Below are 113,412 nucleotides of genomic sequence, written 5' to 3' on the forward strand. Positions count from 1 at the left end.
TCACTACAATGCAGGGGTTGAAGCTAGTAATATATACTACTCACAGTAATTACATATTTCAGAGAATATCTTAGTCTTTATAGTGAACCCTGTAACTGAGATTTCCTGGCCTTTTTTAGGTACTCTCCTAAAGCTCTGGAATTTAGCCTTTGTACACTTGTACTCCACAAAACCATCACAGTAGGTTATTAAATAAGTAATATTAAAAATAAGTTTGTCTTAGAGATTTGAATTTGTTTTTTCTCCCATAGCTCAAAACCAGGATCTTGCAAACATGAAATGAGTATGCTGAAAGTAAAAAAAAAAAAACAAACAAACAAAAAAACCCTGACGTGAAAGAGAAAGATGAAGATATACCAGAAAGCAAAGTTTCACACAGGAAAACAGTGAGTGCCTATGCCTATGGGCATTTATAAACACATAATTAAAAACTTCAGTTGGCCTGCAAGTCATCCAGGACAAGAAAGGACATGGCTGAATTACAAAGTCAGCATAGGGGACTATGTTCTAGCAATGTAAAGTTCTTCAGACATAATTTAATCACTCCCTGAGCTTTGTTTTTAGGTGTTTAAACACAAATTTACTTATGGCAACAGGAATTTCAACTTCTATAGGCATGCATATGTGCTATAATGCGGATATGAAAATCTGATTTGGCACTTTCTAAAATATCTATAATTTTGCATCCGCCTCTTCTCTCTAACGGAAAACAATGCCACATATTTGAGACTGTGATTTAAAAAAATATGGGATATTTTTGTCCTAAATTCCCACCTGTTCTTAAAATTAATTTTCTTTCAATTCCACTAAATACATAGAGGACTAACTGCCCTAGAAAAGATAGAGTGGGCTCATTTCTGGGAAGTTAACAACTTATCAAGGGCAATATAAACAAAACTGGCTTAAGTTAGTGTTTCATAAAGCCTCTTCGTGTACGTGTATGTCTCAAGTCCCAAGAAATTTCTGAATCCTCACAGAGCATTGCAGTGCACTTGTTGCAAAATAAAGCCAATTTGCTTAGCATGAATGTCTGCATTACAGATTCCAGAAATAGCCAAACACACTTATCTGTTCATTTACTGAGAACTCCTGTTGCATTACTGAAGCTGTTGGCCTCAGGTAACAGTGGGAGTCCGACTGGTGAAATCAGTATGTAATTTCAGTTATTACAAAATTTGCAGAAAACTTTCAAATCAGACATTTTGTAATATTTTTGTTAATTTGACAAGGAGTAATGGCTTTAAATTGAATGAGGGTAGGTTTAGATTCGATACTAGAAAGACATTCTTTAGTGTGAGAGCCGTGAGGCACTGGCAGAGGTTGGCCAGAAAAGTTGCTGACGTCCCATCTGTGAAAGTGCTCAAGGCAGAACTGGATGGGGCTTTGAGGAAAACTTGATCTCATGGCAGGTGTTCCAGTCCACAGTAGGGGGTTTGGAACTAGGTGATCTTTAACCCAAAACATTCTATGATTCTAATTCTATGATCCTATGCTATTCACATTCATGAAGGTATGTTTCAATCCTGATACTTAAAAAAGCATACTTTTTTCATAATGAGTTGAATGCTTCCTGTGATGCAATGCAGGATATGGTCAGATGTGAGAAGTGCTGAAGCCATCTTCAAAAATCCCTTCTCTGATCACATTGCAGAGGCTCAGTCTGCACTGCTCTGTATGCATACCCCAAGTTTCCATACGAGTAATATGCAAAGTTTCTGCCCGTCTCTCAACACCTTTAAAGGCAACTAGAAAATAAACAAACAAAATCAGCTGTGTTTTGATAATTTTCTTTTTTCACTTTTTCTTTTAAACTGCAAGGTGATGGCCTGAAAAATAAAAAAAATCCCGATCTGCTACTTCCACCATCACACAATTTATTTTACTGCTGGTATTGTATTATAATGAGAAAGGTTTTGAATGGGTCATTGCTAAGTTTCCAACATTAAAGGGTAAGATTCCAAACTATGATGTTTCTGAAGCACTTTGAACACTGTTTGGAGAACATTTTCCTTGGCTCCTATACAGCTTTATTTAGAGCTTTGTCAAATGGCTCTGGAAAACAAATTAACATTCAAAAATTTTCTTTGAGTACCATTAAAATAATAGTTCCTGGGTATTATAAAAGAACTTCACAGGTCTCTTAGAAATATAACTGAAATACAGCCATGGTAAATGATTTTAGGCGAGGTGAAAAGTTGACCAAGCCTCCGCAGAATCAACTTGTTAATTAATATAGCAAACATAGTATTCTCTCTTCTGAAATAGCCATTAGGGTTGTATTACTAAAACTGTATTTACCTTTTCCTTAGAGAAAAAGAAGCGAATCACAATCTTTGGATTAAGCATAACATTAGTAAGGCAATACATATACATTAATGAGAAAGGCAACTCAGACAAATAATGCTAACTGTGCGGTTGCTTCATAACAATCTTTCAACCTTTATAAAAAAAGTGGAAAGCAGCACTATAAAACAATTTAAAAGAAGGCAAAGGTTTTGCAGGATAGTAAAAGTCTGAATGTGATCAATGTGTTCCAACATGCTGGAGATTCTGACCACAAATTTTGAAGGATGAGTGTAGCTGATAAACGACAAAAAAGATTAGTCTGAAATATTTACTATCTGTAGTGCTAACAGTCATTCCATCTATATTAATTGGCACAGTGACTTCTGTGCCAGATGGTCTATTGCAGAGAGTGAACATTACCCTCGTGGATTTATCCAAACTATGTATTTGACGTTTGGATAAAAGCATTTTGCTTTTTTTTTACTGGTTGAGCACAGAGAATTATGTTTGTCATCTTAATGCTATTATTCCATACAGGTCATCAATAAGTATACATACAAAGGTCTAATGGGATTCTAAGCAAAGACAGATATGATGGATTTTGTTTGAAAAAAACTCTGAAATCTTCAGTCTTATTGCCAGTGTTTACCTCAGCTTTCAAAAATAAATTCTGATACCCTGTTGCTAAGGCAGTAAACAAATAGTAGAGATGAAAGTCACTGGGAAGTGTAATACTTTACCATCTTCTCCAGATCTGGGTATTTTGGGGAAGACCCTGACTAGAACACTGCCATAAACATGCTGTGTTTTGGCCTAATGCCAGTACAGTGTTATAACTCCCTGCCCACTATATGTTGACTGCCCAAATGGGATTGCTATAGGGTTGTCTCATCCCCCAAGCACAGTGATATGGCAGCTCAGCTCAGCTCAGCTCAGCTCAACTCCCAGACTGACTTCAGCATCATCATACTGGATCACTCATACCAAGAGCTAGTGTCCTTGGAGAAAGGTGGAAAGGAAGGGACTCTGTAATTCAACAAGAACATGTGTTAGGCAAGAAGTTTGGATGAGTTGCCACAAGGCTGGCTGCTACTCAAAGAGCCAAGATACCCTCAGAAAGTCTAGGGTTTCAGTCAGTTATTGAATAGAATCCATACGGGAGTTGATAATTTGTTAATTTTTTAATGGTCCATCAACAAACCCCAACAAACCAAAGTGTAGTTTTATTTGCTATTATATAGCTAAAAGCTTCCAACACAGGCTTTTTATTAATCACAGCATAAAAACATGACACAGAATGTGTGAGATAAGGAGATCAAGAGCTAGAAGCTCTGTGCAGCTTAAAAGGTGTGATAAAAGATGGGATTGTCTGTTCTATATGCATGCATACACTCAAAGGGTATACTGGGGGTGTATACAGAGAGACAGTCACATTGAAAGTAGAGGGATGAGAAACTCAAAAGGAGGGAGGGAGGTCAACCGGAAGCAAGACAGAGAGCAGGATGCCTTCTGTCAAAGGAATGCAGTGAACACAAACAAGAAGTTAAGTGCAAAATGAAAAAGAAATAAATGTTGTTTGTACAAGCAAAGTAAAAGAACGACAGCAGCAGGAAAGAGGAAGAGAGAGTGGGAAGAGATGATATGGGCATACAGAATGGGAAAGGAATGAAAGATTCAGAGCTGAAGGGGAAATAAGCAAAGAAATGGCAAAGATGTTTGCACTTGGTGCTTCTTTTTGCTCAAAATAATTTTTGTCTGGTTTAGAAAAAAGTAATGCCAGAAGGCCAAAATCATCAATTTGTCTAGCAAGAATTGTCCTTTGGAAGAAATATCAAATCCTGGCAATTAGATTTTGACCAGAGCACTCTCTTCACCAGGGAAACGGTCTGGGGAGACATTTGGTCTTTCACAGTCCATTTTTATCTAAAATAAATCAATTACATTTTGGAGACACTATCAAAGCTTGTAGGAAAAGATCTTCCCTGTTCCTCCTGCAGATAGGTCTGTGATTACAATTTGAGTGTGTGTGTGGTGTTTAAGCTCATTGTGAATATTTAAATAAAATAGTCACTGAATAGCTACAACTTGCTGCTTTGTACCCTGATTTACTCTTACCTCAGAACATTCATCTGTTGCAGTAAGGGACATAGGCTGGAAGGAGGTCAACAGAGGCTAGAAATGTGAATGAACATTAACTGCCTGCTAAACAAAGTGATGATTCATGAGTGAAAAACAGGCATGATTTTAAAGGTCACTAGACTCAGTTAAACTGCATGTCTAAGTCTTGTGTATGTGGCACACAAAATATCCAGATCTACCATAGGGCAATTCCTTAGGTATTCATCAGCATGAATAATTCAGATCTCGTTTAGCACATAGCCATACTAAATGACATAGAGAAAATGAGGTATAGTCTCAGATCCATAGTCAGTGGTTTTATTATGCAACTTGCACCTCTTGCAGAAATTCTGGCACTCCCTATACCTTTTAACCCTCTTAGGAGATATGAACTATTTCTGGATCCAAGCTCTGAAAAAATTCACCTTTGCAGCCTAAGGCTTGGGGAAGGCTTGCTTCTGGCAAAGGCATAGGTTTGTAATTTTACAGGATGCTCTCATAGGTCATTTTTGGATGGCTTTCAGCCTGATGCCTTAAGATGATTTTAGCCTTTACTCAGTAATGCTTTGTTATTTTGAGACATTCACATCTTCTTTATCTTTTTTTTTTATTATTGCTGCTTTTATCTGTGGCACTTAGAATGCCAAGACAGATCGCCTCAAGAAAAATAAAAGGCATTATTATATTCTGTCTCTATCCAATATTTGTGCTTTCAACACATAATAAATATTCAGATGTGTTTGCTGTCATTAGCTAGAATGGGAAGTCTGTCACTGAGAAAAGGAAGACCTATTTCATAACAGCAGGGCCAAGTTTCCTTTAATATTACGGAACTAAGCAATTCAATATTTCATCAAGGTCTTTAACAAATGCCTGACAGCCTAGTGTAGGACAGTCTTTTTGTCTGTGTGCTACTGGGGTACATTCTTAAGATACTTCCCCAAACTCTTCAGCACAATAATACACATGACATTGATCATTTTATGGGCTGTAGAATACTACCCGTGGATAGGCCATAGATGCTTCCTTGAAATCCTTCTTTAGTTTTGACTATCTTAACTGGAAGGAGGCAGCCAAGGTCACATCCAAGATGGGATGGTTATCTGCACTCTACTCCACTTCTCAGCTGCTTGTAAAATTACAATCCCCATTCTTCTCTAAATAAAGAAGGAGAAGCCACTTTCATAGTGAACTCTGAAAAAAAGATGATGGAGGGTTTTCCAACTGTGATAGTCTATTATTAATTACTTTAGTTTTGTTCTTTTGTTTGGGGAAGCAGTATGGTCCACAGTCAACCAAGAACATAGCATTAGTTCAATTTTTCACTATATGAGTCATTTCCTCTTTCACTAATGACATCTGTAAAATTCTGATTTCGGTCATAGTAACTGCTCCTTGAAGAAAATATCTTGAAGTGGTTTGAAAAGAAAATTACATATCAATCTGTGTTAGGGTGGCTTAAAAATGATGCAGATATATTCCAATTCAAATAGTGAATGGTACTATTTTGCTAAACTTCACTGCAAATTTTTGTTAATTAATCCGTGTATATGAATTATTTTATTTTAAAAATCAACTTCAATTTAAAATAATTAAATATTTTAAAATGTTAACACAGTTTCTTAGTAACTAGATATTGTTCAATTATCATCCTTGAAAAAACGTTAATACTTCATGATTGGTGACATTATTTTCTTTTGCATTAACAAAACATGATTCATAGTTTTGTCTTCTGATTGCCACTATTAGTTCAGAAAAGAAAGTGAGTCAGATTAATGCATATAACTTTATTTTACTTGAAGCTTAATTCAGCATCAAGGTCATACTCAAAAGTGAGGCTGCAAATTGAAATAGCAAGGTCTAAATGCAGTACATATTTTTTCCCATGATTTTACTGATATAAAAATAAAGCAAATTGTATATTAATAGAACAAGCCAAAAATATTTTCCCCACCTTGTTTTTTTTCATCTTCTCTTCCTCTCTTCACCTGGCAAAATTCCTTTTGGATACAAGAAACTCTACTGCATATATTTATCTCCCTGGAGAGAGACTGAAGAAAAAAACATGTGACAGATGTTAGTCACACTGCTTAATGTACTACTGGAACACATTCAGAAACTATGGTGATGAGCATGATATAAATAATCTACATAGAAGAGAATCCTGAAACCATTCCTCTGAGAAAATGTTCATTAATTTCAATTAGACTTTTACCTGGGTAATGATTAATATGGGAAGATTACCAGATTATAGATATTACTTTTCTATTTTATAATAAGAGTAACACCATCATTATGCTATTCCTAAACTTTGTTCTCAAATGCTTTCTACTTATTTTCTTAAAAAAAAGTGAAATTGCTAATCAAAATGTGCATGATAAATGGCAGCATCACAGCTAATAAAAGCTCTGGAAGGGATACTAGCCAACAGCTAAATAATAGCCAAAGTGCTTCTTATAAATTCATACTGCTTCTTGGCCAGAATGTGGTCAGCACAGTGGAATGGCTGTACTAGGTCAGTCAGAAAGGGCCAAGCATCTGGGGGCCGAGATTATGGACCTGTTTTGTCTTCCTTCTAATTTGTTTCTTCTCTAGATAGAAGAGTTTTAGCTCACTTTATAAGCCTCAGTTTTGTCACATTTGGAAATAAATCCTCACCTTTACTAATTATTGTTGCTTCAACTATTTTGCTAATAACTTCAAATTCTGCTATATCCTTTTAAATATGGGAGGATTATGGGAGAGAGGTCAGAACTGTGTTTTAAAGGTGTTTCATTATTAATTCAACTGAGAATGGTCTTGTTCTCTGTTTTGTTCTATTTTTTTCCTGACAGTTACTAACATTTGATTTGGGTTTTTGTCTGTTATTCAGCACAGAACTGACATATTTGTGGAGCTAACTCTCATTATCTCAAGATTTTTCTTCTGAGAGGTAGCACTTAGCTTGGAGCTCATAATTTTATATGTGAATTTGTGGGTTTTTTCCTCTTGTGCATCACTTCACATTTTTCTGCACTGCATTCCATCTGCCATTTTATTGCCCAATCAGCCTCATAAGTTTCTGCAGCAATTCTTCACAGTCAGTCTGCAGTTTTCCTATTCTGAATAATTTAGTATTAACAGCAAACTTTCCAAGCTCCCTACAAAATGCCTTTTCTAGGACTTGCATGAAGTCACTGTAAAGAACAAGTCTCACTTGTGAGAACAAGTCTCACAAGCCCCCTCAGTCCATGGTGACGTGGTGTGGTCCTCGGAGTGTCCTGCACAGGGCCAGGGGTTGGACTCAATGATCCTGATGGGTCCCTTCCAACTCAGAATATTCTGTTATTCCAAGATTCTATGATTTAATTTAAAAGGTTTGAGAGATGGTATTGTCAAATATTTTGAAAATACAGATAGACTATATCAACTAAATCATTCTTATTTTCATGTTTGACGACTTTCTTAAAAAAAAGTACTAAAACATCCACATTACAGAACTCTCCTCTATAGAAGTCATGCTGGTATTTCCAAAAAACTTGTATATTATGCAGATGCCCACTAATATTGTTGTACTAATTTTGCCTACTAGTTTACTGTCTTGGGGTGACTTTATGATGTGTATCCCATATCGCTGCCCTATGCCCAGAAATTAACTTTGTGCCTTTCTATGCCTTTAAACTGAGCCTGAGAGGGGGAAGGAAAAACTGAGCAAAACTTTTTCAAAGCAGTTTGCAGCTTGTTCAAGGTCACACACAGATAGCAACTTTTTTTTTCAGCTGCGGCAGGGGAGGGGGGAGGCACCCGGCTTGCGGCTGCCCGGTCAGCTTTCAGCCAGTTGTTTCAGTTTTTTTTCCTCCGGAGAGAGACTGAGAGTTGAACTTTGTTTTTCCTTCCCTGGAATTTCAGATTTTCTCCCTTTTCTACTGGACTGCTTCAATATCAGAGCATGTCAGGAGGACTTTCCACCGGGTACAGAGGGCCTGGCCCTGGCCCAAGCCCCAGCGCCAAGGAGACCAAAGGGAGGACTCGAACACTTTCCCAGGTTTTTTTCTCCACAGTGAGAGATTTTATTATTTAGCATTATTTTCCTTTTCCCATGTGCTTGTTAAAGAAATAGTTTTTATCTCCTTTGCTTTCCTTCAAGGAAAATTTATTTTTCCTGAACCTGGTGGGGGAGGGGTTGTGACCTGCCTTCTCGCAGAGGATATATTTCTAAATTTGGCCAAACTGGAGCATTTACCTAATATGGAAGTCAGGCCTAGAGAATCTAGCTACCCCAGTCTCCCCAGAAAGCCTCCCATATACCATCTTCCGTGGATATGTTGACATGCTGAAAGAATTCAAATAACGTAGAGGGAATTCTGACTGTATTTTACAGGAAGACTCCAGGCATTCTCCTGCCCAAGGTGAAATTTGATTATTTGTACATTGGAATGCAGTAATAGGAACAACTCACTGAATATTTTGGTCAGTATGCAAGTTGCAAAAGACTACTGATATCATGAAATCTTGAGTCTGAACTATTTTAGAAAGAAAGTGGACATGATTAATTTATTTTGTGCTATGCTCACATCCCATATGGTCTCCACTTATGGTACTTAACACACAAGCCAGAGCACACCTGTACAGTTTGTATTTAAGGGTTTATAGATACTGTGATTATGAAGGCTGTAAAAGAGGTATCTGGACATTTTACTGAGTTGAAATACTTTCTGGAGAGGTACTGAAGCAGGATTTCAAGGCTGAGTGTGCAGTCTAAAACATCTAAGCAGCCAGCCAGAGCTTAAATTCTGTTATTGAATATTATTCATGTGTTTATAAGCTATTTTAGATCCTTGTCCAACACCCATCCATTGGTTTCAGAATGGGAAGAGAAAACCATGCTCTCCATTCTGTTTCAGCAGTGTACTCTCATTAAGGTACTATGGCCAGACCATGATACATCAGGTATTTCCACTTTAAAGGCACAGCCTGAATGTGAAATTTCATGTAACTCCTCAGAAACATCATTTTTTCCCATTAATAGCAGGAGAAGAGATGTGTGACACAGAAATACCCCATTTATACAGGTTTTGGTTTTTGTAGGAATTCCCGTTGAGTGTGCTGACATCTTGTGGCTGGCTGGATATTTAAACATGTCATGTGTGTGCTGAGGGGAGGCAATTCCTGCACAGCATCTTGGGATCTCCACCTCTTCTTGAAGTCTTCAGCCAAAGGCCCCATGTTGAGAAACATCTTGAATTTGACTACACAGTACTGTAGTTTTTCTTTTTTTTTCTTCTTTCTCAGTTGAAATTCTTTGTTTCACCTCAAACCCCATAATTTTGGGGGAAAAATAAGCAGTCTCATATACATTTATTTTCTTCAAGTCACATAGTCATCAAATCTCTGCGCTTGAGACATGGACCAGAGCTGTGTGGCACTGATAGCAAGAATGCTGGCATGTGTTTGCCAGTGAACTGTTCCTCTTTGACTGGTTTTTGGCTTCCTTTTGGGACCAGATGTTAGCAGAAAGAGGGAATGTTGTGCTGTTTTTTCCACAATGTACAGGATGGACAACTGTGCTCCAGTTCTTTGGGATTTTGTTTGTTTACTCTTTCTTAAAAATACATCCCCCTCAAGCCCTTCTTGTCTCATCCTTTTACAGTCTAAAGATTACTTCTGTCATTGGTGTCTTCTGGCTATTATGTTTCTGCACGTTGCCCCTCCTTTGTCTCTGTAGTGTCCTATCCACTCTTTCAATCTTTGAAAAATCTGTCTTCTTTTACGAACTATAGGTTTTGGCCCCCTGTTCAAACTTCTTCTGCAGAGAATTTGTTGTGCCTGTCTGCAACACAGCAGCTGATTCCACAACAAAATTTACCACCTTTGATACCATCATCCTGCTGTGAGTGACAAGGTGAGGAGCAGAGCCTGTGAATGTAACTCAAGGGAAGCTGAGAAAGCTGCTCAGGGTTGCTGCAAATATTTCCATGCTGAAGGCCCAGCAGACAGGGTGACTGCAGGTGTTTACAGAGCAGAGACTTTCAGCAGGTAATACAGAATCTGTGGCTCTTTTGGGGTTAATAAGATGCTTCTGAGGACCAGGGTAGAGGTTCTGTGGGTAGCTGCTGCCTCAGGCATAAGGACTGGCATCCACTGCGCTCGGTGTAAGAGTTAGACGCAGAGGATCAATGTATACAATCTGTCTCCCTCTGTTTATGTTCATGATTCATCTGTGCCTACACACTTTTGTGAACAGTATGCTGCTCTATGTTATTAAACACAAAACTGTGTACATAGCTTCTGGGATTTGTATGTATGTCTCATGAGAAGAAAAAAAGGGTTTCAGTGAAATCCTGTCCATATGGCAGGTCAGCATGCATTAGTCTCCACTTTTCTGATGTGCCTGTTATGAAGAACCATTCAGAGAATTTATCTAGCCAGCACTACAGGAAATTTCCAAGCAGAAGAGAATACATACACATATGTTTCATTAAGATTTGATGAAGTTTCCAAAAACGAGGTGTATCAGAAACCAGAAGACAATATGAGCAAAGCATGCTGTATGTCCAGCATATTCTTAGTAAAGTAGAAAGATTACAGATATCAATTTATAAAGTGTATTTATTACAGATAAGGGAAATGGAAGATAATTTAGTGACCTGATAATCTTAATCTTTTTAGGCAAAAAAGAATTACTATTACTAAAAATGAGAAAAATTTTAATAACTTCAGGAGATTTTTGCAACACAAATCTAGTAGTTACACTGCCTGAAGTTCTTTGGGAAAATTAAGAGATCAAGTTATTTGTGAGGTCAACACAAGAAAGAATAAATGGGTCTTGGAAAAAATGTACACATCCCAGCAAAATTGTTATAGCTCTTGACACACTGGATTTGGGAACTTTCATTACCAATGGATCATATGATTAAGGAATGCCTGTCTAACAGAAAGATACAGTCAAATGAGAGGCAGATAGAAAACCAATCCAGATCAGTTCCCTTGAATTTTTCTCTACAGTAAATACTACTCTTTTATTTTTCCCTGGATTTTTTTGATGAGGAATAAATTTGAAAAGAATCTATTTTCTTTTTTTTTTTTTAACTGTGTAGCTGTCAGGAGATTTAACTTGCACTGTATTTTTATGATCTCAAATGTTATCCTCATTTCAAGAACTTTGCCCAAATCCATCAATAAACTATATTTCTTTAAAGGTGTTTTAATAAGGCTCATGAGGGATAGCAGTCAGACTTTGCAGAAGCATTTGTGCTGCAAAATGAACTCTATGACCACAGAAATGAACTCCACGACCAAAGAAATTACAGTTCTCAAAGTCCATTTGTAGGCTTTTCTGCATAACTGCTGCATTAAAGTTGCTATAATAAACCTCGTTCAGCTCTTTATTATCAACTAAAAATGTCTATTTCATTTGTAACTCACAAACTGTAAGAAAAAAAGAAAATACATTTTTCCCTTAACTTGCTGATATTTCATTGAGTATTTTTTTATTTTACTAACTATTAATATATAACGTAAACTCCTCTAGTTCTGATGTCCTCAGTAAAAGACAAGGAACTACCAGAGAGGGTTCAGCAGAGGCCACAAAGATGATGAAAGGTCTGGAGCATCTCTGTTATGAGGAGAAACTCCGGGAGCTGGGCCTGTTTAGTCTGGAGGAGACTGAGAGGGAATCTCATTAATACATACAAGTATCTCAAAGGTGGGTGCCAAGAAGATGTGCCAGACTCTTTTTTGTGGTGCCAGTGACAGGATGAGGAGCAATGGCAATAAACTGAAACGCAAGAAGCTTCACTTCGATATGAGGGAGAATTTCTTTACATTGAGGGTGGCAGAGCACTGAACACGCTGCCCAGGGAGGTTGTGGAGTCTCCCTGTCTGGAGGCATTCAAAACCTGCCAGGTGACCTGCTTTAGGTGACCATGCCTTGGCAGAGGGATTGAACTGGATGATCTCCAGAGGGCCCTTCCAACCCTAAATATCCTGTGATTTTCTAAACTCTTTAAGCATTGTGCATTTGATCTAAAGACATCATATACCCAGTCAATATTCACTTTGAGGATTTTAAACTTATTTTTGGAAAGCATCAATCAAAAAAAAAAAAAAAATAGTGGTTGAAAATTTCAGCACAACCTTCAGAATTTCTGTTACTGTGAACAATTACCTTAAGGCCATGTAGGCTAGACTGAAACCAGCCACAATCTAAGTTGTGTCACACGTGGTGAGCTTTTCCTTATTGTGATCCTGTAGCATTGATGAAAGAATTTTGCAAATATTTTTCTGCTGTTTTAAAATTTAATTTTATTAAATAATTTAATATTATTATAATATTATTATAATTTAAAATTATTATTAAATAATTTAATATTATTTAATGAAATGTTGACTCTTCCTACACCTAAAACACTGATAAATATAAGCGTTACCTTTGTTCAAAGAGAGAGTTTTGGCCGCACTATTCATTGTATTCCTTTTTATTATGTGAACGAAATCCTAAAATGTTTCGGCTTCCACAAAATGCCAGCAATTTTTGTTCTACTCTAACTGTGATCTGGTGTCATCGAAACCAAAGTTTCAAGGTGGATGTCACTGTGTCTTTCACATCTAATGAGTCTGCCGTAAAACCATAATATTTTAAAACCTTCAAAGGACATAATTTCTTTAAATAAAAGCAAATATTTAATTATTTAAGTAAAGAATATTCAAATAAGGGAAATTTGCTTGATATCCTTTGTCTGTTATCCTTGCTTTTACCTACTCAATCACCTTCTGAGTAGCACCAATTTCAGATGCTTCTAGACCCCTCTGAAGTCTTTATTTGCTACCTTTTCTTCACTGAAAAATGTCATTTCCTGAGTGTCAAGCTCTTGTTTGTGACTGTAACTGACTCTTCTGCCTCCAAGATCCTCTGCCTTGAGTATGCTCAGTAAGTCCCTCAGGGAAGAAAAACTCTCCCTTTCTCCTCCCAGTAGGCTCTTTTTAGCTGCATTATTAAGGTAACATAAACATAATTATAAATGCATTAAAAAGTAGATCACCTGGCACTATCACAAAACCAAAGCCCTAGAAGATACATTTCTCTGTAGGTTAGCAGCCATAAAACAAAGCAGGATGCAGTCAGCGTCTGGGAAGCCTTTGAGCACACAGTGCATGTACTTGTCAGTGTGTGTGCCAATACAGATTGAATAAGGAAGGATCCTTGGAAGCATCTTGTCTTTCAGAAGTACTCTGAGCTTCTCTTGTGCTCTGGGCTGTCTGCTGGGTGTCAGTGCTACCTGATTTACTAAGAACACTAATGAGACATGCTAAAAGAACTCAGTTTCCATACATAAGGCATATTTTAGAGGCATTATTTCAAACCTCCACAGCTCAGCCAAATCAAAACCAATTTTTCCTGGAACACTCAAATGCACTGCTCTCAATAAGGAATAAATATCTGCCAATTTCTAATTTTCTAGGTACAGCTGATTCATCAGTACAGTTCTCCAGCAAGCAGTCATAAGGCAATTTATAACAGAAGTCCATTTCAGTCAACTTATATTCCAGAGAACTAAATGGTATTAATCCAAACGCTGCAGAAAAAAATAAACGAACTGCAGGTTTAGGCTAGGCTTGAAAAATTTTAATCTTTAAGGCAAAAATTGCATGAAAGTATGAGGGGAACTGAGGGGAAAAAAGAGATTTTAGAAAGCAGTATTTAAGAACATACTGTAAGAATATAATTTAACCAACATTAATTAGTTTGAGAACCAGTTACTACAGTCAAACTATTTTTTCTGGCACTCTAAAATGTATTGAAGTGTTGATAATCACAAAATTGGAAGAGTTTTCGGACTAAAGGGTTTACAAAGGATTCATTGTAGTAATTTTTCAAATACAAAACGATTGTTTAAGCATCTCAATTCATAAACCCAAACTTGTTCATCATAAACATTATTTCATGTTGGTACATCAAAGTGATATATTTGTCTGCCTAACAGTATATATGATAATTATGGCTGATGAACAAAGTGGAAAAAAAGTCTTATTTTTTGACAAAAACTCCTACACATGAGAATAGTAAAGTAGAGAAAAATTGTCCTTGGATTTGCTCCTGGATATGTTCTGGCTCAGCTGCCTTTCCTCTAGAAAACCAGGATAGAAAGCTAAGTAAATGTTCATGGATTGGTCTTGGTTAGCTGCCAGGCCAAACCCAGACACTCCTAGCCTTCTCAACCAGGATGGGACAGAAAATAAGATGGGAAAGTTAATGGTTTGACACAGGGAGATCACTAACCTATTGTCATCACGCATTTGACTTGGGTAAAATTAATTTACTTTATTGACAAAATAAATTTGGATAGTAAGAATCAAAGACAAATACATATGTTTGGAAGATGGGAACATTATTTTCTGAAAACACACATGAAATTAGATTCTATTTGTTCTCCTGAATGAAAATCTTCGCTACATATTTGATAGCATCAGCTATGTCCCAGCTTGAAAAGTATCTTATTTTGCTTCACAGGGTTCTGGAGATCCTTGTTTAGGAGACTTTTTGCTCCCTCTTTAGAAGCTGTCTTTGAAAAGAGCCATTCATTTGTCACCCTGTAAAACTTCTGAAAGTTTAAGGAAGGCACACTTTCTTAAGAATATTTTTACCAGGGAAATTGCAAGCAGTTTCTGAATGTGTGTAAGTATATTTTAAGGAGAAAAATAGGCATCCCATAAATCCCTCTGAGATGAGGAGGAAAGGAAGCAGGTCTATCTCCACATAGCGGAAACAAGCCACCATCTCATTCTTCTTGAGATGGCAGTGAAGTAGAAACAACCTCGCAGAATGACAATTGAATTATATCCATTGGATGAAAATGAGTCATTGGTGTCGCAAAGATCAAAGAATGTTTCAAGGAACCTAAGGATGTACAGGACGGACTTTTCTCCTCTTGCTATGCATATCATCACCGGCCTTATGCATGTTCTGTCTGGAAATAGAAAGTTCTTCCTTCTGGTTGCTGTAAAAACAATGTTGGAACTCTGCTTTCCCCTGAGATTCAGGAAATGGTAATGAACCCTTTCTGCTTGCTCTGAGGGACTCATATTTGAAGCAAGAGACAAGAGAGCTTTGAAAGCTTTTCCCAACTCACTGCTATTGATATCTGGCCTGGTACCAATGAAGGCCGTCTTTCTGTGACTGGATCAACTATCCTGGCATGGTTTTTTGCCTTTGTGCCAGCTGGGAGTCACATTTCACTGTGCCTTGCACTTCATCTACACTCGGGCAGAAGCCAGATTTCCCTGCAGGCTGCTTAACCACCTTGGCATGGCTTTTGTCCAAATGCTGGCTGGGAGCTGGCTCCTCTGTGGCCTTCTCAATTCTCTTGGCATGAGACAATTGCTCAGACACCCACTGAGAGCTCAGTTCCTGCAGCCTGCTGTTTCCATCTGCTGATTCTGTGTGACAACAAAAAGAAAGAGGCTATCCTTCAAACCACCTCAGATTTTTTTCTTTGGAATTTTCTGAGGGGAAATAAAACCACTCCTCAGAGATAAAAAACCACTAGGTTAAATGTTCTGTGAAACCTCTGTTCCAAAAAGGAGTTGGAAGTTCAGTCTCTGTGTGTCTCAGTCAGTTCCACCTGGGCAATCAAGCTACATCTGTCTGTAATTAATCTGAAAAAAAAATGAAGGGCTGCCCTTTGGGATGCATCCACTTAGAAAATCCACAGTGATTTCTGTATGATATGCCTCTTACTTACAGATGTGTTCTAGGCTCTTGGTCTTCAATCCTGATCTCCGAATCTCTTTCCTTTAGTGCTTTTTGCAATTGTTGACTGGTTTGCCTGACTTTATGGTTGTCACTCTTTTCCTTATTCTTTAGAATTCTCATTCTTGGATTCTTGACTATGTTGCAGATTTATTTTTCCAGACTAGTAGAAAAATATTTCCTTTTTTGGTTCATTATAAATAGGTCTGTCTGGTTTTTACTCAGCCTTAAGTGCTGAGTACAAATGTTCCTGTCTTGAGCTACATTTCCATGAAAGGATATTGTCTGGATACACAGAAGTCTGGACATCTCTTCCTGACAAATGATGTTTAGTTTAGATTCTGTGTGAAGATCTCTCTCTATCTGTATGGTGCTGGAAAATGTTTATCTCCTACAAACCGAAGCAAGATAAGGCTGAGAGAATTTACTGTTTCTGCAGCTTGATGCACCAACGTATCTGCAGTTCTGCTAAACCCAAATGATGAAGAGTCCTGAGTCAGACATGAGAAATCGTGACACTTCTTCTAAAAACTTATGACTACTAAGCATTTATAAAAGCTGCATATCTCAAATGTCCTTGGCATTTGGGAGGTGGGGACATGGTGGGGGAGGAAGAAAGGCAAAGGGAATGCTTATTACTGGGAAATAATTAGCACAGAAAATAACTTTACAACCTCCTTACTGGAGATCTTAGTAGGCAGATTTGAACACTAATACCACGCATATACACCACATAATAATCTCACATAAATGTGTTCAAATTTTTCTTAACTTCCTTACTATATTTTGACTTTGAGTAAGCACTTTGTCTAAGGACGACACTAGACAATTCTATAAAATTTATATTCCCTTGATTAACTTGTTAGGTCACATATTCTTTGCCCATTTCTTGGCTTGTATGATAGGAAGATACTGGTCTGCCTATTACACATTTTATAATTAAATAATAAATTTTTGCTAATAACTTTAAATGAATGCATAAGAACTTCAGCTAAAATACAGTTTAAATGACAGTCATCTGTGGGCAGATAGTCGCTCCCAAATGTACTTACAGTCTCTGGGCCCACAAGCCCAAAAGGTGAGTTTCTGACTTCATTTGAAGTCTTTTAATTTTTCTAAATTTCTTACAATGACCAGTCTACTTGATTACAAGGGTAGTGCCACTCTACTTTCCTTCTGGACACAGTTGGAAACCCTGATAAAGGTGAAATAATTTGACAGCAAAAGTCTTCCCCAAAAGAAACCGAGACCCCAAAATAGAACAGAACAGAAAACCAAAATCCAATTATAATAAAAGTCCTTTCCCAGGCTGTATTATTTTTACTGAACAGATCTTACAGGGCTACTTGAACAAAATACATAACTTTACTTTTGCTCCTGCAGTGATGCTTTGCCACTATTTTCTTCCAGTTCCCTACATGTCAGCCTCTACAGAATGCAGGTTTAGTAAGATGGCTACAGAGACAGGCCAAAACATCTTGCCTTAGTTTTAATGGAACCTTCCAGATATATTTTCACAGGTTTTCCAAAATGTTAAATTGTATCATAATTCTGATGAATTCTGAAGTCATTCTGTTTTGAAATTTAAAGATTTGTGTAAATGCATTCAATGTGCGCTGTAAAAACTGGCAAAAGTAGTACTTTGAAGGAAAAATAGAATATATTATCCTAAAATCACATTTTTAAAAGCTTAAACCAGGTTCTGACTTCTGGGATAGATATATTCTGAAACACACATTCATCATTTAAGTAAATGATATAGTATATACTGAAATGAAAACAGTACACTGAAAATACAATAGAAATAGAATGGTTTGGCTGTCATTAGTGATCATTCAGTATAACCTTGAAAGCACTTGACTGTCATGACAGCACTGGTATGCTTTGCCATGTATAAATTTAAATAAGGGAACATCTGTAATTTTTTTTTTCCAAAATCCATAACAAAACAGAAACAAAGGAAAAAAAACAAAAGGAATTCTTAGTTAACATACAGAGACTTCCTCCATGTGTTTTGAAAGAGCATCTTTGTTGTGAATTCCTAGAGATCATGGCCACCAAGAAGGAGCAGGCTGAACCCCTGTCCCCACAGATGGGGAGAGGACTGTAACCTATGAATCCTGGAGGAGCCCAGACAGAGGAACAGGAGACCAGAACAGGAACACTGCCAAAACATCGTGAGTCTTGGACGTTGCCAAAGACAAATACACCCAGCTTCCTACAAAAGGCTACACTAGAGACAACTGAACAATTACTGAAAAAACCCTCGAAGTCACAGCCACTGCCAAATTACCCATGGCAGGGAGCCTTCCTCTGCCTTATTTAAGAGTGAGCATTTTTTTACTTGTCAGTGGTAATCACACCAGGATTGGTCCCTCAATATTTTAAGTAGACAATCTCTCATGTCCTGTTAAAATATTAACTTTTGGGGCTTTAGGGAACCTCTCGCAGATTATTTCCATAACACCTAGTGCTGGGATAGGCCACATTAAAACTAATTTCTCTTTATGCTGCTATAAATCAAATAGCAAATGCAATTTAATGTTAAATTTTTAATCTTTTTAAAACACTGATGAGCCAATCATTTAAGACTAGCCAGCAACACTTAAACAATCATTCTTTCATTCATTGCATTTTCCAATACAACAATACCTAAAGAGGAAGAAAGCACTATATTTACAGGTATACAAAAGGAGGGGTAATAGGAACCATTGAATGTTCAGATGAAATATCTCATTCCAGCATCAGTGTTTTACAGGGTATTAAAAGTTATTGTTACTGCTATTGTAAATAAATTATAAATTATAGAAACCTTAAAAATACGGTGTTTATAAAAGAACGTTGGTCACACATGGGTTTTATTTCCTTTGTCTTTTTCATACCTTTCTATAAAACTACATATATACTGTGGGAAAATAAATATATCATTGTTTTCTAGGGAAGTATTTGTCCCTTTTAATATGTCTACTGCTTTTTAACAATCCAATCTTATGTTTATAGTGTTTTAACTAATAGAGACTAATTATTTTTTTTTTAGAACTTTTTCCATGTTATTTATTCACTAAAAGTATTTATTCACTACATTTCTGACTGTGTATAAAATTTTAATGAAAATTCATCTGCCTTGAATCTCTATTTTACTTGGTAGTAGAAGGAAAAAGTAATTTGAATTATTAAAAAACCTCAAGTGTGAATAGAAAAGACCCCCACCCATGGAATAGCTGTGCCAAAGCAATTTTTTTGTGTGAGTAAAATGTTTAAAATCCCATTAGGCCTCAAGCTCTTAAATGAAATTTAAGTTTCACAAAAAGCTTTCCATGTTCTCAAGAGGGGGTGATTTTCAAATATATATAGCTAGTGTCATATTAAGTTCTTAAGGACTGAATTTTTCAAAAAGGCTGCTAGGAATATTTTCAGTGACATTCAGCAAATGTTTCTTAATAAGATCCTTCAGATTCAGATCTCGCAATAAACTTTTTATACATGATCCCCAGTGCCCTATGGGGATTCTTTCTGAGGTCAGAGTCCCAGCCAAAGTTATTTGAATTCTTTCAAATTATAAGCATTAAGTAGTAACTTGAAAATCTGACTACTTAAAGTAAGTGCTGTCAGTTTTTATCTTAAATAATGGCCTATGATGTTCACATAATTATTTTGAAAACAGTATTATATTAAAACTGTGAAGTGTTCTTCAAAAAGTTGTATTTCATTCTAATACGAGGCTCCTACTGTGAGCAGAATTCTTTGTTCACACTATTTATTTCCATAGTAATTGTAATAAACTAATTTCACTGTCAGAACAGTCCAAGGTATCCAGAGATATGTCCTTTGGAATAGAATTTTCCAATCAAAAAGGAAAGACCTGGTTTTTAAAAAATTCTAATTAAATCTGGATCAAGTTCAGCTCTAGTCACTCCCAAGTTAGGAATAAAATTTTCATTTTCTTAAAAAAACCTCAAAAGTTATCTGCCTATCTGCTAATACATTTATTATGTTTGTGTGTACATTTTTATACTGAAAAGATGTGCATTTTTCAGCATATTTTCACTGAGATGGCCAGTTTACTAAGGGTGATCACAGAAGATATTTTAGTGATGTACAGAGTTGACTCAGTAATTAAAGGAGGCCTACAAGAAAGATGGAAATAACACTTCCTATTCATGAGGTTCTTTTCCACTTCTGATTTAATTTTCTGGCTTTCAGTTCATGCTTAATCTCAGATTACTGTGCTGTTCTATGTCAAAAGGCTTGACTAACTGATCATTTATTTCAGTCCAATAAATTGACTCAAACAGTTTTATTCAGTCATCCATGTCCGGTTCTTGGTTAAGAAAACTCTCCTTAACCTCAATTTCTGGTTTTCTGTGCTCATTAAAATTTGGGTTTATTTTATGCAGGCTCATATACCATAGCAGACAAATAGTCAAGCTTCAGCCCCAGATCTGGAATGCTCTCCTCACTCCTCCATGCCTGGAGATTGACAGAAGTTGATGAACACATTAAAGAACATTTCCTTTAGAGCTGCTTGTTCAAAGTGCCATCCTCTACATCAGGGTTAAGCATAAACCCAAAATATTTCTTCTAGAAAACCTTACTGAAATAATAAAAAGTTGTTGAGCTCCTGCAGTATAAAGATAGGCATTCTAAACAATACAGTAAAAAGCTATCTAATTCTTATAATGATGTGTCTGCATCAACTTTTAAACTTGAATCCACTGAACATATTCGAGCTCTGAAGTGCACATTTGTCTTAATTCTGTCTTTTGAACATCTCTCAAGAAAATGTACAGAAGATATATGACGGCACAGAAGCCTTGAATTTCAACAGAAGTAAAGAGCACTTTTAACATAGTTGATGATGATGTCTATGAACTAAAAAAAAGGAGTTATGTAACTGGCAGGAAATTTAGGGAACAAGAGCAAGGAAAGTACTGTAAATGTTCTTTAGGAAAATGAAACTGAAGCGTCATATCCTTTCATTCAGTATATTTTTATTCTATTAAATATAATTATTTTTCCTTCAAGTTTTGATGAAGATGAGGTTACTAGGAAATTCTTTCTGATTTCAGGTGTGCCTGTGTAAATATGGAGTAACCAATTTACACTGATGACAGCTCCTGGACAGAAATAAGAACAGCTATGGAGTAATTCTGCTGTTTGTTCATGACTAAAATACGGAAATGTTGTTACAAAAGAGACAAAACTCAATGATCAGCTGTCGTCTCCTAGTCTCAAGTCAATATCTGTAGTAAGTTATGAGAAATTAGATTTATGCCATGCCTGTAAATCCCTCATTCCTCCTCAGTAGAGCTGCACTCAAGATTGCTTTGGAACCATGAATCCACGTTTATGGCTCTTAAAGCTCCAATTAGTCTGCCATTAATATTAAGATATAAGTGATTATTCTCTGTGTCACAGGTTTTAAAGGAATGATAGTAACAAAGCTCTCCTTACACTGATATTGCCTTTGATAGCAGGGCCTGAGTACATGTTTACTTTTATGGGTTGAAGGGCATTTACTGCTTGTGTAAATGCTACTGTGACTGCAGCACTCACTACCTGTATCTATGCAGCATTTTGGCATGACCTCACTGGGTGATGATAACTAGATTACACCTCTCACATGTTAATGCTAGTGGCCATACCAAGTGTGTGGCCAATATCCCTCCACACACACCCAAGGACCTATCCAGCGTATTTTGATAAGAAAAAGCCTTTCAACTCTCTACTAAAATTCCTGTACAGCAATGCTGCCTATTGCTGCACCAGGGACTTCAAATTAGGTCTGCTAGCATCTGTTTCTATCACAAGAAATAAATAGAAAATAAATAGAATAGGTTTTTTATTACGCCCTTGACAATGGTGGAAATATAGACCATCCTAATAGCAAATCTGCTTCTCTCTTCCTCTTAGGAGATGGCCTAGATTGCATCTTTTGTCTAGGCGAATCTCCCCTTAGCTGAGAAAACCAGCTTTGAGGGATCATTATAGACTGCCACCCTCAAGCTGGTGTTAAGAGAGATGTACATGAAAAATCAACTTCAATAGGGGCCTTTCTTCAGAGCTTGCAAGTCTGTGTAACTCTCCCTCACTGGTTCACTTTTGTTTGCTAAATTTTACCATAAAAAAAGAGATTCTAAACACAGAATATAAATAACTGAAACTTTCTGGGTTTTTTAGGATTTTATTGACTAGTAAACAGAGTATTATAATACTTTAGATCTAATTTTTTCTACAAGATCATAGTGTGGCAAGAGATATGGAACTAAAATTCCAAGTTGTATGTGTGAAAATAAATTCTTTTAGTAGTTGTAATTCTGGCGTAGATGATGATGAAGGCTATGCCTTTATGAACACCCAGCACTCTGAAAACATGAACTCCATCACTGGTCCAAGAATTTGACAGCAAGTTATTGGCATAGATGTAATGCAAATGTCTGGTTTGAGAAAATGGATGTGACTTGGAGATTGACCAGCTTCTAGCCATATTCACAAATAAGTATTTGACTGATGCTTACAGGAACTCTTGCCATGGGATTTTGAGTTCTCGAGATTCCCCCAGACAGCTCCTGCTACGACTAATCTAATTTATGTGTTGATTAAACACCCTGGATAGGAGCTCCCAGAGATTCCCAGGTAGTTGCTGCTGCAGAAATTATCAGATTGTACATAGATAGGGCAATTGTAAATAGAAACCATGACGAAGAATATGAAAGATGAAGAAATTGTCATTTTTAAATTGTAAAGATGTTTGAGAGATGTTTTGTCTGCAGTTAAAACATCTGATAGAAACAGATCACATATGCTGGGGCAGTTGCATAGTAGAACAGCTGGTTTATAAAAATTTAGTAGAACAGTAGCTTGCAGAGTCTCAATCCAGCTGAAGATGCAACAAGAACCCTTGCAATGGAGGCTACCATGACTGTCCCAAAAGCAACTGACCATCCTGTTTGAGAGACCTGATTACCCTTCCAATAATTACTCGCTGCCAACATCAGAGTATAATTCATCAGGAATAATTCCTTTGGGGGAAGCATGCTGTCGCTGTCTGTGCAAGAGTAGATATGGGTCTGTGTTTTTTTAAGAATGGTTCCCCAAACAGATGGCTGCACTCTGCTCAGCAGCTCTGTTAGCAGGCAAATGACTCTCCGACTCTCTAGAGCCTCCTAAGACATGCATGTTGGATCATGAACAGTGACCACCTACCATAGGTGTAAAACATATGCCACCTACATGTTACGAAACTTCCCAGTCCTAAACTGCAAACAGCCAAGCAATTTTTTCTGTGGACAGGACATGAATTACCTTTGCATAGGTTATTATCTGCATGCCTCACTGCCATTAGTCTCACAGTTCTCTACCTAGAAATCCAGGCCACTAAGGGAGTTCAATCAAAAATTAACATTTTATATGTGAGAATGGCATTTTCAAGCACCTGAAGGGAAGAGATTTTTTTTAGGCTTTTTTTTTAAGGAAAAATGGAACTGAAGCTTAACTCCTGTCGTGTGGCAAATAAGTCCAAATAATAAAGCCTTCAATTAGCTATGAGCTACTGCATTCTCAGGTACAGCCTCAACAACGGTATCCCAAATGCCTTTTGAGTCACTGTGTCATGCTGTAGCCTGCAGCAGGGTGTTGTGTAGTGCTGAGAAGAAGTGATCCTAACTGCAGATCACTTTTACTTTTCCTAACATTATCACAGGCACAAAGTCTGAGTTCTGTGATGGGATGGTAAAACATTGGCTAGAAAATACCTTTATACTCATGTTTCTAGTTAGAAAAAATGCTCCCTTTTGCTATTCCATGTATTATCCCATCCTTTAAGCACCCGCTAAACAAGATTGAAGGCCCCACTGTAAGAGTATGTGCTCTCCCAAGGTCTAGTGTCAGGCATGCCTAGCAGGATAACACTTATGAAAAGGATGTTCTCCTCTTATTCAAACAAACAAACAAAAAAACAACAAAAACCGACTTTATGGCAGATTGCCTGGAATGCACCTTTCATAAGGCCTATCTCTACCAGAGATATACCTTGTGTTACCAGTACTGTCATTCTTGTACTCTAGGCACTCTGAAGGTGGCTGTAATGATGTACCAAGGACCTGGGAATCTTTAAGGAGTCTGAACATTTTAGGCATATTTATCCAAACAGAGAAAAAAATTGACACTGCTCCCATAATCAAAGTCACCATGCTCATGTTTATGTGTCATTTGGGTCTAAGGTCACATTCCAGGCAGCAATGTGCCCCTGATCCTTTGTGTCTCCTAGCTGATATGCAGCTGGCTGCTCTTCTGTCAGACAAGTTTTAGTCTGAGGGGAAAAGACTTTTTTCACAGCAGGTTTGCCTAAGATTGGCTTCTAAGAAAAATCTTTGGAGATCTTAAAAAAGCAACTATCTTATCTTCCAGAAATTATCAGATTCTGATGGGGTTAACAACACAGAGCAGACACAGTAATATAAATCCAGGGGAGACTCACTGTTCAGAAGTAAATGGCTATACTGGCAAATCGTTGTAAGGCGAGATGATCTGATCCCTCACTAAAGACCTATATCAATCTCCTTCCCTGTGCCACACCAGATGGTACCAGCTCTTGAGATCTCTGCCCAGAAAAAAAAGAGCTGGTCTGCCTTCACTGTGTGAAAAACAGCATGCCTGCAGTGGTTCTATATTTTGTCTCCATATCCTCTTTTACATGATGAGTATCTCAAGCATAAGGAACCATCAATGAATTTAATTCTTCTGAAAGTGGAGTGGACATTTCAGTATTGGCTTGTTGTCTGTTCCAGCTGTGCCATCATGCTCTTCCTGATTGAATTTAAATGTAAACTGAAGGGACTACTGAAATCATGATAAGCTGCTTATGGAAGTCTAGACTAGCTGGTGTTGCTGCTAAATGTTACCTTAGCAATCAGTCCCCATGACAAACGGTTCTGCATCTGATGGTTTGCAAATAGACTGCTATGCTGATAGCTGTAGGACAGCTATTGCCACCTCTGTCACAGAAGAGCTCTGTTTTTCTCCAAACAGAGTTAATGCTGGAAGTAGAGAAGAGAGAATTGCTTCTGAAACTTTCATCTCACTGCAAAGTGTTAAACCCTACTGATCCCTGCCTCTAGAGTGCCAGAGCCTGCTTTACTGCACCAAGGAGCATTTCAATGCAACCATGAGACACAGCCCCTGTCACCAGGGAATTCCCAATTAACCTGCTTCAGCAACTCGTACAAAAAAGCTATATGCAGTCTATAGATTTTTATCCTAATTGGAGGTGTCTTGACTGTTCCTGCAATTCGTGTTATACCTGCTGAACATGAACTGGGACTTGGATGTTATAACTTCACCAATAAATTTACATCTGTAAAGTGCATATCAGCTATTGGTGGTAGGGAGGCACTTTTCAGAACACATCTTACTGGCTTGGACAAAGTGATTCTGTATGTAACAAGAATACAGGCTAGAGGGTGACCTGTCTGTCACATTCCTAAGGTCTGCTTTTCCATCTACTAACATTCAATCAGCACTTCAGCAGGAAGGGCACAGAGACACAGGTAATTCAAGCAGGCCTCTCAGAAGGTGAGAGCTTTTATAAATGAAGTCCATTTCAGATACAGAAAATGCCACTGATCTGAAGTAGGATTGTTTTTGTGATTGTTTAATTGAAATTCAAAGGCACATGATTGTTTTGACACATTTTTCTTCTTTTTTAATTATGGCTTTGCTCCCCTCCTCCCCAAATAACAAGTGCTATAGTATTTTTTTATACAAGATTTTCCAAGGAAAAGGAAAGAAAAGCTGATGTTCAGAAAACACTCAGCTGAAGATCTCCAAGAACATAGTCTGTTTAAATGTGCCCTTGATATGGGCAACATTTTCCCAGAACAAAAAGGCACCATTTCAATTTTTGAGGGCTGCCATCTATAAATAAGAGGCAAAGGAGGGGGTTAAGCAATAAAACTTTTACACCCACAGTAAGGCAAGAGGAGAGAAGAGGCAATGGGAATCAGTGTCCACAGTTTCTTCAAGTTACAGTAAATGTCTATGAGCAAGTAAGCAGATGCAGTGTTGCTAATAAATGCTGCAACCATATCTTTGGTGAATACCAGGCTCTTCATCCTGATGACAACGAAGTTGCCAGTTTGCCACTTTCTTCTCCACTTCTTAACTATCTTCTCATGTTGTATAAAAGCAACATCTTTTTAACCTTCACTAGTTATAATCCTGTTGGTTTAAAGACATCAGCAGTTGTTTAAACCAATTTCTTTTTTCCTGTATAAAATAATCATTGTATGACTCAGAACTCTTACAGCTCTTTTAAGAACAAGAACATTATATATTTTAAGGGAATTAATACCTTTCCCCAGTGAAAATAAGAGTTGTTTTTTTTTTCTTGACAGTCTATTCTGAGAGCAGACTCTCAGTCTACAATCACCTCCTCACAAAGTCCCTATTCTTAGGCCATTCTCTGCTCAGTTCAGACCTCATCTGCTCTCTGCCAATTATATTAGGCCAGATGCACAAGAGTATTCAAGCACTAAAATATCTTTGGTGGTGAACGGAACTGGACATCTAAGAAGGTGCAAAATGCTCTAAAGTTAATTAGCAGCTGCTCTTACCAATTTGAAAATTTTAACAAAACTTCTCCATCTCTATTTGTGCTTCATTACATTCATTCTCATGTATTTTTATACAGTAGTTCCAGAAAAGTTCATATATTCCAATGGTTAAAATGCTGAAAAGTTAAAATGCTGATCAGTTAATGAGTAGTCATTATTTCTAGAAAGCCTACGGTTAACCATCAGTAAAAAGAACTAGAATGGGAACTGTGGAAAAGTCTGTGTATAAAATTTATCATCAGTATTTATCAGTATTTTCATTATTTAGAAAAATATTCTACATCCAAAATCTGTACTTATTTATCAACACATCATTCATCCAATGCCTGTCTGCCATTTAAACAAGATGATAATTTTAATATATAGTTTTCTTAGCCATTGACTGCAAGAAAGTTTTTCAACTCAATCCATAGTAAATTTTCAGAAGGCAAACTGACTCAATTTCCATACAGAAATCTCTGTGCAGTAAACAGGTACCTTTCTTCACTGTGGCCTAAAGTATTTTTTATTCTTTCTAGATGTGCCATACTCACTGATTGAAAATATCTTAAGGAAGAAGCTGGAGCTTTGTTCATTTAATGCTTTTTTGCTTCATTGCTTATGACACCTATAATTTATGAAAATGGATAAATTAGTCCTAAAACTTACTTGTGACATTTTTATCTTTTTGGGGATGGGATAGAGAATTTTGCCGCATTGCATGGCCTTACACAAAATCATAGTTACTACTGACAACCTGGAAATAACTTTGGTAAGTCTGCTTTGCTCGGTATTCCTGTTCCCTCTTTGGCCAAATACATAACTTGGAACAGGTTCCATTTGCGATTATTTCCAATCTGATTTTTCTTTTCCGAAGATTAAAACACCCTAAATAGGTTGTTTCTATAAACACATCTGCCTGTGAACTCCTTTTCCAAATTATTTCTGGGAAGTGAATAAATGAGGAAAAAGGTCAATAGAACTAAAGCTCTTTTGCAACTGAGATGTATGTTTATCAGAAAATGTTGCAGCATTTTTATAGATACAGTAATCAACCACATTTAATAATAATAATCGTTTCTGTATTTACTCTGTTGACTGAAACAAACTAGAAGGTACTATATAGATTATTGGCCTTATTGCAGGACATCTGCTGGAGTACCAGAAACAACCGAGTAGACCAGGAGCAGAATTTGTGACTAATGAGACAGAGTCAGAGGCATGGTCAGCTCTGAGTCACTGCCCCTTGCTCCACTGTGGGGGATAACACTCCTCATTATAAGCTATCTCCTGTCAGTGTGCTTCCATACAAATTCCATCGGTGTTTCCACCTATTTACTCTGGTCTGTGGAGAAACATGGGTTTGTTTTCATTTGTCAGCAGATCTTGAAAAAGGAAGACCTTTAAAAAATTAGAGCAATAAGTACTTATTAAGTAATCAGTTTGATCAACCACGAATGAGAGAAGATCCCTGCAACACGGATCTTCTGATTTTTTACTTTTGATTGCAGTTCCAACCTGACTTTATGTCTGAGTAAAGGTAATTATCGAGAATATGAAAGAGTTCAAATCATTCGAGTCTTCTGGAAAAATCAAACCATGAAGATCATTCTTGTCAAATCAATAATGAGCTGAACTCCTGTGCCATTGTCTACACAATGGCCTTTTATTTTCCTACAAGATATCTGTAATTCTCAAAAGCTGCTGCTATGCCTTACTTTTTCTTGCTGATCAAAAGTACATACTGTACAGCATTTACAGCTTTCAAAGATCAGGTCCCATTATAAAGGACTTTCTCCACTTTGATAAACACAAGATAGCATTTATTAAATCACAAAAGAGCATTGTTAAAATAATATTAAGGGTATAAATACAATCAGCAAAACCCAATGAATTAGTGATTTTTTTTTCCTTTCTGCATTATTCTCATCACACTAAGGTTTAAAGGTAATGCAGTCTTTAGGCACACAATGAGTTATTTCCTGTGCCAGACAGTAACTATCATTACTTCTGGGATGTAGTAAGGGACTGAAATTATTTCATAGTATAATAGAAGTGTCAGCTGGAGTCTCCTGCTTGAACCTGGACTATTGCCAGCAGTGCACAGGGGCAGCTCTGTCTGTGTCTGGCAGTCTTCAAGATGCCCAGGAGAGAGATTTCACAGCCTCCCTGTGCAACTTACTGCACTGAAATGCTACCTACCTTGTGACTTTTTCCCCTTGAAATATCCAATCTTAGTTTTTCAAGCTGCAGATTGTTACCACTGTAACAATTATGTTGTTGGAAATTGCTGCAAAGAGTTTGGCACTGAAATCACTCAAAAAAACAAAAACACCAAACCAAACAAACCCCAATCAACCAAAAAGCAACCTTGATACATCTGCTCTGGCAGCACAGAGTAAGCATGAGTAGGTGCACAAAAGTAGGCTCTAATGCTTGATATGTTGTCATGTCCCTTTTTTTTTTTGTCAGGCAGAACAGGAAAGAATCCCCGAAAAATTCAATCTTGTTTGGTTTTTCATTCCCAGAAAAACATGTATTATTACTCAAAAGTAACCCCATTTCTGACAGTTTAGTTAAGGAACTCACCATATTTAAAGTTTTCAAAAGAGAAATAGGAATCACTAAATAGTAACAGTACTGTTGCAATGCAGGGCATTAGTAATCAGAGATGTTAGAAGATGGTTCTGGAGTAAGGAGGCCTCTGAGCAAACACAAGACTTCTTGGTCTCTAATTAAGGAGAACATTTATTTATATACTAAGATCATACTTAAAGGAGCATTAAAAAATGCCTGAAATTCCTTTTGAAGCTGGAAGAGAATGAAATGTATTATAAGCTAAGATCCAGGATGACTAGATATTCCTTGTGTTAAAAGTGAATATTTAGCATCCTTGCATTTCTTCCCTTTTCTTTCTGTTAAAGAGTTCAGAAATCTAACTTAATACACAAGTCCCAAGTCATAAAGAGAAAAAATACATGCTTGCCTATTTTTAGTTATGAAACAGATGAGTTCATTTGTGAATAAACTGTAGCATACTATAGCAAATTACAAATTCCTCAAGAACTTGATAATTTAAAAGAAAATAACTACAGAAGATAAGACCTATGCAAATGTCTTAGCTGGAATACAATACCTGTAGCACAATGCTGAAGTCTGCAGAGACCACAACTGAAAACATGAAGTGTGAAAGGAAACCTTTAGGAGTTGTAAAACAATACTTTAAAAGACTCTGAAGTTATAAATAGCACCAGAGTTTATCTTTATTGAAAGGGGACTCCAGAGATTGTAATGGAAGATAAATCAACATAGCTGGCCTCTTTTCCAAAATCTGTTAGGCTGCTCTATTGGAAAGCAAAATACTTCTTCAATAATTTTTTTACAGCTATAATGCTTTATACATATGGATGGAAACAAAAGGCACAGCAACTTGAACACATAAGCAACTATACAAGGTAAAGGTCAGACAGAAAACTGAGTTATTATAGTTGAACTTCCCATTTTTGTTAGTTTATAAATACATTTATCAAATATGGGTGTGAATCTGGAGAATTAACCTGGAGGATGGATGTAAGGCCCCAAAACTCACACAACAAGACTTTTAAAATGGCTGAGAGTTGTTCCTGTAGTCTGTATTAGATGCATAGGAGAAATACCAACAAGATATTCTCAAGAGGTCAAAACAAACAAAAAATACTTCACCAGCAACTTTAGAAAATCAGAGCACTTTGGAAAAAGGTTTAACACAACATTCAATCAACATAAAACATTCCACAAAGCATTAACTTAGCGCATTCAACCTCACAATCTCCAAGCCCATGGAATTTTAAATTACTTAAAAATTCAGAGAAAAGGGCAGTAGGAGATGAAGAAAGAGAGAAAGAAACAAATATAGCTACCATTCCTACTTCCAATGGTATTTAGCTAGCAGAAATTCTAGAGGAGATAAGATCAAGACACATGCTTGCCTTATTTTCTGCTTTAAATACCCTTGGCCTTTCTGGGCCATTCCTCCAGGTGGGACTTCCAGTCATTCGGCCATTCACAAGTTGGGTTAGAGGCTCCAGGGGCAGGTGTGGGGCATTGACTCTGGTACGCCACGGATTGGCAGCCACTGCCAGGCTGGGATACTGGCTCTGGGGGTGGGGTGTACAGGGTAGGGCCTGATCTGCCCCTTCCTGCACACCTGGGAAATGTTTCAAGCCAGAAATCCTTCCAGTCTCTCACAATGGAAGAGATGATCCTACAGTGGAAAAAATAAAGACCCATCTCCCTGTTCAAGAATTTTCAATAATTCTTTTCTGAGATTCCCTAGAAAACCACAGAATAGAGGTCCCCTTTTGGTGATTGTGTAACTAGGAAGTGTTACAAAGTGTGATTAGAACTTCACAAAGAAGACTTTTAATGAAAGCTAGATACCTTGTGATGTGAAACTTTGCAAAATTTTACTCTTCTGAATTGGACTATGTAAATGTATCATGGTTTTTCTTTTCCTTTTCTTTTTTGATTGCCTTCAGGTTGGTTTTGGTGACTCAATTTATTAAAAATGTAAGCATGAAAAATTAGTGCGATGGAAAGATTTTCACATAAACTTCATAATATGAAGCTCTGCATGAACCTTGTGTTATTTATGCACAACTGTGCATAAGCAGCACATAATAGTTTATGTTCAACTCTTGTTGCACAGGAAATTGCATTAAATCTCTGGTACATAAATGTTTGTCTGTTATAGCTTCTGGTATTTAAGACTTTTACTGCCCAAAGGTTTTAACCCTTCTCTTCCATATAGAAATGTAATTGGTAGTTGTCTCAAAAGAAAAGTTCTAGAGCCATTTTTCATTTCACGGATAATTCAAAAGTCCATTTTAGTACCAGTGGGGTTTTTTCAGTGTGTTTGTATTGTTATCCCCAAGGTGTTCCAATTGGTAGGCTGAATATTTCATTCCCAAGCATGCATTTCTGATTACCACTGACTTGTCTGATTATGAATTTAGTAGAGAAACTTGTTGAGGGCTGGTTTGGTAGACTATATAAATTATTAGAGGTAAAGCCCCTGCACCAGCTGGTATGGTTTTTTTGTATCGCATCCTGCTCTCCACTGCAGGTGTCTGTCTCTCAAGGACTCTGCCTCTCCTGGTGGAGTGCTCCGCTTCTGACCAGGCACTGGAGTGCTCCGCCTCTTCATGGACTCAACCTTCCACCCTCCCTGCCTCATTTGTAGAAATGTTTATGTTTTTGTCATCTTAAGCACCTTTGAGGAATTTTCAAGGATACGGAGATGCTGCAGCTCCACATACTACTTTAACACAGCTTGTCCCAGACCAGCCATTTTTCAAGTCTGGCCACAGCAGCTCTCCTTGCTAAAGAACCAGGCTCTGAGCCTGAGCACATCTTTATATTTTACAGGCTTGTATTCGTTTATCTTAAACCCCTGGAATTTTCTCTGACACCACTGTGAGCATCAATACAGTAACATTCTTACCACAGTACTGCAGCCAGACACATTCCCTTTTTACTCCCATAAAAAGCAGCTCTAGCACCTTCAAAATGTTGCTGAAGACAATGAAACTGTTTAGCAGTTGTGCAAGATAGCTAAAACACATGCACATCAGAAAGACTAAAGTGCAATTATAAAATATGTCATGCTGTTAGTTTAGAAAAAAAACAATCAAATCCTAACAATGTAAACTGACTTTCCTTGTACTGAATTGCACTATTTATTTTGTTCCTTTCAATTACTGCACAAAGCTTTGGTTAGACATAGTGTTGTAATACATTCATGCTAATTTTTCAGACTCTTTTCCACAGCCTAATTTCTTCAGTGAATTGCTCATTTTTTTAGAGGTAGTAATAAGCATAGATCAAAAAGTAGCAAGGGCTATATACATGCAGAAACAAAATAAGGTTTGTGGGAAAGCTTACAGGCAGAAAATGCATGGCATGTGTGATAAGAAAATCCTGCAAAATTGTTTCGATGAGCCAGAGAAAGCAAGTTACAATGGTGCTGGACTTAATTTGTTTTTATTGTCTGTTCCAGTTTTCTAGTATAAAATGGGACCTTGTTGTTAGTTTCTCTATTTACAGTCACATTTTCTATTATGGGTAGTTTAGGTCTGGTAGTACTTACTGAACTGCTGTCTGTTTGGCATGATGAATTGGAACTCCTTCCTTGGGAATGGAGAGAGACAGATCCACAGCCCCCTCAGTGCCTGAGGAGGCTTTAATAAGGTGTTTGTCACTATCCACTGACTTTATAAGGCTCCTGCATACTCAAGAGATTGGCTGAAAATCAATAGAAAAGGAATTAAGAGAAGAACAGAGAGAAAGAGAGAAGAGGGATGGAGAAGGGGAAGACAAGAAAGCCCTCTTAGCAAAGAGGGTTCTGGATTTTAGACTGACAGGACTTGAACTGCTTCCCAGAAGAGCTCAGACTCCTGGGTTGCTCCCCTGCCCAGTCCTTCCACCAGGGATGAACCTCTCCAGAGACAATTGCTTCTGTCAGGTGTACTCTGGATGCCTCAAGTGAGAGCTTCATCCACTACAACTGGATCCAGGCAGATCCACCCATGGGCATGTGATTGCTTATTGCTGCTTTATAGCTTGGAAACCAGTCCCTGCTTGTGCAGGACCTATGTTTTTGCAGTCCCATATTAAGTGATGGCTAAATGCAGAATCTTAAAAGTTCTGCTTTTTTGGGATCATTAGCTACCTGAACTACTGCCTGAGCTCAGGGCTTTGAACCTATTTCATGTTAATGTACTGACTGCTCACATTCCCCCTAGACTCTACACAGCTCAGTACAAAGCTTTATTTTATTTTAGTTGTGTAGAAGGTATAATAGTTTTATGACTGTATGCTCTTTTGAGGATTAATGTATAAATTGCTAGTGAGTTTAGCCATGTGAAAATTTGAGGTCTAACATTTTTTAAATTTTGAAAACTTATTTTATTTCTGACATTTTTGAAAGGTATGTGAAGTTTTATTTAATAGTAAAAAGAAATAAATAAAAAATTCTGTGAATAGCACTTATCAAAGCCAATACCATATATTTTTTTCTGCAACCCTTACAGAGTTTTAGAAAAAAAGTAAGTCCAGTGATAAATGAGTTTGCATTTTTTACCATTCCTGAATCTTGTGACATGTTAAGTTCACTTAAACCAATTACTGACACAAATGCTGCAAAGTAGAATTAATAAAATGTGCTAACATATTATTTTTATTAAAAAAAAATATACATATGCCTTATTAAATACATAATGATTCAGATAAGTACCATACATCACATGAACAATTTTCTGCCAAACTTTTTTAGAAAGGCAATTAGACTCGTCAATCAATATGAATATAAAAATACCAACACAGTATCTGCTGTTTCACAGATATACTGGTATATGGAACAGCGGCTGAACAACACTTCAGAGAGCTGTGATAGTACTGAATTTTAAAAGACTAAACAGATGACCTGGGAAGTTTTAGTTTCTATGTCTAAAAGATAAGATTTGAAGTATATTTTCCATTAACAAAAGGCAGAAAAACATGAGATGTCATAAAATGTATCAATATTCTGCATAAAATTTGGGAATTTTCCTCAAACTTATACACACTGCTATCAATATAACTCCTTAATTTGAAATCTAGTTGAAACTGCTTATTCTATCAGATCCCATTACTAAAGTACCCCTACAGTATCTTCCATAGTAAAGGATGTATTCTCCAAATCTCTTATGCTTTAGATCAAACATGAAGTGAGTATAGTTTATTGCACATAGAAATGTTGTGTTGCAGTTTATTATTTGAAGTGATGGCTTCTGCAACTCTGCTTGAGCAGATAAATATAAAAGTCTAGAGGAAACATCTCTGCCATCAACAAAGTTAAAGTAAGGACATGTAAATAGTATAACTAGTGCTGATAAACAAAAAGACTGAAGAGTTTGTCCTGTATAAGTCATAACCTTGATATTAACAGGCAGTCACAACATTAATTCAATGACTAATGCAATGACATTTCTATTTTTTCCATATGTCCTCTTGCCACTGAATGCACAATGTGGATGTGGAGCTGTTATGCATACTAAGCTTTTCCATTCTTAAAATGTCAAAGTTACATATGAACTTTCTACTTTCCTGCCTGGTAAGTATTCTTCTTAATTTGTGTGTCCTATCATTCCAAGAAACAGAAGATGCAGATATGATTTGTCTCTTTCAAACATGTATTCTGTTTATACATTCATATCCATGTTACAAAACAGTATAAAGTCTGGGTTGTTTTTTTTTTTTAACGGAATTTCTCATTTTTCTTATAGTGGTACTCTGATGTTTTAAGAGCAACCTGTTTCCACTACCTTGGGAACATGGGGACCACCCCCCTCAAAACTTTAAAATCCTCAGAAAAATCTTCCTGAGCCCTATTTCCTCCTACAGAAAGCACAGTACTAGTAGCAAGTCTGGCACTACTACACGCTAAAACAAGAAATGCTCACCAAAATATGTATGTGAGCAGGAAATACATCATTCCTCTGCAGCAGTGTTTGGTGCCAATTGTCACAAGCTAAATAACGTTTGAACTGCCACTGGACATACACGTTTTATGACCATGGTTATAAGATGTTTTATAAGCAAAATAAACAATAGGTAAACATGGATTCCCTGAAGCTTAGAGAGGAACCCAAATAATAATTAACATTTTCAAACTGCTAATTTTCTGTAGGTTTTGGAAGAGGAGGTACTTTGTCATCAATACTTAGTTTTGTGATGAAGATAGGCATATTTAGAAAGGGATTAGAATATATTACTCAGGGCAGCACAGCCTGGACTACAGATGAGTCCATGTTGCTCCTTCATCATCGTTCATGCACAAATCCCAACTGTATCTAGATATGCATAGGTTCTGCTCAGAGGAGAGTCCTGTGATCCCTTTAATGAGCCAAATTCCACATACAGAGCATATGTCTATGTTGCCATATGTTGCAAAACTAGACATAATGGATCTCCTTTTGTCCACATTGTAGAATTATTTTACTCTTTGGATCTTTTTTGCTTTGTTTTGTTTTTGCTAGGGCTTGAGCTAGCTCTCTGTATGGCAAAGAGTCTGGACATTATCTTAAAGATAGACCATTCCAGGGAATTTATTTTCAGTGTTTTGAACAGAGAACATATTGATATGATAATTGCACATTATGGCATGTATTGTGCTCTTGATTGAGCTAAATCTCAGTCATATGGTTCTGAGACTGCACCAGTTGGTTTGGTCAGGGATCTCTTATTGGGACTGATATATCTGCTTGTATAGCCACTGTGACTTCATGTAGGTTGAGTAAACACAGATTGTGGCCCTCAAGGCAACTGAAGACCATCCTCTAGAGCTCAGGGGATCTGGCATATCTGAGAAGGCCTCCCACCTTATGTAAATAAACTATATCAGTGGTGTACTGAGCTGCCACATGGCCAATATTAATGGTTTAGTGAAATTCAGTATTCACTTTGTGTGCTGTCTGCACCTCTCCAAGTGCTCATGTGTACTTCTGCAGAACAGGATATCAAAGTGTGTTGGGAAGTTTTTAGGGTCTGCTATGAAAGTAGAGCTGGCATAGCTTGTGGTGTCTTAGAAATTTCAGACACAGAGCATCGTTCTTAAACACAGGCTAATTTGTTCAACTGTTTGGGGGGTTTTTTATACTATCCAGGGCAGTAGTAATTTCTGTAGCCAGAAATAATGGACAGGTACAATGGCATTAATGTAAACTTTTACAGCAAAATTACTTGAATCAATACTTCTCTCCAGTTTCTAACCCTTATAAATTTCTTTCAGGTTACGTAAGCAGTAATTTAAAAAGGTTGTTCTCAGCCCAGTTTAATTAACTAATGAAGTCATAACCAAGAAGAATTGACTTCTTTCCTGGGCCATGTTAAACTGCAAACATCAAAGTTTGAAGAGATTTTAGAGCCAAGGACTAATTGAAAATCCCAGTTTGAATATTGTTTCCTGGTCTCAACTCATTGTATTATTCATACTGCTTTTCTATGAGTAATTTTAAGCTTCACCCATGTTCACAACTACTCTTAGTTTTTTTCAAATGCAATTTATACAATGCTTACTCCTCCTTCTTTATCATCAATAAATATTTAAGAAAATAAGCTCAAGTAAATTTTTTACTACCTCCTGAGCAGCTTAACATCAATTGTATAACATGACTATAATACTCATCCAAAAAAAAATTTGATCCATATGGATTTTAGAAATCTGTATGGTAACAATAGTCCTTAAATACAGTAATGAAAGGGAGCACAGTCATTATCTGGGCTTAATTTTCACAAAAGTGCATAGACCTTTAAATGTCATAATTAGACTCCTAGGGGAGTATGAGTGACATAAAGAATTTAGTATGTTCTATAGCATATGTAAAAACATTTCTCTTTTTTTTTCCTTTTAGCCAGACTAACAGCAAGATTGTTTTAAAGCCTTAGGCAAAATAATTGTCAATATGTCTCCAGGTCTAATAGAAAAGGAAGCACTTACTTTCTAGCTTTCAAAAATTATGGGAAGATGATAAAGAAGAAATGAAAAGAATATTCGTGATACCAAGGGCACTTAGTGGTTTTGTTTAATTCCTCTCAGGCCTCAGTCATCACAAGTTACAACTTTTGTATAGATGACATTCGAGGATTGCAGCCTGAATTAGTTAAAGATGCGAATCTAAGCTTCATTGGCTAAACCATATTGAATCCATGTATTTGATTTAATCAAATTTAGTGGAAAGAATTAACTTAATTCCCTAAATTAAAGCCACTTCACACACTATTTATCTTAACTTTAGTACGTTACTGTATTTTCCTCAAAGACAGGACACAGAGTCAGCGTTACTACATCAAAAAATGCATTTATAACACTCTGAGTTAATCTTTCAAGTTAATGTTTTTAATTCAACATGGAAAGGATCATCCTAGCAATGCCATACTGTAGTTTCTCTGCTTCTGTTGTGGTTAACATTTCAACCTGTGCAGAATAAAGAACATCTGTTTTTAAGACTTTATAACACTTTTTTTCTAGTACATGTTTAATTTTCATTTCATTTACAGTAAATATGTCAACTTACCATATGTCAATCGACCTACCATAAAACCTCATGTTTTTTTGAATGCATCCTCCATGTTTCATTTTTAGCTGTCTCTTTCAAGGCAGACATTCTAAGGCATGATGAAAATGGTTTTACTGAGGACCTAATGTGTGGATTTCCACTTTTCACTCATGATCCTATCCAGGTCTTCTATAGATAAATGCTTAGAGTAGTGCAGGGAAAGCCTGAAGTTTTGATCAGCTCAACAAAAGTTGACTGCCATGCAGAGCGGCTCATCCTTGTCCACAGCTCAGACCTATTCTAACATTGCAGCCGTGATTCGCAGCTGAGCTCAAATGTGGTAAAATCAGACACGGTGAAACAACATGAGGTGAATTCCCACAATTACTTCAATGAAAGTATTTTAAGTTGCATTAGTCATTGGCAGAATTAAGACATGCACTACAGTAAGAAGCAATTCCTTACACACTGAGCATGGCTCCATGTGTCTACTTATGGCCCCTGTCTAGGCATTTCACAGAGAAAAGTAGAGTCACACAGGCTTTCCTCTTCCCATTGTTAAAATATCTTCAGGGCATTTCAGCTTTTCCTTAAATTTCACTTACATAATTTACCATCGGTGTTTGTTTTTTTAGTGTAATCATACTCATTTTAAAGATGTCTTGTCTTCGGATTTGGGAATTATCTTTTAACACATATACATCATATTTTTAAAAAATGAACATGAAAAGTCATTGTCAAAAAATGGTGAAACATCATTAAACACACATTCTCTATTAGAGATATTTCTGTATTGCTAAGTCACTCTCTGAAAGTGCTGCTTCTCTGACACTTTCTGGGAAGAATTGATAGGACGTTGGAAGCAATGCAGTTGTCCTGTAAATCAACGATGATATATATCTTACAATATCTATGTAAGTCTGAGGGACAAAAGACCTTCCATGTTTCCTCCACTAATGTTTCCAGCAATGTTATCATGCCTGTAGAACTGGTTACAACACTATTTCCATACTCACAGGAAGAGCATTGTATTTTGAGATATTGGCAAGGGTATTTTGAATAAGGCCCTATATAAATATTTATTTATTTATTTATTTATTTATTTATATAAGGACTAACTGTAGCTTGCAAATGAGGATTGCTCATGAGAAAATTAATAAAGCAAGAAAGTGTCTAAATTATCTAATAAAATAAATGCAGTGATTCTACAATAAAGCCATAAACTCGTTAAACTTGATTCTGCTCTCTCTAAGATGTTAGGCTGTCTGAAAAAAGCTGTGTCTTACTTTGAATTTACTACCAATACATAGAATGTAAAGGCAATGAGACCAATATCTCTGAATTTAAAACTGTCTGGATTTTCTGCCTCATTATAAACTAGAAATATACCACCAATTAGATTATTTCAGAAAGTATTTTAAGAAACAAAGATTTATGTCTACTTGTCCTAACTGATGTATTTTGCATTTTGTGTTCTGGAAATTTTTATTATGTTTTTCCCCTGACATTGCATTTGTTTTAGGAAACAGAAAATACACAATTATAGTAATATTTTTTTAGGCATGTGCTATAGAATCATGATACAGGACAACACTGTATTAAAGTAAGTATAAACTGTTAGACTACCCAATGGCACAAGGATGTTTTTTCTGGGCTTTCATGTAGCACAACTTAAGTCTCTTAAGTTGTCTTCATTGCTTAAAATAGCTTGTCAGAAAACAGAAAACTCAGATAGCCATAGGTTACTGCAGACAAGACCTTTAGATGATTCTAGCTTTGAGCATATGAGGTGAATATGATCAGTTATTTTGTAGGCAGCTGTTTCTGTCCCTGTGCCTTCAAGCCCTACCCAGTCGGCTGAGACGTGAACAGAAACCCCAAGGGGTCCAATTTTTGAAATGGATCCAAAGCAGCTTTCCTCATGCTGTGCTTCATGTAAGTTTTATTTTTTATCATGATGACATAAGTTAAAAATAGCTGGGATGTTTGTACTGTTCATGAAATAGAAAATACTCTGGATTTCTCGCTGTCAAAATTAGACAAACCAAATTAGTCTGACAGCTGTGTTCCTACTGTCATTCTTGTGTGAACTGGTACTGCTGGGAGAGAAACTGATAGTGATACAGGAAAAAAAACCTGCATCTTGGTAGACAATTCCACAAAAAAGGGATGTGTTGACAACTTGATACACAGTAGCCTTCAGAAAGTGGTCACCTCATGGATTAGACTGAATTTTGAATTCATAAATTTAGAAGTAACTTTGGAATCAATTGTGAAAATTCTTTAGGGGAGGCTTGCTTGCTTTCTTGCTTGCTTTCTTTCTTTCTCTCTCTTTCTTTCTTTTTCTTTCTTTCTTTTTCTTTCTCTTTCTTTCTTTCTCTTTCTTTCTTTCTTTCTCTTTCTTTCTCTTTCTTTCTTTCTTTCTTTTTCTTTCTCTTTCTTTCTTTCTTTCTTTCTTTCTTTCTTTCTTTCTTTCTCTTTCTTTCTTTCTTTCTTTCTTTCTTTCTTTCTTTCTTTCTTTTTCTCTCTTTTATTTTTTTTAATATCAGAAATAATTCCAGCTTAGTATTCACTGCACTCTATAATAAATACATCATAAGGGAAAAGCTAGTCCGTGGAAAATTGAGGAAAAAATGCAATTGGCAAGAAAAGACACTTGAATTAAAAGAAAAAATCCTTCAGCTGCCAAAAGCGAGAAAATTTTAATCAGTCTTTTGATTTTTGTGTTCTGCTTTTTCTCATTTCTTTTGATTCCCAACTAGTTTTGATTTGTGCATAAAACCCTAATCATCCAAAATTAGAGCACATAAAGGGTATTTTACATTTCTCTTACCTTTCAATATTCTGTAGTGCATTTTCTGTGGTTTCTTTAGCACTTGACTTTTGGTTAACTTCCGACTATGTCCACACAGAAAAGTGAGGTGATGACCATTACATGTGTCCCAGTCTCCCGAGTGATGGGTCTGAGAGTGTGTATCCAGGTCTGGCGTTCACTGGCAGAGGGGAATGTGCAGGAAATTGGCTGGAGAACAACTGCCCCATCTGCAGCCTCCCCAGTCATTGAAAAGACAGAATCAAAGCTTGAATCATCCCCAGCTCCATTTACACACTAAATTTCTGGTTGCCATTTAACCACTATGACATATTTTTTAGTTCCAGAATTAATTATTCACACAAACAACCTAAAGTTTATAACCAGCTCTCTCTAATTCATTGCTTGATTTCAGCAGCTCACAAAACCTTATGGGGTCTCAGTTTATGCATCTTTTAAACAGAAATAGCTAGGCAGTAGTTATTTCAAGACTAAAAGGGTGCCATAATGTTATTTTGCCTCTGCTGGCCTTCTGCAATATAAGTAAAATCAAATATATGCTTTTGCTTGTATTCAAAGATTCTAAATACTCCGTTTAGGAAGACTGGGAGAAATCACTGGATATTATTACTTTGTTTGGTTGAAAAATGCTAAAAACCTTCTTCCCTTCTTCACTCTATCATTTGGTGAAAGAAAACCAAGAAATTAATCTGAGACACAAAGCAACCACATGCATATGATCAGATAACAAAAGCCTGCCAGAAATTTTGTACAATCTAACTGTTCTTGAGTTTAGCTGGAATTATTCAATTTCCTTGACTTTGTTCTTCAGCTGGAAGAAAAATAAGGGAGTTCTAAGCTTCCCTCAGAAAACGCTAACAGCAATTAGAGAGACTATTAGGTTTCTGCTATAGGTCTATAATATTACTTCGTTCTTCTTTTCACAAAATAAAAGAAATAATGTGGCTCAGTCCTATACATTTTACACCATAGATCCCTTAAAAAAATCTACAAAAAAACAAGCTTGTTGACAATTTATTATTTTTGTGACGTATTATTACTCATTAATAACTCCGATGGATTTATAGGAAGCTAACCATAAAAGGTAATAGCTAACATAAGATTTGAAAGATTTTGGATGCCAAAGTAATACTAGTTCATAGGACACATAAAAAGAAAGCAGGGTAGGTTATTAATTGGGAAGTATAAATCTTAGCAAAGTTTATTGATTTCTCAGTTATCTGTATTCCTTTCTTTGTTATTTTTCTCCTCTTTCTGAAGAAATACCAGGACAAACATGAAAGGGGAAAGAGTTAAGTTTTCTCTGGCATTCTGCATCTACCTGAAGCCTGTTCTTTCTTCCATATGAGATGTGGTGTTGCTGTCCTTACATATCAGGGCAAACTCTGGTCTTCCCTGGATTATGTAAAGAGCGTCTCTAAAGGTGTCTGGCCCTTTCAGAAGAATGGACTGAAATCCTACGAGTCCTGGCATACCCTCATTCAGCTGCTTGTTAGAATGTGCTGGAAGTGCGACTGAATCAGAAACAGATCTGATTCCTCAAAATTCTTCCTTTTAAACTTGGTTGATCCAAATTTAAACATATTTTTGATCCAATTTTAACAGTAATATATCACAGAAACTGTAAGTAGACTCCAAGAGTATAGATTGTTTGGGGGGTTGTTTTTTGTTTGTTTTGGTTTTTGTCTTGGGTTTTGTTTGTTTTGTGGTTTTGGTTTTTTTAATAATTTAAAATGAAATTAAATCTTTCAGAAATCCACAAAGACTCCATATGAGTGACCATTGTGGTGCTCCAACAAACGGGATGTTGGGCTGCATTAATGAGGGCATCACCACCAGATATAAAGAAGTAATTATCCCACTCTACTCAGTGCTTTCCAGGCCAGACCCAGAATACTGTGCTCAGTTTTGGTCCCCACTATAAAAAAAAAGAAAAAAAAAAAAAAGTGGACAGGCTGTAGAGGATCCAGAGAACGACCACAAAACATTATCAAAGGACTGTGAAGCCTGACAATGTGAGGAAAGAGGCTGAGAACAGATTTCGTTCAGCCTTGAGAATAAAAGGCTTAGGGAAGAACTTATCACCATGTTCCTGTATGTAAACAGCAGCTAAAAAGATGGAAGCTCCCTTTTTACAAGGGGTCACATGGAAAATATGAGGGGCAATGGGTACAGGTTACTCCTGGGAAAATTCTGGTCAGACACAATAGGAAAATTTTTCACAATGAGAACAATCAGAAACTGGAATAATCTCCCCAGGAAAGTGGTGGATTTCACAGCATTGGACACTAAAGATTTAGCTGAACAGGGTGCTGGGCCATCTTCTCTAGACTGTGATTTTTCCAAGAAAGGTTAGACCAGATGACACTTGAGATGCCCTTCCAAACTAGTACTCTTTGACTCCAAGAATGCAAGCCAACAGATTCAGCTCTGCCAGGACTCTGATCTTGTGCTCAGTTTCTCTGAACTGCTCTCATTCCCAGTGCAGGCTACAGCCATCGATCTGCACTCCCAGTCCCTCACACATGCTGAAATGGCTGACAGACCTAGTTTCCTAGCCTGCATTTGTCAGGATTGCGGTCCCTGGACTCCACATTGAGAATCTGCCTTGTTCGCCACAGGACATCACTGAAGTTCAGCATCTGCTCTCTCAGCAGCAATGACAAGGTTATTTTGTCGTCAGACTTTTCTCATTCAATTTATTCAAATCAATAGTATTTTAGAAAGGGCATAAAAGGAGAACAATTCCTGGATGCCTCTGTATCACAGGCCCTGGCTCTTATGGGACGTTTGATTTCTCTTTTCCTTGCTGGAATGACAATGTTGTGGGATGCAAGCACTCAAGCAGACTTCTGGAGGAGAGAAGTACAGAGAGGACCAGCCCTGTGTGACACACAGCTGGTTCTGCTATTCACAAGCAAGGAATAACTGGCTGGGGAGACAGTAATCAATTGCAGTCTTGGCTGTAGTGACCTGGAAGCAGGGGAGCTCAGAATGCTAAGGGGAGTGACAAAAGAGAAGAGCAAGAACGCTGACCTTGGACTTCAGTCAGGCAAGCATCCTCACTGAGATGTGATGCCTGAAAGGAACATAAAAAGCAACAAGAAAATATTCTGTGGTTGCATTAGAAGCAAAACACTGAAAAGAAAAATGTGGAATGGGGAAGGTGGTTTAGAGGCAATGAATGAAAACCAGACTGAGTTACTCGGTTTTGTTCCTTACACTTTTGCCTGACTATTCATCAACAGGGTCTCCCAGGCCTCTGTGATTAATGAAGTTTGAAGAAGAGGAAGAACAATTAGCAGTGGATGAGAATCAAAACTGGTGTTACCTGAAAAAAACCTCCATCTATACACATCCTTAGGTCAGGATACTAAGAAATCTGACTGATATCCTTGCACAACGGCTCTGTGTTGCCTTCCCCAGGTAACAGAGACTGGGGAGATTCTTGATGAACGAAGAAAAGCACTCATCTTCAAAAAGGATCAAAAGAAAATCTGGTGAACTACAGGCCATTGAATTTCATTTTGTCTCTGGGAAAATCATAAAGTCCTTATGGATCGCATCTCTAGGCATATGAAGGAGAAGAAGGTCGCTGGGTTGTTAAGGGTAAATCATGCCTGACCAACCTCGTTGCCTCTGTGATAAAATGACTGGGTTTACAAACGAAGGAAGAATGAGGGATGTCATTTATATAAATTTCAGCAAGACTTTCAACATTGCCTTCTCCCATGTTCCTGCACAAGATTTAGGACACCTAAGGCTTGGTGAGTGAACAACCAATGGGTAAAAATCTAGTAGAACAATTAGGCTCAAAATGCAGACATTATTGTGTTGTGGTCATATTGGAGACTGATAACAAATAAAGTGCTAGAGAGGTCTTACCTGGGAACTGCTGTGCTTAATATCTTTAACAATAATCTGGAAAAGGCAGTGGAGTGTGCCCTCATCAACTTCGGAGATGCAATCAAATCGAGGAGACTAGTCCATGGGCTTGACTGAAGAGCTGTAGGGATGGATTGACAGGAGCTTTATGAAATTGAACAGGGCCAAATATACAGACCTGCATATGAAATGGAAGAAACCCTACAGTGACAGAGGCTGGGGACAGATTAGCTGGAGAGCAGCTCTGTGAAATAAGGCCCTGGGGTTTTGTCAGAGAGCTGGTTGAAAATGAACCAACACTACGTCCTGGCAGAAAATAAATCCAACAGCCTTCTGGGCTATATCAACATGAACAGAGCCAGTAGTTCAAGGGTAGAGGTTTTCCTCCTCCATTCACCATTTATTAGACTGCACCTGGAATACAGTGTCCAGTTTTGGCCCCACAATACAAGATAGACATTGACAAGCTGTAGCAAGTTCATCAAAGGGCCACCAAGGTAGGTGGAAGTTGGGAGCCTGTCCTGTTTAGTCTGGAAAAGAGAGGTCTTCTAGAAAAACTGAAAAGAACTGGATAAACTGAACAGATGCCCATCCCAGGTCCTATAAGTAGGTTATAGAATAGACAGAGCTAGGGTCTGCACAGTGGTGCATGGAAGGTCAATAAGATGCAAGGGTTGTAAGTTAAAATGAGTTGATATTGAGTATAAGACAAACTTTTTCTGCAGAAGCAAAGGGTGGAAGCTTGGTTGTAAGCAGGTTAACCAGAGAAGTTGTACAGTCTTGGTCCCTCCCTGGAGGTTTTCAAGACCCACTGGTATAAAATCCTGAGCAACCTGATCTGACCACAGAGGTCACCTTGTTTTGGGCAGGAGGTTGAATTAAGAATATCCACAGAGACCTTCTGCTCTAAATTATCACAAGGTCATATCTACGATCCCATAAACCTAACACAAAAACTTCTTATATGTCTGGGTCTGCATGAGCGTCCTACATTGTCACTCTTCCTCCCCTTGAATATCCTAGTGTATTTGAATTTCCCGTACTCTATTTTTCAGGGCCTTTTGTCCTTAGTGTTAAACAAGACTGTGTTCCTCTTCCACATCTAGCTTTTTTCATATAGAATTATCCTCTTTGATTTTTTTTCCCCTAATGGCATATCAAGCCTGATGCATATAAGCACCAAGAAGAAAACATTGTTTCAGCAGTGGGGATTAACTACCATCCCTAGTGTCTTTATTTCTTGCAGGAGGTCTGTTTTATCTTACCATCTTAATTGGGGCAGCTAGCAATATGAAGTCCATAAAGACACATAAAATATTTTAAACTTTAAAATATTACACTGGCCAAATATAACATAATGCTATAGCTTCTCTTTCTGTAGTGGTTGGGTTCAAAATATCCATTACTTACTCATTTCCCCTCTGTGAGATAAGAATTTGGAGAAAGCAAATCAGACACAAAACTTAAGCAGTTGCAGTACAAAGAAAGAGTTTTATTACTAATAGAATTAAAAGTAAAGAGAAATAACAAGAAATTAAAGCAAACCCCCTCCACCCTTTCCAGCACTTTCCTCCTTTTACCCAACTCGCAAAGGATAACAAAATGTGGGATGTTAGTCAGTGTTGCAGTTCTTGAAAAGTCTCTTTCTTATGCTTAAGGGAAAAAGGGGTTTCTTCAGCTGCACATGGTTCCCAAACTGCCACCAACAGCAGACCCACCCAGAAAGAAACAATCTGCCGTGGTGTAAACCATCTCTTCCATGAAAAATCTCACCGTTCCTTCACACTGCCAAACATGGGCTATCACATGGGGTTATTAATCTTTTTAAGGATGAGTTATTTTTGGCCTGAACACAAAGGCTTTCTTCACCGTCAGTCTCTAAAAAGCCTCTTACTGCTTCTATATAGCCTGGCATAGGCACTCTTCAAAATCTTCACAGGCCACACGTGAATTCCCCATCCCCCCATGTACTTCAAATGGATTAAAGAGACAAACAGTTTGTGATATTACAGTTTCTTACCATGGCATGCAAGAAGGTTTTTAAGCTACGCGCGAGAATCGCGGCACCGCCCTCTTCTCCCGTCGCCATGTTCAGCTCCGTCTCACGTGACTCGCTTTCTCTTTCTCTCTGACTCTGATGCCACCATGTTGAAGGGTGTTCTTGTTCAGGCTTTACGGTGGAGAAAGCCTCGCTCCCTTTGTGCTGCTGGCTGCATGGTGTCTTCTTCAGTTTGGCATGAAGTGTGCTGGCTGCAGACAGGAGGCTACGCTGGCTCCCGTTGGCTCCACTGGCCCCGCACGGACAGGAGAGGGACCCGCTGGTCCCAAGAAACCATGCCAGATGGATTCAGCTGTGTGGCAGTCCATGGCTGGTTTTAGCTGCCTGCGGCTCTGGGATAGTTCCCCCCGCAGCAACCCAGGGTCTGTGCCACGGTGTTGGGAAGGGGGGGGGGGGAGCAGGGGCCCCGACCTGGCCCGGTGGGGACTGGAGGCTTGGAGGCCTCCCCACCCCCTCCACCTTCCAGCAGGCAAGCTGGACCAAAAAATATTCCCGCCTTTCCCCGCGGTTTAAATATGTAAATTGTGAGAAGTGTCATTAGTCTAAAAGACTGTCCATCAGCTCAGGTTCAACCCACTACACTTTCTAATCATTGACATTATCATTGTGCACAACAACACCTGCAAAGACAACCTGATAAAATGGGTGACCTGATTAAGCACTTCCTGATTGAACAGAGTGCTCCATATAAGCAAGCCTTCCATTGTGCTTCTGCGTGCTGGGGAAATGATCTAAAAAGGTATACAGAGAGAAAAGAACTGGAAAAAATCTTAATGTAGAGCTATGGAATATGAACTATGTGTTTCTACCTAAAAGAAGAGGAGCAGAAATAAAATTCCACATGTAAGTAAGAAGTTTGCTTCATTTGCATATTGCAAAATCTTCTTCATGAATGTTTCCTTAAAGACCTTAATTATACAGTAGTTGCTGCTAAATACAAAATTTACTTAGGAAAGTAGAAGCAGCTACTATTATCTTTGAGAGCAGGTGGAGAGATAGTATCAGTTGAATTTGTGAGGGGATCAGGGCATTGGAGCTGTGAAAGGGCTGGATGGAATATCCTCTAAGGAACATCTGAGCACCCTGGGTTTGTCTAGTTTGGAGAAAAGGATGTTGAGGGGTGACCTCATTGGTCTGTACAGTTTCCTGAGTAGCAGAGGTAGAGAGGGAGATGCTGTGCTCTTCTCCCTGGGATCCAGTGACAGGAATGGTTCAAAGCTGTATGAAAGGAGTTTTGGACTGATCAATAGGAAGCACTTTACCAAGAGAGTGGTCAAACATAGGATACCTTGAAAGGTGGTTTATACCTCAAGCCTGCCAGCATTCAAAGAGGCATTTGAACAATGCCCTTAACACCATACATTAACTTTTGGTCAGCCCTGACTTGCTCAGGCAGTTGAACAAGAAGATGGCTGTAGATCCCTTCCTGAAGTATTGTAGTGTAATGTAGTCTAATTTTGGTTTTGTCTATCTTCACAGTCAACTGGATTAAGCTTTCTGACCAGGTTGCATTTTTTATGATGCACTATGGTTCTGTGATGCCAGTGAATCATTGAACAGGCTGCCTGTTTGGGAACTGAGACCACAGGAGAAAATGGAGATACAAACCTAATCAGACATGCCTCCCACAAATCCTTACAATGAAAAGAGTTTATTTTTTTCAGCTAAGACTGGAGATATTTAGGTCATCACTGCAATGAAAATTAGTACCCCTCAAACCTCATCTCCTGCCCGTACAAAGTGATTTTTGTTTTTATTTGCTTGAATAAATTGATCAGTGACCTCTGAGCTGTGCAAGCAGTTAACACAATAAATAAAATTATGTTTTGAGCAATATACAGGTAAAGACCGTTTTGGTTCACCTTACCTTCCTTTTCCAAGAAAATTCTTTTCTAGACTTTTCTGATTCATTTTTACCGTGGTTTGTTTCCTTTTAAAGAGGTAGTGTGAGTATATCAACAGTGCTCACTCCCCATTTAAAAATGTGAGAGTGACTTGCACTGTTTTTGGTGTTCTACTCAGCTGTGCACAGTAATAAATATTTCACAGTACTTCACACAGATTTTGAGGAAATTATGTCTTTTGAAGCACCAGCAACCATATCAAATATGCTGAAGTTTGGCCTGCATGTGGGTTATGTTCACTCTGTGTCATAAAAATGCAGGAACAGGGCGTCCCATTCCTTTGGCATGGGTGAGCAATGACACAATATTCACATCTTGAAACTCAAGCCCACACAGATCACTAATCTTAATTCTTAGGCACTTATGACTTTACTGCATGATAAAGGAAGAACAATTGGGGAAAATTCTCTGCTGATAAACAGTTAACTGCTAAAATCTAAACCTATTTAAGGTTTACTGATGAAAGTAACAATAATAGGCCAGTAACAATTTCATGTATTTCAATCCATGAAGGGTGAAATCTGTTGTTTTATGAATAATAGCATTTAACATTATGAATAGTTCACAGCATGCCCATCTGGGCCTAACATTCTCTAAATTTAAATATCATTCAGCAGTTATGAAACTGTCTGAAAATGTTCTTCTCCTGCTGATTCTTTAAATGCATTTATTTCTTGGTTCTTTAATTGATTACTTTAAATATCAGTACTATATCTCTATATTATGTCTTATTAGACCTGGAAATATTTGGAAAGTAGCTTCTTTTTGAGTACTGTTTGTCAACTTTTTTGAGATTCATAAAACTAACTAGTTATTGTTTAAGTCTGAAATTGTATAAATGGTATGCATCTAGATCCCAGATTTTTACCAGCTCAGGATATGTGATAGCCATCTCTTAAACAGACTGAAAGGAACTTGGCAGACTCTTAAATAAGAAAAATTGTGATTACCTAACCGGTCTTTCTACACAAATGTCACTTAGTGATTTCACTTCAAGTGAGAATAAATCTCGTAAGGAAACAATTAGTCTTGATATTCACATTTCAAACAATATACTGCCAAGTGATCTTTTGCAAATTTTTCCAGTAGTTAATTTCTCAACTTTAAAATATGCAAAATTTTTGTGGCTTCAATTTCCAGACACTGGGTTCTGTTATAATTTGTTTTATTAGCCTGAAAAACCTTCTTTTATCTCATAGCTGTTTCCTGCAGCAATACCAGGACAGAAATTCAGAGAAGCTAACTTAGTCTACATGCAAATCTAGATGCAAATCCTCTCTAGATTTCTTCTTTTTGAACAGTCTTTCTCTGTGTCTCCTCTTAACTGCATGTGCATCCCAGTGTACATGCTGGCAGGGTAGTGTGAGAAAAAGTTTTAGCAAGCACTGCTCAGCAACAGCTTAAACACCCCATGTTATCAGCACTGCCTCAGCCACAAATCCAAAACATAGCCTGGCAGTATGAGCTCCTAAAGAGAAAATTAACTCTCCCAGTCCAAACTGGTATATCTAGGAATTGACGAGGTTAATCAGATCATATCCTAAGTATGTACACTACATTATATATATACATATTATATGTATATATATAAAACATATATTTTTATATATATACATGTATATATAAATAATATATATAAATTTTATATATATATATATATATATACACACACACATATACCTTGTAGAAAGAGTATATGCTTTCCATAAACCATGATGAATGACTAGGAATAAACAGGTAGGAACTGTGGCAACCAGGCAGAGCATCAAATAAAGTATAGCTAGCAAAGTGTGTAAAGGTTTATAGGAAGAAAGATTTCTATATTTAAACTGTAAGTCACAGTGAAACCAAAGAGAGGATGTTCCAATACATATCAAATAAGAACAGATAATGTGAAGATGATTGGGGAGCTCCATTTTTATTAAAAGGCTTAGCTGTGATCAGATGGATAACATGATCACCATCAGTGACGATCAAGAATTGGGAGGTAATAAGTAAATATTAGGTTTGATATTACTTGGGTTAGATGACATCAACTCATTTGGGTGTGACAATAGTTAGACCAAGGAAAAGGATCTTGTGTTTATATTGAATACATGTGGCAGTAGCTGTGAGTACCAACCAATTTGGAGCTTATAGCTGTATACAGTAGCAGGTTTAAGAATGTGCTGATTAGCGCTGCTCATGAATTAGGAGCATTTGCAAGTAAGTGCAGCCACATTTCTTTGGCCTTTAAAAGAAAGCACACTCAAATGAGTAGCTACCTTGGTCAGAGCAGTAGCAACCTTTGAGCAGGTGTTTAGATCTGAATTAATTTACTTTCACTTAAGTAGTTCCTGATGAGCCTAGTTGAAGTTGGTAAGTAGTCTTATAAAAATAAAGAATATTTTGTATTCTGTGTCTAAAACTTTAGAATTGCAAGTTTTCAAATTCCAAAATCCAAAATAGATCAGGAACAGTTTCTGTACTGAGGTTGGTATTGTCCATTTCAACCCATATAAGTGGCATTATTGTGTGTAAGTATCATCTATATAAAGCAGCATTCCAATTCACAGCTGAAAAGGGAGGAACAGGAAGGGATTTTATATTTAGAGTCTATATTATTGATCCAATTGATTTTAGAACAGCTTTCATAGCTTGGCAGAAGTCAGACAGTACTTAATACTGTCACTAGCATTCATAGAATGATATAATGCTTTTTTTAATAAATTCCTCTTTAAAACTTTTAGACAAGGGTCCCTGAACTAATGTACCATGATTTCTTTCAGATACAGTTCCTGCACCATTTCCCTCTATCCACAGCATTTTCTTCTTCCCTTTATTTCCTCCATGACTACTTCACTGCAATATCACTGTGTCCTTTTCTTTGCCCTTCTCTTCACCCAGTGCTTCCAGTGTTCCAGAATATATCCGTCTTGTGCGCCCACACACTTTGCCAGATTTGTAGTGATATCCATTTCTAAAGGTTAGCTACCTTTCAGCATATGTAACATTATGCTCAAAATCTTGTAAATTGCACAGAGGAAGCAAACCTTATATATAAATAAAGCCATTAATTTATTTTTCATATGATGGAAATCTTAAGAATTTACCCATTCTTAGTCGAGATGTATTTGTTAAAGAAAGAATAAAAATGAAGTTTAAATTGTTTTACACACAGTTTTTACTCCTATTCCTGGTATTATGCTCACCCTTCCCCTGCTCCTCTGAGTCCTAATATTGATGGGTTAAATCTACTAGGGCTGGGGGGTGTTATGGAAAGCCAGTAACATCTGGGCTTCTTTGCCAGGAGTAATGAATTGTTAATGGTTTCCTCCTCCTTCACTGGTCACTATGAGTCAACTTGATATGTTTGCTTAAATGTTTTTATGTGTCATGTTTTTATGTCTTATTGGTTTGCTGACCACATTACCCCCAAACTTACTACATATGTTTCTGTACGTTTGATACCACTTCTTTGTTCTCCTTATTATCCCAAAAACCAGTTTTGTCCAGCTCCATGTTTCTGTATCTATAACTCAGTGTTGATCAGTTGCTTATAGCTGTGGGGTCCCCAGTGCCAAGGCTGTTCTCCATCTCTCAACATCCCAGTCCCACATTGCTTCATGCCGCATCCTATATCTTCAGTTCTCAGACTTCTGATCTCATACACCATTTCTATATTACAGAGTAATTGCTTATTACTGCCATTGATATAAAACTATGATCGAACCACACAAAGATAAGCAAAAGTGTTAGAGGAAAATGTCATAGTACATCCAACAACCTGAGAGAGGAAAGCTTCATGCCCCCAGGTTCAAAAAATAATGAGCCTGAAAAGGTATTCCCACTTGGCACATGCACACTGAGCACAAGTACACACCATGCATATATTTTTCTGGCCACACAAATAACAGAGAGACACTCAGAGCATGGACACAAACACAGCAGCAATGGTTTCAACCTGCTCCTGTCTCTGGCTGAGTAGGATGGAGATAAGACAGCAGGAATATATATCACCTCTCTCTGCATATGTACAGTGTGAGTCCCTCAAGCAGCTGGCCTATTACATCCAGCCTGACCAGTTGCTGTCCCTAGATCCCAGTCTTACCAACTGCTAACACCTGGACATGTGAACCCCCACGGTCACAGTACCATATTCCTATTCCAGTAGCTGGTGCAGACCATCACACACACACACACACACACACACATTCTCTGGTTCCATAGATGACATCTCTGTTCTCTCACTCTTAGAGAGCCACAGATGCTCTCTCGCACACAGAGCTGGCCCTCAGAAAGCCACAATCCCCCCTTAATCCCAAGCCATTCCCTGCTGGCTCATTCAGCTTGATCTTCACTAATAATCCTACACTTGCACACCTGCATTCACTCCAGCTGACACCACATACCCATACACACACTTGCACATGGAGTAAAGAGCCTCTTACTTGAAAATAATTGAAGGAATTTAACAAGGAGACAGGGCAGACTGCAGTGATTAGGCCCAGGAAATGACCAGTCCTTGCTTACATGGAAATAAACTCTTCCCTCATCCCTCTATTTCCCTCTATTTGTTTCTCCCCAAATCACCCAAACCTCTCCCTTTTCTCTCCTAAACATGCCTTCATAAATATTGGGCAATCCCAACATCATTCTCTGCTTCCCATACTGTTTCCCACACCCCTTGGCAGCAACTCCCTTACTTCAAAAGGTGAGATGGAGATCTGGTCCCAGTGACTCCTCACAATGAGTTTCACACTGGGTCAGTGGGGCTGAGGCTCTGCTGAAAGGGGCAAGTACAGGGCTTCCCTTTGTCTGAGTTCTGAATTTGGGTTCCTTGGACCTCTGCCATTGTGTTCTTGTTCTCTGGGTTTGTAGAGATGAGATTTTGATGGGCTAAAGGATCCCTAGAGATGGACCTGGGAGCAAACTGGAAACAGCCAGGATAGACTCCCCCACCTGCACTGTGCCTCTGTGTTCTTTTGTGGGTGTGCAGATTAGTTTTATCGCATAACAAAAAGTAAAACCACTGCCACCTGATAAATAAGACAAACTGCCATCATAACTAAACCAAGCGAAACAAAGATGCAAGTAGGTCAAGAAAAATTCAGGCACAGCAAGGTTACCAGGCCTCAGTCCTTTGGGTGTACAAATTTACAGCCTGCTACTATCAATGGCTCTGCTGTATTACAGGATGATCTGGCTGCTGTTGTAAGTTAGCTGACATAGCAGGTGACACTTCAGAGTCACTGGCTTTAGGCCACATGAGTCACATGGCACATGAGGCACATCTGGAAGCAGTACTGACATATTTTCAAGAGTACTTAAACTAGATTGGTTACAGGTCGCGCAAACATGTGAAAAATTGGAGTTAAAATTATACATCTCAATTGCTGGTTGGATGACAATTTATGGGAAAAAAATTATATACTCTGTTAGACTGATTCCATGATATCTTGGGACATCACCCTTAAAATACAGGGACTGGATAATCTGCCTGTATAATACAATGCATAGCTTAATGCTATTCAGTCATAACCACTTCTCAGTCACAGGCAGGGCAGTTTCTTTTACTTGCACTTGGCTCTCCATGTCCAGGCAGGGAGAAGTATCTGGACACAGCGTGAATTTGGTTCCTGATATCAAAAGGAGCAACATTTCTATACGGTGTAAGGAAGAGAAATGGCTCAATCCAGGCTTCTGATTAGCAAGAGAAATGAGATGCAAAAAATTGTTTATAAAGAAGGAAAATCTGCTCTAATTTTCTATTCTGTATGTGGAAAAACATACTTCATTCTACCTTGTGGTAAAAAGGTGGGAATGGAGAAAAGTTAGAGGGAGGAGTTTTTTCTTTATTGCTTTCAGGAAAGTTCAATTATTCATTGCCCTTTGGAATACAAAATTGTAACCAAGCAAAAGGGATTTGAGCAGGAAAATCTAAGAATCATTTACACTTCTTTTTTGGAACTGAAAAGCCCCAGTGTTCATTTATGATGATATTATGAGTTGCAGTGAGGTTCTTAAACATCATTAATCACTACAGATGGCTACAAATCCATTAAATCTTTTAAGCACCTGTTTCCTTATCAAATGCTCACATGGTAAGCTACCCTCTGGTTCACATAAGCACATTAGTTTTAGAACATATAATTACCTTACAATAACTGTACTTCTCCTAATTACCAGTTCCCTGAAAGGAAAAAGTGGAACCTATTGAGTAGTGGGGGTGGCCGTAACTTAAAAACAGAGCTTCTAGACTGAGCAGCAGGGCTGGATGACTACGTGTAAAATGTTTGTCTTACTTCTGGTAAGCCTAGTTCAATTCCACAGTGAGCACCTAAGTGAAACAACTTGATTTTTTGCTATCAGTCACAAGAGAACACCACCCCACATTATTTATCACAATTTGTCTCTTTTGAAGAGAGCTTCAGGATAGAAATAGCATAAAAACCAAATTATTTCTCACTCAAATGTGTTGCACCATGTTTGAAAATGTGGTGTTAGACAGAAATTGCAATCTCTTGTCATACTTCAAGTCTTATCAGTATGAAGCTCTGTGCTACAGCACACACGAGAGTGCTCACTTTCCCAGAAGTATTTAGAGGCAATACCATTTATTCACAAAGTAATAGCCTCCCTGTTCAGGATGGTAGGATTTATTCCATCCTTCAGAATGGTTAAATTAATTAAATAAGCAGACAAACAAACAAAGATATGATCAGGTAAGTGTGATGAGAGGGTTATTTCACTAAGAGGTTTCTGTACCATATATACTAGCTTCCTAATAGAGGCACAGAAATATTCTTAAACTGTGTAAATCTATATAATTTTTGCTAGAGCTATACATGTTTCTATAACTTCTGACCGCAGCCCACAATTTTCTGATAAACTTCCCTAAATCCAGATCTAGTCTAAAGAGCTGTATTCTGGTGACATACTACAGAAAGAATGCCATGTGAACAAGCAGATGTCATCTTAACAATATTGAATACTGATCAGTTTTATAAATGATTTTCCCAATGTCTATATACAGTCACTCTACATATTTGCATATAATCATATCAGAGAAAACACACTAAAATTTTGACTAGAACATTATCACAGTACCATGCTGTGAACTAGAAAAGCAGTCACTTCAGAACATATCTACATCAGCCATACCATATATGCAAGCCAAGACAAATTCCATTTATAAGCTTTGAATTGAGTTTGATGAACTTAAAAAATAGAAAAATTCTGCAGTAACTTTCTGCTTTTTTTCCTGAAATATCTTTTCATACCCAAGATTCAGAAATTTGAAGACTGAGATACGGTCACAATGCTGTACAGTCATTTAGCTGAGGTTAATCAATAAAAATTTTAAGAGTGGCTGCAAAACCCAGAATTGTTTCAAAGGCAGTATTTATCTACCCACCCTTGCCCTTATTTATCTGGATACCAACTACTCCCGTTTCATTTAGAATACAATCTGGACTGATCGTCAAGATGCCAGTTTGTTCTAAAGGACCTGATAGACATCATCATCAGAAAAGGTGAATTGTAAAAATCTCAAATATCTACTACAGGTTTATTGGCTGAAATGTGATTCTTCTCAATCTGGTATAGCCTGAAACATGTTACCAAAGGTTCATAGAAGTTTTCCACAGTTCTGGGAAAGTAGCTGACTAAAATATGTGCCGTGGAAGAAAATGTTTAAAGGGATAGATTGAGGTAAAAAGTAGCTTGTGAATTAAAATTGCTTTCAAACACATCTCAAAAAGGACTAAATTGTGCACAAATACAAAAAATATTAACACCCTAATTATAAGACATTCTTATTTTAATCCTGCAAATATTAGGTCCTAGAGAATCTTTGTAAGAAGACTTTAAGCTCAGAGAATAGGAAATAATTTATAAATTCAAAGGGAGGCTGGGTGGAAGCTCAATCCTTTGTATACTCTCCAGTCTCCTCTAGGCCTTCAACATTAAAAAGTACATTACTCTATAGCCTTCAATGTTTTACTCTCAGACAGAATAAACTTAAGGGGCTTGATTAGCAACTTATGCATTTGACCCTAGTAAATCAAAGGCTCTTCCTTAGAGGTAAAGCTTGTTCCCAAAAATCCATGGCAAAAATTGTTGTTTAATTATACATATACCACAGTCTGACTTTGAAAAGTACTTGCAAGTGAAAGGAAAGCTGTCTTTTCAACCCCTTAAATTGGTGTCAGTTCAACTAATGGGCCAGTTAATTAACTAATAGGTGTGAAACGCAGACCTTCTCCAGAGATAAAACATGTTAAATATACCAGTTAATTGCCTAGTATGGATTGACACAGTTTATTGGTGGGACTCACCCGAAGTTTCCACAAAATTTCTTGGGGTGCATTTCCTCTGGAGGAATATGAACAGGTACAAAAAAGAAACAAGTGGGACATACAGTAATTCTTCTAAAATGTTAATGTGTTTCTTCTTAATAAAATGTCCTGTATTCTATGAAATTGATAATAATTTTTCACCTTAAACTTCTTTGAACTGCAGTATTTTTTGCATTAGCATGCAAGATTCGGGCTGCTGCCACCTCATCCTGACTCCAAAATGCATTATTACATTTTAAAATTAAGGTTTTTTGTGAACTGATAATAATTTACCAAGATTCAGTGAGCACTCCCAAATTTGTCATTGAGAGGAATACACCTGGAGCAGGTAGCTCAATTCGCAAGCTGCAGTGTGAGAAGCAGATTGAGATCTAGGTGGGAGCCTGAGACAAGAGGGTGTGAACTCACTCTGTTTCTTTCACCCTAATATTCTTCTTCCAACTGCATCTTTCTTTAGCTGAGTCGTATTATTTTCCTGCTGTTTTCAAATAATATTGCAATTATATTATGTAAGTCTCACTTTCCACCAACTTAAAAATATGATGTACACACCTTTTTACATTCTTCAGGCTGATTTTGCAGCCCCCTGGGCTGGCCACTCCAAAATTTTCACTGACTTCTTAAATTCCAGAGGATATGATAAAATCTGCATGAAGATCATATTGCTGCAATAAAAATCTCAACACAGCAACCACAAAGCCACTGTCTAGCTATGCACATCTTTTTAGGTGATAGACTTTTCAGACTGAATTGGCTGCATTCTTCAGAATGCAAGCTTTTGTTAAAAACAAAAACATATTTCAAGCTATCGGGTCTTCTGTGTTTTGGTACTGTAGAATTAGGTGTTTTTATTTTAGAGAAGTGCATATGCTAAGTCCTGTTATGAATTCACTGCTCCCTCTTGTTTTGTCTTGGATGCAGAAAGACCAGATTAATACCTTTCATAGTAAGTTTCAACCAAATATCTCCTTAGCCCTTCTTATTTAAAAAATTTTTGACTGGTGAGACATTCATCCTGGACTCAATAAAGATGTATTGTTAAAAACTTTGTGGAGAGATTACCAAACATAATTCAGAATTTATTTTTAAAAAGTTTCAAGATAACCTTAAAAATGTAAATCAGTCTATAAGGCCTTTATGGAATTTATAACAAAGCAGCCTGAAATAATGTCATCAAGACAAGTTAAACAATAAGTCTTTTAACTGGCCTTAAAAGATCACAGGTATTTGCTATCAGAAAGAAACGGTTTCCTTCAAGACTGTTAAAGACTTAAATTTTACATAGCCTTTAGAGATTACTCTACAGAATTATCCAGCTTGCTCCAGCAAGACTTTTCCTATGAACTGCGACATTATTATCTCTTTGACCATGATAAAGAGCCTTTTGAATTCAGGCTTATATAACATATTTGGTGGAATTTAGAGTTCAAACCTCATCACACATTTTAATTATGGATGACAGCACTAACAGGACTGCATGGCAGGCTTTAAGAAAAAATTAAATATATAGCATATCACTACAAGTGGTTGGAACATTTCCACCTTTATGACATTTTTGTAAAATACACTGGTGAACACCCTAGTGTTCCATAAAGACAAAACTCTTTCCATGCAAATTTAATCTAAAAAGACTTTTGCTCAAAAAGAACACCTTGTTGAGAAGAGTAGGATATAGCTTAGTGTCTGAATTAGTCTTGAATGTTAAGAGTGTAGATTTACACCTCTGCATTAGGATGGAAAAGCTCTGCTGTGCCATAAATAGAGCAAAGACCTACAGTAGGGATCAATGCACTTGCACCTGAGAAATCAGGTTGCAAAACCTGATGAATGTCAACAGTAGTAAAAGGATATATATTAAAAAATAAAGTCTCTAATTTAGATAGATTTTCTTTCTAAAATGCTGTATATCATAATAATTCTGTTTGTTTGGGTTTGGGTACTTTTTAATCAGGCATTGTCAAAGACACCAGGTGTAAATGATTGATGAGATCTCAGATCCTCAAATATTGTAATGTTTCTACAACAAAAGTTATTGCATGTAATGAGTTTAAAAACACACAGAAAATTCAGCTTGCTTTGTCATCCTTTTCCAATTCAGCTTCACCAAATCTAATAAACCAAAATTACAGCTATTCCACAGCTGATTGAATAAAATGTGAATGTAACGAAAAGTGTCCAGTCTTGTTCTGACTAAAGTCATTGAAAGGTTTTAAGTCAAAACTATAAACTAAATGGAGAATGTGTTTCTCAAAGTACAGACTTACTGATAAGCGCAAATGAAAATGGTGTCTCTGAAGTATGTAACTCATACAACCCCAAAATGCATTTAAAAATATATATATATTGTCTTTTTAAAACATTTTTCCAGGCTATTTGATATGAAAAGACAAGATACAGTCCCTTTTGCAGAGAATTTTTGATTGTGTAGGACAAATAGATAAAGTATCATAACTGTGAAAGAAAAGGCTCAGGGGTCCTGATTCATTCCACCTAATTCCAGGCATTGCACTTAAAAGCATAGATAATGGATTCTCCCTGTGTACTCAGCAAGGAGAGAGAGGAATATCCAGGGAGAGATTCAGATCATAGACAAGGTATTTTCCTCTGCGAATGCCTCTCTTTCTCATCAGTATTATAAGTAAAGAACCTATGGCAACCAAGAGCCTAATTTAGGAATGTCTGTAGGTGCCTGAAGTCAGAGAAGATGAAGTTGATTCAGGATAGGAGATAATGGATATTAACTCAGACAAAAGTGCTGTACAGATGGAAATAAAGATATTTATTTATTTATAATAACATCTTTGTTCATGTCGCAAGCTGGCATGTCACGTTTTACAAATACGATGAATTGGCAAATATTACAAACCCAACCAATTTTAAAGAGAGCATGACCAGTATGAAAACATATGCAAATATAGGTCCTACTTGACAGCAACTTGCAATCTTATTGCTGGATGTACAGTCTATTCACGTCTTGTAGGATGAAAGGATTTTGACTTGATATTAAGTTACTCCAAATTAACCATTATGGTCTTCTATGACGGAGTGACTGCAACAGCTGATAAGGGACAACTGTCTGATGCCCTCTACCTAGAACTCCATAAGGTATTCAACACAGTCCCACATGACATCCTTATCTCCAGATTGGAGAAACATGGATTTGAAGGGTGACTGTTGAGTGGATAAGGAATTGACTGAATGGACACAGCCAGACCATTCTGATCAATGGCTCTGTGTCCAGGTGGAGGTTGTGTTGAGTGTCCCTCAGGGCTCTCTGTCTTTGGTGCTCTTTAACATCTTTATCAATGACACAGACAATGAGATCAAGTGCACCCTCAACAATTTTGCTGATTATATGAACCTGCCAGAAGTTGACACAACAGAAAGAAGGGATGCTGGAAAAGCTTGAGCTGGATCCACGAGAAACTAATGAAGTTCAACAAGTTCCAAGTGCAAAGTGCTGCTTCTGGGGCAGGAGAATTCCAGACATGAATACAGACTGGGAGAAGAACTCACTGAGAGCAGCCCTGTGGAGAAGGACTGGAGCGTTCTGGTGGATGAAAAGTCAGACATGAGCCAACAGTGAGCACTCACACCCCAGAAAATCAACAGCGTCCTGGGCTGCCTCAAAAGCAGACTGGTCAGCAGGTTGACGGAGGTGATTCTGATCCTCTGCTCCACTCTCATGAGACCTCAGCTGGAGATCTGCATCCACGTCTGGAGACCTTAGCACAAAAAGGACTTAGACCTGTTAGAGTGGGTCTACAGGAAGGTCATGAAGACAAAAGAGGGCTGAAGCACCTCTCCTAGGAAGACGAGAGAGATGGGGTTCTTCAGACTGGAGAAGACTCTAGAGAGACCCCATTGCGGCCTTCCAGTACTTGAAGAAGACTTACAAAAAAGAGCGAGAGCAACTTTGTTCAAGGACATATAGTGGTAGGACAAGGGGGAACCAGAGATTTAAATCAGATGTTTGGAAGAAACCTTTTACTCAAAGGTTAGCGAGGCAGTAGAAAGAAGCTGTCCAGAGGAGCTGAGGATGTTCCATCCTTGGAAGTTTTCAAGGTCATTGGATGGGGCTTTGAGCAATCTGGTCCTAGTGGAAGGTGTCCCTGCCCATGGCAAAGGGGTTACAGCTAGATGATCTTTAAGGTCCCTTCCAACACAAAAAATTTTGTGATTCTGTGATTTTATGATATTACTTGGGGATATGAAAAACTATAATCTTTGCATTAGAGGAGTTTCTGTAATATAGTTTCATTAAAAATCTTTTTCCAGGTATATAATAATATCCCCAGAATCCATCTGAAGGAAGAGGAAGGACTATGTTTGTTGCTGCCCTTTCCTTCCCCTCAAAGCTCAGGTTTCTACCTTATAATGATTTATTGGACATATGTGGTTGCTATGTTTTTTTTCCCAAATTATTTATCTTTTCTCTTGCTTCTATCTCTCTGTTCCATATGATTTATTGCGTCACTGGCTTTCCAGTATTGCTAATGCCGCCAGAAACATCCTAATTAAAGGACTGAGTCATGAACAGAAAAGCAAAGTGGAAAATGAAGGATATTTTCTAGCCCCACATCCATAAACACTGTGGACAGGCAATTTCTCTACAAATATTTATACCATCACTCCCTGAACTTTCAAGAAGTAATTATTTCTCCCACTTTTGAATAATTGTCCTTTCTTAGGAACCAGATTATCCTCAGGTATTAATTAATGAGATAACACCAAAGATGGATTATTATTTTCCTCTAGGTTTTTAAAATATATTTGAATAGAAAGAGATTTGGGATGTTTCGACTTTTAAAACATGTATTAGAAAAGCCCTAATGTTCTACTGATCTATTATTTTCACTAGCCTTTAAATAAAATACTCTACATGTGTTTCTCCTTTAACCTGTGTGAACACACACACACGTACACATATATATACAGCTATATTACACTAATAGGTAGATCGATAACAGGTATAATATTCATACAATAAAATAATTCATGGAGATATTTATTACCTGAGAAAGAGCAGTATGTGGAAAATACTCTTTTGATGCTTTTTCATGGCTTATTTTTATGAACATCTCTTGCCTTCACCTGTGCATTACAGAGTGTTCTTACTGTGAAATGCATTTGGGACAACATATTGCTTAAATAAGAAGAGTATGTAGATAATTGATTTTATGTGGCCATTGTAGCTGCAGAAACACATTCATTTTAACACAACTAATGCCAAAATATATTCAGTTAAAACATGCAGCTGCCTCTTCTTGCTTAAATAGCACAGAAGGATTATGGTAGACTATCAGTTTTCTGCTTTCAAGCATAACCATTAATGCTGAATACAAACAACTAGTCAAAGAGGTGAATAATAAAATAATAAAATAATAAATCTGCATTGGATTAGGAAACATATTTTAGTTTTCTATATTGCTTTCCTATTTTTTATTGTCAGTCAATTGTACACATTCATGTTTTGTGTATGGATGATACTCTTAGGAAAAAAGAGTTATAGTCTATCCATATATAAAGTTTTTGGTGACTTCCAGGTGTCGCCTCTGTGGAATTTCACTTCCCATATAAAACGGAAGAAGAGAACTGACAAGTCTGCAGAAAAAGTCATAGAGGAAAGTAGGAACTAGATGGGGAAAAAAACAAGAAAGAGGACGATTATTGCAAAACACAAGACTATAGAAGGTTCTGAAAAACACAGGTGAAGCTTGAGAAATATAAATCACTCAATGACACAAGAGCAGGTCTTGTCTGTGTTTAGGAAGATTTATCCAAACCAAATTACAAAAATGAGAAAAACACTTTCTAAAACTGTCTCCATGCTAAAATTCTTCTGATGAAGGGATAGAAGTCTCTGTTTACAATATTCTGCATAAAATGAGAGTACTGAGACCATTTCGTTTTTTCATCCTTAAGAAAGAAGATTCTCAGCATCCTGTAACACTTTTTGCTGGTTTTGCACTATTTTGGTTCTATACATCTACCAATTGCCAGAAGGAAGGATAATGATGTGTTGAGATGATATTTAAGCTTCTCCTTATCCTGCTGCATTCCACTGAAAAGCCAGAATAATCACATTTAAGGAAATACTTGATAGAAAAGTCGTAGAATAAGATTGAGTCTATTTGTCTGACCTGGCTTAAGACTCAATACAGGAAATATAACACTTATCCCTCAAAATGGTGTTTTACTTGTCAGCTTTTGAATATAATCCATAGCTGAAGATTTGTTGTCTGCATGTCTTCATTTAACAGACTATGCTCTCTGCTTATAGCTTTACAGAATGTAGGAGCTTGTTGAGTGAATTTATACATGAGATAAATTTTGAAAAATTGATCCAGAATACTTAGCTGATTTAGTTGTAGTCGCTAAAAATGCTACAATAATTTAATACTTTGGCACTGTAATTATTTTTAGCTTAAAGAATAGTTTCCTTGTAGAGAAATAGGTTTTCCATGAGATCTGTGCTGCATAAGCTCTTGATTCTCCTCCTGGAGTAATCTTGCAGAATATTATGGAGACAGGAATTGACTGGTTCTCTGCTTCCACAGGTGTGCAGAATTTGGCGGCAAGAAACTTTGCCTGTGAGACAAGATAGATAGAGAGAGAGAGAGAGAGAATCATACTTAGATGGATAGATAGGGCCTGGTTGACAAAATTCCTTGGGAAGTAGTCCTGAAAGGCTGAGAGCTCAGCAGAACTGCTTTTTGGAATTCTGAGACAGGAGACTTTGGCCTATTTAGGTTGAGAGAGTGCCTTGCGAGGAAGTGCTGAAGGTCAAAGGAATCTGAGAAGCCTTGAAAATTTTCAAGAAGAAAATCTAAAAAGCACAGGAGCAGGCCATACCTGTGTGCCAAAAGATGATCTGGCAGGGAAAAGAGAAGCCCGGGTGAACAAAGAGTTTTGGCTCAAGTTCAGGGAAAAAAGGAGAGTGTATCACCTTTAGAAGAAGGGGCAGGCAACTCAGGAGGACTAGCAGGATGTTGTGAGCTTATGCAGGGAGAAAATTAAAACTACCAAAGCACAACTAGAACTTTGGTTACTGTCATAAAAGACAATAAAAAAGTAATATTTTAGCAAAAAAAAGAAGGCAAAGGAGGATCTCGATCTTTTCTTGGATGTGTGGGTAAACATAGTGACAAAAAGTGAGGAAAAGGCTAAGGTACATAATGTCTTCTTTGATTCAGGCTTTAACAGCAAGACCAGCTGTTCTTTATGTACCCAGCTAATTGAGCTGGAATATACAGATGGGGAGCAGAATGAAAACCTCCATTACCTAAAGCGGAAGGGTCAGTGACGTGATATGCTACTTATACACACAGGTCTATGGGGCCAGATAGGATCTGCCCAAGGACTAGGGAAGAGGGGCTGAAAAGCTGGTGGAAAAGCACCTGGGGGTGCTGGTCAACAGCCAGATGAACATGAGCCAGTGTGTGTCCAGGTGGCCAAGAGGGCTGATTGCATCCTGGCCTGTATCAGCAACAGTGTGGCCAGTGACTGCCCTCCTGTATTCTGCACTTGTGAAACCACACCCCAAATCCTGTGTTCAGTTTTCAGCCCCTCATGACAAGACAAACACTGAGGTGCTGGAGCATGTCCAGAGAAGGGCAACAAAGCAAGTGAATAGTCTGGAGCACAAGTCCTATGAGGAGCAGCTGAGGGAGCTGGGAGTGTTTAGCCTGAAGAAAAGGAGGCTCAGGGAGGAACATATTGTTCTCTACAACTACCTGAAAAGAGGTTGTAGCCAGGTGGAAGTTGGTCTCTTCCGCCAAGCAGCAAGAGGTAGGACAAGAGGAAATGGCCCCAAGTTCTGACAGGGGAAATTTAGGTTGGATATTAGGAAAAATTTCTTCACTGAACAGATTGTTAAACATTGGAAGAGGCTGCCCAAGGAAGTGGTTAAGTCATGATTCTTGAAGATAATTAAAAGATGTGTGCATGTGGTACTTAGGGATATAGTTCAGTGGTGGATTTGGCAGTGCCATGTTAATGGATGATCTTTATGATCTTAAAGGTCTTTTCTAATCTAAATAATTCTATGGTTCTATGCTTCAATAGATAGATATATAAAGGCACATTGACATTTCAGCAAAAACTTGTCTTAAAGCACATAATCTAATGTGACTGAAAGAAGTAGCATGAGTGAAATGAAATGCTTTTCAAATCATTTTTTTTCTCTCTCTGTGGACACAGACATTGACTGAAATGTGCATGGCCACTTGTTCTGAAAGCATAGAAGAATCACCTGCTCCCAGTGAAACTGTGGCATAAACTTCTAACACTAATAGAGTAGGAAATTAATATGAAATCAACTGTGCACTCCACATACATGAATGCATGTCCTTGGTGCCTCAGGGTCTGCTGTCACATTCTTTCAGTCAGTTGTTCACCTGCAACATGCTATATGCAGAGTCCAAACTTTTTCAGATATTGATATTTTTAGAAACCGAACAAATAACACTGGGTGTGAGATTCAGATTATACACAGTAAAATCACATGAAGTGATTAAAAGCAGTCATAACTTGCAACAATGTAACTAATGATCATCCAGCAGTAAAATATCTGCTACATAGACAGAATTCCTACTGACCCTGCTATGTGAACATGTCTTATCCTGACATAACATTCCAGGGATGCGTTAGCATTTTAGCAACATTGTGAAATGCCACTGTAACATGGAAACTATGAAATTATTCTGCAGCGAAATGATTTAACAGAACAGCAACAAAAATAAAAATAGAGGATAGTCAAAATGCTTGGCAAACCTGCAATCTCCAAAGGCCAGCCTCCAGCAGTTCTGCAGCACTCTAAACAATACCATAAATAAAGGTAATTATCCAAATGATGTTATAAAGCTAAGTCAAAGGTGGTCTTGTGGAGAAGTTGCATGTGATTAAATTGTGAAAAAACCTGTAGAATCATGTAGGAGGGAAATAACAATTTTTCCTCCATTTTGCAGGCTATTATTCTTTATTAAAATATCCACTACAGTGCAAGAATTATATACAAAACTGACCATTTTCATTCAAAAACCAATTGTTTTTTAACAGCATGAGATTTTTTCATGTAGCTGGAGTCTATGTTGCAGTCTAATCATAAAACACACAGCAGTATTTTTGAACGACAGCTAACTGATTCAAGGTAAAACCATAGCAAAGTCAAAGCCATTCACAAAAGCTCACAGGTTAACTACAGTTTCTGACTTCTGGGAAAATAACATACTGCCCTACTTGACTGGTATTTTATGCTAAATAAGAGGAGCTGAGTCATATGCCATGTCTTCTCATGGTGAGACCATGCTCTGTAAGGTTTCTAATTCAGTTTTGCCCTTCATCTATTGCTTGAGAAGTGTCAGGAGGGTGAAAAATAACAAAAAAAAAATCCTTTGCTGGTAGGACTTCTCGATGGTGTAATATGCTGGTGAACACTTGTCAGAGACTGAAATATTATAGTTTATGACTTAAACATTTTCTTAAAGGACTTTTAAAACTGTATTACAAAAGCTGCAGAGGAGACCACCGCACCCTGAATGGGGCCCTGACTGAGGCCTTACACTGCTCACTGATGAAGGTAAGATAAAGTAACAACTCAGGGCTGGGGACATTCACAAAGCACAGGCTTAACACCTCCAAGGTGGAGACCACAGCCCCAGAGCTATCAGCTGCCAGGCTCGAACAGACCCTCGAACCAAGGGGTGGAGGGAGGAGAGGCTTTGGGTATCTTGGAAAAGCCTATGGTCAGAGGTGCAGTGGCTGCCCATCCTCCACTGTGCAGAGGAGCCCAGCTGAGGGGTTGTCCCAGTTTGTCCCCCCACCCAGTTGTCTCACCGGGGTGGGGGAAGCTTATCCACAGCAGAAGGGGGTGACATCAGCAACAGTGTGGCCATCACAGGGGCTCCCCTCAAAGGGGTCCCCAGACCCTGCACCAGAGCACCAGAGATGATGCAACAGACCCTCAGTGTTGCAAGGGACAGTGTGTCAAGCCAGGCCCTGCAAGGGGAGACACGTGGGCATTCCCACCTGACCCAAAGTGTATATTAATCCACGGGATTCTGCACTCTTTGGTGTGGTGTAGTGTGTGGTGTGGTGGCTTGTGGCAGCGTGGCGTAGCGTGTGGCAGCGTGACCACAGCAGTGATGGTGGACCCTCACCGCCAGAAGACCAGATGGAGGGGAGCAACGACACATCACTGGGACCTTCAGATAGGTGATATGCTTACCTAACCCCTGTCCCCTCTCCCTGTCACCCCACCCCCACACACACACTTCTTTTTCTATGTCTTTCTTTCTTTCTTTTCTCTTTCCTTCTCTTTGTCTCTCTTACGATTAAATAAAATACATCAATTTTTTTGGCACCAACATCTAACCTCGTTTGGTTTTAATCTCTCTTTTGGGAATATTTTGACCCTTCTCTAAGTTCTTTCCAGTTTATGCAGAGACATAGCTTTCTTTGCTTTTCTGGGTTGAAACTGGATTGTAACAACACTGATCTCCTTTCTCTTTCAGGTTCATACTGGAGACTGGGGTGGAAGGGTGACATAAAAGGGACTTCCCTGGTGTCTGCAAATGCTACTGTATGGTTTCTCTAAAGACCCCAGGCTAATCCTCAAGCAAGATGTGTGACTCCTAAGAGTAATGAAATTTGCTGGTCTGCAGTTGCTCACTCCCATTTCAGTAAGCGATATTTTTAGTTATATACTTCCACACATAAAACTGATGTTAGTCAAAATCCACCTGTAAATACTTCTGTATGTCTCCATTGTCTTGGAATTGTCTTCAAATAACACACTTGGAGACTGAAATACTAATAATTCTTCCTGCTTTACTGTCTTCATTCTTAGAACAGCTTTTAAGTATTACATAGATTTCTTTCCTAGAACACTTTCTATCACTTATCCTTAAAAACAAATTGTATTCTTCTGGGTTTGGGCTGATAATCTTTGTCCTTTTTTTTATTTTTAAATCCAGCCAACACTGAATCCCAGTATACCTAATCTCCTTGTCTTTGTAGCTCTTTAGACCCTGAATTGAACTGAATGGTATAGACAAATTACTTGCAGGCATGATTCCCTTGGATACAATGGAGTTACAGAAATTATGAGCTTGTCTTGATGAGAAATAATGGTGCACATATGAACATTGTTTTCCTAAGCACCTGAAATGCTGGTGTAGTTAGAGAGCAGCAAAACCTCTCTAATAAGCAAAACTCAGATTTATGTGACCACAAACAATAAGGGGATGCCATCACCATAACTGCTCCATGTCTGCCTCCAGCTGCATCAACAACAGTCTGCTGTCCCTGTAGGATGACTGGTTGGATGGCCCAGGAAACAAATCCTCATCGCCCCACATTTCAGCCAGCAAGAAATGAACCATGTCAAATCTTTTAACCCTGGTATTACATATTGAATATTGTGAAGTTTCAGGAGCTGACACCTAAAATGTTTAGCAAACCTTGATATGGAAACTGACGCCATTAAAAGGCAGGATGAATGGCTGTCCTGTTTAAATCTACTGTCACATATGTAGACAAACTTCAAGGATTCTCTGTGATTGCCAATACTCCCTTATAGTTTATTTTCTGCCAGATGCAGACCTATAGCACCTGTTAAGCAGACGCATTCCATGTGGCACAGGGCACTACATTTAGACAGAAATGTCTATAGTTGGATGCCATGTTTCCTATGATGGCTTTTCTTTCTTGTTTATTTGGAAACTGATGAAATTGGTTGACTTTATATGGGGTTACTTTGGATTGCATTACTACTTTGATTTTGGCTTCTTTTCCCTGCCAGGAGGGTTATCAATTGTGATAGCAGGCTAAGTAATAATTATTCGTATTTTTGAGAGCTATTAAACTGTCAGTGCCTGCCAAAAGTTACCACACAGTGGTATCGAAGATACCAGAGACATTTGACTGCACTTAGCATAGTATATCTCTCCAGAATTTTATGATGTGGTAACAGTTGGCAATTTGTGACTTACTGATAGCGACAATTGGGTGTATGAAACCGTAAGTCCAGTTACCAACAGCATGCCTGTTACACATTATTCCAGCAACAGGAAATGAACACAGCTGTGCACTGGTAAACAATTCTTAAAAACAATTAAAAATGTGGAAGGTGACTTCTAAAAAAAAAATGTAGCTGTCACTAAAAAATAACGACAGGGTTATACTTTGTGCAGCTTGAAAACTATGGTTTTCAAGAGTATTTGAGACTATGTACCAGTTAAGATCTTCATTATAAACACAACAGAATGAATATTTTTAAATTAATAATTAATTTTCCAAGAAATTCAGTTTTGGTCATCCTGAAACTCATCAGAAATCTCAGAGAAATTCTGGAAATAATTTTGTCTGAGAAAAAAATTATATAATTGTGGAAATACTAAAGTAGTCTGGACATCTTGAAAATGACAGTTATTACATATTATGTATATAATATATATTTCATATATGTATTTTGACCTTTATTATAAAGGTGAATTATATTTACACTTCCATTTTGGTACTCTTAATAAAAGAGAACTGTTGTGATCGTTACAGAGTGTATTTCAAGTACAGAAGAAATTCACCTCCAGGAGTAGTACAGACCAGGAAAGAACAAACAGAAAAGAACAGACTTGATAGAATAGAATGATTTCATTTGGAAGGTACCTACAGTGATTATCTAGTCCAACTGCCTGACCACTTCAGGGATGAATAAAAGTTATTAACAATAATCAATTAATTAATTAGTAGTAGTGATTAATTAGTAATTAATAATATTAGAGTTTTTTATTGAGGGCATTGTTCAAATGCCTCAAGCATTGAATGTACTTGCTAAATTCACTTTACCAATATAAAGAGGATTTTTTTTCTTTCTGCACACTTGCATTGGGTATGACTGAGTAGTTCACAGCCCCCACAGTACAGTGCTTTGCACTGGTAGCTGGAAGGGTGTTGATAACATACCAGTGTTTTGGCTGCTGCTGAGCAGCTCTGTCCTTCTAACATTCTTTCCCCCATCAAAGGGGATGGGAGTGGGCAAGATCCTGGGAGGGTACACAACCAGGCCAGCTGACCCAAATTAACCAAAGGGCTATTCCATACCCCATGATGTTAGCTCAGATACAAAAGCTAAGGGAGAGAGGAGAAAGGCATACTGATTCTTCAGTATTTGCCTTCTGGAGAAACCACTACAGGTGCTGAGAATCTGCTTCCCAGGAAGTGCCCAAACATTGCTTGCTGATGGGAAGTAGAGACTCACTTTCCCTTCGCTTATGCATGCACAAAACTCTCTCGTTTCTTTCTTTTGCTGCAATAGACTGCGTTATCTCACCCACTGGTTGTTCCCCATCTTATTCTCTCCTGTGTCCCACTGGGAAAGGGAGTGATACAGTGGCTTAGCGGACAGCTTCCACCCAGAAAAGGTAGACCTGCTACAATCATTTTGACACCCAAACAGGGACAGGAAGCACCATTTTGGAGGAGGCAAAAGAGACCCGTGCCTGCCAGAAAAAGACAACAATGTTAAATGAGATGTCATTCTCCTGTGAGACTGTGGGGTCCCTTTCCACAGGAGACAGTTCTCCACGAACTTCTCCAGCATAGTTCCAATCTCGCAAGCAGCAGTCCTCCCAAAAGTGCTGCAACGTGAGTTTCCCCAACGGGCACACAGTCCTCCCAAAACTGCTGTGGCATGGGTCACTCTTCCACGGGGTGTCGTCCAAGGACAGGCTGCTCCAGCCTGGAAGCAATGGTCCCCTCTCTCCACTGGGTCTCCCAGTGATGATCACAGTCTCCTCCAGGCATCCACCTGCTCCAGCACAGGCACCTCCCCCACGGGCTGTGGGTGGATCTCTGCATCCCCCGTGGATCCCCATGGGCTGCAGGGGCACAGCGGCTTCATCACGGTCTCCATCACAGCCTGCAGAGGAATCTCAGCTCTGGTGCCTGGAGCACCTCGTCCCCCTCCTTCTCCACTGACCTTGGTGTCTCCATGTTGTTTCCCCTCATTCATTCTCACCTCCTCTGCTTCTTTGGCTGGAATTAAAACTGTGCCTCCACCTTTGTTTTGATTTCTTCTTAAATATGTTTTCACAGAGGCGTTACCAACGTCTCTAATTGGCCCAGCTTTGTCCAGCAGCATGTCCATCTTCAGAGCCATCAGGGATTGGCTCTGCCAGACATGGTGAAAGCTTCCAGCAGCTTCTCATAGAAGCCACCTCTGTAGCCCCACCCACTACCAAAAAACAGTCTGTGCAAAACCAACACAACACATAATGCTACATTATATAATCACATTTAGTTTGAAAAAATAGGAATTGGAATATTTTCTTTAAAGCAGCAAGGAGCAACAGCATGCCATCAGTGCAGTTCCTTTACCTCCTGGAAGGCTTCAAGAGTTAGAGTTATTATGGAGTCAGAGAGAAAGCATGGATTTCATCTGAGTATCTGAATTTGAAAGATCAATTATTTTGTCATCCTAATGTTATAAATATTGCATCAATATACATATAAATAATAATCCAAATATATAGTTTAAATATCTAATGTAAATATCTAATCTAATCTAATCTGATGATATTTACACAGACATTTCTGTTCTGCCTGCTGCTGCTCAATCCTCTCTGGCTGATACCTTACAGTGCTCTTTGGGAGATTCTAAATGTGAAAAGTACAAGAGGAGACATGGTAAGAGACTGGTGCTGGTGAGAACCAGGGAGGTAACATTTAACCACTAAGAACATAATTAACTCAGCCAAGTTTCATTCTTTATCACACAAGCAGGATTGTGTTAAATATGTAAGCAAAGATATCTGCAAAATCAGAAGGGAGAATCAGCCAACTTCACAGATGAACACATGGGCTGTCATAGCATTTGCAATAAATGCAACTTACTAAAAGTCAAAGTTATACAGGGATTATACAATGATTAATATTGATATGCTTATGAAATAATATTAATTGCCTATTTTTTTAAGTAATCTGAGTTGATAAATCTGAGAATTTTGCTTTGGGGTTTAAACCAAGAAGCAGTCCTTCATGTAATTTTTTACAATATTTAAGCACACTGAGTATGACTATGATGTCAAAGTGCAGGCACCATGCAGCTGCGCGGAAGACAAGGCATGGGTAGATTAACTCATCTTTGTATTCTCCTGTGGTTTTCTGATCAGTTGTAAAGGACAGAGTGTATTCTAGCCTAAGATGGACTTTCCAGGTTGCCTGAATCCATTGCCCTGCAGAATCCTAAATTCATCAGTAATTACCGGAACTTTCACAAGGGTTTATATTGCAAATATCATCATGCAACCAAATATTCTGGAGAGTCTGATGAAAACAACCTGCTGCTTTTCCCTTCATTTGCTTGTGGGACAATTCCCTCAGAGACAAGATAGACTTTCTAGGGATTCATTTCTACCAATCCAGGAGTTACACAGGAACCCACTTTGTCAGTGAGCTTTCCAAATCACAGGTGAAAATAATGTCAGTTCAGTATGAAAATTTTTGAAAGTCTGATATGGCAACATACTGCATTTTATTTCTATCTAGTTGCTTTTCTGCTTTGGATTACTTATATAAAATCTGTTCAAGGTCACATATATTTGGTGAGCTCAGTGAACAGTTCATTAAATTCATCCATTACAGAGTACAACACAAAATTGGGATTATTTTGCACTGCTGAGTATCTTTGTTAGGAAAATGACCTGAACTATTTCAGATCAAGGTTGAAAGTATCAGCAAATGATGGTGGATAGAACTTATTAGGCATTCTGGTCACATGTACTCTTCCATTTTTGATAACCTCAAAAAGCTTGCCATATATACCTAAACACATTCTGTGAAGGAAAAAATTCATGCTGCATTACTGAATGGTTCTCCTTTGGCCAAGCAGACCATATATATCTCATGGTTCTACCAAAACTCATTTTTAGAAATCATGTTATAAGCCACTCAAAGTCATATTTTGTTTTTTATAAAAATACAGATGTGTTTCTAATGATGTGGTACTGAATCATGTTTCCACAGTGAAAACTTACACTAAAGATGGACACCTGAAAGAAAAGGCACAGATGAAAGGAAAAAATGTAATAAGGGAGGAGTGCTAACAGGAAGTCTCTGTGTTACACCTAAAAAGGGAGGTAAGCACCATAATAACAGGGATTCAAATGCCTACTATTTCCATATAAGGTATCTGGTATGCAGAGCCCTGGGCTGGAGTCAAAGGACCCATGCACAATACACAAAAAAGTTTATAGGTGACAGAACTGTCCCCAGAGAAATGAGGCTGCTGAAAGGGGATCTGCTTACAGCCATCCAGCAGCGACATGCCGACGACAGGATGGAGTCTTAACTGTTGTCCATCTTTATGGCTTACTCGTCTAATAGCTGCTTCTCCTTCTGATCCCTCTTTGAAAGGAATGTAGCTGAGCTTTTTCTTTTTCTTCTGAAACCTCAGATGGACCTACCCATCTAAAACACAGCAGGCAATGAGTGGCAGTGATAGCTTTGCAGAGCTTGTACGTTACACTGTACCCAGTTGAAACACTATCCCAAAATAGGTGAGATCTAAGTTCATTTCCCCCTTCTGTTTGAAAGAACTGAACCAAACATTCCTCAGTGCCCTCCCCAGCAGGCTGCCCACAACCCCAGTATAGTGAGTCAGCAGCTCTCTTCAGAGCTGTTGGGCTCTGCAGAGAAGTATACACAACTTTCTCAGTAAAAGAGAGAAACTGAAAATAGTGACAGCTTTGTTCACAGATTATAGAAGGCACCCAGGAAGTGGCAGAATCTAGATGCTGCTGTTAGGTGTGTTTGGTTCACATTTTACACAATGGTTGTCTCAAATTACTTCCATGAAGTTACTGAGTAAATATTAGCTTGAGTGCAAATTCCGTTGCTCAATGCTGAGGGAAGGAAATTTTATTTTTAATGAGTGCTGTTATAAGTGTCAGCTAATAAATGGTTCAGTACTTGTATGAGAAATGAAACAAATAGCTTTGTTGTTTTTTCTAGAGGGATCTGCACAGCTGTAACTTTGCTCAGTGTGTCTCTGACAAGATGCACTACTGCCTCTGACGATACTTTGAAAAGTTCATGAAATTCTGTCATTACAGAACTTGCTTAAAGAGGCAAGTACAGTATATCTGTGATATTGTAGCATGTAGCATAGGCAAAGTAAAGGAAAAATCAAGAATATATTCTTGTACTTCTTTTAAAAAGACTTTATTCTTCTCCATTCCATTCACAAAATCCAGTAGCACTGCAGATATTTATACGGTGTAGGAAGAACAGAAATCCCAAAGCACATTCCAATTATGAATATGTTATTTATATTTCATGGGCAAAAAGATTTATTTCCCCAAGCACATTGTTTTCTTTTATCTGTGTGCTTCCTTTAATCCTGTCAATAACCCAGTATGCAGCTGGTTTCTGCTCATAGATTTTTTGGAAGATAATAGAAATAAGAATGCACGGTAGATAGAACTATTCGTGGGTAACATAAAAATACCTGCTGTTCATCAAGATTTCTGCTTGCTAATTAACTGGAAAAATTTGTCACAATATTTTTCTAGTATTTTTAACTGACATAGTGGAATATATTAGCATGAAAAATAAAAATAACTTCTTAGTTAAAGATATAATGAAATCCTAGATTTACATTTATGTTCTAAGGTGCAAAAAATGTGTACTTATTATTCATGCCTTGAAGGAGTATTTTAATATCTATATGATTTAAGTATTAAATTGTTCAGCAAGTTGCAATATTTATCATGATGCTAGCCAAATTAAAATCTTTTGGGGCAGGAAAAAAATCACCTAAATTTATATTGGTAATAAATGAGGAAGAAGCTAAACCGATTTGATGCACTTCAATTTCCATACATGTTGTATGGCAGTTTGTAAAAAAATGTCCCCTTTCTTCCTTGAAAGTTAAGAATCTCATTATGGGGTAAGCAACTTGGTAATACTTGAAAGGAAGATTATAAGTAGGTTTTGTTATCAATAAGAAAATTCATCAGCTGTAAGAAAAACTGAATATTTTTTCAATCTACTGGTCAAGACAGAATAAGATGCCAATGTCATTTTCCTACTTTCCTGTGCTATTTTTGGACAATTGTATCACTCTCCTTTTGTATTTAGATGCCTTTCCCTAAAGAATACCAGAAGAAGGATCATATCACAAATGGGAAGGAGATAAATCTGCTTAAATATATGTCTGGCTGGATTCAATCCATACAGCTTCTCAAATGTCTGAATACCAGGCTGGGATGCATACAAAGTTATCTAATGATCCAGCTTTATAGCAGCTATATATACTGAAATCCCACTGAGATGAGTGTGTCTGGCTACTGCTTCCACAGATGGCCCTTTTGGGATTCAAATTCACCTCTCTGTTGCCTCTGGGTTTTTTAGAATTGTACACTAGAAAACCTGGGACATTTGGCTTGAGGAAGGTTTTTCCATACAAATTAGAATACTTCTCAAAGTCACAATACCCTCCAATTCATGGTTCCTGTCAAATATTCTCTTATTGCAGACATGCAAAGCTTTACAGTGAGTGATTCATTTTTATTAAAATTTCTAAGCATCAAACTAATAGGTTTCAGAGTAACATACTGACAGTGTCTCAAGAGCAAACATCCTAGCTTCTTATAACATGATATCTAATATGCTTATGAAAAACACTCTATGGATCATAGAAAAATATCTTGGAAGCCAGAAACCCCCACCAGCTCTGTGCTCCATCACATAAGTTTGAATAGAACCTTTGTCATGGTGAATATGAAGTGGGTGACCAGAAGCTGACCTTGAAAACAGACAGTGTAATGATTTCTTGCTCTCTGAAGGTTTATCCACTAGAATATTATTTGCTTACTGTGATTATAAACGAGCTATTACCAATAAGTGAAGTGGGGTTTTGATAAGTTACAGGGCAGTAAATATCTCAGTTTAATGTAATTCAATAAAATTTAACTGTGCACTGTGTGTCTATTATTTTGAAAATCATAATAAATTTTTAGATAGAATGAAGCTTAGAGCAGGAAACAAAGAAACTACCTGCATTGGTAGTTGGAGAAAAAAGAACTGCAAGATTATGACATTAAACACAGAGGAACTTGACAATGTGAAATATTGTTAAAGTCAAAATTTAAGCAGATAGCACGGAATGGAACTGATTAAGCAAAATCCAAATTTGAAACTGAAGTTTGCAACCATATTTCAACAATATGACCATGACCAGGTGTATATGTGGTAATCTGTTCCAAAATGTGAAGATTTTTTTATCAGTTAGGTTTGAAAAGCACAGGAATGGACTTACTAAACTTAAAAAATACTAAGTGCACATGGTAGTGACAACACTAAATGATTTATTATTATATAAATTTCAGCCTGATCTGCTGCACCCTTTTACTTAGGAATACATTCTGATTTGATGTACAGCAGTAATTTTCTTTGCATGGAATTGGTCATTTGCCAGAAAACTTTGCTTTTGAGTCCCACCTGGATTTTATGTATGTGATATGTTTGCTTATGGGAAGCATTGGTCAAAAAGTGCCACCCATAACAATGGATCAGTTTGTCTAGATCTCAACTTGTACTCAAAGTTGAAAAATATAGCCTAATTAGTAAATCCTTTGCTATTGAAAACTCTTTGTATCTACTTGCTTCTTTTTGTTTATTATCATATAAAATCAATAGTTCCACTTAAGAACAGAGAGATTTTCTTACATTTTTTTCTAAAAAACTTTCAAATCTGTAATTCAAATAATTATTTTTTCCCTGAAAAATCAAATCTGATTTTGAAGTTATTCAACCTCAGAGTTTGACACACATATTTTTCCTTAAATTATTACTGTAGAAAAAAATTATGGTTTTAGTAAAATTTTTATGATTTGTATTTTATTAACCAATTATTTAACTTAATTTGAAAAAACAGTAATTTTAATTACAAAAAGCTGTGTGAGTGGATATGGGTATGTTCTCTAGTTACTCTGAATATGGGAACTCTTTCCTTTACATTTCACTGTAGGCACATAGCAGTTTAGTTTAACATGAAGTTCTTAACAACAAGGTAGAATGATCAATTCAGGAAAAAAAAAGATATGTTTGTAATATGTCATGTTAAAAAAAAATAAATAAAAGCAAAAGGTATTTTTAATTTTGAAGATTCCAGATGCAGGTTCATGCCAAAAAATTAATAATTGTCTCTCTTTTTCAAAGGTTGTCAAATAAGAAAAATGCAGCAGAATTTAGCATTAAATTTAAGATAGCTGTAAGAAACATGGGGAAAAAAAGTTTGTATAGCATACCAAGTGTGATATAAGCACCTAGGGAAACAAAATAAATCAAAGCCTTGGAAAAATCCTAAAAGTTAATGATTTCCAATTGTGGGCAAAGATATTACCTCCTGCATTTGTGATTCCACTTGCCAGCTCGATGGACTTCCATGCGCTTTTTGTAGATAAGGAAATATTATCAGCTTGGAAGTTCTATTTAAAAATCAAAAATGTCTGTTAACTGCTCAGACCAAAAGCACAAATGATTTAAGTTCAGGTAATATCTAAATTCCAAAATAAAAAACAGTTAGACCAAAAATAAGAAGTTGACTCTGCCACTATAGACTGTATTTATAACCTACACCATACATCAAGGCCAGATCCTGTATATACACAATTACAGGTAGCATTTTATTCAATCATTCCTCCAGGAGTGAGGACTATTGATTGTGTTAACAAAAAGCTTTTGTATCAAAGGCTACCAAACCAGTTCTAATAAGGTTTTCTTTGTTCTGCTTTCCTTAATTCAATTTGAGCTACATACTGCAAGAAAAGCAGAAGCAGAGGTTTTATGATTGGTTCATAAACTTCTGAAATTATAGAGTTGTTATAGAAGAAAGAGCAATACAACACATATTTCAGTACCGTGAGCAGAGCTATTGCAATACATATTTGAAAATTTGCAGCTATTATTGTTACAGCTTGGAAACACATTTTTGTGGTTTCATAAATTATTGTATCATTTTTGCATATTAATTGCTATAAAATGTGTTACAATGCATGTTCTAATAACAAAACACTTCTACTAAATGAAATTGCGCTTTAATAAAACCCAGTTCCTTTTATGCTGTCATAAATGCATCAATTTTATCCTTTTCACAAATTTATGAAATGGGCTTGAATTAATAAAATCACCACACACATCATTACAAAAATTTCCTAAGCTAAAAAAAGTTTCAGTTTTTTCAAGCATCATTCTGAAAAACTGGAAATTCTAATATACATGGAAAGTACACTCCAAATACAGTTCCCAGAACACAATAAAAATGTGTTTATGTGTTTTAAAGAATGTTCTTGATGAGTTATTCATACATTTTAACAAAGGTGCCCGGTCCTGGGAGTAGCTTTGAACTAGAATGATCCTTAAATTCCATGTCTGACATCTCAGTTATCCTCAGAGGCAGCCTGAATTTGTTTTCAGTTTAATATGTAATCTATATTTCAGTTAATTATAAAGCTTTTCTGTAGAGCACATGGTGCTGCATTCTCCTAGGGTGCCTCCGTTACCATCCTCTGTGTGTGACCTCTCACAAGGTGCTGGCAAACATCAGTGAGTAGGTGGAGACAGACTGAGCTAGATAAGGTCACCTTAGTGTGGTTTAGAGTGTGGGTTCGAAGTGCATGGAATGCCAGATCCTACCTGCCCAGAGGCCTCACAAGAAACAGGCTGCTGGTGTGTTTGTGTTCTACAGACAGGAGTGCATTTGGAACCACGTGTGCATGGCAGGGGAGATTCTGACAAGACTGCCTATTACTGAAAAAACTCTGAGCTTTCTTTTCATAAGTTGTTTAGTGAATCTGTACTAAATTGCATTGGGCACTGCAGTCTAAATTTTTCTAATGCTGAGAAAGAGAAGTCTAAAAATTCACACTGCCAAAGCACTTTTTATTTAATATTTTGTTTAATGTTATGAAGTCAGAAATTGGGTAATCTTCTAAAAACTAAAACGAGTTGAATTCAACAAGGCCCATGGTCCTTTCACAGTATAGAGAACATTATTTTCAGACTATTTTCATATTTCTAAATTTTCAGTTTGGAATAAAATCCTAACTTTCACAGTTTTTTGGGTTTTTTTAAGAACAGTGGAATTTCCAGGTTATCTACTTGACAGAATACTTGACAGTAGTGGATATGGGAAACTGTTCTTGTAAGTGTTAGAGTGTGCTCCTTGGGAAAGCAAGAGCTACTTTTTAGCAGTGATGTGGCCTTCCCTGTTCTCTCACATGATAGAAACAAAGCACTGTTTGATTGAGGATAAGAAAAGTCACTCTTATCACCACAGTTTCAGGTCTTCCTATCATTTACTTCTCACTCTTAATTTGTGCAGGTGTAACACCACTGAATGTGTAAAGCAGAGAACAACAAACTATAACAGTTACATTTCAAAATATTTTCAGCAGATATGATTTCAAAACAATCTGAGTGTTGTTTTATGTACTAATGCAAATTTATCCTAATGATAGGGTACTGAGATGAAACCAGTTCTTAAATTTTCTTCCTCTCTTCCATAATGTGTAATAGTTACTGTGTAAGAAACAGTATCCAGGGTTCAGATCACAATGTCAGTATTATGTAGATGTTAATATACTTACTCTTAAGAAGCCTATAGTTCATTATACCTAAAATCACTCTGTTATTGTGGTCATAAGTCTGTTTTCTCATCTAGGATATTTTTCATAAATTCATTGTACTAATATTATCAACAAGTGTAGTACAAACAGCAGCTAAAAATGTGAATTCACACTCCAGAAGCAGCTAATTTGCTTTTTATTTTCACCTTCACTTGTTTTGATGTCTAACTTTTAACAATTTGAGCCAATTTGGTTTACAGCCAAATAAAAACCAACTTAGCTGTAGACTAAAATTTCATTTAACATAATTTTATGTCCAGTCAACCAATTTGAACTCAACTAAAGGCATCTTATAATGCTTTCTCATTTTATTTAAAAAAATCTGAAGTAAACCAAAGTATCATTGGTTTAAACACATGCACATCATATATAACAGCAATCAGTGGGTCATATATGGAAATAAAAAAAAAATAACAGAGGCTCTAAAATGCTCTAATATCTATTTTCTGTACAGTGATTTGAGTTTTTGCATTGATCAATGTATTTTAAATAAGTTGACAAATAGGATGTTGACTCATTAACACCCTTATATCTAAAGTAAACACTTCTTAATTTTTCAGATCTATGGAATGAATAGAATGAAATACTTGATGATTCAAAGATCAAGACTTTATTCTGCCTTTTAAATTGTCAGTATTCTTCATGGATACTAATTTATTGTGTCTTTGACTACCAAGACATGATAGGACAAGTACCTCAGTTTGTCATTTATTATATCATTCCGAAGGAGAATAAAAGATTTTGCAGGAACAATTAAGTAAGAGAATGCTCTCCCCTCTGAGACCTATATGGTCACAAAGGAAGAGACTAAATAATGTGAAGACATGAGAAATTGAAGATGAATGTCCTATAATTTCAGGGATGGCCAGAGCTACACAGATAAGCTAGATTTTGCTCACAGAATGCGCATAAATGTAGGACCTTTGAAATTATTGTCTTGATAAAAGAATAGTTTAATTTTTAAAGTTGAGTTTCTTTTTTATTTTCATTCAATGTTTACATAATAGAATTACTAACTGGAAGGGCTGAGTGCCATCAGCAAAGAGGGGGGGACAGGCTAACAGAACAATACAGAAACAGCTCCTTTCTGATACCAAACTGTATTTTACTGAGGTTGCAAGCAAGACAAGTCGACCAGAGGTTCCATCCCCAAGATTTCCTTGTAGAAAAGAGAGAAGCAGATAATATATAGTGAGCTAAAATTTTCTGTTCATGTTCACCTCTGTGTGTATCTTGAATTCCAAAATTTATATTTATATGGGACACTGCTGAACAGTTTGGTACTCACTCTCACATTCTGTCATTCCTGCTGCAGTTGGCTTTGTAAAGACTCCTGGAACAAGCTCTCTCACAAAGGGCACATGAGGGAAATCAAGGTGTGTGATGGGAAAGCAAAACCTTGATGATTACTTTTGAAGACTTTTGTCAGTGACATGAATTACTTCTGTAATATTCTGAATGTTGTTCAGTTCAGGTTTTAGAGAAAATAGAGAAGCTGTGTCAGAAACAGAGATCAGAATCCAAGTCTCATCTTCACCGTTAGGGCCTCCTTTATCTACAGTCATGCCTGTCTTTGCTTGCTTTCTATCTGTTTGCAGAAATATTATATGTATTACTGCAGTGACATGCTTTAAGGTGTAGATCTGATTTCTTCACTTTTGTTGTGAGTTTGTTGCTATAAAAATTAGTTATGGAGATAGATAAGATGTGAAGTAGGTTTATGAGAGAAATAAACAGGAAGCTCTGACAGCAAACACTATCAAGCTTACCAAGTGAAACATTATCACCAATGCTTCATCCATAAGAGCAGAAGCTAGATGTTGGCCTGCCTGGAATATTTGTAAGATTACTTTTGACTAATGTGCTGAAGAAGGAGGTAGCAGTTAATCGCCTTTAGAGCTTCCAAAAACCTTTCTACATTTACCAAATACTATGAGCTGCAGTCACACTTGAAGTTGGCAGCTTAAAAAACACAGCCTTCCAACAGTATTGTTTGTTAGCACAGTTATCACATAACAGAACAGCTGGGAGGCTTAGCAGTACTTACAAGTATGAGAGACAACAACAAAAAAACCCAAAAATAGTCACCAGGAGCCAAAGGTGCACTTCCGACACTGTAGCTGTCTTCTCTATGAGCTGTTCCCAGCTGCAGTATTTTGTCAGCACCCTATTTTCCAAATATGCAACTTGGTAGCAAAGGGTGTCTGTGTCAGATTTCTGTCGAGTCTTTTCTGCTTATTCAAACCCATCCTGCTTTGAAGACTAACTGTGTAGTGGAGGATAATAATCAACTGGGTTCTACTGCTGAAACAGTATTACATGACTCTAGAGATCTTTAACTCACAAGTCAGAAAATAGATTGAAGGATAGCAAGACTAGTATCTCTAGATTTCCAGTTCCCTCGGAGGAGAGGAGAAAAATCTCATCTACTGTGCTCTGATGTTTAGGGCCACTTCATGTGAGGATTAAAAAGAATAAAAAGGAATAACAACAAAATAAAAAAAAATTTTAAAAAATCAGAAAAACTGAACCAAACAAATCAAACTGACAAGCTTTGATAGCTCTGCAGTGATCTCTGCATCCTGACTGCCTGAAATAAAGAAGTAGCATGTATGTCTTTTTCAGTTTTTTATCTTCTTGCCAATACAGTCATAAATTGGAATGAAAATGTCAATATGTTTTTTTTTCAGAAAAATATGATAAGTCATAGTTTCACCTACTTGAAGAATTTTTTGCCTTCACGTAGCACAAAAGATTAACATTCTGTAACTCACCATTATTACCTCGCCATGAAATATTTTTGGTACAGTGCTCATATACATACACGGGAAAACTATATACACTTTCTACTAAAGGGATCTCATCCAGTCAAACACACAGCATAAATCCATGATCTTTAGGTAAGACCATTGGTGAATTCTTCAAAAAACAATTGCACTAAAGGAAAAAAAGAAGAGCAAATCAAAGTACCAGGGCAGCATGAAAAGGTAATGTCAGAAACTTTGCAAGGCATGCAAGTAGAAGGAAGGGTCGCATGTTGATATTTTCAAAATATACTTAGCACTGATCTCTGGATCTTTCTGTTTTGATTTTTTCCCCTACTTTGAGAAAATTTGCTCTTCTGTTCTAAGGACAGCATTGAATATCTCAATCTCTTTGATTTATCAGAATTTCAAATTCACATTCAGGACAACTATAGCAGATATTCCAGCACTGATTATCTATTTGATAGGACTAAGGGACAGTTTGCGTTGGAAAGAGAGAAAAAGGCAATAATACCATGGTATGATGTAAAGAAATAGTCTTCTCATCCAAAAAACATTCTCGAAACAAGTCTGATGATTGTTATTCAATAAATCATCACCGTTTTAACTGTTCCACTTTAGAATTTAATATTATTAGAAGTTTTAGGCATCAGAAGGCATAAACTGCCCATTTGCCTAATTTTTGAATTGTTTCAATTTTTGTCATATATGTTTTCAATGTCAAAGTAGTGATTTTGTTCCTCAGCCTTCAAGAACCAAATACACCTCTCAGAAGTCTTCAATCATATCTGCCAGTCTCATGTAACCACTTCAGTATTTTACAACATCTCAAGTCACACTAAATACCTTTTCTTTAGTGAGCTGAATTAATTTTTCTGTGACTGCGTGATGTACAGGACAATGGGGGAAAGGAATAATACTGTTAAAAAAAGTGATAGCAGGATTGTCCTTTAAAAAGGAAGGTTAAAAGTGTCTTCATAATTAAGTACAGTAACTAGTGCAATCCAACTTTTTTATAGGTTGTCTTAAAACTTCTAAAAAAAATAATATACTTGAAGGCAAATATTCTATTTATTATGTGTAGTAATTAGGTGTGCTTTTATATGTCTGAAATTGTGCCAGTAATGCTTTATAATAGAAAGGCAAGGTTCCATGCCCTCACCTGTGTATGAAGTTTCAAGCGAAGAGAGAACACTGAAAGAAGGGAGCAGTTGGCCAGATGCCTTGGGGATTACAGTGCACCATCAGCAGAAACCCAGAGCAAAGAAAAGTCATTTGGAACTCTTTCTAGGTCTAGACATGGTCATAGGTGTGTATGTTTCTGTTTCAAATGAGTTCCAGAGAGTGCTTGGTTTTTCCATCTCTGATCATTTTTTCCTGTGAGATAACCACCTCCAATGTGATAGGAAGTCAAGCCTAAAATTTGTTTTTTAGGGTAACTTCGGCTTTTAGAGTGTGGTTAACATTTTGAAATTTACATGCATGCCTTAATACACTGCAAACTTTGCATCGCCCAGGTGGAACATGGTCTCTCTCCCCAAACTCATGCAGGAGGTAGCAGCTAAATCAGACTGAAAGAAGGAGCTCTCTGGACAGATCCTTATCCAGTCCTCAGTGAAAGCAACTGAAGGACTTACAGGACTTGAATCAGGCCACCAGTAGAATGAAGTCAAGCATTAGAAATTAGGATTTAATGGATCACAGGGTCAAAGCAGTAATGTGAAAGATGTAGTCATTCAGCAAGGCCTCCCACATAGCACTGGGATACTTTGACACTGATTGAACATGAACCCTGATCTGATTGAGAAGCTTAGTACACTGCCACTGAAACAGGAAATGTTTCCCTCCACTACTTTTTACAATAGGGGCTTTAATTGGGTTGAATTTCAGCCACCTGGGTAGCATCCAGGCCTCAACTCTGCCAGGCTGAAAAGAGCCTGAGTAAAAAAACCACTATATGGGTCAAACAAAAATATGTACAACCTCTGAATTTCCTCAGATCTACAGCTATTGAGAAAAGGACATTGGAACAGAGTAAGTTACAAGATTGAACCCTGTAGGACTCTCCAGTCCAATTTGCTTGAGGTAGACAGAGGTTGACTAGCAGTGTCCTACAGTTTTGACTTGAGACAAAAGCATCATATCTATTTGTGAGTGGCATTTTTCCAGGTCTCACAGTGGTGTCAATAGAACTTTATATCTAAATGTTATCAAAGATCGAGTTCCATTGCCAAGACACACAAGCTTCAATATAGCTGTCCTGGCAAAAGATCAATGGTCATCTGGGTTGTTTTCTTTACTTTTGCCAGGATTTGCTGTTAAACATCTGAGGGTCATCCAAGAAGACTAAGGTTCCCCATGTTGTATTCTCATTATCTTTCCATCAACATTTCTCAGAAAAGTCAGACTGAACACCAGGTACAGTCTGGAAAAGACAAAGGCCATAAGGAATTTCAATCATTGGAAAAAGTCTTGTAAAATGAAGCATAAATAGATTTCATGCTTAAATAAAGGACATGGCAAGAGAAGGTGGACAGAAGGGACAAATAGTGAGTGGACTCTATTCTGCTACCTAGTAGGCATTAAAATCCTGGTTACCAGCTGCTGAAGACTTTGCATGGAGATTCAGGACCAGTGAGTTTTACCAGTTAATATTTAATTCTTGTGGGATTTTTTGTGTAGAATCTTGTTCAGCATTTAAGCAGATGACATTTTATGAACATGAATCATCACAGTTTGGAAAACCTCTCACAATTCAGCACAGGATATAGATTGAAGTCCTGTTTTGAACAAAGGCCTTAATATTTCTACACATATTTGTAACACAGGGGTCTGGATAGCATGAAACCACTCTGACAGTTCAGATACTACCAGTTCATACTGTGTGCAGGGATAGTGTAGCATTATTATTAGGTATTCAGTGGGTTCACTGCTTGACTTTAGAAAAATTGGTATTTACTAGGTGGAAATACTGAATTGAGAGACTGAAACCCTGTGTCCTGACACCCTGCCCCTTGACATAGGGGCTGCCAACAGCTTGCCCCTGTCCAACACCACAGGCAGGGTGCCCCACACAAAACTGATGTAGGGTACATTTCTCTCTGATCCCACCACCTCCGAGGGACACAAGGGGCAGCTCAACTCTTACATTTAAAAGGTACCATTGGCTGGCACCATTGGCTGTTGCTTCCAGATGATCTGGACACCACATGTCCCTGGCAGTCCACTGGAGCCATGTCATTGCTTGTGGTCTTGTGCTTGCTGTCAGTGGTTGGGTGAGTCACCACATGTGTGCACTGTTGCTCATCTTTCCTACTGCCTCAATAAATATGTGTTTCTTGCTGTGTGGCTCTATTCCTTTTGAGACCACAGATATATTTTTACTTTGTTTAAAAATAAGGTTCTACTATCAGTTTGATATTGTAATGTTAAATCATTAACAGAATTTATCAGGTATCTGTCATAGTTGTACCTGGGTACAAAAACATATATGAACAAGTTTTATAGATATCTTTCTGTTTGTAAATATTTTGGATGCAGTTTACCTAGGAATTCAGATTTACAAATGCTTCTACTCTATGATTTTAAGATTTACAAATGCTTCTACTCTATGATTTCAGTGGCTGTTGTAAGCTTCATTGATGATGGGATGAGAAAAGCAGACAAAAGAAGAATGAATGCCACGGCCCCTCTGCCAAATATGACAGGAGGACTTGCTTTGCAATGTAACGCTACATATTTTAGCTTGTCACTTTGTTAGTGTAATTTTATTTATCCTAGATTTTAAAAATTTATTAATCCTAGATCCTGTAATTATATTTATCCTAGATTTTTTTGCATTTCAGTGGAAATATCAATTTTCAAAATGACGTGCCTACCTGCCTCTCGTTGAATTTTCAAAACAAAGAGAATAAAGATATGTAGGTTTTTTCAATATAGTGAGAGATTTTGCTGTGATACTCACACTTTCATGTTATGAAAAAGACAAAGTTGACTGTCTTGAATTGAATGGTTATAAAAATACGCATTGGAAAATGCATTAAATACACATTGTAAAACATCATTTTTCCTTGGAAATGACACTTTTCTGCATTCAAAGCTGTGAAAAAATTGAGAGATATTTTATTGCAGGCTGAAATCATTGCTACAGGTCTATTTATGCTAGAGAATTTTATTAATGGCTGGCTGGTGAAAAATCAGCTTGCATGTCCATGATGCTACTGAGTACACCATCAGCTAACCAATTCAATAACAGCAACAACTATCAAAAAGATCCCAACACCAAAACTCTCCCCAAACTCACTCAAAATTCTCTGTGTAGTATTTAGCAACATTGTTGTTTTAGCCCAGAGAAGATTGATGCATGAAAGACAGTGATATAAGAGCATATGTCCTAAACACAAGAGCAAAATAGAATCCTTTTCCTATTACATCTCTTTTAATATAAATTATTTCATTCCCCTCCCAAGTTAACCTAACATAAAATAATAAGGGAAAACAGGATTGTTGCAGGGATTTAAATTCTGTTTGCTATACAGCTTTACACAAAGAAATTATGTATTTATGAGAGAAGGAATGATAAGAATATCTGACACTAAATATTTTTGAAGAGTTTATGGTGGTTTTTACAAGTATAAGAAGTTTCCAGACCTCATTTTACATATATAGAACATGCATAGAAGGTCTCAAAAGAGTATGATTATTAAGTATAGATGTAATCATGTAATACTCAATTTGGGTTGAACAGCAGTTTCTCAAGAATACCTTTTAGTCAATATCCCAACTGAATTATTCATATAAAATAAATAAATGTTTATTTCCAGCAGGTGGGGGGAAGGCTAAAACAAAACAAAACAACAAAACATGGACATTTTTAGTACATTGGCAGACAAAGACTTTGTGGTGGTTTATGTAAAGCTAATGACTATCAAGGTATATATGCAGTCCTATAGACTAAATAGCAAAAATCCTCTAAATTTCAATGCATTTTATTCCGTATATATGCACCCTTCTGAGAGAAAAAAAACAACCAAACAACTCGTTTCTTAAAAATACATGTGAGACATTTAAAATTGTATGCGTGTCCTGGAATCAGGCAATGGCTTTACTTATGTTGGTTTAATTTCCTCTTTCTCCCTTCACAGATTCACAGAATATTCTGAGTTGGAAGGGACCCGCAAGGATCACCAGTAAATATTCCTTACTGAACGGAGCTCTTGCCTTTTTCAGCTCTTGAGTCATCCAGCTCACTGTTCTGGCACTCCCACTTCCATGCAATTACCATCCCCAATGGCTTTTGCTCTCATGTATATTTTATCAGTCATTTATCCCAGATGATTTCTTACCCTTATCATGGACTATACCATCTTTAGTAAAGTCTGGTAACCAGCCAAGAACTAGGATTGTTTGTTATGTTTTGTCTGCTTGCTATTTTCCCCTCTCTTTTTCTTCGTATCAAAATACAGTTTGAGGCAGTATCATGATAGGGCTCTGATATTTTTCACTGGTGAGGATTTTACCCTGAAGACTCAGAGCGCTTCTTCTTCCAGTGTACCTTTCCAGTTCAGCTGGAAACTAGGCACGTGACAGTAGGCTGGGGTCTGACATGCACCATCCATGCTCCTTGCAACCAGGAAGAGCCCAGAATCAGAATCTTCAGGTGGATTCTATAGGTAAGAATGTTGAGTATTTGAGCATTGCATACCCCACTTGTTGAACACACCCCTAGAAACATTAGTCAGAATTCATGCTTTAAAACATAAATTCAATAGTGAAAAAGTTGTGGGCTTTTTTCCATGCATGTTGTTTTTACCTATGCTTACATCCCCTATCCTCTGATCTAAAGCAACAGCCATGACAAGGAATTTATAGATGTTTTTCAAATTTGTAATAAATCCTCTGGACTAAATTCTGATTTGGTTAAATCTTTGAGATTATTTCATTTTACACAATTTTGCAGAAATCAAAACCTGCTCATGTGGACAAAAAGCATTTTTACATTTTATATTTTTACATGTTACAATTTAAGAATCTACTTAACTGCAATGTTAAATCACATAAGTACCCAAGGGAATTGTTTTGGATTTATTTTTAAATGTACACATAAGACAAACATCTTGGAAATTCAGAAGTGTCTTTACTCTATTTTGATACAGCATGTGTTTATCTGCCTGCACAACAGTGCATCTTATCAATTTCACCAGGTGCAGAGCAGAAAAGTAACAGTGAAAGATTAGAAGAATCTCTAGAGTGAAAATAAAAACAAAATAGCTTCTTATATTATCTTGAATTCTTTTCACTGTTACTGGAAGATAATGACACTTGTGTAATTACTGCTTTTATCACCTAAATAAATAAATAAATAATGTTTCATAATCCCTTGCAACTTGCTCAGATTTCTACCAGAAGAAAACACTTAGGAAATCTACATGCAAATAGATATTTTTTACAATAATGTAGTTAAATTCTTTCTGGTTGTATTCTGAAATAACCAACCATGTCTCTTAAAACGTGTAATGACTACCTATATTTGAAATATTTGCTCATGTGAACGGTATTGCTGTCTCACTTTTCTAAGTACTCCAGGAAGGTGAGTCTGTCTGTGCTGCTCAGTTTAGGTTTTCTTTGTACCAAATGTATAAAGGCTTATTTTGCATGCTTTACTTTACAAAGTAGCTGCATATGTTTTAACACAAACAGAGCTTGTGGGTTTTGGTTAGTGTTGTGTCAGGTTGTTTTTTTGTGTGGTGGGTTTTTAATTGTTGTGGTTTTTTAAAATTAACCCACAGGGTACACATACTAAAGCTTCAGGGGACTGTTTTTCACCAGTTTTTATCAAAAGTGTCAAACACTTAAGACATATATAATTTCATGTGACATATCTCATTTACTTGTACAGAATAATGGTTTTTCGAGTACTTGAAACTTTGGTTATAAATTTTCTCCTTCAGTTCTTAAAAGTAAATCAAAATTCTGCTGCAAAATAAACCCAGTTAATGCAAGAAACCAGATGTTTCATCACTTCCAATTGATAGCAAAATCATTCTGGAATCTTTCATGTAGTTCCTATTGGCAAGAAAAATAATTTTACATAATCAAGCATAACTCCTGCTCTGCAGGAGGTCTGGCTTTCAGACCTAGCTGGCAATATTTTTGTGATATTATTAGCAGTGAAATGCTGTTTTGAACAGCTCCAAAAATATAGGATTCTTTTGAGTGGTTCAGGTAAATAGTTACTACAAGTTTAAAATAAGAAAATTTTTTGTATTATTTGAAGGAGACAGAGGAGACGGTATTGTAGATGAATGTGCCATTTTGAAAACATCCCATTGGGAATAATAGCAATGAAGATCATGTGCATTTGAAACATGCCAATTCAAGTACCCCTGATATGCAGAAATACACATACCCAATGTAATAGTGTAATTTTGGCTGTCTCAGCAGCAGTGGCAGATTTGACTCGTCTTTTCAATTTTTTTTTTATTTTTACTTTTTAATTTTTCTGGGAGGGCTTCTAAGTCAGTAATTATAATGAGCTTGTGAATTAAACCTGGTGTACAAATCTGTGGCCTTGGAGCAATTTTGTATTAAGATACCAGGCTTTCTGTTTTGGAGCTAAAATCCATAGTATAACACACTTGTTTTGTCAGTCCATCACACAGATTCATGAATGCATATGGAACTGGAGATCTTTAAGTAACTTACTAGACTCACAGAAGAGACACTTCTTTCAGAGACTAGAAGGACGCATTAATCTGGTAACAAAAATGTTCTCAAAAATATTTTTCAGAAATATAACACACAATATATGTTTAATAAGTTTTTATTATACGTTTAGATAATAGGCAATGATTAAGATGGAGCTACTCCAGGTGTGGCCACACCAGTGCCAAGTACAGGGGAAGAATCACTTCCCTGATCCTGCTGGCCACACTCTTCCTGATACAGACCCGGATGCCAATGGCTTTCTTGGCCAGATGAGTGCACCTACATGGCCATGTGTTGTGTTTTAAAGGCAAAGGGTAGAAAAAAACAAGTGTCAAAGTCATGTTTAAAATCTTAGAGCTTCAGAAAAATATTTGTTCAGATTCCTTGTGGTCTTCTTCAATTATGTAAAAATTTATATCAACTGCCCTCAGTCCCAACCATAAGGTATTTTTCAGACACAATTAAAAATAACTTTGTCCTTTAGATTTTTAAAATAAAAATGAAGATATTTATATACCTTTTATTTTTTAAACTGGAAAAAAAATGCATTCAAGTAGAAAATGCTTGACAGGAAATTATTATTTGCACTGTGCTGAATACAAGAGAGGAGATGTCTGTGTGTGGGATGCAAGTGACGACAGTTATAAAAGGAGTGCTACGAATAGAAATAAAACCAGTGTAGTATCACAGAAGTAAAAGGTTACTGTCTCTTAATGGTGTAAAGGAACTGGGATGACTAAGAAAATAAGAGCTTACAGGCAAAATGAGAGAATGAAGGACAAGGACAAAGCAAATGCACTGAGCTGTGAGGTAGTTTGGCCAGAGGAAGGATGTATACTGGTTCCTGTCCTTCCAGAATCCCCCAGAAGAAGCAAAGAACATATCATATGGAAGTATGAGAGGTACTCTCTGAAGAGGGGAAATACTCTGTTTCTGTGTGTGACATTATAAAAGGACAAGACGCAGTATTGTAAAGCTGTGGCAAGTCCTGCAGACTGTTCAACTGTTTGTTCAGAGACTTTCCTTCTCCTGTTTCCTCTCAGGTAGCCATAGCTGTCTGCTGTCTGATAATTTCTTCTGGGGAAGGGAGGCACGGAGGCTGGTCTGCTCCAGAGAGTGCCAATACCATTAAAACTACCTTGGCACACAAATCACTTACCCTGCATGGTGTAAGAGACTGCAAAGACTGATCTCTGGAGACATTTTGGGGTGCATGAATGTGGGAGAAGGGGCAAGTCAGGCCTTGCCCTAGCAAGGCATTGCATTGCCCCACACACTCCACCTCCCTGGAGCCAGTATTCCTGCCTGGCAGTGACTGCCAGTCACTGGCATACCGGACATATATATATATATATATATATTCATATATATATATGAATATTAAGACATGTGTTTACCTGTCTTAATCCTACCTCCCTTTGGAATTTCTATCAGCTGAACACTGCTGGATCCTGGGAGTTTGTAGCTATATCTGTTCTTCTCTATATCTTTTCTCTCTTTCTTGCTTTCTCTTTCTTCTATTTCCCTCTTCTCAGAATTTTTGTGTAACTTAAAATCAAAAGGGTTTAGAGTTTGCTAAGTTGAATGGGTTAAGTTGATGCTTTTTGGAAGTGTTTCATGTTGATTGAATGCTGCTCTGAACCTTTTGCCAAAGTTCTCTGATTTTCTAAAGTTGCCAGTAAAGTCTTTTATGTTGTTTTGACCTCTTGAGAATATCTTGTCGGTATTTGTCTCATGTGTCTAACTCAGAGTATATGAACAACCATAAACCCTTTTAAAAGCCTTGTTGAGTGAGTTGTTTGTGGCCTTACCAATGGAAAAAGCTTACACATTTCCACACAAACGTGTTGCAAAATTCAAACAAGAAAAGTGAATGACAACTGCAGTAAATACCACACAATGCTTACTGCAACGTTCTTGAATAGAAACTGTGGAAAATGCAAAATGCTGGAAGCTAGGAAATTCAAAGTTAACATGCTCAGCCTATCCTTAAGTTACTTGCTGCTTAAATAATCACAGTATCATTACCACTAGGAATGCCATGGGCAAATTCAATCAATCAAAGTCATAGGAAAGCTTTGAAACAATCTAATCAGTTCATGGCTTCAAAAGTAAATTATTTCCTTTCTGTAAAGTAATATCTACTACTGTTTTTGTCTTATAAAGCCTAAGGGGAAGGACAAAAGAAAAAAATGTATGATTTGCAATACAGACTAATAAAGTATATGGCTCTAACATCTTGATAGCCTAAGTCACAATACAGGCAGAGAAGAGGAGAGGGACAAAAAAAGAGATGAAGATGTATAGCAGACCTGCCTGGGATATATACATTATGGAATAAGTAGAGTAAAGTTAAAGAAAACAGAAATCAAATTTCTGTTAGAGGTGGCTGGTGAATTAAAATCATATTTCTCTAAAAAGGAATTTTAAAAAAATATTTTTATTTTGCATTTTATGTATCCTTGTTTCTTAGCTGAAATTCAGTTTCTAAGCAATTGCTATGAAAATTGGGGTGTTATAAGAAAAGCCAAATTTAGGTATTTTTACTCAAAACCATATTTAAATACATCACTCTGTTTCCTCATAGAAATCTAAGTCTGGTCAAGAAATTTGACTGATCACATAAAATGAAAAAAATTGCTTTTGGGAGATGTGGTTTTGAGCTCAGCAGGTAGGTCTGAATAAGAACAAAGGACAGAATCACCATTTTATTTGTAACAAAGAAAATTTAAAGCTTTGTTGAGGATTTAATTATCACTAGACTTGATCTTCTCCCTGAAGGAAAAAACAAATGAAGCTTATATGAGTCTGATAAATTGTCCCTGAAGACAACAGGCAGAGTACAGAGGGTTGGTTAACCTACAGAGCCATTTACTTTGCTGCCTGTTTCCAAGATCATTCTTCCCAGAAAACACTGACCCCTCAACTCATGGCCTCAAAAGCTTTCCTTCAAATTTAACTTTTTTTATGGCACAAACTAGTTATTGCTAGACTGGTAGCCATGTGACTGTGTTAACCATCTTTCCTGCTCTTAAGGTGTTTTTCTCCAATAGCCATTAACCCACTTATTTGTAATTTAAATAATGAGACCCAATTCACTACCAAGTAACATTTCATGGTGTTTAAAATGGAGAAGAAATCTAGGAATTGGGAGACAGAGAACGATGTGAGAAAACCAAGAGATTAAAGCTGTGTGAAATAGAGGTAAGCAAATGTCTGTTTCAAACAGTTGGAGTGTTTTTACACTGTCTGAGGAAAATGATGACAAAATATAATTTTTTATGAGTTTGGTTTCCTTTTCTTCTGTGAACATTGCCAGATAGGTACTAGAACTATGTATTAAAAATTCATTAACAGAGGAAAATATATTTTACATTGGCCATGAGTCACATACAGGACTACTGCATATCAGATGTTGCATCACAATGAACTGTCAACATCAGTAGCTGTAATAAGCTGTTGTCTGTTGCATGTGAGTATGAGCTTGTATTCACATCCAAATCAGAATTGCCAAATTTAAATCAAGCCGGAGCCCGGGCAACCTTGAGACAAGACTGAGGTCTTAGAGGGAAAGGACTTAGTTCTGTATGTTAGTTTAGGCATTATGGTATGGACCTAGATGTAGTATACTTTTCCAGTTGCTAGGAAACCATATTATGGCTTTTGAAATACACTTTTCCTTGGATAAGGCAAGTCAGACAGATGTTCTTGGTCACAATGGCGACTTTCTTTGTCACAGTGGTCCACAGGCTGGTGTTCTTGAAGGCCACTTAGGTGGCAGGCCCATCATGACTGTTATAAATAAGTTTTGGTTTTCTATAATTGATTAAGTTGGTAAATATGCTAATGGTGGGAGCTGGGTTAGTTGATGTTTTCTGTGTTAATGATCTTGTTATATCGAGTTGAGAACAGCATACCGTGTGTAATACCTGCATGTAACCACTGGGTGGCGAACTTAATACCATGGGGAAAGGGGAACTTTTCTGGATTGTTCCAGCAGATAAGAGTGATGTCACCAAGAACGTGGATTGGATGTGGCACGAACCAATCAGTGGAGGTCCTCAGGAAATGATTGGTGAAAAAGGCATCATTGAAATGGACCAATGTCAGCAGGAGAAAACAAGCCAAGAGCGTGGAGGATCCAAAACGGACCAATGGACTTAGAAGACTGGGTATAAAGACTGAGTTGGGGCTCACCATTCACACTGGTGAGGGAGAGCACCCGGTGTTGTGCATGCGCCGCTTCGACTCTGCCTTGCTGTTGAGGTTCGCAAGCTGACTTCGGTACCCATTCTTAGTTGCTGGTTAATAAAGGGTTGTTTCTTCACAGTAAGGAGTGAGTGGTGTTGATTGCCTCGCCCACATCACCCTTCCTACTAGATGTAGTATACATTTCCAGTTGCTAGGAAACCACACTATGGCTTTTGAAATTCACTTTTCCTTGGATAAGGCAAGTCAGACAGATGTTCTTGGTCACAATGGCGACTTTCTTTGTCACAGGGGTCCACAGGCTGGTGTTCTTGAAGGCCACTTAGGTGGCACGGCCATCATTACCAGCCTCGGATATGCAGGTGGGTCTCAAAGCACTGTGGGGTCATGCCCACTGGGCACTTGAGGAGCTGTTTGTTTCTCAAGAGCTCAATATGTCTTTGGTAAGAGCAAATCTCATTAAGTGCTGCAAGTGCTGGACATGTAGGAAAGAAGTTACACTGCCAGAAGCAAGGGGAATTTTGAAGGCAGCTGTGGCAGCTTGCACAGAGATGTACCTTCGGTGGAACTGTGAAGAAACTGACTGGTTTGGTTTATGCGTTTAGAATAGAATGAAACTAAAGTTGCCATCTTGAACAGTTTTGGACCTGTTGTCCAATCTGCCACCACCTGTTCCTCATGTCTTTGCAGGAATGTGCCATGACACTTGGCAGCCAAGTAAGAAACAGAGTTCCATGCAGAAGCACAGCACTCCAAAGACAGGAAGGACTTATAGAGCTTATGAAAGGATGAAATACACTGAAGCAGGTATATTATACAGCTTACGCAATTTATGAGTGCACAGATCCAGGATGGAAAGTATAGGCAGACTTCTGTTTTATCAATTGAATGGATTATTTTTCATTTATTGGCTCTTACCTATGTGTTAAATTTTATTATTTTCTCAGGGAGAAATGATACGATGTGACAATATGGTGAACACTGCTCAGGTAGATTCTTTCTTCCATCTTCCTACACAGAAAACTGTGTAAAATTAAGCATCTCATTTTATTAGGGATTTGATCTTATTTTCTTTTTTAATATGTTTTACCAATTTTTCTTAAATACATATATTGTTATGCACTTGTTAGAGCACTGTCAGAAAGCATACTTTTTTATGCTTTGAATGCGTGTAGTGGCAGTATATTTGCGTGGCCAAGATAAACACATTTCAGTCTGGCTATGCACCAGTAAAAAGAGACAATTACAGAGAGAAAAATATTAAATGCAAGTGTTCTGAAATAGTTATATTAAAGAGTTTTAGTTGTGGATCTTCTAGTTTGAAAATACTGGCAAACAAACAAAAGAAATCAAAGTTAAAAGAAAGATAATTTTGTCAAAAAATATGTTATTGTTCTGTGGAATGCAGGATACCTGCCAGGACAGTAATGGTATATGAAGAGGATGACTATAAAGATAGAAAAGACTCTTACCCAGAGTTTTCAGGCACAGCTAGCAGCTAGGAAGCGAAGAACTCTTTTTTCTCTCCTCTGGCTTTCCTCCTTCCAGTGAGGTTTCCAGTGCTAGTCAGTGTCAGAAATGTGTTACAGAATTTGTGAATCAAGAGTCAGGTGAAGATAATTTTATTTGTGTTGTGATCTGCTCTATCTTTGCTACTCTCACTATAGATTTTCTGGTTTTTATTTTTCAGATTTTCCTTGCTTTTGAGATCTCCGCTACAGTTTTACATACTCAGTTTTCAGTCTGCACCCACTATTTTCCATTCTTTCTTGTGTTCTTTCTTTTTTCTTTGGGGATTGCTTTCCATCCCTGTGAGCCTATTTCAATTCTTCCTCTCTGTTTGCCTCATTGCTTGTCTCCTTACTCTGTTTACGTTCAGCTCCTACTGTTTTTGGGCTGATGGATCAGAGCAGCTGAAAGATCACTATTAGCTGACTTCTCCTCTTCTTTATCTCTATTACTTTACTAACTGCTAGATTATGAACTGCTATAATTAGGCAATAGACAGACATGTCCAGGAGACTGTGTAAAGTACATCAAATACTTTCTTGTTAAAGGAAACCATCAAGTCCTTTTCTAATTCCTGCAAATTTCTTGTCTGCCTTCACCAGAGCTGTCACATTTTATAGATTATATCTAAGTGTCCCAGCCAGAACAAGATTTTCATCTATTTTACATATATTTTACATAATTTTACATAAAATTTCACTTTTACATATAATTTGCTATATCAGGTATAATCTCCTATGCTTTTAATTCTGTGCCCAAAGGCTTATTAAGTGAAAAAGATACCCTTTATGCCATTCATTATTCAGAATACCATTATGACACCCACTATTTGTAGCAGTGCCTCTGTTGTGTGAGAGCTAAAATCAGCAATGACACTTTCCTTGTCAGTAGTGCTTCACTGGGCTGAAGTTTTCTTAAAAGAGTACTCGACGGAATTCACTTGAACTGCAGGTCAGGATAAAAGGGAGATTTACCACCATGCTGCAAATCTTGTTGTTATGCATAATTATTTTCTTTTAATTTTATTTTATTGTTCATGTTTTATTTGAATAAAGCCTGGATTCCAGGAAGAGAATGAGTGCCCTGATGCCCAAGTAGCTAGGAAAAGTGTCACTGAAATCAGTGGGGTTTATGCCACCCAGCTCCTGGCCAGACAGGTTAGAACATAATGACATTTCAGGTGTTTGTTTTCCTCCTCTACCCCATCTCCCTCAGAAGATTAAAGTGCATACTAAGAATTAAGAGGTAGAAATGATATCAGCCAGTGACTTTTGATTTATCTAGGTGACAATAAAGCTGAAAGGTGTTTAGATCAATAAAAACAATGAATTAAATGACTAAGATATCACAGATGGCCAGATCAATTAAGGGCAATCAATTAAATATCTAAGGGATCATAGGTGGGATGGATAAATTAACAGTGCAAATAAATCAAATACTCAGGAGGTTCAGGAGGAATATAACCTGAGAAGATAATCATGGGGTAAGCGTCAGTGGGTGTAGTGTTTGGAGTGATGACTGTGTGGAATGTGGTGCATTTGTGGGAGTGCGTTATGCTCTGCTCTACTCCACAGAGTTATTTTTTCTACATCTTTGCCATGCCATCTCCTACCAGTCCTAGATAGGTTGCTGTTGATTTTTGCTCTTGGTGAGGTTTTAACTTTCAAAACCTGTAGATATGGAGAACTTCAATATCAGTTTGCAGAGACCATTTGAGTTTATAACAAATAGTAGAATGAACATTTAGCAAAAATAAGTTTACCTTGTTTTAGGTTCCCTCTCATGTGAACCTAATTAATCAAGTGGAATTGTCTGCTTGCACTGTAAATCTACACACTGCCTTCGCTTTTGTGTAGGGGGGTGTTTATATACGGATAACTCTAAAACGCAAGAATTTTGTCTAGATTATGTGAGAGGTGCTGCCCATCTGAAGTCACTCTTACACATAATTCAGCTCATAATTCATCATACTGGTACAGAGGTCATAGTTCTGCACAAACAACAATTTTAAATGGAAAAGTATGGCTTGATTTTTATTTTTGAAGGACTTGTATTCTTTCACAAATCTTATGTTCTCTTCCGCAAACAAAATCCTACCAGCAACACCCCAAATGTAAATTTCACAATAACCTCAGTTTCTAATTTGATTTTCACCCTTTCTGTTTTTCTTCAAATATCTGTGCAGCATTGTAACTTTACGTGGTAATGGTTAGTCTTGGACAAAAGTGCTTGTACACTGAAATCCAGATAAACACAATAAAAATAAGATCCTTTTGTTTTCATCCGGTTTGTATGATCCTCCTGATGCAGGGTGAAATTACTTAAGAGCCCAAATAAAGTGATTGGTGTATTTCTAAATACCAGAATATTAAGAAGTAGGCAATAAGCACTGGCAGAAAAGAGCATCTTTTAAATGACTAGAGATCCTGTGCCAGCAAATTCAAATAATCTGATGTCTGCAAAGATAGACAGTGGGAAGTGAAAAATAAGAACAGCATGAATTCTGGTGGTAAAATAATTGGAAACTTAAGGGAATTTTTGTGAGATTCAATTGAGGATATTTAGGAAATTTTGTGCACTGCTTGGGATGGGATGGGGGTGGAAAGCTGGATCTTCTTGTGCACTCTCTAAGTAATCACTCCACTATGAATAAAATACATCACATTCAGGACTTACAGTGGTGATGTTCCTCATTGTATAGAGAAGTAGAATGGAAACAAATTAACTACATTCAGCCGTGTGGCCCTAGTCTTTGTCAGAGGGATAGTTTTTATTAATTTTTATTTCCTATCCAAGTGGACAGGACCATTCCAGATGTATTATACTGGAGTATTTGAATACTACTTCAGTAAAAGATGAACCAATTGAGGTAGAGCACTGACATATTGCCCTGCTGAATTTAAAAGTTCAGAAAAGTTAAAATTTGTGCTTGCTTGTCATTTCCTTTACATTCACTGAAGAAATACTTCTATAAAACAGCTCCATACTTTTCTTCTAACTACCTATATCTACTATAAGAAATCTTTTCCGGATAGTGTTAAAGATAATTGCTAAGATACAATGATAAACCCTTGCAGTCCTGCTCTGTACTTGTCCAATCTGACTTTTTGCCATTTATTTAACAGTAGTTATATAGCCTTGACATTTTCAAACCTCTATACAAGCACAAACTAATTAATCTTAGGTTTGCCTTTGAGGTAGGTGAGTCAGTATTCTCTCTTTTTTCATAGATATTACAGTCAGAGCAGAGGAAGTACATGAATAGCCTGAAGTCCTACAGAAAATTGGTGTCAAACCCAGCATTTTAACTTGGGCCCTCTTGGAAGAGAGGGTGCTTAACCCTGGAATGTTTCCTCTTTCCCAAGGCAACTCTCTGTGTCCTGGGTTATATTTGCATTATTGACTGAAATAACTAATCTGATCACAGAGAGAAGTTCTGCAGCTGTTTTCCTACAGTGTCTGTCATGCACTTTTGAAGGGGCAACAAAGCTAATAGTTGTAATGAAAGCCCTCTTCTGATGCTGTGTCACTACACTGGATGTTAGCACTTTCGTGTGTACAGAATTCAACCCAAATCTGCATTCCCCTCATTCCAGCATACTGGGGGATAAAGGAAGGCTCAGTTCAGCAGCTGCTCCTTCTCTTGTCATTATGTTGCAAATAATAAAGAAATTATGCTCGTTCTGGTTACTTTAATTCTACATATTTTCTGCAGACAAAGAAGCATATCCTTCATTGTTAGAATGACGCATTACACATACCACGAAATATTTAAGAATACATACCCATAAAATAACACCTGCTCTGTCTCATTCTGTCTCAGTTTAAAATGAGGAGATGCTTTCTGACTTTCTGACTCTGCCAACGTCCAGTCTGTTTTCATAATGACTGTACTGAAGTCTCAGAGAATCTTTAAATACACTAGTCAATAAAAGAATTTGTCTAGTATCTCACATTTTCATTGAATCATAATTATATAGATTGGGTATTGCTGCAAAAATATCCCAGGATTTTAATTTGAAAACAGAAAACCTCAATTTTTTATTCAGAGGTCTAATCTCTGTACATTTAGGATAAGGCTGAATAGAAGAGCTTCGTTCCTGTATTAGGTATTCGCACGTTATTTTTGCCAAGGAGTGTGTGTATATCTATTTATATCTATATCTATCTATCTATATATATGTCTACTGGGAAAAAGGTGAGGACCATTCCATCACTTCTATGGTGCTATTATGCCAATAATTGAAAAAAAACTTTTAGAAACTTGGCAACAGTGACCAAGCTCTGACACTCTACATTGTGCTAATTTATCTGGATACCAACACAGTATCTGATTTTATTTCCTTATGTTTTTCTCTCTTCTCTGTATCCTAGAACTGTTTTACAACATCATATAGGCCCTTCAAACTAAGAAAGAATCTTCTAAAATTGTTTCCTGTATTAATCATCATAGAGAGCTCTCTGAAATCATGTATTTATACTATGAAGGCACCCTAGGTCTTTAAAACCTATGATCCAAACTTATTTAGAAAATGTGAATGGTTTGCTCATATGGGAATTACATTTAGCAACTAATATTCTGATTCCAGAATTTCTTGTGTGTAGTAGTACCTAGCCCTAAAGTACTCTTATTAAAATGTCCTCAAGTATTATTAAAATCATTTGGATTACCTACTGGAAGAAGTTTTTTAACTCAACAGTTGAAACTTGTCTATTTAACCAGCAAAGCTAATTGATAAACCAGTCTCTGACAGACCAGCAGACTTTTCCCTTCGCTTTTATGTGTCTGATTGTTTCTTTTTATTTTGATTTTCTTTGAAATCTCCAGCCAAAATGCACAGGGAATAAAAAATCATGCAATTCTTCATCTGAATTATCTTTTGAGTGTAAGCAAGCTTCCATGGAAACTCAGTTTCATTCTTACAGAAGTTAATGTTTCTTGATAATGAACTGTGAAATAAAAGGTGATTGGATACAATACATCAAGGAATAGAGACACCATGCCTGTACTGCTCTCCAGCTCCCTAGGTGGAATATCTCTGAAGTCTTAAGACAAGAAATGCTTTCAGCACTTCCAAGATAAATGGTCTTCCTAGTCTGTACTCAAGGTCAAAATTCCTCTGTTCCTAGTGTTCTTTGTTAATTCTCATTTTTAGTAAGATTAAAATGTTTTGTCTACAAATAATCTTGATATATTTAAGGTAAATGAAGTCTGTTTTTCAGTGTTCAGTGATTTTGTTTGCACTTTTGAGATGATTAGTGGAGTGCACAATTGCTAGATGTGAAGTTATGGTCCAGTCACCAAGAATCTGTTCTCTTTTTGTAAGACGAGTATTTTGCGTTGCCTAATTTTTGGACTGAAAGTAATTCCTTCATTTTGGAAATATCAGCTGGCTCTGAGGGTAGGACTACAGAGCCATGAGTGAGAGAGACACTTCTGGGTTCATGAATAAACCAGCCAGAAGGAAAAACCATCTAAGAGAGAAGTGGAAGGGAGAGGAGCTTGCTGAAGTGCATAGTGGAATCTCTCAGAATTGGTTCAGGGTATTGCTGTGGGTTTGATTTTTTTCATTCACTTTTTAGTGGTGTTTGGTGTTTTTGTTTGGTTGTTGTGGGTTTTTTTGGTTTTCTTTTAGCAGCTAGTGCTGGTTACTGAGCCAATGGTACATCCCTGCTTGCAAAAACAGATTGTTTTTTATTGGTCAGTTATATGGCCCAGCAGTCATTCCCATCCCCTCTCCAGCTTGGATCTGGAGCATGGAGACTGACTGAGGGGGACCCCCACATGGAGAGTGAGGAGCTTCTTCTCACACCTGTACTCAGCACTGTATGGAAGAGGAAACTGAAGTTGTGTTTGCCAGATAAGTGACCGAGAAAGAAGGATTTTTCTTCAGCCTTTATCACATGAACCAGAGAACAACAAATGAAATGGCTAGATGTCTCTAACTAGGATGAAAAGATAAAGTATGTTTTCATGGAGAACAAAACATAACTATGTAATTCATTGCAGCAATTCTGCAAAATGTGCCAAATTCAAAACAATTTCTTAAGATTATTCAATCTAAAGATATAACCTTATCTCAGGATATCAATATGAAGACTAAAAAATTGTCAAGGGATTACCAATACTTGTTCTTCAAATTCCATTTCTTTCTAAAGCACCCACTTTGTCTTCCATCAGAGAGAGCACATGGGATACAGGCCTCTATCTAACTGCTTCCCATATACCTATTCTAGTCCTTACCACTGTGACTAATTAAGTGAAAAAACGTGACTCAAGGAAGCAACAGAGTTATATCTAAATATACTTCTTATAAAGTTTGATTGAGATAAATTTGGCAGTGTGCCATATTGACTTTTTCCCTTAAATTCTCATTGTGTACTCTCTGTCATGAGTTGTCCAATTCTAAAATTGGGAAGTCCAGTGTTCCTTTTGTCTGACACTCTAGAATGTGTCACTGCAATGCAGAATAAAAACCAAGCAGGACTTCTAACAATCTTTGTAGTCAAATGTAAACTGCTTTTTGTTGACAAGCTCTTTTTAAAATAAAGATTCATTGGTGGTGAGAACAAGATTTTTCTTTTGAAAAGAGTTCTACTCTTGACAGAATGACTCCAGACAGGAAAGGTTAGTATCTCTGCTGCCCTTAGGTTTGAAGATTACTGCATTTCACAGGTGCTTGGCTCGTCTTCAGCCAGGACAGTTTTGTCTACCGCATCTGTATCTTATTGCCTCTTTCTATTTCTGCTACTTTTTCTTTCCTCTGTACAGAATCCTTCCCAAAAACAGTGTCTGGCAGGCTACAGAGTTGTGTCCTGTTGTGGTTTAATCCCAACCAGCAACTAAACCACATGCAGACTCTCACTCACTTCCTGCTCTAGTAGGATGTGAGAGTGAATCAGAAGGGTAAAAGTGAGCAAACTTGTGTGTTGAGAGAGATATAGTTTAATAGGTAAAGCAAAAGCCACTTGCGTAAGCAAAGCAAACAACGGAATTAACTCAACACGTCCCATGGGCAGACAAGTCTCCATTGGGTGTAATGGTGACCTGGGAAGACAAATGTCATCACTGAGCATTCCTCCCTTTCTTCTTCTTCCTCCAGCTTTATATGCTGAGCTTGACACCATATGGTATGGAATATCCCTTGGCTAAATTAGGATCAGCTGTACCAGTGTCCCCTCCCAAATTCTTGTACATCCCCAGCCTACTCTCTGGTGGGGTGATGTGAGAATCAGAAAGAGCCTTGACTCTGTAAACACTCCTCAGCAATATTGAAAATATCTCTGCATGATCAATACTGCTTTCAGCACAAATCCAAAACATAGCCCATACCAGCTACTGTGAAGAATATTAACTCTACACCAGCCAAAACCAGCACAGCTCTTTTGCTCTTCACTCAGATACTCATGGTCTAACACAATTATTTTTAAGGACAGGAGGTTAACAACATAGCCAGTCATGAAAAGAAATAATTATGAAAGCAAATCAATCTCCACAATACTTCTGCTATCCTAAGACCTCATACATTACATCCAGATTAAATTCAGAAAACTGGAACTGTTACTTAACATATTAGCAAAGGAGGAGCAGGCTTTCATTCTGTTTTCCCAAAGATTAGAAATATTTTTTGTTCATCTACTTGTTTTTATTTAGTTTAGGAACATTGTACTTTCCAGCCAATAATAGTGAGAACCCCTCCAGCCTCTTGTTATCTGGGATTATGCAAAACAGGTGTAATACTGGGAATCTGTTTAACAGTGGTTTGTTTGAGACATTTTCTGGGCTTTTTTTATGGTAAAGATTTAAGTTATTTTAAATTTTTTTAAAAATTTCCAAGGGATGAAGTAAGTTAGTCTGTGAGCTCTCCTATTGCCATTAGAAGAAGGTGAGGAACGGTGATAAGGTGGATTTGATCCAGCACTGTCAGAATGCTTATAAAAATGCAAGAGTTCTTTCAGTAAAATGTTTGTTTGTTGTTGCTAAATAGCTAATTTCCCCTTTGCTTTTATACCTCTCATAGATCTTCATATCTCCCTGTGCTGCTGAGCTTATGGATCTATATGAGGCAGAGGTTTGACATTTTTACCCATTTTGATATATTGATAATGCCCTTTATTTGGACACAGTTATATAAAACAGCAGTTATACATATTGGTATATTGGAAAAAACATAGGTCTGAGAGTAACAGTGATAGAGGCAGGCTTTTTTCTTTTAACAGTATTTTTAGCACTATAATATTTATGCTAATATTCATAACTCCTTATATTTATGCATAGACTGAACTTGAGCTGTACATAGTTCCATAAAATTGTTTTGTTTTTTCTTAAATTTTGATTTTCTGTGTATAGACTATAAATGTCTTGGTCAAGGACCAATCACTTCAACGACTTTAAATGTCTACTGTAAAACAACTGTGCCCTCATCGTGATGCTCACACCTTGCTTTTACAACAAGACTGATGGATGTCCAGCCTGAACCTCCCGTAGCACAGCTTGAAGGCTATGTTGTCACATCTTGTCACGAGTTGCCTGGGAGAAGAGACCACCCAGCTACAACGTCCTTTCAGGTGGTTGTAGAGAACAATAAGGTCCTCTCAGCCTCCTTTTCTCCAGGTTAAACAACCCCAGCTCCCTCAGCTGCAACTCATAAAACCTGTGCTTTTACTTTTTTCACTGCCCTTCTCTGGACATGCTCCAGCACCTTAAAGTCTTTCTTGAAATGAGGGGCCCAGGACCTTGCAAACCAAAGTTACTTGCAGATTAAGGCAATGTTTAAATTGATAAAGTGCTTATTTCAACTCAAGTAGGTTCTCAGTCATTCATTGAACTGTATGTCATACTAGACATTAATTATTCTTGCTCAGACATAAATACCTACAATAGTTTGTTTCAAGGAGTGCCTTACATAGTGTCTTTTATAGCTCTAAAGCACAGAGAAGTGCTGTCGTTCTTCTGTTCCGCATTCTGTGTCCAGAGCTTGCCATGGGTTCCAAAGATCAGAAGGAAGGACTACTGAACCGACACAATTGCACCATTCATACTGACTGCCAGTTTGGAGAGCTGGAGAACATTGTCAGTGGTTGAACATTCCCAAAATGCCTGATATCAGGCATCAGATGTCTCCTTTCCATCCTATCCTCCCCCTACCTGGATAAATAAGGTACTACAGTGGAACAAAGACTGTAAGGAATTTCATTTTTTTCTCAGCTTGGTCTTTGAGTAAATGAGTAATATAAGTAAAGCACATAAGCACTTATCATGCCAGCTCTCCATCTGTGAAACTGGGAAAATACTCTTCTTTCTAAAGTGACTCTAAAATTTGCTTCAAAGATGTAAACGCATAATATTCAGGGTGTTTTTTAACAACTCTGATTTGAAAATGTTTTAGAATACCACAGTATTTGATCCCTTAGAAATTTTCCAGATCGATTGAAGGAGCTTAAAAAACTTAGGAAGTATGTCAACTTCTCTGCCCTGACAATGAAGCTACCACAACAAGAGTGTTTTGATTTCTACTTACTGAATGAAAGCAATTAGCTAATAAGACTAGAGCAGAGACAATCAGGAATCAAGCCTCTCCTGTTAGATCCCCTCTGGGAAGTGTTGTTTCCTTCTTATATTAGGTAATTTTCCTAATCCATCCCTATTGACCTTTGGGCCACACGACCGAACGTTCTGCCTTCAGGCTCTTCCTCCAGCCACTGTCCTTTTATTAAATTGTGAAACCTTCTGCTGCTGCTCTTGCCCAGTATTCTCTATGCTCAAATACTAACTAAAAGTAAACAATAGCTGGTAAAAGTTTCCCACTCACTTTCTGTAGCATTTATTTTTTATCCATGAGTTTTCACATTGTTTCCATTTTATCTTACTTTGTTATTGTTAGAAGTGTACAGTCTCTGCATCAACTCTCTTGATAATATCTACCTTTTCATGGATCCAGTAAATGGAATAGTGGATACTAGGATCAAAATTAAATCTTGAGTATTTATGCTAGTAGCAAAATTTAATTTAGTGCTGAGTAATAAATACATATTTGTGATGCACCAGAAATACCATAAGACCACAATTATGGACAAATACCATTAAATTTAATTTCTGTGAAGAGAAAAAGGAAGAGAAAACAGCCTAAGAAACTCTCCTATAGCAAGATCAGTACTTTAAATGTTCATTTTGCATCAACAGTACTGATCAAAAAGATGTGGGGTAACTTACTTTTTTAATATTTACTGGGTTTACTAATATTGAATTAAGGGTAATTACTGAACAGATGCCCACCCATGACTCTGTAGTTTGATTCCGAGTTATAATTCATTATGTGAGTAGAACAGATTTTCACTGCATTAAATATTTTATAGTTTTGTGGGCTTCTGTTGGAAGTACTGCCAAAGAACCTGATTGGTATTTCTTAGTGTGGGCATCAGGTTCAGTTGGAGTTTCAGAAGCTGGAGGAAGTTTATGTTTTTCTTCCTGTGCCATGGATCTTGGGACATGTATGATTTGTCTACAACAATAACAATTGGAAAAGCATCAATAAAATTATTGTGATGACATGCAGAACAGTTTCAAATTATGTATAAGTAATCACTTCTGAATTAAAATACGTATAATATTTGTTCAAGACATTAGAATCCAATAAGCCTGAATTTTAGACCTAGTAAGGTTAGGTGACCAATCGAATTTTTTACATGCCAGTATCTATTAGAGGACTAAATACCTCTCTACTCTTTTTTGACATGGAAACGGATGATAAGATAAACCTAAATGGCCCTATTTGGTTGTCTCTGGAAAACAAAATAACTCCCTTCCCCCCCCCCCCCCCACCCCCCCCCAGTTATTGCCTAGGTTAGTGTAGTATTTCAAAAATAAGAAAGTTATTTTTTTAGAATCAAGCTATAATGGAGCATTACTTGCTCAATGCTATAACATGAAAACTTTGGAAAACTCAGTGTGATTTAATGCTGAAGTTATCAAAAAGCCATAAAGCTGATAGTTTTCTTTTCTAATGTACCTGAAACATTATAGAAAAATGAATGGAAGACTTTTAAGGCAACTAATAATTGGGATAATATTTTTTTAGTGTAGGTTAAAAAATCTTTAGGATATTTTACATTTAGAATACATTTCAGGAAGATGGTAAATAATAAAAAAAGTGAGCTTTTTAGTTTCAAAATATTGAAATGTCAACACTTCAAAGCATCTCAGTCTTTTACCTGAAACCTAATGCATTCATTTTAGAGTTAATTGCTCTTTTAAATAAACTATTTCTTTCCATACAGAAAGCTGTATCTGATACTGTACGCTGGTTTATGGAACAGATCTGTTTGTGAAATAGTGAACTTTAGAGCACAGTGAATAATAAAAAACTCTAGCCCATGTTGTCTTTGGTCTTCCAGGGTTCACTGATGTTTGTTGCCTTCTCATTTACTATTCAGTATAAGGTCGACCATGGTCACAGGAATATTTCCTATATCAAATACTCTGCTGTTGTTATTTACATGTTTTGCTCAAATCTATTTGTATTACCTCATAAACAAGCTCTTGTACCCAATTAACACTTTTTTCATCCTCAGTATGCTTTGAGAAGTTTCTTTTATTGAGTCTGCCAGCTTATTTACTAACATGCCTAATCTTTCCCTTCTAAACTTGATTATTTTTCTCCTCTTTCCAGTTTTCCTACAGTATTTCAAATTTTTCTTCCTACAGTGGTATTTTTGAAATATTTTCAATCTTGAATTTCAGTTATCTAAAAGCAATTGCATTTTCAACATTTCTCTAGGAACTGAATATGCATTGCATTTATATTACAGTATTACAAGATTTCAAATATTTCAGAAGTATTATAGCTAGAAGAAAGTGCTGAAATGCTGTTAGTACAGGTATACTTATGGCAGCATAACAGATAACTGTCCAGAAATCCACTTTCCTTTATTTTTATTTTAAAAAATATGTTTCTTCATAGTCACAGTCTAAGATGACAGCAAAGGCGTACTGTGATTAAATGTTTCTGTTTACCTGTGCTAAAAACATTAAATGTGTTCTGGATATAATGAAATGTCCAGTTTGGAAATATAGAATTGCTGGGTACACAGGCAGTTTCGGTGCATTTTTGCTTTTTCCTGTATTATGATCTGTATTTCTGTGAATGGAGAAGGAAGAGCATTTAGCTCGCATTCTGTCCTAGGAACCTGTTTTAGTAAAAACATGCTACTCCATGTAAAGCCTGGTTTATTAAAAAAAAAAAAACAAAACAAAACTATTTTCCCAAGGTACTGCTTATGAGTCCTGCAACTTAATTTTTTTTTTAAATGTATCACACATCTGCTGTCAGCAGAACTAATCTCCTAACTCCTTGACAAAGATGACCAGTGATATTTTTTTTCATTCCTATTTTTGTGAAGAAATCAAAGGACTTTTGTTGATGATGGTTCATCATCTAACTACATTTTTTTAAGGAAAAATGTAGACCAGACAAAAATAAATTGCTATCTTGGAAAGTCTTAGCTAAAGTGAGAAACTGTATGACAGAGAGAGAACAAAGTTATATGTTTAATTATTACATGATTTGTTTTCTAGGTTTACCAAACACTATTTTTTGATAAAAAGCTCTGGCAGTGCAGGGAATTGCAAATCAAGTGAGGCAGCTTTACAAAATGATGGGTATAGATAAACCGAGAAGTTTAAATAATGACCCCTCTGAACTCTGGAAATAAAGGATAGGATTACACACTCTAGGTGCAAAGTTGTAGAGGGATTAAAAGTTTCATATTTAGAGCAATGAAGAATGTGTGTTTCATAATCACACAGGATGGCCTCCAACCATCACATCACCCACAAGTCCTTCCCTGTCCACAACAATCAGGTCCAGCGGGGCACCTTTCCTAATTGGCTCACACACCAGCTGTGTCAGGAAGTTCTTTTCCACACACTTCAGAAGCCTCCCAGCTGTTTTCCTCTCTGCTCTATTGCATTTCCAGTAGACTTATAGTAAGGTCTTTCTCCAACACACGTCCACTCTTCAGAGATAATTCATACTGCAGTGTGAAGAGGAAGATCATACAGCTCATTCCTTGGGTATACCACCAAACATTTCATAAATTTTCCAACGTTTCATTACCATAACCTTTTTTACCAAAGCACAATCACTTTGATCATGCATCTAAATTACATTAGTTTGACTGTTAATCTATTACAGTGTGTTAAATCTTTTATCCTTTATTATCTAGATTATCAAGAACTAATGCAATGTAAATTCATATGACAGATGAAATTAATATGCAAGTCATCTGTAAAATTAAACGTAAATAGTGAAGAAAAACCCTTCATTTCAATCCTATTTTTCCAATGCCACAAAGAAATAGCTACTTATTGTTGCTAGCATGAATGTTTGAGAAATCTCAGTGGCACTATTCTTGTAGGATCAACCAAAATACACAAACATAAAATAGATACTGTAGGTATTAACTGATTTTTTTGTATGAACGAGGAAAAGACTGAACATTTATAGTGCTCCTGCTAACCTATCTGTGGATATTTCATGATTTTGAGTTCAATAATTATAAAATATACATTTTGAACTACAAATCCTTTATTAAGATTACTGTAGTTTTAGAATGAAGAAAGCTACTATTTTTTATGTAAATTTTATAGGTTATGATCAGGTATTTAACTTATGATCTTAATTTCTGAAATCATCAACAAAAATAGAATTAAAAAATTATGAAATCTAAAATCTTTATTTTACATTTTGAGGCAAAAATGAAAAGGTATTGTCATTTCTGTGATTCACTTCTGTAAGCATTTAAGACAACAGAAGAAAAAATTCAAAAGATTTAGAAGAAAAAATTACAAGAGTTTATCTATCTTGTAAACTTTATTGAAATAACCAAGTCTTTACATTTTACTTCTGCATTTATATTAATTAGTATTCTTTTAAAGAAATCTAGTGTTAAATTGCACTTTTTATTTATTGATTTAAAAAAAGCAGTCTGCGTATGTTGTAATCGCTAGATTTATCTTAGCAGGCTGTAGCTCCCTGAGAGCAGGGATGCTGAGGGCAATGCGACCCAGAGTCCATTTTGGACGGCCCCGCGATCTTGCTCCGGCAGCCAGCAGCGCTACAACCAGTGATGGTGAAGGAAGCGAGAAGGGTCTCCCAGAGGGGCTTGAGAAGACTTTAATCACACCTTGCCCCAGTGATCCCCAGAGGCAGAGAGACCTCGAGGTCCGGGTGCAGGGGGGTTTTGTGAGGGGCTCAGGGGTGGTCCCTGGGCAGGGTTGGGGTACAGGAGCCAATAGGGAGAACCCGAGGGAGTGGCCAGGGCTAAGGGCAGGGAACAGTGGTAGAACAATGTGAAGTAGGAAAAGCAGTGGGTTAACAGATCGCCACACACATAGTCCTTTACTTTGTGTTGGTACAACTTAGAATAATAAACCTTGACACTAGCAATATAAATATATTCTGATATGGTTTTGTAAATGACAGAAAGGTTTTTTACAGTACTTGCATGTTTCATTAAAAAAGTCTGCGGTTGTCCAAATCATGAAAGATCTATTTCAGGCTTCTTTCACTGCCTGTCACTTTCTAAATGAAGATGTAATAATATAAAATACAAAAAAGCAAAATGATCAAAGCTTAGCAGCTAGTACCACAAATACCAACTAACAAGACTATTAATATTTCTAAAGTTCACCTTAGACAGAAAATTCCTTTTCCTGTCATCTCTGCTAGTATTTCTCCCACAATATTTGACTACTGCAAGTAACTGCAAACCTAACTTGTGAGCTGTGGGCTGTGAACTGTGTATGCTGTTTTAATTATATGATGCAGGATTCTGTACTCTCTTTCTAGAGGACAGTTTCTTTCTGGTTCCCAAATTCTTTGTCCTTCGCCTTCCTATCTGTGTTCACATCTAGTCTAAGGTTTGACATGTTGTTTTTCATCCAGGCATGTACCTGCCTTACATTTGGATGGCACATTTGGGGTAGCACTGTAAGATCCTAACTTATACATACTGGCCATTCTGTGATCATGTTAGGAAATCTTATCTCTGTGAAAACCTTTATTAGAAAAACTTGGAGATCAAATACTATGTCTTTAAACTGATACTTGCCCTGGGATTGAAAAAGCTTTATTGTTCTCCTACGATTTTAGTCATAGACAAAGACCTTCTGTACCATATATTATTGATTTTTGTTCAATACTCTCTGACCATTCCAGTTCTATATTCCTGGACACATGAAAGAAAACAATCTGGTTTTACTCAGTTGCATCTTAATGAATACACAGCATTATTCAGGAAGAGGGAACCAGAGACAGGTCACATAATATGATAGGCCACTACTGAAATCTGCTTTAGCTAAGGATTGATGACACTACTTAATGCTTATGGAGCTGCAGCAAACATTAGTTAACTCCATTAGCTCCAACATGCGGGAATGCTTCTTTAGAATATGTCATGTCCCTTTGATTAAGATACCTGCTTAAGAGGTATGAGAAATGACCTCAAATTCACTTTCTTCCAGCTTCAGGACAAATATTTGAACTCTGATTCCTTAACTCACAGGTGAAGATTTACACACCAGGGTCTCAAGTTTCCTGCATAAGATCTCTCTTTGCTGGAGCTATTCCAATATCTATAAAATACTTTAATAGTCCTATACAAACAAAATGGCTCTATCCTTTGATAGGATGTTTACTACAAGACCTAATCATTGTCTGGATAGCTCCATCTGGATGGATATCTACCTACTCAAGACCAATTTTGTCCTGTCATCTGTTAAGTTCTCTATCAATCAGACTCATCTGCTGTCAGACCCAAGGGGTATATAAACACCCAGCAGATTCCAAAGGACATTAGGATGTGAGGAAACTGTTATCTAATTTCTGCTCCGATGAAGGTGGAGAGCTGTTTCCCAACACAAAGAAACCAGCCTTTTTTTTTCTCCAGGTGAATGATGTTTTAAGAAAGTTCCCAAAGAGACAGATTCAGATCCAGATATTTGTGGGGGAAAATGACTGTCTTAGCCTAGTGAATATTCTTAATGATATTTTTTCCGAGACAAGGAGAGGAGGAAAGCTCAGTTTATCTTGTCATGGAAAGGCAAGACTTTGTGACCTTCAGCTTCCTTTTGATAATTGATATGAAATAACTTGTTTCGTATGGAATATATATAGCTAAGAACTCTTTTTTCCTCTCATTTCAGCAAGAAAAAAAAAACAAAAGAAAACCACCATTAAACCTAAATATTTTTGCTTGTTGCTCTTTTAGGCTCATATCTGTACTGAAAGCCCACTAACAATTCATTTTCTGGGACTATATGTTCACCCTAAATGAAGTGGAAGCTAAACCATTTATTGGGAGAAAACTCAAACTTATAACTTCCGCTTCAGTTTTAAATAAAAAATGTATTTAAGTCAGTCTTCTTGCCATGTATATAATCTCTTAGAAAGAGATAGTTTCCTTTCCCTTGCTAATGTTAGAACTAAATACAGGTTTTATAAAACTTGGGCACCATTTGGGACTTTGTACTTAGCTCATATTATAGATCTAACTGCACAGAAATAATGCTATGAACATAATTTCCGTAAAAATCTATTTAGAGAAATAGAATCTTAGTTCAGTTTACATATCTTATTTTTACAGTGCTCTGATTTATATAGGTTCTTCCTTAATTAGTTTTAAGCTTAGACACTAAAATACATTTTTAATGTCATTTCTACTAACACTAAGAACAAGTTGCTGAATCAAATTTAATATCACTCTTATCCTGTGTTTGCCATCTGGTTTTGTATTCTTTGTTTGCTTAATTGGTTTCTTGATGAAAGTTCACTGTTCAGACTTCTAGAAAGTGAAAATTTAATATCACTGAATGTAGTACAACATAGATTGCTGCGGAGCATTTCAGGAATGCCTGTCTTTTGACAAGGACACATACTGCACTAGGCTTTCCAATTATTTTGAAATTATTGTTAGTATGAAAAGGAAATTATTAAAATTATCAGCAATTCAAGATCTGTTTTTATTTGCTCCTATCTCATCAACTCTCTGCTGCATTTTAACTTTTAAATGTGAGGTTAGCAGTCCTTTTAAAAACGGGTAACTTATAAATCAAAATCTTTGTAGGAACTCTTGCTCGTGCGTTCCACCAGTAGTCAGTTTGCACTATTGAAAACTTCTGTATTGCTAGAAATGCAATTGCAATTATAATGGAAGATGCTTTTCAACTTCACTATTATAAACCTAGAATAGTATCTTATTTAATTCTATTAGTGTAAATAAATGTATTGCTTCATAAAATAATTACTATCTTTAGGAAAAAATCATTCTGCAGCACAGCTGCTTCAAACAGTGCTATTTACTACTGCACTTTCAGTTGTAGCATATCCCTGCTAAAGAAGCTTGTATTTTCCACAAAGCAGGAGGTGAAAAGTCTAGATTTCAACCACTTTTTGCCTTTCTCCCTTTTCTTACCCATGACCCAGTCAGCAAGGAATATTAAGTGTATGTTCCTTCCATCACGCCATGCAGCTAACTGTGGAGTCAGAAAGCTTTAAGACATCCTAGAAAAGTATGCCTAACTTTCCTTTGGAAGAGCACTAGTGAGAGTTATGATTAAGTCCGCATGTTTGCCAGTTTTTCCAGGCCTTATTGAGAATTCTCTTTTCTTTTCTCTTCTCTTCTCTTCTCTTCTCTTCTCTTCTCTTCTCTTCTCTT

General features: G+C 37.2%; 1 long non-coding RNA gene across 7 annotated transcripts; it reads left to right on the forward strand.

Annotated features, from left to right (window-relative positions):
- The first annotated feature begins 33,747 nt into the window (after positions 1-33,747).
- LOC121659772 lies at positions 33,748-88,647 on the forward strand. 7 transcript variants are annotated; one of them, XR_006014456.1, is made up of 6 exons: positions 33,748-34,855; positions 67,334-67,501; positions 72,843-72,955; positions 83,395-83,581; positions 85,893-85,997; positions 87,417-88,647. It is a non-coding gene; the product is annotated as an uncharacterized LOC121659772 (long non-coding RNA). The 7 variants fall into 7 exon arrangements; XR_006014455.1 differs by lacking the exon at positions 33,748-34,855 and adding an exon at positions 64,513-65,658; XR_006014453.1 differs by lacking the exon at positions 33,748-34,855 and adding an exon at positions 66,879-67,034.
- Positions 88,648-113,412: the final 24,765 nt, after the last annotated feature.

This window comes from Corvus kubaryi, unplaced genomic scaffold (assembly GCF_017639235.1).
Source record: "Corvus kubaryi isolate FWS band 111438036 unplaced genomic scaffold, C.kubaryi_AGA036_p1.0 137, whole genome shotgun sequence".
NCBI lineage: Eukaryota > Metazoa > Chordata > Aves > Passeriformes > Corvidae > Corvus > Corvus kubaryi.